The following is a 144,179-nucleotide window of genomic DNA, read 5'->3' as shown; positions in this document are numbered from 1 at the left end:
TTTGAATTCTGTGTGAAGAATAGCTGGTTAAGGATCAGGCTGGAAAGCTGGCCACCGCTTCCTTAACAACCGATGACTCATCAGCTGTCAGCGGGCTTACCCGCTGAGAGCTGATATGTAAAGAAAAAAACTGCATGGGGCCCCCCAAAATCCATACTAGACCCTTATTTGGCATGCATGCAGCCCGAAAGGCCAGGAACAATACCAGGCCACATGCTCTCCCCCTGCCCCAAAGCACTTTGTATCCATGTTGAGTGGGTGTAAAAAGTGAATAAAGACACAACACAGGTTTTTGACAAGTTTTTTATTAAAAAATCAAAAAACAATGTCCCCCAATGTAAATCCATTGTCAATCATGCCACCCACAACACCCGGACAAAAAAAAAGAAACCCCTGGCCTTGTCGAAGGCCTGCCAACCACCTACTCTACCGTCTGACATTTCTTACATAGCTAAGGAGAGCAGCCACCTGGCGACGTCACCAGGTGGCCCCTTTCTTGTGACATCTTCGACCGAGGCATGCTGGGGCATTGATATTACAAGTAGGGGGGGTCACCAGATGACATAATCGGAATTGTAATTGTTCTGAAAATATGTAATTTGTTGGAAAATTAATCTTGAAACGAATGAATAAAACAAAATTTAGTAACATAGCGAATCTATCCAAAACTAAACAATTTTTTCCATTCTGCACATGTCTAATGGGCAGCACTGTGGCTAGTACTTTTGCCTTAAAGCACTTCAAATTTCAATATCTGCATGGGGTTTGCATATTTTTCTTATTCTTGCTGTTGTTTCTTGCAAATACTCTGGTTTCCTACCACACTCCAGCCAGGAAAATATCTGCATGGTGTTTGCATGTTTTTCTTATTCTTGCTTGGGTTTCTTGCCAATACTCTGGTTTTCTACCACACTCCAATGAGATACTGGTAGGTTAATTGGCTCTTGTCTCAATTGGCCCTAGTATATGTGTATGTGTATGGATACTTGTGAGAAAGAGACTTTAGATTGTTAGCTCCTTGAGGGCAGGGACTGATATGAATCAATACTATGTAAAGTGCTGTATAAATTGTCAGCTTTATATAAATACACTGCCTGTAATGAATAATATTTTAATAGGGTGAGCAGTAAGAAGTTTGATGCCCCGTCAAAGTGTTACATTCATCATTCTGGAAGATAGATAGCACTTACAGTTAACGGTGTCAAATACTTGACAAAGATAAATTGGCCTTTCTAACATATGCATGCATGAATACAAATACATAGTTATTTATGATTCTTAAAAAGAAAGAAGCACATGAACAAAACGCCAAAAAAACACTTTTCCTGATCGAATCCATGGCAGCGTACGTATGGATTAAACCCGCCTCCACTCCTCCCCACTCCTATAAATCTTTGCTCTTAGCCAGAGGCCACATTTATTTTGTGTCCTCCTCCTAAGAACAGGTTTGGTTGTTCGACTACCTGAAGTTTTTCCTCTCCACGATCAAGACCGGCTAGCAGCACCACTGGGAAGACAGGTCGCTATACTTCGATAAGCCTTTAGCTATTAGCAGGGTATGGAGTGGGCAAATAGAAGAGGCACTGGAAGAGCTGAAGCCTGGCCATTGGCAGGGAAGTGGCGCAATGACCAGATAGGGCCACCCACTAATAGCTAGGCTATCTGCCCCAAGTTTGTCGTGATCAGCCTACCTGGTTCGGTTTGATCGTGGAAGCAGGATTGAATTGCAGATCTGAGTTCATGCTGGGTGTGGTGATGTATACTTTTATATTACATATTTGATGGCAGCAGTTTGTGTGTTTTTCTGTTTGTGTTTTCTACCCTGGCTCTAATGTCTTCCAGTCTATGGCAGCTGGAGCGCATTGGCATTCCAAGCTGCTGCTTTCTCTTCCGGCCGGGTGTCCCTGGGTTGCTCCTGCCCAGGGGCTCAGTGCATGCGGCTGTGGGCAGCAGTGGCGTCATTTAAGTGGAGAAATTCAATCAGTGATCAATACTGTTGATATTGGGATTTCTCTGTGGGAAGCTTGCAGCAGTTTCCTTAAATGCTGTGTGCAATCATCACAGGCATATGCTATGCATTAAAACCCTTGAATGCTGCCTCTGTGTGAGTGTGATTCTGCTATGATTTGATCACCTGTGCAGGTTGTCTGTCTGCCTGTGCAATTTCACACTGTGGTGTGGATGTTTCACTGCACCCCTTGTGGCCAGCCCTTGTGTAGCAGGTATGAGAGGGTGGGTTTAACCTTGCTGACCTGGGTACTCTTTTGGGGGTTTTCATCCATTTCCTTTCTATACTATTTTGCTTTTTTTTTTTTAATCCTTCTAGATCAGATTGACAATACACTGGCAAAGATGATAAAGACCTTATTAGGTTACAACATTCCTTTTCCAGATGTATTTGGCTTAGGTCACCGTCATGGTCCAGCCTTCATAGTAGAAGTTATGAATACTTTATGCACCCACCGCTATGTCAGCCGCTCCAAGGAGGGAGCATGCTGGTGATGCATGACTCCGGTCCCAGAGGGCAACTCTCTGTGTGAGCTATGCTAAGCCCAGGCGGTTGGAAAAAGGGGATGATGATTTCCAGCAAATGGAATCTCTGGTGATGCACATGGTGCAAGAATCCCTTAAAGAGTGGAATACAAGCCACACGCAAAGTTCAACAGCCATTGAGGCATGTTCTCCCACTAGGATGACCAGGAAGAACTGGAACTGTCCCAACCAAGCCATCCATCTATGAAGACCTCAGACAGGCAGAGGGAGATGAGTCTCTTTACACTTGTAACACCTTTTGGTTAAGGCAATGATGGGTGCATTTACATGAATAGAACGTGTAGAGTCTCCTGCAAAGCAAGAGGAAGTCCTGTAAGCACTTTGGGTTTCATTTTCCTCTAGTGCGACTTGTCATGCGACTTTGGACACACAGGTCACACAACGAGTCACAGCCCATTGATTTCAAGGGCACCCGTTCTAATCTATGCGACTTAAAGTTGCAGCCACTCTAGAAAGGTTCCTGCACTACTTTGGTGTGACTTTTGATGCAGCTTTGATCCAGAGACTGTAAAGTTGGTTTCGGGGCTGCACTCAGAATCGTATCAAGCACTCTAAATCGAGCGACTTTGGGGTCGCAATAATGGTGATGTAGCCTTAGAGAGAGTGTTCTATTTCCTCCCATTCCTAATGGAACAAGGGGACATCATTTTGGATGAGTTGAGCAAGGTCGCAAAATATACCTCCCTTCAGAGCAAACATGTCACTTTTTCTTGGAAGATGCAGTGAATAGCCCGAAAGTCGGCCTGGGCTCTTTTGGCCATGTAGAAAAGGATGGAAATGTGGATTGAGAATGTGGACGCAGTATCCAAGAGCGTTTTCAGAAACTCTGTAGTTCAGGAGCCGGAGCTGGTGTCTGTTTCCATAGTGAGGCTCCAATTGACATCATCTGCATAGTGGCGCGGGTTATGCTCCCGTCAGTTACGGCAAGTGAGTGCTATGGCTAGGACCTGGGCTTGCTGATCCCGCCTCTAACAGTCATAATATAGCATTCCTTTTGAGGGAGCTTCATCTTTGGCAAGCTGGATAGCACTTCATCTTTGGCAAGTTGGGGTCCTGCCTCAGGACTGGTGCCTGATCAGCCGGAAGGCAACAGTCTAGAGAACAAAGTTTGAAGCATGCGAGGGTCGCACATTTTTACAGACCAGGTCAGAATTTTAGGAAGAGCTTGTGTGGAGACCAGATTTCTCCTCAGAAGAATGTTAAAAGCTTGGACTCGGGTATCCAAGAAGCTACTGAGTTTGGGCCTCAGACTATTGGGAGGTCAAAATGGTCTTTTTGGGAGATGCATGGTCCATCAGAAGTCCTCCTCATCTCTGATTAATTTCAATGGATTTTACCTCACTCTGGGATAAAGGAAGCATATACTCATGCTTTACGTAATTCACTGGTGTCGCAAAGTGCTGCCGTGCCAGTCTCTGAATGCGAGAGATTTCAGGGCAGGAACTCGCCCCTCTTTATGGTTATGAAGAGGAACAGCTTGCGGAGGCCATTTTTGGACCTTGCGCACCTGTGACAATTTTCAACAAAGGAGAAGTTCAAGGTAGAAACATTGTCCCTGATTCATTGGGGTCCAGCCAGGTGACTGGCTTGTTTCCAATAGACCTAAGATGCTTACTTTCATGCGCCCATTGTAAAAGACTTCCACAAGTTCCTTCGGTTCGCTGTAGGTCAAGACCATCTCCAGCTCCAGCAATTCAGGCTTTCAACATCGCCCTCTGTGTTTTCAGGGTCTTATTGGTTGTTATAGTCTTTATCGAAACAAGGAGCGTATGCCTGAATAGTTATGTGGATGTCCTTCTCCTGCTGCCCCAAAACAGAAGACAGCTGCTGGAGTCCAGAGCTCAAGTCTTTTCAATGCTCCTCAAATTCGGCTGGGAGCTGAATCTGGAAAAGAGTCACCTGGAGGCCACTCAGTCTCTTGTGTGCCGCGGGGCTCAGTTCAATACAATTAAGGGTACCATCGTCTTGAATCTGGATACCGATGTTATGGAACAGAATGCTCCTGGTCCTGTCTTCTTCCCACCTGCGCACCTTTCAGTGTCTAAAATGATTAAAATGATAGGCACTATGGTGTCTACAGATCCGAGGGTCAAGTGGAAGCTGGAAAAGTGACCCTTCCGGAAGGGATTTCTCCAGCAGTGGGAGCCAGGAAGCAGAATTAAGGTCATCTTCATAACCTCAGCCTCAGTCATGACAGCGAGTCCCCTGGTGACTACAATGGAGAAACTGGCTCATTTGCCATTCCATTGCACCATTTCCTGGTTCACAATCACATCTGATGCTAGCAATATGGAATGGGGGGGCTTGCTGCCTGTCGGGGATAGCTCAATGCAAGCGGGGCTATCAATTTCACATGTTGTGTTGAACATTCTGAAACTACGGGCAGCTTTCTGCACCCTACAGACCTTTCACCATATAATGAAGGGAGTGTCATTGCTCCTAGGTTAGTCTACACTATGGCGGTCGCCTATGTTAAAAGTCAAAGAGGGACTCACAGCCTTTTCTCTAGCCAATTATGTCTTGGGCTCAGAAGATTCAAGCCTTCACATCAATGGCTTATGTCCCCAGAGTCCAAAATATTCTAGTCCAATTGGACAACAACAAATGGTCTCTACATGTGGAGGTTTTCAGGCACAGATGCCCTGATGGATCATTGAAAATGCGGTAGGACCTGTGCGTTTCTTCCAGTCCTGGTCAACCTTGGGTTTCTACGAAGACTCCGAAAAAAGGTTGTGGAGGTAGTGGCAGTGATGCCTTATTGGCCAATTAGGCCACGGGTCCCCCTGCTAGCACAGTTCAGCTTCCGGAACCCAGTGCACCTTCTCAGGCCAGACCTTCTGTCACTGGGTACAATTCTACATCCATGTCCAGCACAGTTGCATCTGGCGGTCTGGTTCTCGAGATTGGAGGTCCTTGGCTGCTCCTCCAGAGTCATCTCCGCTCTCTTGAATACTAGAAGAATGAACGCAAACAAAGTTTACGGGAGAATCCGGTCAAAGTTTGTTCAATACATGTCTGCTGCTGACAGATCATGTAGTGATCTAGAAGGTCTAAATTTTCTAGGCTTTCTCCATTCCGATTTAGATCTGGCTCTAATGGTCAGCTCCCTCGGTGTTCAAGTGTCAGCTTTATTGGCCTTCACAGGTGTATTCCAGTCTAAACAAAAAACTGGCCACTGCCCCCACCTATAACAGGCCTTAACAGCAAGGAGCACATGGAGGGGCATATACATGTAAGACAAAAACAATTCCATAGCTCAACTCACCAACCAGTCTGCTGACCAACCAAATTAACCTGTCTAACCATCTGTTAAAAGCAGGGGTTTAGTTAGCACACATTTGCAAACGCATGTGAAAGCTGCAGGGCCTCATCACGGCACCCTGTGTTGCTTGCAGTCCTAACACTACAGATTTATAAGTGTCTCCACAGTGGAAGCACATGCATGGAATGGATAGATGTGGGGCAGGTGAGCCTGGAGGCAGCCCAAGCCCCCTTAAAGGAACAGGAGCACACTGGACACCCAGCAAGAGCACAATGGCAGCGAAGGTGCCCAGTGTGTCCCCGGACCATATATACGAACAGTAACAAAAAACTGGTCACTGCCCCCACCTATAACTGGCCTTCACAGCAAGGAGCACATGGAGGGGCATATATGTGTAAGACAAAAACAATTCCATAGCTCAACTCACCAACCAGTCTGCTGACCAACCAAATTAACCTGTCTAACCGTCTGTTAAAAGCAGGGGTTTAGTTAGCACACATTTGCCAACAAATGTGAAAGCTGCAAGGCCTCGTCACGGCACCCTGTGTTGCTTGCAGTCTTAACACTACAAATTTATTAGTGTCTCCACAGTGGAAACACATGCGCTAACTAAACCCCTACTTTTAACAGATGGTTAGACAGTGCTGCCTATGGTGTACAATAAAAACTAATTATAACATAAATGTCTAAATGGCCAGGAGCTTTACAAAACTATTATATTCCACATTTTCTGTCCAATCCAGGCTATAGCTTTGTTGGGATTGTAGGCATCAAAACCTGGTGGTTATTGTAATGTATTGAGATTGACAGGAGCTACATTTAAATCCTTTATATTAATTTGATAGTTTAAAAAAACTTCATCAGACAGAGGGAGAGTTATAGGTAATGGGAGCTTCCTCCTAAAATGTTTAGACTTGCTCCAATCTGCTCTTTGGTTTGACTTACAATTAGGGATGAGCCGAACACCCCCCGGTTCGGTTCGCACCAGAACCTGCGAACGGACCGAAAGTTCGCACGAAAGTTAGAACCCCATTGACGTCCATGGGACTCGAACGTTCGAAATCAAAAGTGCTCATTTTAAAGGCTAATTTGCATGGTATTGTCCTAAAAAGGGTTTGGGGACCCGGGTCCTACCCCAGGGGACATGTATCAATGCAAAAAAAACTTTTAAAAACGGCCGTTTTTTCGGGAGCAGTGATTTTAATGATGCTTAAAGTAAAAAAAAAAAAAGTGAAATATTCCTTTAAATATCGTACCTGAGGGGTGTCTATAGCATGCCTGTAAAGTGACGCGTGTTTCCCGTGTTTAGAACAGTCCCTGCACCAAATGTCATTTTTAAAGGAAAAAATCTCATTTAAAACTGCTTGCGGGTTTAATGTAATGTCGGGTCCTGGCAATATGGATGAAAATCAGTGAGACAAACGGCATGGGTACCCCCCAGTCCATTACCAGGCCCTTTGGGTCTTGTATGGATATTAAGGGGAACCCCGCACCCAAATTAAAATAAGGAAAGGTGTGGGGCCACCAGGCCCTATATACTCTGAACAGCAGTATACAGGCTGTAGGTTTGTTGTTAAGTAGAATCTCTTTGTAATTTTGAACGGGTACATTTTTAACGTGTTTAGCTCCAGCCAAAAAATCTTTTTTAAGCTTTTTGGAAAACATAGGGAAGGGTTATCCCCCCTGTGACATTTGTTTTGCTGTCTTTCCTCCTCTTCAGAAGATTTCACCTCACTTTTTGTCCCAATGGATTGGAAAGCATCAGTGGAAAGGAGAAATGTTTTTCCCATATTAACTCTTACAGGAGAGAATTTCCCTTCCTAGGGGTAGATTTATTCTCACTTCCTGTTGTCTCCTTCCGTTTGCAAGTAGGAGTCGTTTGTAAGTTAGTTGTTTGAAAGTAGGGTCCTGCCCTATATACTCAGCAGAAATTTGGGCCTTAGGTGTTGCTGTGGCCACAACACTGTAAGCCCTCACAGGGCTCTGCTGTGAAATATTAGATCAAGAATTGTAATTACATGCCCCTGTTGAACAGGAGCTGAAAAATTAGGCCTTAGGCACTGGTGCTGGTGCCACAACACTGCAACCCCTCACAGACACTCTAGTTGGAATGCAGGAATGAGCCCTGCTGCAAAGTATTGCATCAAAAATTGTAATTACACGCCCCTGTTAAACAAGGGCTGAAAAATTGGGCCTTAGGCACTGGTGCTGGTGCCACAACACTGCAACCCCTCACAGACACTCTAGTTGGAATGCAGGAACGAGCCCTGCTGCAAAGTATTACATCAAAAATCGTAATTACACGCCCCTGTTAAACAGGGGCTGAAAAATTGTGCCTTAGGCACTGGTGGTGGCACCCAGAACCAAAAATGTTCTTACAAGCTATCAGCGTGATGATTGAGGAGGAAGAGGATAATTACTCAGGGATAGTCACTCAGCATCAGCATAGGCAGTCTTTGAAGGGATCTGAGATTTCAAAAAAAATTATTCGGTTACATCAGTATCAGGTGCTTGGTAGCTGGTGGTGATCCAAGACTCATTCATTTTTATGAAGGTCAGTCGATCGACCGAGTCAGTGGACAGACGCACCCTGTGATCGGTTACCACGCCTCCAGCAGCACTGAATGTGCGTTCCGAAAGAACGCTGGATGCAGGACAGGCCAGTAGCTCAATTGCATACTGTGCAAGCTCTGGCCAGTGATCCATCCTCAAGACCCAGTAACCCAGAGGATTTTCGGTGGGAAAGGTGTCCAAGTCTGATCTTGCCCCTAGGTATTCCTGCACCATGTAAAACAGACGCTGGCGATGGTTGCTGGAACCGATCATACCTTGGGGCTGCGGACCAAAAAATTGTCTGAACGCATCGGTCAGACGGCCACCTTCTCCACCGCTCCTTCTTTGACTGACCGAAGCCTCAGCAACACGTTGTCCAGAAACAGGAGTTTGTAACCTCCCAGTCTCTGGGAACGCGTTGCACAGATCTTTCTGCAAGGCCTCCCGAAGATGTTTCATCCTCTGCTCCCTCTGCGATGGCAAGATAAGGTCCGCAACCTTACCCTTGTAACGTGGATCAAGGAGGGTTGCCAGCCAGTATTGGTCCTTCTCCTTGATACCACGAATACGAGGATCCTTACGGAGGCTTTGCAGGATCAGGGAGGCCATGCAGCGTAGGTTTGCTGAGGCATTCGGTCCGGAGTCCTCTGGGTCACTAAGGACGACATGGTCCGCAGCCACCTCCTCCCAGCCACGTACAAGTCCATGTGTTTCTTGGGACTGATCCCTTAAAGACTGCTGCTGATGCTGAGTGCCAGGCTCCACCTCCATACTGACACAATCTTCCTCCTCCTCCTCCTCTTCCTCCTCGTCCTCTTCCTGTGTGATCGGCGGGCACGCAGGAACACTGTCTGGATAAAGGGGGCCTTGAGAGCTAAGGAAGTCCTCCTCTTCCTGCCTCTGTTCTGCCTCAAGTGCCCTGTCCATTATTCCACGCAGCGTGTGCTCCAACAGGTGGACAAGGGGGACAGTGTCACTGATGCATGCACTGTCACTGCTCACCATCCTCGTGGCCTCCTCAAATGGTGACAGGACAGTGCATGCATCCCTGATCATGGCCCACTGGCGTGGGGAAAAAAAACCAAGCTCCCCTGACCCTGTCCTGGTGCCATAGTCGCACAGGTACTCATTGATGGCCCTCTGCTGCGTGTGCAGCCGCTGCAGCATGGCCAACGTTGAGTTCCACCTGGTGGGCATGTCACAGATTAGGCGGTTCTTGGGCAGGTTAAACTCCTTTTGGAGGTCCGTCAGCCGAGCACTGGCATTATATGACCGGCGGAAATGCACACAGACTTTCCTGGCCTGCCTCAGGACATCCTGTAAGCCCGGGTACCTGCCCAAGAACCACTGCACCACCAAGTTAAGGACGTGAGCCAAACAGGGCACATGGGTCATTTGTCCCTGTCGGAGGGCAGAGAGGAGGTTGGTGCCATTGTCGCAAACCACCATTCCTGCCTTAAGTTGGCGTGGCGTCAACCACCTCTGAACCTGCCCCTGCAGAGCTGACAGAACCTCTGCCCCAGTGTGGCTCCTGTCCCCCAAGCACACCAGCTCAAGCACCGCATGGCATCTTTTGGCCTGCGTACTTGCGTAGCCCCTTGAACGACTACGGAGCACCGCTGGTTCCGAGGAAGAGGCCATGGAGGAAGAAGAAGAGGAGGGGGTGGAGGAGAGAGGTGTGTCACAATCATTAGCATTTTGGAGGCGTGGTGGCGGAACAACCTCCAACACTACTGCACCTTGTCCTGCATCCTTCCCAGCTGCCAGCAGAGTCACCCAATGCGCCGTGAAACTTAGGTAACGTCCCTGTCCATGCCTGCTGGACCATGAGTCAGCGGTAATATGCACCTTACCGCTGACCGCCCTGTCCAGCGAGGCATGGACATTGCCTTCCACATGCTGGTAGAGAGCCGGAATCGCCTTCCGTGAGAAAAAGTGGCGTTTGGGTACCTGCCACTGAGGAACCGCACATTCCACAAACTCACGGAAGGGGGCAGAGTCTACCAACTGAAAAGGCAGCAGTTGAAGTGCTAGCAATTTTGCCAAGCTAGCATTCAACCGTTGGGCATGTGGATGGCTGGGAGCAAACTTCTTTTGGCGGTGCAGCAGCTGGGGCAGGGAAGTTTGCCTGGTACAATCTGACGTCGGTGTACCAAAATCAGATTGCCCACAAGTACGTGGCTGTGACACACCTAATTCTACACCTTCATTCCTCTCAGTGCAGGTCTCAGAGAGGACTGAAGGTCTAGTGGGGTTGGAAATCTCAGCTGATGAGGAGCAAGCAGAGGTCCTCTTTGTTCTTTGGTGTGGGTCTTTTAGATACGCTTGCCAACGAACTGCATGGCAGGTCAACATATGTCTGGTCAAGCATATGGTACCCAAGCGGGAGATGTTTTGGCCACGCAAGATACGCTTGAGACATATGTTGCAAATAGCAGCGGTGCGATCTGATGCACTCGTCTCAAAAAAGGCCCACACCAAAGAACTTTTTGAATAACGCGCAGAGACTGCAGCGCCCTGCACATGTGGAGCTTTGGGGTGTGATGCAGTCAATGTGCTGCCCTTAGGCTGGCCCCTGGAGGGCATCCTGCCTCGTTGGTGATGTGCCGCCTCCTCCTCCTCCTCCTCCTCCTCCTCTCTCCTATCAGGCACCCACGTTGAGTCAGTGACCTCATCATCCCCTCCCTCCTCATCACTGGAGCAAACCTGGCAGTATGCTGCAGCAGGGGGAGCATGACTGCCAGATTGCTGTCCTTCTTGGGCACCCCCTCTGTCCGTGCTCGTGTTACTGCCTTCATCGAGCTCAGTATCATCATCAGAGCCTTCCAAACGCTTGGCATCCTCCTGGAGCATGTACCCAACACTGTGGTCAAACAGTTCGAGGGACTCCTCAGGAGGACATGGTGGGGCTAGGGAAGGAGTCACTGATGACATTGAGCCGAGGGAAGAGGCCGCTGCTTTGCCAGACAAAGTACCCTGGGCATGGGTGAGAGAGGATGAGGAGGATGAGGACGGCTTGGTCATCCACTCGACCAAGTCTTCCGCATGTTGCGGCTCAACATGGCCAGCTGCCGAAAAAAAGGCCAAGCGTGTCCATGGCCATGTGCTGATGAGGATGCACCGTCTCCACGACCAGCACTAGACACAGAGCCTGCTTGCCCTCTCTTATTGGCTTGTGACTGTCTGCCTCTCCTTCTTGGCCTTCCAGACATACTAATGGCCTGTAGCTGCACTAAGCTGGGATATATATATATATATATATATATATATATATATATATATATATATATATGTACTGATACTGCAGCTAGCAAAATCAACTGCCTGCCTGTAGTATGAGAACACCACCAACCTTCTACAGGTAGCTTTAGCTGAACACTGTGAGGTGGACGCACCCCACTAACTTGTAGGTTTAGCAGAACACTGTGAGCAGGACGCACTGCACTAACTGTAAATAGTCTAGCTGCCTGACTGTGGTACTAATAGGATCAAAAGAACACCAGCAATTTTCTTCAGGTAGCTGTATTTACTGTAACAAGACAAGCCTGCCTGTCAGTAAGAAGATAACAGAAACGGATCTAGCTGAACACTGTGAGCAGGACGCACCCCACTAGCTTGTAGGTTTAGCTGAACACTGTGAGGTGGACGCACCCCACTAACTTGTAGGTTTAGCTGAACACTGTGAGCAGGACGCACCCCACTAACTTGTAGGTTTAGCAGAACACTGTGAGCAGGACGCACTGCACTAACTGTAAATAGTCTAGCTGTCTGACTGTGGTACTAATAGGATCAAAAGAACATCAGTAATTTTCTTTAAAATACTGTAACAAGACAAGCCTGCCTGTCAGTAAGAAGATAACAGGAACGGATCTAGCTGAACACTGTGAGCAGGACGCACCCCACTAGCTTGTAGGTTTAGCTGAACACTGTGAGGTGGACGCACCCCACTAACTTGTAGGTTTAGCTGAACACTGTGAGCAGGACGCACCCCACTAACTTGTAGGTTTAGCAGAACACTGTGAGCAGGATGCACTGCACTAACTGTAAATAGTCTAGCTGCCTGACTGTGGTACTAATAGGATCAAAAGAACACCAGCAATTTTCTTCAGGTAGCTGTATTTACTGTAACAAGACAAGCCTGCCTGTCAGTAAGAAGATAACAGGAACGGATCTAGCTGAACACTGTGAGCAGGACGCACCCCACTAGCTTGTAGGTTTAGCTGAACACTGTGAGGTGGACGCACCCCACTAACTTGTAGGTTTAGCTGAACACTGTAAGCAGGACGCACCCCACTAACTTGTAGGTTTAGCAGAACACTGTGAGCAGGACGCACTGCACTAACTGTAAATAGTCTAGCTGCCTGACTGTGGTACTAATAGAATCAAAAGAACACCAGCAATTTTCTTCAGGTAGCTGTATTTACTGTAACAAGACAAGCCTGCCTGTCAGTAAGAAGATAACAGAAACGGATCTAGCTGAACACTGTGAGCAGGACGCACCCCACTAGCTTGTAGGTTTAGCTGAACACTGTGAGGTGGATGCACCCCACTAACTTGTAGGTTTAGCTGAACACTGTGAGCAGGACGCACCCCACTTACTTGTAGGTTTAGCAGAACACTGTGGGCAGGACGCACTGCACTAACTGTAAATAGTCTAGCTGCCTGACTGTGGTACTAATAGGATCAAAAGAACACCAGTAATTTTCTTTAAAATACTGTAACAAGACAAGCCTGCCTGTCAGTAAGAAGATAACAGATAGCTGAACACTGTGAGCAGGACGCACTGCACTAAATGTAAATAGTCTAGCTGCCTGACTGTGGTACTAATAGGATCAAAAGAACACCAGTAATTTTCTTCAAAATGCTGTAACAAGACAAGCCTGCCTGTCAGTAGGAATATAACAGGAACGGATCTAGCTGAACACTGTGAGCAGGACGCACTGCACTAAATGTAAATAGTCTAGAAGATAACAGGAATGGATCTAGCTAAACTGAATACAGTGTATATATATATATATATATGCAACACCTGGGATGCATATATATACACAATACACTTTAAGTGCAGCTAACTGACTGACTGTCCTGCCTAATCTAGCTAACTCAAATGAAATGACACTGTCTCTCTCTCTCGCTAAGCACACTGGAACACACTGCACAGGGCCGCCGTGCAGGCGGCCTTATATAGTGTGGGGCGTGTACTAAATCCCCTGAGCCATAATTGGCCAAAGCCTCCTTGGCTTTGGCCAATTATGGCTCTCTGTTAAGGCGGCGCTGTGTTTGGCCAAGCATGCGGGTCATAGTGCATGCTTCGCCAATCATCAGCAAGCAATGCACTGCGATGCCGCAGTGAATTATGGGCCGTGACGCGCCACACGAATTTGGCGCGAACGGCCCATATCGTTCGCAATTCGACGAACGATCGAACAGCCGATGTTCGAGTCGAACATGGGTTCGACTCGAACACGAAGCTCATCCCTACTTACAATGAATGAAGGTAAAGCCATGATGAAATGTTTGTTCCTCTCTCTCCATTGTGAAGATAAAGGCTAGTGAACATTCTTTGAAAGATTTCGGGGCTATAGCCATTGGCAGTAATTGTTATATTCTGCCAACTGGGATTGCTCCCAGCACTCGCAGAATACAATAGCGCAGTGGGAGGCATTCCCCCATTAACACTGACTGTGTTGATGGGGGAATCAAGGGATTTTTTTTCCTTCCACCAGTGGAGAAAGGAAATAAAATCGTATCATCTATAGCCTAGGTCAGCCCTCAAATTTTCCACTTGCCTACTTGCATTATGCGAGTAGAAAATGAGGGCTTGCGAGCGTGGGCTGCCTGGGAGTGGGGGGGGGGGCAAGCACCACCAGCGGGTGGGGCAATTTCAATGTAAGATGTAACAGTGTGCTATTCACGCTCTGTAATCCCGTGGCTCTCCTTTTCCTCCAGTCATGATTCAGCCACCCTCTCTGTTCCCTTGCCCTGGCGAGGCTGCAATGTTGGGTACAGTGAATCTGCAATGGGGGCACAATGAGGCTGCAATGTTGACACAGTGAGTCTGCAATAGGGGCACAGTGAGGCTGCAATGGGGGCACAGTGAGGCTGCAATGTTGGCACAGTGAGGCTGCAATGTTGGCACAGTGAGGCTGCAATGGGGGCAAGGTGAGGCTGCAATGGGGGCTGTGTGTGACAGCGAGCAGAGCGGAGGCAATTTCAATGTAAGCTGTAACAGTGTGCTATTTGCGCTCTGTGATACCGTGGCTCTCCTCTTCTTCAGTCATGATCCAGCCACCCTCTCTGTTCCCTTGCCCTGGCGAGGCTGCAATGTTGGGTACAGTGAGTCCGCAATGGGGGCACAGTGAGGCTGCAAGGAAGCTTCCTGATGATGCAATCAACATTTGCGAAACGCGTAGAGGCTGCTGAGAGATTTTGACGTCACTTCCTGCCTAGTGGGAGCAAGGCTTGGAACACACGTGGCATGAGAGCGAGGCTTGGAACACACGTGGCGTGGGAAACACACAGGGGAACGTACACACTGGTATTCCGGTCCCCGCATACACGGCTTGAACATCTTGGTGCCGGCTTATGGGCACAGAAATATGTAAGTGAAATAGTCTTTTTATACATTTTTAATAAATTAGTTTAGACATACTATACCATGATGGCCATTTATTTTCCATGAGAACTGGTAGTCTGCAGAGGGTGCAGATTTATCCATTGTGTGGAGTGGTTATCCAACTAATGAACCAAAGGTGCACATTCACCTATTTCTGGTGAGTGGCCAATCTATAAGTGGCTGTGGAATCACAAAAGGGTGATAGTTGCACAATTAAGAGATGAATCCATAGGAACTGGCTAATCACTCACTGAGGCGACTTATTTGGGACTTATCAGCTACTTGGAATCACTCACTGCACTGAGTGCATTGAACTTTTTACTAAAAATATATATTGAATGGTTATTTATGTTACAACAATAATACTAATATAAGTAAATCACGTACATAGGTTTTTACTCTGGCTGGCATATCTCCTCTGCGGTGGTCCTTGAGCTATAGCACACTCTTTGCTGGCTCACGTTGGGGCCTTTTCCATCCTAGTGGCGCTCCCCCGGGGGTGGATCTGGTTGTGGAATGGATGGCCTGTATTTTGGGTGTGTTTTTATCTCTCTGCACAATGCATCTTTTTTTTTTTAAATGTTCCATTAAATATCATGTACCTTATATGCATATTTTTATATTACTGTTAGTACCCTGTATGCATACTTCCTGAAGCGAAACATGTAGAAGATAAATGCATAGAGGACTCAACATCATACAGTATATACTGTTTATAACAGTTTGTGAAATTTTCTATGGATTTTAAAATGGATTTGTAATATTATAATATAATATAATATATAAAATTTGGATTTCCACTGTTCTGTTTTGGTTAATTGATGTAGCACCTTTAAAACCACTTCTATCCAATGTTAATTTGTATTTGAATATTCAAGGGATGTGGTGCTAAAAAAGTACTCCTTTCACCCACTTATATACATTTTCAACATATTGCATTAAACTTGAGCGGGAAAGGTATTTTTTTTATAATAAATTACAATACAGCTTGTGTATCAATTATATACTGTATGCTGTATTATTTTTTAACATATTTATTTACAAAAGTGGGATTTCTCTTTGAAGATTTTTCAATTGGCACTCTCTTTGACCCATTACAGTTGAATATCTCAATTTGGGTGAACGTCCTGTCTTGATGGGTCCCTGTCTTTGTGGTGAGCTGACAAACACAGGCCAATTGGGCTTGAATAAAAATGTTATAACCCGTGAAAATCTGCGTCTAGTGTCCCTCCACCACTACCTATTGAACCTTTTAAAAGTGACTGTCACATTTACATCCTACAAAAAGTTAAGGATCCAGTCCTGAGGTGAAATATCAGCCCACTGAGCCACTCTGGAGTCTCTAACTGCCATCACGGGGTAAGGGGGTGCTACAAATGGTAACTGTTTATACACAGTGCATTAGCAAAAATAAATATAATTCAAGTAAAACTAGCCTACTTTATCATCAAGAGTAAGGATCAGACCCTTATAGTATGCTTGTTTTCTTAGTAAATTCTAATGACTGGTGGTAGTCATTCCATTTACTGTGGTTTTAGTGTAATTTTTCCCCTGCCGAGACTTTAGCAGATTTAGCAAATACTTTTTAAGTTCATTTGCTAAATGTTAAAATAAATAACATTTGATAACTATAAATTGTGAAGGAAAATATGTGAAAAATGTCTCCTTAGTGACTCATGGACAGAAATAATCTGCAGAAATATTTTTCATACCAACCCAGCTAGCCAGTTTCCTGTGTCACTTTCCACTGTATTGAGAAGACACCAGACTTCACGGAGGAAAGATTGTTAACTACATCTGTTCTTCCTGCCTTATAACAAAGCTGATACAATGTATCTAATCTCTGTCTTAAGCTCTTGAGCTTCACAGGTGGATAGAACTGGATCCACCCATTCATAATGAAGACATAAAATATAAACAGCTACCAGATTGCTCACTGGAAAGGAATTCATCAGGTGTGGGCCACTGCTTTAGCTTGCATATCATAGAAACAAGTTTACATTAAAAGAATTGTTCTCTGTAGCAGTGGCAGCTGGTGGTGTATATTTTGGAGGGGGGGCGGCAAACAAGACATCCCGCCGCCCCTCCCCCCGTCCGTCAGTCCCACACTTACACTGCCACCCTCAGTCGGTCGGCCCCGCACTTACCCTATCTAGGTCACGAGCAGCTTTGGCTCATTCATGCGCCTCCTTCTCCTTTGCGTCTCGGGCTTCACGGTGGCTTCCTCATTGGCTGCTTCCTCCTCCTTCCCTCGGCGTGGCCAATACAATTGCTTCTCCTCTTGGCCAATTGGGTCTTACCCACTTCCTGATTGGCCAAGAGGAGAATCAGGAAGACAATAGCGAATATTAATTCGCTATTGTCATACAACTAGGTGGGCTCAGGGAGCAGTGCTCTGCGCCTCAAGCCCACCCTTTTTTAAAGCCAATTAGAGCCTCTGGGTCTAATCACCTGCTTCTAAAAAAAAAAAAATTAGGGGTCGAACAATTGGATTAGGGGGGCGGTGCCCCTGCGCCCCTAAGGGACAGGCCGCCACTTCTGGTAAAATAATCAGATCAGATTTGCTATCATATGGGGTGCTCCAGCCATAGCAAAATAAAGGAAATTGGCATACCAAGAAACAAAGTCCATACTTCACTTAAACTGCGCTTTTACTCCTCCCTCCTATGCTCCAGTCATGGTCATACTAACCATTAGGCAGACAGAGACCATTGCCTAGGGCAGGGGTCATCAAACTTTCCAAACAGAGGACCAGTTTGCTATTCTTCAGACTTTAGAGGGGCTGGACTGTAGCCATTGGGAGTAGATATTGTCCTGATGTCAGTAGGAGGAAAAAATGCATCTTTGGTATTAGGGGGTGGAATAGTGCCCCATCATTGGTGTCAATTTAAGGAATAGCGCCCCAATGTTGGTGTCAATGGGAGAAATAGTATCCCATTGTTGATGTTAGTAGTAGAAATATTGACACATTGTTGGTGTCAGTGGGAGAAATAGTGTCTTATATTACTGGAAGGAAAAGTGCCCCAAGGGCTGGATAAAGGCAAGCAAGGGGCCACAGTTTGGAGAACACTGGCCTAGGGTATCAAGTTGAGTGCAGCAGCAAAATGACAATAGAAAGTTTTTTTTTTTTTTTTTTTTTTTTCAGCTTTCCTGAGTACACTTTTGGATGAACCCAGTAACAGAGCTGTGGTGAGGGACAACAATATCATGCTCAAGACGTAATGGTGGAGGGGTGCAGGACACAGATTTTCAAAAGTTATCAAAATAGATACTTGAGTTCAATTGTCTTGTGTTTGGCAGCTCAAAAAAAAAACAGGGACCCCCCAGGAGAGGATGTTTACCCGAATCAAGAAATCCAAGTGTAATAGGTTAAAGGGGGTACTGAATGAAAAATCCTTAAGAGTCTGAAGTCTTTATTGTTCAACTGGTTACAACAAGCAGGGCAAAAGACATCCAACACATTTTGGGGGCACTCAAACCCCCTTTATCAGGGTGGGCGAAATTGCAGCATATTTAATAGACTCCAAAATACTCCTAATCAGACGGATTTTCACGCAGGGGATGTTATAAATAACAATAAATGCTGGTGCTGCAGAAGTGGAATATTCTTGAGGATTTTTCATTTGGTGCTCTCTGTGACCCATTGTAACAATGACATGCTGTCGGGTACACAAGAGTGGCGTAGTCCCCGGAGTTCAGAGCTGCAGTGCACAGTAGGAGAGGCATACCGATACATTTGACACATTTGAATCATCAGATGCTGAAGATTCTTTCCCTAGTGTGGTGGAAGATTGGACTGGATTGGAGGAAGCAGGACAGACATTGTTACTCTTCTATTGCAAAATGGCTTTTTTTTTTACAGTAATTTTAAGGCAACAAATGATACTCAATGCATGTTAAGTGCTAAATCCAAGACAGCAGTGTGTTTACAAGCTAAGGGCTCATGTACGCTGCTGCTAAACAGACGTTTAGGAGCAGTTGGGCATTTTTTTCAACTGCTCCTGAACTCTCCTCCATGTTATCTTATCAGTACATGTACACAGGGCCGTTTATAGTCGTTTCTAGGCAGTTGAGTTTAGAGACTTTTTTTGGAACGCAAAAAATGGGTTCAGAAGCTGTTTAGAGGCATTTCCAGCGCCAAACGCTTCTAAGTGTGGCTAAATGTGGTAACTCGCGTTTAGCCACATTTCGTTTACAGACGTTTTTCATTCTATTGGCTCTTTTGAAAAAGAAAAAAAAATATATATATATATATATATATATATATATATATATATATATATATATATATATATATATATATATGTATATATACAGTGGGGACGGAAAGTATTCAGACCCCCTTACATTTTTCACTCTTTGTTATATTGCAGCCATTTGCTAAAATCATTTAAGTTAATTTTTTTTTCCTCATTAATGTGCACACAGCCCCCCATATTGACAGAAAAACACACAATTGTTGACATTTTTGCAGATTTATTAAAAAAAAAAAACTGAAATATCACATGGTCCCAAGTATTCAGACCATTTGCTGTGACACTCATATATTTAACTCAGGTGCTGTCTGTTTCTTCTGATCATCCTTGAGATGGTTCTACACCTTTACTTGAGTCCAGCTGTGTTTGATTATACTGATTAGACTTGATTAGGAAAGCCACATACCTGTCTATATAAGACCTTACAGCTCACAGTGCATGTCAGAGCAAATGAGAATCATGAGGTCAAAGGAACTGCCTGAATAGCTCAGAGACAGAATTGTGGCAAGGCACAGATCTGGCCAAGGTTACAAAAAAATTCTGCTGCACTTAAGGTTCCTAAGAGCACAGTGGCCTCCATAATCCTTAAATGGAAGATGTTTGGGACGACCAGAACCCTTCCTAGAGCTGGCCGTCCAGCCAAACTGAGCTATCGGGGGAGAAAAGCTATGGTGAGAGAGGTAAAGAAGAACCCAAAGATCACTGTGGTTGAGCTCCAGAGATGCAGTCAGGAGATGGGAGAAAGTTGTAGAAAGTCAACCATCACTGCAGCCCTCCACTAGTCGGGGCTTTATGGCAAAGTGGCCCGACGGAAGCCTCTCCTTTGTGCAAGACACATGAAAGCCCGCATGGAGTTTGCTAAAAAACACCTGAATGACTCCAAGATGGTGATAAATAAGATTCTTTGGTCTGATGAGACCAAGATAGAACCTTTTGGCCTTAATTCTAAGCGGTAAGTGTGGAGAAAACCAGGCACTGCTCATCACCTGTCCAATACAGTCCCAACAGTGAAGCATGGTGGTGGCAGCATCATGCTGTGAGGGTGTTTTTCAGCTGCAGGGACAGGACAACTGGTTGCAATCGAGGGAAAGATGAATGCGGCCAAGTACAGGGATATCCTGGACAAAAACCTTCTCCAGAGTACTCAGGACCTCAGACTGGACAGGTTTACCTTCCAACAAGACAAAGGCCCTTAAGCACAGAGCTAAAATAATGAAGGAGTGGCTTCACAACAATTCCGTGACTGTTCTTGAATGGTCCAGCCAGAGCCCTGACTTAAATCCAAATGAGCATCTCTGGAGAGACCTAAAAATGGCTGTCCACCAACATTTACCATCCAACCTGACAGAACTGGAGAGTAGGGATGAGCCGAACACCCCCCTGTTCGGTTCGCACCAGAACATGCGAACAGGAAAAAAGTTTGTTCGAACATGCGAACACCGTTAAAGTCTATAGGACACGAACATGAATAATCAAAAGTGCTAATTTTAAAGGCTTATATGCAAGTTATTGTCATAAAAAGTGTTTGGGGACCTGGGTCCTGCCCCAGGGGACATGGATCAATGCAAAAAAAAGTTTTAAAAACGGCCGTTTTTTTCAGGAGCAGTGATTTTAATAATGCAAACAATAAAAGTGTAATATCCCTTTAAATTTTGTAGCTGGGGGGCATGGCCCGGACATGGCTGAGTGAGGTTGCTTTATCTTTGGGCTCCCGCTCTCAAACTCCTAACCCCCGGCATTTAATTCAACTTTAATCGGTATGAAAGCTACCAAACGATACAGGACAAGAGCAGTATCCAAAGGGACCCCCTCCAACCAGAACTCCGGAGAAATACACCGTTATTTCAGAAAAGAACTTTCTCCCGGTGCCAGGGTCGAAGCACCATGAGGCCCTCCACGTGAGCTCACACAGCAGGCCTCCACCAGAGGTGCCCAGCCTTCCCCGGGGAGCCTGTCTACATCACCCATCCAGATGTCTGGGACTCCGGAGAACAGTTCAATCTCTGTATTTGCAGACGATACTAAGCTAAGCAGGGCAATAACTTCTCCGCAGGATGTGGAAATCTTGCAAAAAGACCTGAACAAATTAATGGGGTGGGCGACTACATGGCAAATGAGGTTCAATGTAGAAAAATGTAAAATAATGCATTTGGGTGGCAAAAATATGAATGCAATCTATACACTGGGGGGAGAACCTCTGGGGGAATCTAGGATGGAAAAGGACCTGGGGGTCCTAGTAGATGATAGGCTCAGCAATGGCATGCAATGCCAAGCTACTGCTAATAAAGCAAACAGAATATTGGCATGCATTAAAAGGGGGATCAACTGCAGAGATAAAACGATAATTCTCCCGCTCTACAAGACTCTGGTCCGGCCACACCTGGAGTATGCTGTCCAGTTCTGGGCACCAGTCCTCAGGAGGGACGTACTGGAAATGAAGCGAGTACAAAGAAGGGCAACAAAGCTAATAAAGGGTCTGGAGGATCTTAGTTATGAGGAAAGGTTGCGAGCACTGAACTTATTCTCTCTGGAGAAGAGATGCTTGAGAGGGGATATGATTTCAATTTACAAATACTGTACGGGTGACCCCACAATAAGGATAAAACTTTTTCGCAGAAGAGAGTTTAATAAGACTCGTGGCCACTCATTATAATTAGAAGAAAAGAGGTTTAACCTTAAACTACGTAGAGGGTTCTTTACTGTAAGAGCGGCAAGGATGTGGAATTCCCTTCCACAGGCGGTGGTCTCAGCGGGGAGCATTGATAGCTTCAAGAAACTATTAGATAATCACCTGAATGACCGCAATATACAGGGATATGTAATGTAATACTGACACATAATCACACACATAGGTTGGACTTGATGGACTGGATGTCTTTTTTCAACCTCACCTACTATGTAACTATGTAACACCCCAATGAGAAGGATGGCCTCCACATACCCTCCCGAACCAGCACCAGTGGACCCAGACATCCGATCGCTCTTACAAGCACTCCCCACTAAAACTGACATCGAGGCGATGATCCTCCGACTGGAGGAGACACATCGCCGGGACATACAGGAGGTGAGAGGAGAGGTGTCCAGCCTGGCTGACAGAGTTTCTTCAGGGGAGACGGCTGTATCCTCCCTAGAGGAAAGGGTATCGGCTCTGGAACAAGCCCGGGATTTACACAGGGACACAGCCATATCCTTACAGCTGGACCTGGAGGATGTCGAGGACCGAAGCCGCCGAAACAACTTACGGCTTCGGGGCATCCCGGGAGCCGTTGGCTCGGAACACCTAGCAGAGGTGGTGAAGGATATCTTCCGCATCGTTTTAGATGACGCCGACACAGACATAGAACTGGACAGGGTGCACAGAACTCTAGGACCGAGGCCAACAGATCCATCCAACCTGCGTGATGTATATATAATGGATTGAACCACTGAAGGAAAAAATTATTATCAATAATTGCCTTCAAAAAGTTGCCAACATCCCGAGTTAGTGGAAAAAATAAGACCCTTGGGTTAGGGAACTTATATACCCCCCAATATAATGGGACTTTGTAGTCGAACCATACAGTGGATTAGATAAAAAGTGTTTTATTTATTTGAAAAATCATAAAAACATGATACATTTAGCAATGGATCTCAACAAGAATATTATTTATACAATAAAATTTGCTATCCTGTAATAATTTATGTATACTTCCATTCATAATAAAGTATTTTCTCTAGAAGCCTGACATGTTTCAGGACGATGTCCCTTCTTCAGAGGCGTATTGCAGAGAGAAAAAGTCGCATGCATAGGAGATACATTCTGAAATAACAAATGAAAATAATTTGCACAGAGGTAACAATATGAACCATAAAAGGTTTAATGACCTAACAACCCACCATGTCCACCATACATACCAACAAGAAGTTTTCAAGAAAGAAAGATACATATATGACTGCACACCAACGTGCAGTTTGGCATAGGGTAGCAGATTATATCTATTTAAATGAAAAGTGCACTGGTTGTTCAGCCGACAACCAGTGTGCTTTTCATTTAAATAGATATAATCTGCTACCCTATGCCAAACTGCATGTTGGTGTGCAGTCATATATGTATCTTTCTTTCTTGAAAACTTCTTGTTGGTATGTATGGTGGACATGGTGGGTTGTTAGGTCATTAAACCTTTTATGGTTCATATTGTTACCTCTGTGCAAATTATTTTCATTTGTTATTTCAGAATGTATCTCCTATGCATGCGACTTTTTCTCTCTGCAATACGCCTCTGAAGAAGGGACATCATCCTGAAACATGTCAGGCTTCTAGAGAAAATACTTTATTATGAATGGAAGTATACATAAATTATTACAGGATAGCAAATTTTATTGTATAAATAATATTCTTGTTGAGATCCATTGCTAAATGTATCATGTTTTTATGATTTTTCAAATAAATAAAACACTTTTTATCTAATCCACTGTATGGTTCGCCTACAAAGTCCCATTATATTGGGGGGTATATAAGTTCCTTAACCCAAGGGTCTTATTTTTTCCAACCTGCGTGATGTGGTGTGCAGGCTACATCGTTACCTGCAGAAGGAAGCCATTCTACGCTGCGCCTGGGAACCATGGCGACTTTGACCAAGACGGAGCACAAGTCAGAATCCTACCGGACCTATCGAGAGCTACCCTGAAGCGTCGTGCCATGCTGAGACCCTTACTCGAGCTAGCAAAGCAGAAGGGATTTACCTACCGATGGGGTTACCCACTATCCGTGACTTTCCGTAACGAAGCATCAGCATTCACACTGCAAACTACAGCGGATCTACCGGTGCTCTTCCGCTTTCTAGATGCGGACCCGATCTCAGTACCAGACTGGTTGCAGATTCTCCCACGCCCGACGGGCAGATCGGGCCCTTCGGCTGCTCGGGGACCGCTACCGCCTCATCAGCGAGGAAGGAGGAGACGCCGCTCTGCTTCTGGAAGTGCCGCACGTGAGTAGAAGGGATTTGATGTCCCCATCCACCCCCGACATACAGGCATCCCCACAGACTCTCATAAACATTCTTCTTGAACACCCCTCACCTGATTAGTCCAGCATCTCCTGTTCAATATTCCGGTTGGGGTCTTCTGCAGGGGGTGAGAAAGGAGACACTTTAAACTGCCGCCATTTCCCACCCTCCATCCCTGTTACTTTTCCCACGAGAGACATCCCTGAGATAGAGGCTGAGTTTGTTAAGCAGCTACTATACCAGGGTCACTCACTGCTCTAGCCTAACCCAGGATATCGCACTGGCTTATTCGTAAGACTTCCAACAATAAGGCTATTGAACACTCCCCCACATGCCAGTAGGAGAGACTATAATAAATGTAACCTAAATGGTGGACGATAACCGAGATAGGTATCCCACATATGAGACACAGGAGAACGTACCAACTCCCATACAGGATAAAGGTGAAGGAACTAAAAGATCTTCAGTGTCCCTACAAAACAGTGAGACAAAACCTCTGACTGCAGAATGAGTCTGGCTGTGTGGGTGGGGGGTTGGAGGGAGAGGGGACGATACTGATCCAGTTTACGGATTCCTGGAGGACACTTTTATGCTTTGCATTTAAAATGTGGTGTACACCGACCGGTTCTCTCCATGGGAGAGGATATGATTATACTCCCTATAGAATTGAAGCTCACCACAATCATCCAGGAATACAATTTAAAGGATGACAGAAACAACCCTAACACCGTTTAAGTGTCGAGATGGGGACACCTGTTTGTGCTTGCACTTGTTATACCTGGTTTGTTATAGTGGCTTGAATTGAAATGTTATTTTAATTACTGCTGAATAACCTCTTGATGCTGCCTATTACTTCCTGTATCGATTCATCTCTATTAGATTGAAATAATTTACCGATTAGACACATGACCTTTCAATATGCCGTGGGCGGAGAGAGACTCTAGGAGACCCATCTCTTGGCTGTGTCCTCCCACAAACCCACATAGGTCAGCGCTGTGTACCTGGATTTTTTTCCTGAAAGCGCTTTAGCAAGTTTTTTTTCTTGCACCCTTAGTACCCCATTACGCTGCACACTCTAGCGGCAGCTCTCTAAACCTTCCACACTTTAAACATTTCTCTTTTACCTAGGGGCAGACTGCCCCGATACTACCCTCCCCGTATTACCTAGCTTTCTTCTTATAATCTTTTAATTGACCCTTTCTCTAAGCTCCTCCCCCTCTCCCCCCCCTAACTCGCGAACATGGACACCCTAAATATAATCTCATTAAACACGAAAGTATTAAATACACCAGAAAAGAGGTGGATGCTTCTTAACGACATGAGACGCCTGAAGGCGGATGTAATCCTGCTACAAGAAACGCATTTCAGAGACAATACCATACCAATTCTTAAAAACAAATACTATCCCACTGTCTACCACTCTTCCAATGCACAAGCCAAATCTAGAGGGGTCTCAATCCTAATATCAGCTAAAGTACCATGGACATGGCTAGAATCTAAAACAGATCCAGAAGGACGATATCTATTTTTAAAGGGCCTAATAGGTAATACAAAGGTGACCTTCGCAAACCTATACGCCCCTAACGAACATCAAGACACATTCATAACGAGACGATTAGACCAACTTATTCTGTTCACTGAAGGCCAACTAATTATAGGTGGTGACCTTACACACCCTTAACCCCGACTGAGGACACATCCTCTGGCACATCCTCGATCTCAAGTACCTCACGCAAGAGGATACAAACGGCCCTACACTCATCACAACTGATAGATGTCTGGCGTCTTTTCCACCCGGGGGAGAGGGACTATACGTTCTTCTCTCGGCCCCACCAGTTGTACTCCCGTATCGACTATTTTCTAGTACCTCACAGAAATCTACAGGCAGTTCTAAACACCAAAATAGAATCTATCACGTGGTCCGACCACGCTCCGATAGGAATGAGATACGCCATTGCTGACCCACACACGACTCTGCGTCCACCTTGGCGATTAAATGAGAGCCTACTGCAGGACCTGGAGGTCTGCGCAGATGTAAAGAAGGAGATCGAGCATTACTTTAAAGCTAACAATACCCCTGGCAGTGACGCTGGCTTGGTGTGGGAAGCACATAAGACCGTGATCCGGGGCGTGCTTATTAAACATGGCTCCAGGCTGAAGCGTCAAAGAACAGAACAGCTAGCCACACTGCTCAGGAAACTACAGACATTAGAAACAAGACATAAAACGACTCCGACGAGGGAAATAGGGACTGAGCTTGACACCACCCGTAGACAGGTCACAGACATACTACACGTCAAAGCAAAAGCAGCACTTCAGATCTGCCGGAGAAAACTCTATGAATCTGGTAATAAGTGTGGAAGGTTGCTGGCCCGGTCCCTACAGCAACAAAAACTAGCGTCCTACATACCGCGGATCACAACTACCTCCGGAAAGACGGTGTCTTTACCCAAACAAATCACGGAAGAATTTAGAACTTACTACAATTCTTTATACAATCTACACACGACACTGCCCACATCAGACAATACACCTGAATATATAACCTCGTCACTAATGCCAACCCTACCGACTGAGGCAAGGGAATCACTTGAGGAGCCCATCACACTAATGGAACTTCAATCGGCTATCAGTTCCACCAAACAGGGGAAAGCACCAGGGCCTGATGGCCTGACCATTAATTACTATAAAACCTTCCTTTCCTCTTTAGGCCACTACATCACAAAATTATTCAATGACCTTGGCTCCGGCTCAAAATTACACCCCTCTACACTTCAGGCACAGATCTCAGTAATTCCAAAAGAGGGTAAAGACCCCACACAATGCAGCAGCTATCGCCCAATATCCTTGCTAAATACCGATTTGAAACTTTTTACCAAAATTATTGCCTCTAGATTACAACAACATTTACCACAGCTCACACACCTGGATCAGGTGGGCTTTGTGCCAATCAGAGAGGCCAGAGACAACACCATTAAGGTTCTGAACTTACTCCACATAGCAAATAGAGACAAAACGCCAAGTATCTTTCTTAGTACAGATGCTGAAAAAGTGTTTGATCGAATACAATGTAAATTTCTGTTTGAAACATTGAAACATATCGGAGTGAGAGAAAAGCTGTTTAATTGGATATCCGCAGCAAACTCGAATCCATCAGCTAGAGTCAGGGCTGATGGTGTTGTCTCGGATCCTTTTCCAATACTAAACGGAACCAGGCAGGGATGCCCACTCTCACCCTTACTTTTTGCCCTTTCACTAGAACCCTTCCTGTGCCATGTAAGATTGAACCCAGATATCACAGGGATTGCAGTACAGAACTCCCAACATAAAGTATCTGCTTATGCAGATGATTTGATGTTTTCTATTACTAACCCAGCCATTTCCCTCCCAATTTAATGAAGGAGTTTGAGACCTATGGACATCTTTCTAACCTAAAAATAAACTTCAACAAATCAGAAGCCATGGGAATAGGGATACCACAGACTCAGCTTACACATTTCCAAAATAACTTCCATTTCAAATGGACAGACAAAGCCCTGAAGTACCTAGGCACTTACATCCCTCCAAAACTCTCCCAAATTTTCAAACTTAACTTCCCGCCCTTACTGAAAAACGTCCAAATACTACTCCACAGTTGGAAGAATGGCCTACATTCGTGGTTTGGACGTTGTAATGTACTAAAAATGATGATACTTCCCAATTTTTTTATAACTATTACAGGCTCTACCTATACACATACCCGCAGCCTATTTCAGACAGGTACATTCCCTATTCTTAAATTTCCTGTGGGCAGGGAAGAAACCACGCCCCCCGAGGCAAACGCTATCACTCCCAAAACACCATGGAGGGCTGGCCATGCCGGAGATCAAGACATACTACCATGCAGTGCACCTGAGTAGACTTATTGACTGGTGCCGACATCAGGAAACCAAGCTATGGCCTAACTTAGAACAAACGCAATCTGAAATCCCACTACATAGAGCCCCCTGGAGCTGCTCAACACTCCCCTCACAAATACGATCTCATCCATTGATTGGGACCACCACGAAAGTATGTGCACGCCTACTAACACAAACATCTCTCTCCACAAGGAACTCACCATTGAGACCTATAATAGGCAACCCACAATTCACACCAAGTATAATAGATCCTGCATTCCGCATGCTGAGAGACACAGGGAGATATCAAGCCTCCCATTACAGCACTGGTGGAAGATGGGTAACACTGGCCGAGCTCTTGGACCCGAACGGCCTATACCGTTTGGATTTCCTGAGAGCTAGCCAGCTTTCATATTTTCTTAACAGTTTGGCCCCCCCTAACTGTAACTGATCCACCCCACACTGCCTTCGAAGAAGTTTGCATGGAAAGCGGAGTGCTATTGCACACGCTATCTCTGACTTATAACATGCTTATCACACCATCTGGGAACTATCAACACCCCAGCTTTGACAAATGGGAAAAAGACCTGAACTGCCATTTCACTGCGCAAACAAGATCACACATCCTTCAATGCATACATAAATCATCCATATGCACCCGGTACCAAGAAACCAATTACAAAATCTTTACGAAATGGTACAGAACACCAGCACTATTACAAAAAATTTTTCCTGAGACATCGAAATTATGCTGGAGATGTCAACAAGACACAGACACGTTAATACATATTTTCTGGTCCTGCCCCCGGTTAAAGCCTTTTTGGGAGGAGGTTCGCAGGATAGTACAAAAGTTCACTGATCGCAACATTCCTGATGAACCAGCATACTTCCTCTTACACGCTACCGATACACCTGCTCGGACTTACAAAAGGTCAATAGTACGACACCTACTTGACGCAGCTAAAATTTGCATTCCCCTTAACTGGAAATCCCCCAACCCGCTCTCCATTGCCAGCTGGCTTAGGAAAATAGACGAAATTAACAAACTAGAAGACCTGATCCTCACAAATCAAAACAGAAGTGAGACATATTCCAAGACTTGGCAGCTATGGAACATGTTTCAATACTCAGAGGAGGGACAAGCCCTCCGGAGAGAGGAAACAGGTACTTAATCTGTGCTGGAACCATATAAATCACTAATCGATAATCTGGTGAGTGACCTCAACGGGACAAACTGAGGTCTTCATGTTCGCGATCCCCCCCCCTCCTGTCTCTTTTCCTTTCTCCTTTCTTCTCCTTTCTCTTTATTCTCTCTTTTATCTATGCTCTCTTGATCTGCAGGAAAATAAGAAAAAGGAAGGAAGCAGGACACACAAAGGAACAATTTATGGGCCTTTAATATCTACCTCTACTAGACGACTGTATCACGATACTGTTACAATCCGAGAAAAATAGACAGCATTTATATTACACCTCATTCTAGGAGATTTTACACACTCTGAATCTCGGAAATATATCAACCTCATATTGCATTACATCACAAGAGGTTCTTGAAATATACGCAACAAAGTTTTCTTTACAATACCTATGTAAATGTTTGTATTGCACTGTTACAATGTTAAATACTGATGTATCGGTTCCTGTGGACCTGTTTCCTATGATAAATAAAAAAAAAAAAAAAAAATTTTGTAGCTGGGGGTGTCTATAGTATGCCTGTAAAGGGGCGCATGTTTCCCGTGTTTAGAACAGTCTGACAGCAAAATGACATTTCGAAGGAAAAAACCCATTTAAAACTACTCGCGGCTATTGCATTGCCGGTCCAATACACATAGAAGTTCATTGATAAAAACGGCATGGGAATTCCCCACAGGGGAAACCCGAACCAAAATTTAAAAAAAAAATGACGTGAGGGTCCCCCTAAATTCCATACCAGGCCCTTCAGGTCTGGTATGGATATTAAGGGGAACCCCGGCCAAAATTTAAAAAAAAAATGACGTGGGGGTCCCCCTAAATTCCATACCAGACCCTTCAGGTCTGGTACGGATTTAAGGGGAACCCCGCGCCAAAAAAAAACGGCGTGGGGTCCACCCAAAAATCCATACCAGACCCTTATCCGAGCACGCAACCTGGCAGGCCGCAGGAAAAGAGGGGGTGACGAGAGAGCGCCTCCCCTCCTGAACCGTACCAGGCCACATGCCCTCAACATTGGGAGGGTGCTTTGGGGTAGCCCCCCCAAACACCTTGTCCCCATGTTGATGAGGACAAGGGCCTCATCCCCACAACCCTGGCCGGTGGTTGTGGGGGTCTGCGGGCGGGGGGCTTATCGGAATCTGGATGCCCCCTTTAACAAGGGGACCCCCAGATCCCGGCCCTCCCCCCTGTGTGAAATGGTAAGGGGGTACTTACCCCTACCATTTCACTAAAAAACTGTCAAAAATGTTAAAAATGACAAGAGACAGTTTTTGACAATTCCTTTATTTAAATGCTTCTTCTTTCTTCTATCTTCCTTCATCTTCTTCTTCTGGTTCTTCTGGCTTCTCTGGTTCTTCCTCCGGCGTTCTCGTCCAGCATTTCCTCCGCGGCGTCTTCTATCTTCTTCTCCTTGGGCCGCTCCGCACCCTTGGCATGGGGGGAGGCTCCCGCTCTTCTCTTCATCTTCTTCATCTTCTTCTCTTCTTCTTTTCTTCTCTTCTTCTCTTCTTCATTTTCTTCTCCAGGCCGCTCCGCACCCATGCTGGCATGGAGGGAGGCTCCCGCTGTGTGACGGTGTCTCCTCGTCTGACGGTTCTTAAATAACGGGGGGCGGGGCCACCCGGTGACCCCGCCCCCTCTGACGCACGGGACATGACAGGACTTCCCTGTGGCATTCCCCGTGACATCACAGGGAAGTCCCGTCAAGTCACCGTGCGTCAGAGCTGTCACACAGCGGGAGCCTCCCTCCATGCCAGCATGGGTGCTGAGCGGCCGGAGAAGAAAATGAAGAAGAGAAGAAGAGAAGAAAATGAAGAAGATGAAGAGAAGAGCGGGAGCCTCCCCCAATGCCATGGGTGCAGAGTGGCCCGAGGAGAAGAAGATAGAAGACTCCTCGGAGGAGATGCTGGACGAGAACGCCGGAGGAAGAACCAGAAGAGCCAGAAGAACCAGAAGAAGAAGATGAAGGAAGATAGAAGAAAGAAGAAGCATTTAAATAAAGGAATTGTCAAAAACTGTCTCTTGTCATTTTTAACATTTTTGACAGTTTTTTAGTGAAATGGTAGGGGTAAGTACCCCCTTACCATTTCACACGGGGGGGACCAGGATCTGGGGGTCCTCTTGTTAAAGGGGGCTTCAAGATTCCGATAAGCCCCCCGCCTGCAGACCCCCACAACCACCAGCCAGGGTTGTGGGGATGAGGCCCTTGTCCTCATCAACATGGGGACAAGGTGTTTTGGGGGGCTACCCCAAAGCACCCTCCCAATGTTGAGGGCATGTGGCCTGGTACGGTTCAGGAGGGGGGGCGCACTCTCGTCCCCCCCTCTTTTCCTGCGGCCTGCCAGGTTGCGTGCTCGGATAAGGGTCTGGTATGGATTTTTGGGGGGACCTACGCCGTTTTTTTTTTTTTTTTTTTGGAGCAGGGTTCCCCTTAAAATCCGTACCAGACCTGAAGGGTCTGGTATGGAATTTAGGGGGATCCCCACGTCATTTTTTTTTATTTATTTTGGCCGGGGTTCCCCTTAATATCCATACCAGACCTGAAGGGCCTGGTATGGAATTTAGGGGGACCCCCACGTAATTTTTTTTTAAATTTTGGTTCGGGGTTCCCCTGTGGGGAATTCCCATGCCATTTTTATCAATGAACTTCTATGTGTATTGTCTGACCGGCAATGCATTAATAGCCGCGAGTAGTTTTAAATGGGTTTTTCCCTTCGAAATGTCATTTTGCTGTCAGACTGTTCTAAACACAGGAAACATGCGCCCCTTTACAGGCATACTATAGACACCCCCCAGCTACGAAATTTAAGGGATATTACACTTTTATTGTTTGACTTTAAGCATTATTAAAATCACTGCTCCTGAAAAAACGGCCGTTTTTAAAACTTTTTTTTGCATTGATCCATGTCCCTTGGGGCAGGACCCAGGTCCCCAAACACTTTTTATGACAATAACTTGCATATAAGCCTTTAAAATTAGCACTTTTGATTTCTCCCATAGACTTTTAAAGGGTGTTCCGCGGCATTCGAATTTGCCGCGAACACCAAAAATTGTTCACTGTTCAGCGAACTTGCGAACAGCCAATATTCGAGTCGAACATGAGTTCGACTCGAACTCGAAGCTCATCCCTACTGGAGAGGATCTGCAAGAAGGAATGGCAGAGGATCCCCAAATCCAGGTGTGAAAAACTTGTTGCATCTTTCCCAAAAAGATTCATGGCTGTATTAAATCAAAAGGGTGCTTCTACTAAATACTGAGCAAAGGGTCTGAATACTTAGGACTATGTGATATTTCAGTTTTTCTTTTTTTTTAAATCTGCAAAAATGTCAACAATTCTGTGTTTTTCTGTCAATATGGGGTGCTGTGTGTACATTAGAGGAAAAAAAATGAACTTAAAAGATTTTAGCAAATGGTTGCAATATAACAACGAGTGAAAAATTTAAGGGGGTCTGAATACTTTCCGTCCCCTCTGTGTGTGTATGTATATATATATATATATATATATATATATATATATATATATATATATATATATATATATATATTTAAATGCTTCTAAGCACAAACGCGACATGTAAATGCGGCAAAATGGATGTTTTAAACGTGGGTTACTATCTGTCAAGTTAAATCCTTCAGGAGAAGTTGTAAAAATGTCCCGTGTACATGAAGCCTAAGATATAACAATGCCTGTACTCTGGAAGCAAAAAAGGTGGAGGTGAAATATAAGGTAGCTTATATTTGTGCAGATACAGTATATCACTAGAAAAAAGTCATGCTGCATACTACTCCCATATTTAAACTTCTTTTGGTAATGAGTTGTGAATGCTGACTACAGTTATTTTATCCATATGTATCTGGAGCTTTGATAGGTATCCAGTAATAAGAATACTGACCTTTTTGTATTCATGATGTAAAGTAGACTCTTGAAGCCCAATTGTGCATGCAACCTCCACTTTATCACTCCCCAGAGAATTTTGCTGTCCTGTTATGCCGATATCACATTCAGCAGTGGCTGTCAACTTAAAGTTATTGTAAAGGTTGAAGTCATCAAAAAGTCCACTGGCAAATGGTTCATCTTCCATGCTCGTTGCATTGATCTTTTATTTTATTCTGCATGGTTATGTGACTACAATTACCCTGGCGATAACATTCACCAGACAGTGGGCAAATAACATATCGGCATAAGCGCCACTGGAGGATGGAAAGAGCTGTAACAGTAGATGTTCACATATGCCCCATCCAACTTGCATGCATCACCTGAACAGGAAAGGAGATGGGGGAATGACAACATTCGTAGGACATGGCAGTCAGCAGCAGCATTCAGAATCTGTTGTCTGAGAGCAGAAATATGCAAGAGAGGTGCAGAATGGCAGGATAACAAGGTACTTGTCAATTGCACAAGATAACAGGAAAGGTGATTACATATTTCATAGAGAGAAATACAGGTCTTTTCCCATTCTCTATTCCCATTGTTTACCTTCAGTGGAGTCTTTGGGCTCACTGATAATCTCCAGGTTAAGCCTGCTGTTTTGAAAGATATTCCTTAGCTGCGCTATTATGTCTATCTCTATTTCATGGCTAATCTACCACTCTGAATATTACTCATATTACTTCTTATTATGCTCTTACAAGTAGTATTATTAATTTTTGCAACCTCTAAGGTCAAATGAAATACCCAGATTTTATCATCAGCTTCTCCTATCTCTTGTGCGTTCTTAAAATAATTCTCCATTTATTATCCACCCTTGTATTCTGTGCCTGGTGATTCATCAATTACTTTTCCATATTCTGGATAAAATGTCTGACCACCAATGTCACAGATTTGTGGCTTCTTCACCGTAGCAGCAAGACCTTACAGATGGGAGTTTGTTGGTGTTTTAATTCATTTCTATACATTTGTAGATCTCTGCCTTCTCTTTTCCTGAAGAAGTAAATCTAGTTCAAGAAACATGTCAAAAATCTTTAAGGAATTCACACTCTTCAGCAGAATATTTGTGACATGTTATACAGTACATTGTATGTTATACATATGCATATACTGTATGTGAAAAACGAAATTGATCTGGTTGTATGCCTTAAAGGTGTTGAGAGTATTTAGTTCCAGGATACACGTGGTTTTAGCTTTGTTCTATTTCATTAAAGTGAAACCTAACTTTATCTGAGTACCACAAACTGAAAATGCAGTTTCATTCATTTATAATATTTAAAACAAACTTCCCCATCAACCCATGTCTCCATGCTTTATTTGGTTGAGAAATCACTTTGAAAAACACCCAACTAGCATTTCTAGCCGTAACCACCATCTTGAGTAAGGGCAGATGATTCATGTAGCATTTGCTTCCTGGTATTCATCTGCCTTTAGCACAGGCAGAAGGGTCTGCTTATCTGAGAAAGTCCCTCCTTTCTTCCTCCAGATGAAAGACTACTGGGGCGTATGACATTGGCCAGAAACCAGGAAGCAACCAAAGAAATGGTAAAATAAAGTTTAAACAAGTACATATAATAAAAATTCCTACCTATTTATTATAGCTAGTAACATAAGGATTACAAATAGTTTGTTGATTAAGAGAGTAAAGTTCTGCTATAATACTAATCATTTGAATGGTCAGGGATGTGGTATAAATAATAGTTTAGGCATTGTGAATATCTTCCATGGAGAGTGGAAAGTCATTGTCTTTTTTTACTCATTAACAATAAGGACTTTTATTGCAAGATTATCAGGTATTATTTTTATAAAATATGAATATTTAAAGAGATTGGTTTGAATCCCAACCACGACACTACCTGCCTGGAGTTTGCATGTGCTTCCTGTGCCTGCGTGGGTTTCCTCCGGGTACTCCGGTTTCCTCCCACACTCCAAAGACATGCTGGTAGGTTAATTGGATCCTGTCTAAATTGTCCCTAGTATGTATGAATGTGAGTTAGGGACCCTAGATTGTAAGCTCCTTGAGGGTAGGAACTGATGTGAATGTACAATGTATATGTAAAGCGCTGCTATATAAGTACCTGAAATAAATAACATAACAGGTTGAAATTGGCTTTTGATATTACATTAACATGTCCAAGTTTTAATGAGATTTTAGTGAATGTGTTAAATTATGACACTTCTTTCAAGTGTAGTAGTCTTATCACAATAATTTACATAAACTACAGATATTAGCAGCAAATACATAAACACACATGCACAAACTGCAGAACTCCTGCTACAAAAATAGGCTCTGAACATCTTTTTCAGCCAAGTTAAGCTGGCCATATAAATTCGGCCAGTACAGCAAGGACTGGCCAAATTTTGATCAATCTATGGGCAGGCTGGTTGTACACAAGTCAATCTATTGGTTGACTTGTGTACAACCAGCCTGTCAAGTTATAGCTGGAAACAGTGATAATTGTACTCTGACAGTGGGGAAGTCTTCCCGCTGCCAGAATACAATACCACAGCAGGAGGGATTACCCCATCTACTTTGAATGAGGCCTCACAGAGGTAGGCCATCTTCCAAAAAGCCGTATGTGTCTGTGTTGTGATGGAAGTACACTCAATTGCCCACCTCCACCAAGACTGCTCTGCCACCAACTTCTCCTGGTGTCGCACTAACAGTTGGAATCTGGGAGGGCTACCAATTCTTCCTTTGATAATAAAAAAAAAGTCAGGAATTATATATTAACATTTACCACTGCACTTGATGCCAGGGATGGACCCTGAAAGGCAGATATCCACTATATTAGCAAAAGTATTGGGGCGCCTGTCTATACATGCATATTAACCTTAATGGCCAGTCTTAGTCCGTCGGGTTCAATATTGAGTTGGCTCACCCTTTGCAGGCTATAACAGCTTCAACTCTTCTGGGAAGGCTGTCCACAAGGGGATAGGAGTGTGTCTATGGGAATGTTTGACTATTCTTCCAGAAGCGCATTTGTGAGGTCAGGCACTGGTGTTGGATGAGAAGGCCTGGCTTCTCATCCAACACCACTGTAATTCATCCCATAGGTGTTCTATTGGGTTGAGTTCAGGACTCTGTGCAGGCCAGTCAAGTTCCTTCACCTCAAACTCACTCATCCATGTCTTTATGGGCCTTGCTTTGTGCACTGGTGCACAGTCATGTTGGAAAAGGAAGGGGCCATCCCCAAAGTGTTCCCACTTTGGTTGGGAGCATGAAATTGTCCAAAATGTCTTGTACGCTGATGCCTTAAGAGTTCCCTTCACTGGAACTAAGGGGCCAAATCCAACTCCTGAAAAACAACCCCACACCATAATCCCCCTCCACCAAATGTTTTCAACCAGTACACAAAGCAAGGTCCATAAAGACATGAATGAGTGAGTTTGGGGTGGAGGAACTTAACTGGCCTGAACAGAGTCCTGACCTCAACTCGATAGAGCACCTTTGGGATGAATCACAGTGGAGACTGCGAGCGAGGACTTCACGTCCACATCAGTGCCTGACCTCACAAATGCACTTCTTGAAGAATGGTTAAACATTTCAATAGACACACTTCTAAACCTTGTGAACAGCCTTCCCAGAAGAGTTGAAGCTGTTATAGCTGCAAAGGTTGGGCCAACTCAATATTGAACCCTACAGACTTATGCCCCGTACACACGGTCGGACTTTGTTCGGACATTCCGACAACAAAATCCTCGGATTTTTTCCGACGGATGTTGGCTCAAACTTGTTTTGCCTACACACGGTCGCACAAAGTTGTCGGAATTTCCGATCGCCAAGAACACGGTGACGTCAAGCACGTACGACGAGACTAGAAAAGGCCAGTTCAGAACCAAGCGCGGCACCCTTTGGGCTCCTTTTGCTAACCTCGTGTTAGTAAAAGTTTGGTGAGAGACGATTCGCGCTTTTTCAGACTCGTGGCTTTCAGATCGTTTTCTGCCGTTCAGTTTGTGCTTGTGGGTTTGTATCTGCTCTTCAGTGCGTGCAGTCAGTTCGTATTGGAATTTTCTGTGCGATCTTGTCCGCTCGTTGCTGTTTTTCAGGTTGCTCTTCACAGGCCTTGCTGTTCTTCAGTGCGTTCTGTTACTTCGTTCTGAGCAGCCGACCGTTTTCTAGCCATGTTTCGTATGCGTACTCCTCGTAGAGTTCGTGCTGTGCGGGGGCTTGGTGTTGGGGTCCTGACCTTGACACAAGTCCAGTCCATGAACAGGGTGGGGAGGAGTTCATGGACCAAGAATTGGTTGCTTCAGCGTGACCAGTTCTGTCATATGCCTTTGCTCTGTGAGATCCGTGAGAATAATCCTGATGATTTCAGGAACTTTCTCAGGATGACGGACCCTGTATTTCACCGTCTGTTGGCTTCGCTGACCCCCTATATCAGCAGGCAGGATACCTGCATGAGGCAAGCCATCACTCCGGAGCAGAGGTTGGTCGCTACCTTGCGGTATTTGGCCACAGGGAGAAGTCTGCAGGACTTGAAGTTCTCGACAGGCATCTCCCCCCAGGCTCTGGGTATCATTATCCCAGAGACCTGTTCTGCCATCATCCAGGTCCTGCAGAAGGAGTATATGAAGGTAAGATTTTTATCCTTTTATATCACATTTTATTGTATTGAATGTTTGATAATATATTGTATTTCTTCCCTCATTCCATAATTACCATGATTGTAATATGCTGTGAATGTCCCCTTTGTCCTCATGCATGCTGGATTTTTATGTAATTATTATTTTAGGTCCTTCATACATATTTGCCCTTCAATAACCTCCCCAGCATGGTGTCTCCTGCCCTATATTCACCTCATGTAGTCACTTAACAATGTATTTTATCAGCTCCATAGTAGTGCTTTACCCCAAACACCCCCTAAAATGTTTTGAAATGTTATTTTTGATTTAAATTCAGGCAGAGTGGCAGAGGCTTTTTTTTGTGGTGTCCCCAAATTTTTGGTAACCCTCCCTCCCCCAACTGCTAAGTCAGCTGATCCCAATTCTCTATCTTCAATCATCTATCTGCTGACTTTGCCGAACCCATACACACTATACCCATCTCTTTAGTGCTCAGATTTATGGATTAATTCCCCAAAGCATGTAGTGCAAGGGCCTGCCTGTATACTTTCCAATGGTACTGTTTAAAGTTCTTGTATCCTATTATGATCTTGATAGGTAATAGCAGAATGTCCAAATGTGCTCAAATGTGTACAGTGTGTATTTATATCTTTGTATTATGACACTTCTTACCTGTCCAGTGGGCTGCCAATAGTGTAACTAAGGAGGGGCTGTTCCAAGTAATACCCTGTATTTAGGCATTCATCTCTCAATGAAGTGAAGAGGGTTACCTGTCCAAGAGTTCCCCCCCTATAATGTTAGAAATGGCCCATGAGGGGGGGAGGGGGAATATGATAGGTGTACCTTATACTTTGTTGTTGTTAAATTCCCCTTAATAAATGCTACCTGGAGGTTGACCCATAATGTTTGTGTCTAATCTGCTTGCCAGGTTTCTGTGAAAAAATAGTAATGTTTATTGTTTTTTCCTCAACAGTTTCCTTCCACGCCACAGGAATGGCAGACTGTGGCCTCCCACTTTGCCCAGCGGTGGGACTTTCCTAACTGCGGAGGGGCAATTGATGGGAAACACGTCCACATCGTCCCACCACCCAACTCGGGGTCGTACTATTATAATTACAAGGGGTTTAATAGTATAGTGATGTTGGCGGTGGTGTCGGCTAATTACGACTTCTTGTATGTGGACGTGGGGAAGAATGGCCGGATGTCCGATGGTGGAGTCATCGCCCAGACGGAGTTCTACAGGCGTCTCCAGAATGGCAGCTTGGACTTGCCACCTCCAGAGGACAATGTTGAAGGTCTCCCATTTGTGTTCGTTGCTGATGAAGCATTTGCGCTGGGGGACCACTTGATGCGGCCATTCCCAATGAGGACCCTCACCCCGGAACAGAGGGTTTTTAATTACCGGCTGGCCAGAGCCCGAAGAGTGGTGGAGAACACATTTGGAATCCTGGCCAGCCGGTTCCGATTATTTATGACACCCATCCATATGACGGAGTATAAACTGAACCATATAATACTTGCCTGCTGTGTTCTCCATAATTTTCTACAAAAACATTCAGCCAACTATGCTGGATCAGTTGGGCCTGAGGCCGGAATCCCAAATACATCAACAATGACGGCACTTGAAAGCGGCCGTCCTGGCTTGCCCTCCCTGAATGCCCGTGATGTCCGGTTACGATACCTGGAGTTCTTTGCGGGTAGGGGGGCTATCAATATGCCAGACAATCTGTGACACCTTTTTCAAATAAAAAACAACCAAAAGAAATTCTTGGTGGACATTTACTGCTTGTGTTTGTTTTAGCTGACCCTGACAGAAATGTGTTGAGTGCAGAAAATGTCGTGATTGGGTAACCTTATAAAAAACAGTGTTGGCTGGTACTTCCTAAATGCAAAAACACATTTCACTACAAGTGCACTTGCAACTGCACTGAACCTGCACTTGTAGTGCAAAGAGGATTTGCCCTTAGGAAATAACCCCCATTTGTGCATAAAACAACAATTACATCACCCCAAAAGTGTTGTAGTGTTGAGACAATAATCCACACATTCTTGAGTAAGGCACTTTTTTATACCTGCACAATCACATGCGCATTTACCAAAGGTTTTTAAAACAAACCAACATGTTTGTTGTATAACAATGTTTGCAGTAGCATTATGAAAAATCAAAATATCCATTTCAGATAAAACAGGCCTGTGTAAAACCAACAAGAAAGCCAAAAAACTTGAACTTACAAAGTTCACATTAGGTAAAACCTGAAGGCTAGATCAGACATCAGTATTTAGGAACTGGGTTTGATCTAGCGTTCAGATGGGGGGAAATCACCCCTGGAAAAGCCAAATTTGGAAGATGCACACCAATTTACGAATGGCAACATGTGCTATCTGCCATCAGGGGGGATCAAGGGACGTGTTTTGGGGGAGAAAGCCTTTCCTCAATGCGACTTTATAATTGAGGAAGGTGTTGCACCCCCAAAACGCGTCCATTGATCTCCCGTGATGGCAGATAGCACATGTTGGCACACTGTGTGCATCCTCCAAATTTGGCTTTTCTAAACATTTTAAAAATTTTTGGAAGATTGGACCACATTAATAAAACAGGTGATTTTGTGGGGTTTAAATTCGCCCCAAAACATCAATGATGTTATTATTTTTTTTAATAACATCACTGATTTGGTTCTGGATGTTTTGCAATTGGAGATTACACCCCATGATCTCCCCGATAAGTATCTGGGCACTTTCTGAAGTAAAGTGTTCAGGATCCCTCACATCACGATCACCTAAAAAGAGATAAAGAACAAAAAAAAGGTCTCAAAAATCTGCCACCATCCATCTCTTTTACCTGAGCCTGTGGTCGCAGACACTCACCTGTTGTGGTGCCAATCTCCACCACGTCTTCTTCTTCCTCCTGCTCTTCTTCTTCGTTTGGGGGTATTTCACCTTCTTCCATAGGTGGGGGGTCTGTGGTCTCCTCGGATGAGGGCTGTCCTCCGAGTCTTTTCTCCCCTATGTAAAACAAAAATGGTATAATTAGCACACAGATATTTGATGGCAGAACTAGAAATAGGAAACATTGCTTGGAAGTGGGGTACAATTGTCTATTTTAGCCGAGTTCCAAGATGTATATTTTTTTTATTGCCCTTTGTCAAGCTGCAATACTTTACATGTTTGGTACAAGCTTCACAGATGTAGCCCCCCTATAGTATACACTGGAGCACCTGTGTGCCCCCCTAATAAAAATGGTGTTCTGGGGTCCCACACTAGTGCTCCAGTGTCCAGATGTGAAAACAGCTGCTCAGTGTCCTCTCTTTACACACAATCTAGTTGTCATTTCATTCTAGTAACAAACCCATCTACACAAACAAATCTTTGGCATCCAAGTAGGCCCCAAAAAATGTGTGAAAATGCATATTGCCTAAACAATGGTGTTCTAGAGGCCGAAATAAAAATGTTTGATACGAACGAATAATGGGCCCATGAACATTAAAGTTGCCCTTTTAAACGTTACAATTAATAAAAGCATATGGAGCAGAACGAACGTAATAAAGACAGAAAGAATAGGAACACAGCACAACTACTTACTTTTTTGCAGCACTCTCCGGATCTTTCGGTACTGCTCTGGCTCTCTCAACTTCAGGTCCGACCACCGCTTCCTGAGCTGATCTTTAGACCTTCGTACCCCGAAATTCCGCTCTAGACTCCTGACCACTTTACCAATGATTTTTGCCTTTCGGATGTTGGGGTTGGGGTAAGGCCCATATTTTCCGTCATAGTCGGACTTCCTCATGATGTGTACCATCTCCAACATCTCCCCAAACGACATATTTGTGGCCTTAAAACGTCTCCTTCTGGATCGGGACGTGCCTGGATCCGGCCTTTCCTCCTCCTCGTTGCTATAATTAGCATGCACCTGCTGTATGTCCGCCATCATGCTCTTCCCCCACTGCGCAGAACGAAAAGGGGCGGGGAATACACTAGAAAGAACGTCAGGGGCGGGCGGAGTTACACGCATGCGCAGTGTGTATAAAGCGTAACACGCGTGCGTATTACGTACGATCTGTGAGCGGAGGAAGGAGCATTGGACGCGCCGATCGTAAGAACGAAGGTAAGAGACAAACTTGTGCCTATACTGCTTCTAGATTGAGGCCTATATTGTAACAAGATTAGGAGAGTTTTGTCTGACATTAGGCTTTGTCTTGTGTTGTGTCTTGCAGTGAACATGGATATCTTAATGAGAGATACTGACTTCATGTCACTATTCATTGATATGCTAAGTGAGCTGCCCTGTCTGTGGGAGATTACCCACCCCCATTTCAAGAACCAAGCAAAGAGGAAGGCAGCACTGGAGCAATTGTGTGAAATTGTGAAGCAGGTGATCCCCACGGCAGACATCACTTATTTAAAGATTTTCATTGGTGGCCTGAGGAGCACATATCTGAGGGAGCGCAAGAAAGTCCTGGATTCACAGAGATCCGGAGCAGCAGGTGACATCTATGTCCCCAGGATGTTGTACTACGACAGGCTGCACTTTCTGGCAGGCCACACTGAACCCAGGTCATCACTCTCCAGTCTTCCTTCCACGCTTCCTTCCCCCCTGGCTGAGGCTTCTGACGCCCAACCTGGGCCTTCCAGGCCGCATGTGGAGGAGCCCAGATTGAGCCAGGTATAGCATTCCTCTAAATATTTCTGCTTGTCCAATCAATGATGTTACCTAGATGTTAGTTTGGAGTACTAATTTAGGATTGTGATTGATGATGCAAAACATTACAACTATGTCCCTTTTTCATACACAGGGAAGTCTCAGCCAGGAGGTGGCCGGGCCGAGCCGGCTGGCTGATCTGCAGGTCCCTCCACCCCCCCTGAAAAGAGAAAGTGGCAGTAGGACGAGTGCCCTAGAGGAGGCGGCTATCAGATTCTTTTGGAGGGCTACAGAGGTCCTGGGAGCACCACACACCAGGCAGGAGAATATTGCTGCCTTCATAGCATATAAAATGCAGAGGATGGAGGAGGGCCAAAAAGCCATGTGTGAGGCCCTCATATCAGAGGCTCTGGAGAAAGGTATGAGGGGCCAAATTACACCTCACACACAGCTTTGGGATGGTCCTCCTCCTCCTCCCTCTCCTCCAGGTCCTCCCAGTCCTCCTCCAGGTCCTCCCAGTCCTCCTCCAGGTCCCCCCAGTCCTCCTCCTCCTCCAGGTCCTACTCCTCCTCCTGCCACATCTCCAACTGCACAGCCACAGCCCGGAAGGAAGTGTGAAAGGAAGACCAGACAGTGATTGCCCTGGGTCCAGTCTGGTCGGCCAAAAAATGCAGCCTCTTGTGGTACCACAGCCTGGGGACACAGATGTCATCTGCTGCTATTCGGATCTCTGCGAATCCCGGACCAGACTGCCCTCCCTTACATATGGACTCCTCAGGCCACCAATTTTGATGTTGAAGAATTGATGTCTGCCGTGGGGGTCCCAGGCTTCGCTAATTTCTCCTGTTGATCCAGTGTTGCCTCCCTCTTTGTTTGGTTCTGATCCCTTAATAAAGGATTTTTGTTTTGAATTATACTCTCCTATGTGTTTTACTTCAAAAAGGACAGTTTGTTTGTGAGGATTCAGGTACATTTCTAATATACAATGTGAAATGAACAAGGGACACCAACAACAAACAATCTCCTGGAGATTAAATAATAAAAGATATCAATGGTGTTGGGGTAACTTGCCACACAAAACACACACAAAAATATTCTGGAGTAAAAATAAAAATAACATTGAACAAAGATCAGCCTTGGAAAAAATCCAAACATTAAAGAAAAAAAAAGGCTTAAAAACAAAATAAAACAAACATAAAAAATATAAAACTGTCAGATGTGACAACTAATAACAATATATTGAGGGAATCCCACTAAAAAAACACAAATAAAAGTTTGCGAGAAGTGTGTGTGAATATGAGCAGCAAAACTACTTAATTCTTGTCACATTATAAAGAAGAAGAGAGTGCGCTGTATTAAACCATTTTTTACATTGCAGCGTGACGAAAGTGCTGTATCCATTGCGAACGCTACGTTTACCAGAACGAGCTGTCCCGTGTCGGAATTTCTTCTGAGCATGCGTGGCACTTTGTGCGTCGGAACAGGCCACACACGGTCGGAATTGACGCGATCGGATTTTGTTGTCGGAAAATTTTATCTCCTGCTGTCCAACTTTGTGTGTCGGAAAATCCGATGGAAAATGTCCGATGGCGCCCACACACGGTCGGAATTTCCGACAACACGCTCCGATCGGACATTGTCCATCGGAAAATCCGACCGTGTGTACGGGGTATAAGACTGGGATGCCATTAAAATTCATGTGCGTGTAAAGGCAGGCAAAAGTAAAGGCAACTGACTTACAGCTTTCCCAGGATTGTTAATGACCAAAAAAAAAAAATTTACATCAAGGAGAGGGCCATTTCAAGAGGACTACATGCTACAAATCCTTTAAATTACAGGTATGGACATTAAAGCCATACATGGCATGACAGAACAGCGCGATGTTCACAAGTAGCTTCTCTCTCTGGCAGTGCATTTTCGACTGTGGAATAGATTTTTTTGCTGTTTAAAAATAACTTACATAAAGCAGCACCCCAAAATGTTCTCTACTACGTTTAAGTAGTTTTATCAGCAACATTTGTCACTATCACACCCGCATCCTAAAACTGCTCACCATACCTGTGTAACTCCTAGATTTTGGGAAGGTTGAAAACTTCCCTGGAAATCTGTCTGTCTTCTGCCTCTTCCTAGCCAGCACCCTAACGCTCCTCTTTCTCCGCCTAATATTAATGGAATCGGCCAGCACTGGGTCCACATGGCTTGGTAGTCTGGGCTTTTTCCAATATTTTGGTCTGAACAGTAGCCTTTTGATCAGCTGCTTTTGCCTGCAAACATTAAAGCAAATGTTTTGCTATGGGCTTTGTTTTCTTTTAAACCATGAATGCTCCCAAAGCACATAAAAAATTACTTTTCAGATGGCTCAGGAACCTTACCAGTTCATAGTTATCTAAGAGAACTTTTATACATGTTTACAATTATTATACTGGTGAAAATTGCTAAAACTGCTGCTATTGGTAATATTTTTTTGTTTATTTAAAGAATCATTAAAAAAAAAAAGGCATTCGAAATAAAAGAGACGGGACAAAATGTTTTTGCCTGAATAGGGCTTAACTTCAGAGACATGTGACAGGAGTTTGCAGCTGAGACACAGCTTCAAAAAGTATTCCCAAAATTCCCCGTGAGTGGACAACACAGGTTTATACTGAATAGACCTCAAATTAGGAAACCCATGGCTGTTGTTTAGAATACATTTTATAGTTTTGCAGTTAAGATTCAGCCACTAAAGAATATTATTCCCAGTTAGAAGGCAACAGGCTTTAAGACCAAATAGGCCACCCGCAAAGACAGGAGGCAGGTATTTTATTGCAAGCAACAGAAGGAGAGGTGTCAGGAGGTGATCATGCTTGCAGCAACTGAATTAAAATCTGAGCAGCATTACAACTTTAAAAACTATTTTGCAGCATCTACAGTGGCGTGTTGAAGTCTCTTTTGAGTCAATGCTGTCTGGGGTCAGGTGAAAGTGCTTCTTTCTGACAAGTCCTTAAAGGCCTGCTTGGACATCACATTTGCAGCAGGACAGTATCTCCAGAGTATATTGGGAAAGCTCCGGCATTTCTAAGCTACAGGAAAATATCCATGCATATGTGAATCCAGTTGATTAATGTACAGATATACAGTATACAGGCAGTCCCCGAGTTACGAACACCCAAGTTACGAATGACTCCTACTTACGAACTGCCTCATATGCCGGCCACTTGTGCTCCACGCAGGTCCTGGACACATCCCATACTGCAGTACTACATGTACTTCATGGCCAGAAGAGCCCCAGATAACATAACAAGCGCCTGGAAGATCTCATATCCATGCACAGGCGGACATTACACTTACGAATGCAGTGTTCCAACTGGAAGTCACACTTACAAATGCAGTGTTGCGATTTACGAACAACTTCGACTTATGAACAAACCTACAGTTCCTATTGTGTTCGTAACTCTGAGACTTCCTGTATATAGTACTACCCTATAGCTCCCAACTGTCCCTGATTTCAAGGGACTGTCCCTGATTGGTCCCTCTGTCCCTCTTTCCTCCTCATTTGTCACTCATTTTGGTCTGATCTATATAGTTGTATAATAAATGCACTATTTATCTTTGAAAAAGTGTTTCTCAGTGCTAAACCTATCATCCAATTTCTAAATTGCTGCATTTGCAAATTTCAAAAGCCAATTTAAAGGAATAGTAGTGCTAAAAAAAAGTATCATTATTTCTCCTTTAAGGGGGCACGGCAAGGGGTGTGCCCTATGCCTACATACATTTTCTAGTCCCTCATTCCCATCTTAAAAAGTTGGGAGGTATGCTACCCTAAAGAACCACTGGACATTGCCTAGGTTCTTTTTCCCAGAAATTGCCCCACAGCCAGGCACACATTCACAGTCACTCTTTGGTTCAATAACAAGTCCAGGGGTGTTCTTTTTGGTGTTTTTATTTTTATTTTTGTGTAACTTGGATAGAGTTGGTGGAATTGAGTGGGATACTCGAAAAAAGAACTATGTACAAAAGACCTTGCAAAAGCAAACTGTGGACTTGGTACTTTGCTTTGTAGTAGAAGCAGTTAAAAGCACAAAAGCTTCTTTCTTTGAGCAATCAGAGCAGAGTCCCTTCACAAAGAAACTGAGCTGTACAGGACACCAGTCGATGTCCCCTTTACACAAACGCATGACTGACTCTCTAGCACCAGAGGGGTGGCAGCAGCCGAGAAAGTCTAAGATCTTTCACAGCCGTCTGTACTCACAAATGTCCTTGTAAAGTTGGTTGCCTCCTTCTAACATACATGTGATACCTTTTTCCTGTGATACCAGACAAGACAAGATCTTCAACAGCCTCCCAGTCAGCTCTCTGTAACTTCAGCATTCAGGCCTCTCAGCTAGCCAAGCTAAGGCCTCACGAACAGCAAGCTATCCAGGCTGGACTTCTCCTCTACAGGACAGGACCTCAAAGCTCTGGGTCTTATAGTATTTATACAGATTGCCAGCAGCCTTCAGGGCCATCCTCCCTGGGACTGGCCAGGGCTGTATAAATATTCATGCTGCTATTTGCATTGCTCCATACCTATGTTCCAGAGAGATCCACAGTTCTCCAGAAATCAGAGTAAGCAATCAAACCTGCAGCAGCGGAAACACTGAACAGACCTAACTAATCACATGCATCTGTACTGATTACAGTGAGCTAGAACTAAATTTGCCTAACCCAGAAATTGCAGCCACACTGATTACTCAGTGTAACTAACTGTGACAAACCAAATTTGCCTACCAACAAAAATACAGCTCCACTGAACACAGTGAGCCAAAACTATATCTACCTAATCTTAGTACCTAGGAGTGTGCTACATATATATATGTATCACATTGCTTCTGCCACTTGCCTTCTTCCCATACTGCATGCAAGTGCCAACTCTTCCCCAAGTGGGTGATGCACATGCATCGGGCCATCCACATGAAGTAAAAGAAAACATGATTCATCAGACCAAGCCACCTACTTCCATTTCTCGATAGTCCAGTTTTGATGCTTACATGCCCATTGTAGGTGCTTTTGACTGTGGACATGGGTCAGTATGGGCACCCTAACCGGTCTGCGGCCACCTAGCAACATACAGAACAAGCTGCGATGCCTATTTTTGCTGCTTTCAACACATCAACTTCAGGGACAACATATTCACTTCCTGCCTTCCTGACTTCCAGATGCCAATGTAAAGAGATAATTAATGTTATTCACTTAACCTGTTAGTGGTCATAACAATTTTTGGCTGATTGGTCTATGATGGTTCCAAACTGTAATTAACAGGCTGATCAACTAAATAGCTGACATAGCTGGTAGTTGATCAAGCTAGTAAGCATAAATATTGTCACTAGAAAATAAGCAGAAAGTACAGCTCTGATAAAGAAGGTATGCCCTCGAATTGCGTACCGTATATACTCGAGTATAGGTCGATTAGAATATAAGCTGAGGCCCCTAAATTACTACAAAAAACTGGGAAAAACGTATTGACCGAGTATAAGCCGAGGGTGAGAAATGCAGCAGCTACTGTAAGTGGAAAAGATGGTCAACAATGCCCATCTGCAGGTGCATGCCTCCCTGTGTCTATTGCATACCTTCCTGTGTCCTGTGCATACCTCACTGTGTCTATTGCATACCTCCCTGTGTCCTGTGCATGCCTTTCTGTGCAGATCTGCCTACCTCACGGTGTCCTGTGTATACCTCCCTGTGTCCATTGCAGACTACCTGTTCCGATCTGCATCCTCTCTGTGTCTTGTGCATGCCTCCTGTGCCAATCTGCATCTCTCCTGTGCCAATCTGCATCCCTCCTGTGCCGATCTGCATCCCTCCTGTGCCGCTCTGCATCTCTCCTGTGCCGCTCTGCATCCACCAATCAGCGTGTCATAAAAACATACGGCGGCCATTCCAGTGTTCAAAAGCCGCGCCTCCTCCTTGTCTGTGATAGGCAGAACACTCAATTTCCCAGCAGTCAGTGTTCAGCCTATCACGGACATCTGCTCATCCTCATACCACGGACGAGGATGAGAGGATGTCCGTGATAGGCTGAACACTGACTGCTAGGAAATTGAGTGTTCTGCCTATCACAGACAAGGAGGGGCGGTTTTTGAACACTGGAATGGCCGCTGTATGTTTTTATGAAATGCTGGCCGCCGTCTGTCTGCATGACACACTGATCAGGTAGGCAGACGGTGGTGACTTGAGTATAAGCCGAGGGGGTAATTTCAGCCTAAAACTGACTGTGATGGTTCAGAAGTCAGAGATTTTATTGAGTGTGTGTGTGTGTATATATATATATATTTATATATTCATTTTTGAGAAGATATTTGGAGCAATTTTGGACTCTAATAACTTTTACCTTGTAACTTTTTCACATTTCATCACTGACATTTTTACCTTGTTTTTTTAGCATAAATACTGTAATCCAATGCTAATAGTCTTTACATGAACATATGTTTCAAGGAAAAACCGTACACCAGGCGTCCTCCCTTTTCCTAGAAAGATCTGCCCTATATATATATTATGTATTGGACACAAGAACAGGTTCACAAATCAAGACCAATATGCTTGCTCCACTATAAAATTTCAAGTCTACATCAGGTATATTTCACATCTGGGGCTGATTTTACTTGGAGCAAACATATGTCCATCATAGATAATGTGAATCAATTGCGATGCTCGGTGAGATGGCATCCATGTGTGTTTTTTTTTGTCAAGCTATACATTGAATCAGTGCTTGTATATTTTATCTTGCAATCCATTGAGTTATATATACAATATCCTTTCAGCAAATGTCCAACTTGATTTACACTGTGTGGTTTATACTATATCTAATCAGCAACTGGCTGTTCCTAGTACAATGTTGACAAGAATGACAGAATAGTAATTCTGTTTGACATAGGCCATATACCTTTCCTAATCAAACCTTTGACATGCAGCAATCAAGCCAAAATTTAGGTTCATTAAATAAAAATATTTAAATAAAAATATTTATAGTTTTATAACCAACCATATAGCGATTGCGCTATGCGTAGTCCAATATTGAGTACAACTCAAATCCTATTTAAAAAAAACCTCCAGCATCCCCTGGTTTCCTAATATACTTCCAGACCTCCTCATAGTGGTGCCCGTATTTGCTTTGAACATTGCTGATTAATAGGGATAGTCCTGAAGTTTGAATTGAACGTAAGTTTGACTTGAACATCGGGTGCTCGTTTGTCCACAAACTAACCGAACATATGGGATGTTCGCAGCAAATTTGAGCGCCGTGAAAGCCCCATAATGCACTGCGAGATAGCAATGCATTGGCGGCTGCTGATTGGCCAAAGCATGCACCTGACTTGCATGCTTTGGCCAATCACAGCACAATCTGATGGGAGATCCATGATTGGCCAAAGGCAGGGTACATTTGACCAATCATGGCTCGGGGGGCTAAGTCCACGCCCCACACTATATAAGACTGCTTACATGGCAGCTATATGTAGTGTGATACCTGGAGTAGATTGAGCTAGATTAGGCAGATTATTAAGTGGCATGCAAGCAGTTTAGTATGTGTGTGTGTGTGTGTATATATATATACAGTATATATACTGTATTTATTGGCATATAACACTCACTTTTTGCACCATGAAAATCGGGTGCAAATAGCATGTGCGTGTTATACGCCAATTCTTCAATTTTAGCTGCCTCAGAGGGGGCAGGGAGGGGGGCGGGACGAGCACCGTCAGATTACATACAGTGAGAATCTCCTGTTTACTTGGCGGCCTCTATAATAGGAAGTCCCATCTCCTGGGCCACCATTGGATCACTATTCTGTCTATAAAAGGAGATTCTCACTGTATGTAATCTGTCGGCGCTTGTCCCACCCCCTCCCTGTCCACTCTAGGCTGCAGATGGGCATCAATCAGACTGCACTGATGGCAATGGTGAGGCTGCTGCACTGATGGCAATGGTGAGGCTGCTGCACTGATGGCAATGGTGAGGCTGCTGCATTGTAGGCAGTGGTGAGGCTGCTGCATTGCTGGCAATGGTGAGGCTGCTGCATTGATGGCAATGGTGAGGCTGCATTGATGTGGACTGATGAGGCTGCATTGATGGCACTTGTGAGGCTGCAGATGGCCATTGAAGAGGCTGCATTGATGGCAATGGTGAGGCTGCTGATGGGCACTGACCCTTATTTTGCTTCCAAGTTCCTTATTTAAAATGTAAGTTTTTTTCCTGAAACTTCCCTCTTAAAATGAATGTGCGTGTTATACGCCTGTGCGTGTTATACTCCGATAAATACGGTGTATATATATATATATATATATATATATATATATATATTATATACAGTGCCCCTAATTTTCCACTTCTTAATAAGTGATTAAACAGTACTGACTGGCATATTCAAGGCTTTCGATATCTTTTTATATCCTTTTCCATCTTTGTAAAGTTTCATTACCTTGTTACACAGGTCTTTTGACTGTTCTTTTCTACTGCCTCATGGCTCAGTGTCTAGCCTGCTTAGTGCATCCATGTGAGAGCTAACAAGCTCATTGACTAATTATACACAGACACTAATTGCGATTTAAAAAGCCACAAATGTGGGAAATGATCCTTTAATTGCCATTTTAACCTGTGTGTGCCACCTTCTGTGTCTGTACCAAGGCCAAACATTCCAGGGTATGTAAACATTTTATCAGGGCCATTTGGGTGATTTCTGATCCTTAAATAAAAGACAGTTTTTTGGCATGATCAGTCATATTTTCAATATTAAAATATCAAAATGTCACAATTTCTGCCACGGTATGCAAACTTTTGAGCATGGCTGCATATACTGTGCAGTGTGTGTGTGTGTGTGTATATATATATACATATGTATATATATATATCTATATATCTATATAGATATATATATATATCTATATATCTATATAGATATATAGATATATATATATATATCTAGATCTAGATATCTAGATCTAGATATCTAGATCTAGATCTAGATATATATATCTATAGATATATATCTATCTAGATATCTAGATCTAGATATAGATCTATATATAGATCTGTATATCTGTATATCTGTATATCTGTATATCTATATATCTGTATATATATGTATATCTGTATATCTGTATATATCTGTATATCTATATATATCTATATCTATATATATATATATATATATTCAGTGTAGACTATACATACAGTGCAGGCAGTGCAGAATATATATGCAGTGCAGGCAGTCTGGTATATACAGTATATATATGAATATATATACACAGTGCAGTCAGTGCAGAGTATATAATACAGTGCATTGAAGTGGTTAAGGGGAATCCTATGACAGAATTAAGAAAAAAACGGCATGGGGTCCCCCCAAAATCCATACCAGGACCTTTGGGTCTGGTATAGATTTTAAGGGGAACTCCACGTCAAAAAAAAACCCAGCGTAGGGTCCCCCCTAAAATCCACACCAGGCCCTTTGGGTCTGACATAGATTTTAAGGGGAACTCCGTGCCAATTTTTTTAAAAGCAGCAAGCAGCCTGGCAGGCCAGGAAAGGGGGGAATGAGCGAGCGCCCCCCCTCCTGAACCATGCCAGGCCGCTTGCCCTCAACATGGGGAGGGTGCTTTGGGGTCCCCAGATCCCGTCCCCCCCTATGTGAATGGGTAGGGGTACATTGTACCCCTACCCAGTCACCTAAAAAAGTGTCAAAAAGTAAAAAACACAACAGACAGCTTTTGACAATTCCTTTATTAAAAAAAAGGTGTCCCGCAATGTGCATCAATCTTCTTCAATCACGCCGCCCAATGGACCTGAAAAATAGAAAAAAAAGCTCTCCCTCGATCGATGAGAGGCTTCCCGGCGACTGCTCATGTACCTGAGTGACCCCGCCCGCTTCTGACATCATGTGATGCCAGACGAGGCGGAGTCATCTGGTTACGTCAGCGGGTGGCACCGACCTTGCCTATATAACAGCTGTCAAAGCCAAAAGACAGCAGATGCCGGTAGGCCTCTCATGGAGGCAGAGTTTTTTCCTTTATTTTTTTCTATTTTTCGGGTTCCTCATGCTGCATCATGGGACACTTTTTTTTTTCTTTTTTAATAAAGGAATTGTCAAAAACTGTCTATTGTGGTTTTTACTTTTTGACACATTTTTTGGTGAATGGGTTGGGGTACGATGTACTTGATACCCATTCACATAGGGGGGGCAGGATCTGGGGGCCCCCTTTTTAAAGGAGGCGTTTCCAGATTCCAATAAGCCCCCCACATGCAGACCCCGACAACCAATGGCCAGGGTTGTGGGGAAGAGGCTCTTGTCCCCATCAACATGGGGACAAGATGCTTTGGGGGAACACCAAAGCATCCTCCCCATGTTGAGGGTAAGCGGCCCGGTATGGTTCAGGAGGGCGGAGGCGCTTGCTCGTCCCCCTTTCCTGGTCTGCCAGGCTGCTTGCTCGGATAAGGGTCTGGTATGGATTTTGGATTTTGGGGGGACCCCACACCAATTAATTTTTTAATTTTGGCATGGAGTTCCCCTTAAAATCCATGCCAGACCCTAAGGGTCTGGTATAGATTTTGAGGGGGAACCCACGCCGATTTTTTTTCCATGATTTTTCATCTATATTGCTGGGAGCCGGCAATATATTACAGCCATGATCAAGTTTAACTACTTACAGACCGGCCGCTGCAGTTGTACGTCGGCTATTTGTAGCTGCCATAAGCCCGGTATCCTCTTCAAGAGTGGGTGGTCCGCTTTCAGATAAAAGTGGTCTCAGCGTAGGATTCGCTGCAAGATCACTTTTATCGGTGGCTGGAGAGGGCCACTCCCTCCCGCTGCTCTCCGGTCATCTCTGCCGCTTACTGGACCCGTCAGTAGAGGCGGAGATGATCGGGGCCTCTTCCCACAGAGGCTGGATGCCAAGTGAGGGAATGATGACCCCCGCTTGAGATCCACACCATTGGATGGCTGAAGCAACGTCAAATGTCACTTCTGCCCTATGGTCTTAAAGGGGAATTTTTTTTTTGTAAAAAAAAAATAAAAAATACTTTTTTTCTATTGCATTTTAGTGTAAATATGAGATCTGAGGTCTTTTTGACCCCAGATCTCACATTTAAGAGGTCCTGTCATGCTTTTTTTCTATTACAAGGAATAAAAGTGACCCACTTTTAAAAGGATAGTGTAAAAATAAAAAATAAGAAGTAAAAAAAATAAGAACATTTTTATTTTTTTAAAGCGCCCAAGTTTGCGCGCAGAAGCATATGTAAGTCGCGCCCACATATGAAAACATGTGAGTATCGCCGTGATCGTTACACCTCCCCTTTAACTGAAAATGAGTAACCTGTAGACATTTTTAATTGTCGCCTATGGAGATTTTTATGGGTAAAAGTTTGTCGCCATTCCACAAGCGGTCTCAATTTTGGAGCATGACTTGTTGGGTATCACTTTACTCGGCGTAACATTATATTTCACAATAAAAAAAAATTGGGCTAACTTTACTGTTGTCTAATTTTTTAAAGCGGAGGTTTGCTGAAAAAAAAATATTAAAAGCCAGCAGCTACAAATACTGCAGCTGCTGACTTTTAATATATGGACACTTACTTGTCCAGGGAGCCTGCGGTGTCGGCAGCCGAAGCCGATCCGCCCTTCGGCTCTCGGCTGCTGCCACCGCCATCCTTGGTAAGGGAATAAGGAAGTGAAGCCGTGCTGCTTCACTTCCTGGTTCCCTACTGCGCATGCGTGTCCTCTCAGGTCCCTGCTGTATTCTGTGTCTCACAGAATACAGCGGGGGAGGACGAGGTAGGCGGCGGAAGTGGCGTAGGTCACCGCAATCACCGCGGTGATCTATGCCAGGAAGTGGGAGCAAATACCTGTATTAGACAGGTATCTGCTCCCTCCTCCCCCCTGAAAGGTGCCAAATGTGACACCAGAGGGGGGAGGAATCCAAAAAGTGGAAGTTCCATTTTTAGGTGGAACTCCACTTTAATTTCAAATTAATTTAAAAAAGTGTATTTTTTCCAAATAAATTGCGCTTGTGAGATCGCTGAGCAAATACAGTGTGACATAATCAAGTATTGCAACGACCGCCATTTTATTCTCTAGGGCAGGGATATGCAATTAGCGGACCTCCAGCTGTTGCAAAAGTCCCATCATGCCTCTGCCTCTGGGTGTCATGCTTGTGGCTGTCAAAGTCTTGCTATGCCTCGTGGGACTTGTAGTTCTGCAACAGCTGGAGGCCCGCAAATTGCACATCCCTGCTCTAGGGTGTATGAAAAAAATATATATAATGTTTGGGGGTTCTAAGTAATTTTCTAGCAAAAAAAAAAAATGATGGGTAAACACCGAGTCTGAAAAATAGGCCCGGTCCTTAAGTAGTTAAATGACATTTTTTTCTTTACTTTTCGTTTCACTTTAAGCATTATTAAAATCACTTTTTTTACATTGATACATGTTCCCTGGGGCAGGACCCGGGTCCCCATCACTTTTTATGGCAATAACTTGCATATAAGCCTTTAAAATGAGCACTTTTGATTTTTCATGTTCGTGTCCCATAGACTTTAATAGGTTTCGCATGTTCGCTAGAACTTTTTGCCTGTTCGCATGTTCTGGTGCGAACCGAACTGGGGGGTGTTCGGCTCATCCCTACTGACTAAATGACCCCGCCTTTATCAAGCATTGTACAGGTGCAGCTCATAAAATTAGAATCTCATCAAAAAGTTAATTTATTTCAGTAATTCAATTTAAAAAGTCAAACTCAAATATTTTTATAACTAATCATCAAAATTAAAAGAAAGACATGCTTGAAATACATTATTTATCGGTGTATAACACGCACCTTTCCCCCCTTAAAATAGGGGGAAAATCGTGTGTGCATGTTATACGCTTATATATGCTGACACCAATGGGAAGGAGGAGACGAGCACTGCCGAAATAGAGCCGGATCTCCTGTGTACTCGGCTCGGCTCGCAGTCACGCTCAGTCCCGCCCCCTGGATGGCTCCTAGCATGGATGTCCTGGCATTGGACCGGCGTTATGTCCATCATAGGATCCGAGCCACGGGGCGGGACTGGGCGTGACGCCGAGCCGAATACACAGGAGATCCGGCTCTATTTCGGTAGCGCTCGTCCCCACCTATCCCTCGATGGCATCATATATAACGGCAAGGCTGCAGATGGACACTGAGCAATGCTGCAGGTGGGCACAGATTAGACTGCAGGTGGGCACTGATTAGGCTGCAGATGGGCATTGATTAGACTGCAGATGGGCACTGATTAGACTGCAGCTGGGCACTGATTAGACTGCAGGTGAGCATTAATTAGGCTGCAGATGGGCATTGATTAGATTGCAGGTGGGCACTGATTAGACTTCAGGTGGGCACTGATTAGGCTGCAGATGGGCACTGATTAGGCCGCAGATGGGCACTGATCAGGCTGCAGATGGGCACGGATCAGGCTGCAGATGAGCACAGATCAGGCTGCAGATGGGCACAGATCAGGCTGTAGATGGGCACAGATCAGGCTGCACTGAAGCTGCAGATGGGCACTAATCAGGCTGCATTGATGCTCACTGACCATTATTTTGCTTCAAAGTAGTTTATTTAAAAAAAAGTTTTTTCCCTGAAACTTCCCTCTTAAATTGGGGTGCTTATATGCCTGTGCGCGTTATACGCTGATAAATACGGTATATCACTCTGTGTGTAAAGCATATATATAAAATATATGAGTTTCACTTTTTGAATTGTATTACTGAAATAAATTAACTTTTTAAAGAGATTAAAATTTTATGAGATGCACCTGAATACTACTTTACTTAACCTCCCTGGCGGTATGATTATTTCAGATTTTTGATGCTGAAAGCAATTATTTTGCATGGAAATTTGGCGTTTTATATTATAGGCCTGTAATTCTTAGGAATAACTCACTTAAATCTGTCCAAACAAGAGTCTAGTAGACATCCCAGGTATGATACAGTTTGAAAAACGAAATAATAAATTATAATATAATAAATAACTATAAATAATTATAATAAATAATAATATAATAGTAATCAAAATTATTCAATAATGTAATCAAATCAAAAACACTGAAATTTGCTCAGTTGCAGAATTGTCGCTGTCATTACTTTCAGTGTTTGATGACGGATTTCCCCACAAATCACTATCGTTCAATACTGCAAGTGATTCTAATTTTTATCGCTGTTTTCTAACTGGTCTAAAACCACTTTTGATGTAAAGGGACGGTTTTGGTTGTTATGGACAATCTCCAGTTTCCAGGCAGAAAGAACAGTATTTATGATATAAAACTGCATGCAGGGCACTGGACAGACCACTAGGGACAAAAGGGATGTCAAATAAATTGATACAATAATGTAATCTGTAAGATTACAGTGTACTGTATGTATTGTGTGTTTTACTTTTTGAATTTGTCGCCGTTCTCCATCCCCGTGCGTCGCAACGCTTCGGTCATCCGCCATAGTTGTTTTCCGTGGTCTTCCGGGTCTTTTGGTGTTGCTGAGCTCACCGGTGCGTTCTTTCTTTTTAAGGATGTTCCAAACAGTTGATTTGGCCATGAAAAAGGGGGAATGATTAATGCGCTACCCAAAAGAGATAACAGCAGCTGCTACAAAGCCATGTGACAAAAGGAAAACAAATTTTAAAACAAATTGTAGCGCTAAAAACACACGAAAAAATAATAATGATAATAAATATAAAGTTCAAAGTGCATATAAACGTAATGTCCCAGGAAAAGCAAGTGTGTGATCCAAAAGAACAAAAATCCACAGTGCAAATAAATGATCTGTATATCAATCTTGTCTGCTTCACAACCTTCAGCTTGTATATCATCGATTAAAGCGAATAGATGGAATACGCTTACCAGAGAGGTTGGATTCTGTTGAAGGTCATTGGACCGAAACGCGTAGGGCGGTTTTTTATAGACCTTATACACTGCTCTTTATTTTATCTTTGTGATCACATTTTTATGTACCGTGGTTTTTTTGAATAAAAACACCCAGAAGTTACACTATGTGGGAGCATTCCTTCTTTTCTCCACATATCCTGGGAAACTGAGAAACCACTTTTGGAATCCATTTCCGGCTCTGCTTCGGTGGGAGAGAGGGGACGTCCCGGCCTGGTAAAGGCTCTACCCTTGCCTCCAACATCTCACCACTTCGCCCTGGGTGGCAATAATCTTCATTGATTCTATGCTTACGGCAGTAGAATCCAACCTCTCTGGTAAGCGTATTCCATCTATTCGCTTTAATCGATGATATACAAGCTGAAGGTTGTGAAGCAGACAAGATTGATATACAGATCATTTATTTGCACTGTGCATTTTTGTTCTTTTGGATCACACACTTGCTTTTCCTGGGACATTACGTTTATATGCACTTTGAACTTTATATTTATTATCATTATTATTTTTTCGTGTGTTTTTAGCGCTACAATTTGTTTTAAAAGTTGATTTGGCCACACCTAATGTTTTTGCTATCTCTCAGTTGGGTTTGTTTTGTTTTTTCAGCCTAATGATGACTTGCTTCACTGATCGTGACAGCTCTTTGGATCTCATATTGAGAGTTGACAGCAACAGATTCCAAATGCAAATAGCACACTTGAAATGAACTCTGGACCTTTTATCTGCTCCATGCAAATGGGATAATGAGGGAATAACACACACCTGGCCATGGAACAGCTGAGCAGCCAATTGTCCCATTGCTTTTGGTCCCTTAAAAAGTGGGAGGCACATATACAAACTGTTATAATTCCTACACCGTTCACCTGATTTGGATGTAAATACCCTCAAATTAAAGCTGAAAGTCTGCAGTTAAAGCACATCTTGTTCGTTTCATTTCAAATCCATTGTGGTGGTGTATAGAGCCAAAAAAGATTAGAATTGTGTTGATGTCTCAATATTTATGGACCTGACTGTATGTCTATGACATCGGTTTGACCTCCATATGACTTGCTTCAAGCGAGTTTCTTCCATTGGGCATCATACCAAGTGAAATATTCCTGAAGGCTATTCCTAAAGGCAAATCCACTTTGCACTACAAGTGCACTGTAAGTGCAATTGGAAGTGCAGTCGCTGTAGATCTGAGGGGGACAAAAAAAAAACAGCATTTTTGCTTGCACTTGATTGGATGATAAAATTAGCAGAGCTTCCCCTCATCTCAGATCTTCCCCTCAGATCTACAGCGACTGCACTTCCAAGTGCACTTGCAGTGTAAAGTGGATTTGTCTTTAGTAAATAAACCCCAGTATCTCACAAAAGTATGTACAAAAGTATGTACACTCCTGAATTGAACTGAACTGAAATGACACTTTGCTACAATGTAAAGTAGTGAGTGTATAGCTTGTATAACAGTGTAAATTTGCTGTCCCCTCAAAATAACTCTACACACAGCCATTAATGTCTAAACCGCTGGCAACAAAAGTGAGTACACCCCTAAGTGAAAATGTCCAAATTGGGCCCAATTAGCCATTTCCCCTCCTCGGTGTCATGTGACTTATTAGCGTTCAAGTTCTCAGGTGTGAATGGGAAGCAGGTGTGTAAAATTTGGTGTTATCACTCTCACTCTCTCATACTGGTCACTGGAAGTTCAACATGGCACCTCATGGCAAAGAACTCTCTGAGGATCTAAAAAAAGAATTGTTGCTCTACATAAAGATGGCCTAGGCTATAAGAAGATTGCCAAGACCCTGAAACTGAGCTGCAGCACGGTGGTCAAGACCATAGAGTGGTTTAACAGGACAGGTTCCACTCAGAACAGGCCTCGCCATGGTCGACCAAAGAAGTTGATTGCACGTGCTCAGGGTCATATCCAGAGGTTGTCTTTGGGAAATAGACGTATGAGTGCTACCAGCATTGCTGCAGAGGTTGAAGAAGTGGGGGGTCAGTCTGTCAGTGCTCAGACCATATGCCGCACATTGCATCAAATTGGTCTACGTGGCTGTCGTCCCAGAAGGAAGCCTCTTCTAAAAGATGATGCACAAGAAAGCCCACAAACAGTTTGCTGAAGGCAAGCAGACTAAGGACATGGATTACTGGAACCATGTCCTGTGGTCTGACGAGACCAAAATAATCTTATTTTGTTCAGATGGTGTCAAGTGTGTGTGGCGGTGAGACGTACAAAGACAAGTGTTGCCTACAGTTAAGCATGGTGGTGGGAGTTTCATGGTCTGGGGTTGCATGAGTGCTGCCAGCACTGGGGAGCTACAGTTCATTGAGGGAACCATGAATGCCAACATGTACTGTGACATACTGAAGCATAGCATGGTCCCCTCCCTTCAGAGACTGGGCCGCAGAGCAGAATTACAACATGATAATGACCCCAAACACACCTTCAAGATGACCACTGCCTTGTTAAAGAAGCTGAGGGTAAAGGTGATGGCCTGGTCAAGCATGTCTCCAGACCTAAACTCTATTGAGGATCTGTGGGGCATCCTCAAAGTGAAGATGAAGGAGCGCAAGGTCTCTAACATCCACCAGCTCAGTGATGTCGTCATGGAGGAGTGGAAGAGGACTCCAGTGGCAACCTGTGAAGCTCTGGTGAACTCCATGCCCATAAGGGTTAAGGCAGTGCTGGAAAATAATGTTGGCCACACAAAATATTGACACTTTGGGACCAATTTGGACATTTTCACTTAGGGGTGTACTCACTTTTGTTGCCAGCGGTTTAGACATTATTGGCTGTGTGTTGAGATATTTTGAGGGGACAGCAAATTCACACTGTTATACAAGCTGTACACTCACTACTTTACATTGTAGTAAAGTGTCATTTCTTCAGTGTTGTCACATGAAAAGATATAATAAAATATTTACAAAAATTTGAGGGGTGTACTCACTTTTGTGAGATACTGTGTGTGTGTATGTGTGTGTATATATATATATATATATATATATATATATATATATATATAGATATAGATATAGATATATCTATATCTATATCTATATCTATATCTATATCTATATCTATATCTATATCTATATCTATATCTATAGATAGATAGATAGATAGATTAGGAAAACCCCCATGCCCCCTGATTCACATCTAGTGCTCAACCCTCAAAATGTAACATTCAACAACATGTGTGACAAGTAAACTAAAAAATCCTCTGTGTGTGTGTATATATAAATATATGTGTATATCTGTGAATAAAAAAACAACTGCATATAATACTTATGGTTGCTGCATGCACATAATTGTATTCCTACAATGTATCTGAATGGTGAATCACAATAAGTGCAATGTTTATATGAATAGATGATAGCACTGCTCTTGTTTTGAGTTACTATTCCTGTTTGTAGCTGTTTTGAGTTCTTGAGTTGTGAATACGGTAGAAATGTCACCATATTGACTGTACTACTAAAGTTGAAGTTTTCTTCCCATACAATAAGCAAATCAAAATTTGTACGCAGATATTAATATTTAATCAATATTTTATTAACAATAGGTTAAGAAATCTGCAAGAAAATTAGAATACATTTTAAGGAAATTATGCATTATGCCCTTTACAGCAACACATGTGGACTTAAATAAATAACAGAAAAATAAATAGATAATCTCTTAAATCTGCATTGGGCCTCACACATTGTACAATGATGGGCTATATAATATTACTTATTAATTCATTACATAATAAACTTTAAACATATCTCTATATCCAAACTTATATTTTAAGGAAAGTAAAAATGACCACATTTGTTTTACTGTTACTATAACATGGCCTTTACCTTTTAGAATATAAAAAGGTAACAGTAGATCATTTTGGCTTATTAAAAAAATAAAGAATTTAAACAGTGCATTGAATAAGGATAATGCAGCGACTACAGCAACCTCAAATTCTGCCTTCCCAATTTGAATAATTCTACACAAACATATGATTGCTGGATTTACCTGATTCTTTTGAAATGAAATCCTTGACATATTTAACTCTCATAACATAAGGTATTCTTTTAATTGGCAATAACACATATGGGTTGATTTACTAAAATTGGAGATTGCAAAATATGGTAGCCCAGCGGTTTCTAACTTCAGCTTCTTCAATTAAAAACGATACTAAAGTCTTGTTTTTTTGTTGTTGTTAAAAATAACAAACATGTTATACTTACCTGCCCTGTACAGTGGTTTTGCACAGAGCAGCCCAGATCTTCCTCTTCTCGGGTCCCTCTTCGGCAGTCTTGGCCCCTCCCTCCTGTTGAGTGCCCCCACAGCAAACAGCTTGCTATGGGGGCACCCAAGCCAAGCCACTGCTCCCTGTGTCCATTCAGACATGGAACCAGGGCCCGGCTCCACCCCCTCTCTATCCGCATTGGCTCACTGACTTTGAATGACAGCACTGGGAGCCAATGGCGCTTTGTTGCTGTCTCAGCCAATGAGGTGGGAGAGTCCCAGACAGCCGAATCTCTCTTGCAACATCACTGGATCGAGATGGGGCTCAGTTAAGTATTGGGGGGCTGAGGGGGGCTGCTACACGCAGAAGGTGTTTTATCTTAATGCATAGAATGCATTAAAATAAAAAACCTTCTGAGTTTACAATCACTTTAAGCTTTAACTAAAATAGCCTGGAAGCTGATAGGTGTCTATGCAGAACTGCACCATATTTTGCACTCTCCAGTTTTATTAAATCTACCCCATAGTTCCTTCAATGTGGGTTTAATATTTCAAATATCTATGAACATAGGAAAACATTGCAGTATTATCAGTATTCTATTCCAATGCATTGTTTGTTCCAGTTAGACAATGAATGATACCTATGCAGTTATTTATGTGATAAAATGATGTCACAATATAAATATCTGAGATAAGGTTATATGTACTGATTACATAGAAATCTATTTTATATAATAAGGAGCTCATTCACACTACTGCATTGCTGTATTACATTGTTATATTCACTTGTGAAATGCATTTCTATTCATACTGAAATGCACCCTAGTGTACTTTGTTTATGGATGGGCATTGCAGCACATTGCATGGAAACACACTGATGTGTATTGTGCTGTGCTGCCAAAAATGGTACATGCACCATTTTTGTTGGATTTGGTGCATTAGGAATCCCAATCAAATGAATGGGCGGAACAAATACAATGCACAAAGCTCATAGTGAACCTGGAGTCACACTTTTCTGGTGCGTTACATTGATGTTTTTACAAGTGTTAACATGCATTGTTTTAATGCAGTCTATTGAAATGACTGGGCTGGCAGCACATCAAGGTGTCCAAAAAAACCTACACCACAACACGCCACAACACATGTTACCATGTACTGTGGTTACTGCAATGCACCACAGCCAAAGAAGTGATAGCCCAGGATCATGGGCCCTAAATCCTATTTACACTAAGGTTACAACTGTATTATATTTACAATACAGAAATTCAAATCTGTATATTTACATGACCTAGATCGGTATTATTTACTGGACATTTAAGCATTTTGCTTGAGATGCTCTGTAATATATTGTTTTAGCTGTCTCATATTTTGTAGCTTCTGCTTATGATTACTGCAAATAATTGAAAAAATTTAGGCAAACCTATCAGATTGTATCACCTTGCATTAAGGCTGTCCATAGACGGAGCAAATTTCTTTCCTGCAACCATGGGTTGCAATTCCCCCATCAACACAGACAGTACTGACAGGGGAATCAATCCCACAGAGCCATTGTCTTCTCCCTGCAGGGGGGAGGGGGTGGGCTCAAGGGAATCCTATCCCGCCAGGAGAACACAGTGATTATTGTTAACAACTATACAGCCATTAGCGATAATTGCATGTAAAATCCGGCAGGCTGGTTGTGCCCAAGTTGATTGATCGATCAACTTGGGTACATTCACCCTGCCCATACATGGTACATTCAGCCTGCCCATACATGGTTTATTCAGCCTCCCTATACATGGTACATTCAGCCTCCCTATACATGGTGCATTCAGCCTCCCTATACATGGTACATTCAGCCTCCCTATACATGGTACATTCAGCCTCCCTATACATGGTACGCTCAGCCTGCCCATACATGGTACATTCAGCCTGCCCATGCATGGTTGGAATCTCGGCTGGTTCCTGCTTAACCCTGAGATTTGAACCATCTATGGCCGGCTTTCTGCCTCCAGTGCACAGTGTCCAGGTGCATTTCAGTGGGGTGCTGAGGTTCTGCATTAATTTGAGGGACACAGTGGAGTGATCCTATGAGCAGACTTTTCAAAAAGTTGCCATTTGCATACAGTAGGTGTTAAAGTTTAAAAATGTCCAGGCCAACCTGTAACAATGTATTCTGAAGTCTCTGGTGCCAATCATCATTTGCAGGACCTAATCTTCATTTATAGGTTTTCTGACGTTCAAAGAAATATTGTGTGACCTTACCTAATTAAAATAAATTTTCTGGAAAACAGTAATATAACTCTGACAAGCAACATGTTATGAAAACATGCCTTTCTTCAAAGAAATACTGCATAGGCAATGTGTAATATGAAGACTATATAGCACTTTCCATTTAAATACTTGGTCACATAATATAAATATAATAAAATATATTCTCTTACAGTAACACATTTTTAACCTCAGGCCTGGCATTCACAATATGGTAGAGCATACAGGCCGCTGTAATGGTACGTACACAGCATCTTGTTTTATAATTTGCCTTGAGTTTTTAAATGACTCTATAGTAAGAGGGTCTTTTAAAATTAACCAGGTTTATAAATGTCCCTGGATAATAGTTAAAACAATGCAAGTTTATATTTTATTTTTATTAATCTATATTATCATTTTGCTTATTTTTTGACAATTTTTGTATTTCTTTTTGTTGCTCGCACTTTTTACCTGTCTATATATGGAACTCATCAACTCCATTCATGTTAGGAATAACATGAACATACTGTATAAAAGAATTGTAACACAATTATTGCACATCCTTTGCTGCTTTTGTAGTATAGATATTGAGATAAACCGAAGCGCCTAAATTATAAAATCCAAAAATCAATCCTCCTATTAAACCTAAAATGTAAAAACTACAAAATGTTGTGTGCAACAATAATATATACAGTATATACATTTTTAAAAATATTTTATTTAGAGGATGCAACAGGGCCACCCATGGAGAGATTTTCAGATTGTTCATCAGGACACGTTGCAGTTTGCATAGTGTATAGTCAGCTTTACTTAAATCAATGGATCGAGCATTAGAAATTTTAATTTATCAAGCAAAATCATTTTTAAATATATTATGTCTTTCTTAGCGTAACAAGGTATACCATAAGTATATCTGAATATATAAATAATATATGGATATTACATTTGGGAGGTGGAGGGGTTTTATTTATAATCCATACTTTTCAATATATATATTTATTTATTTACATATTTATTTTCAAACTTCCGTCAACATTTTTCTCTTTATATTTAATAAAGCCTTGAGGTTGTAGATCTTTACTATTTCTTCATCTACTTTTTTGTTCATTTAACTAGAAATCTACATCCTAGAAATGATTTGTTGATCAGGGACGTTATCCCTTATGTATTTGCATGAACAGGGTTACACGTGCAGGGAAGCAACAGGGAAAATACAATTTACCATTGCTGACAACATGTGTAAATCAAGCCCACAAATTGCAAAGTTCTCTTAATATAGGCACCTCAATCTATGCCTGACAATCATGTATCAAAACTGCATAGACATTAACTTATGACGAAAAATACATGATGACCTCACTATTCAGTACAGAATAAAATATTACTGACTAAAGGATATATTCAATATATTCTATCCCCTACTTCAGTTCAGCCATCCTTCAATAATCGCTCCTTGGATTCCTACTCAGTTTAGTCTAGATAATCCCTAAACTATAATCTATAGGAATGTATCCAGATTCAATCGGTGTGCTGTATGAATCAACACTATTTGTATATTTCTTAAAACATACATATACATAAACCTCTGATTTATTATTGGTTGATCAGTAGGCATTTTCTAGCTCATGGTGATTTGATTTATGTCTAACCCTGGCAAGATGAGGCTTCTTGTTCTTGGAAGTCCTCACCGTTTCCTTGCCAATAGTTTTCAGCTCTGACTGGTTGTGGAAGCGAGTGTAGCGTTTGCAGCGACATGATGTGACCACTCTGATCTTGTATGTTCGTACTTCGTTGTCAGGGCATAGGAGCTGAATACGTTGTGTGTGGCTGTGGGCTGGCACACAGCGGAAATCTGATGAGCTCTGGCGCCACCACTTTCCTCGACCTATGGAGTTTGGTAGGAGATGAGAAGGTAAGCATTGACCAGAACAAACCAGCTCTTTGGTTGGCTTCACACTGCGACATGGGCCGTCCGTTATATACTGCGTGGAATGCAGCTCTCTACAGCTGAACTCGGAAAGGTCTGAAGAATAAAGAAAAAATAGACTTTATGAACATACTGAACACTTGACATAACAATAAAAGTTCACACGTACAATACATAGTAAGTATCAGATGTGCATGAAAATAAAATACCCTTCCTTCAACCACCAGAGTGGAACAAACCATTTTGAACAGTTGTAGAGGCTCCTTTCCTGTACTAAAAATGGTTAGTTTGATTTCACTGCACACTGTGAGCTTCTCACTGTGGGGTTGATTTATTAAAACTGGTGCACCCCAAATCTGGTGCAGCTGTGCATAGTAGCCAATCAGCTTCTAACTTCAGCTTGTTCAATTAGGCTTTGGCAATAAAACCTGGAAGCTAATTGGTTTCTATGCAGAAGTGCACTAGATTTTTCACTTTCCAGCTTTAGTAAACAAACCCCTCAGTGCATTAGAATCTACAGCAAGTCACATAGGACACACCTTATTTGCTGGCTGGAGGAACATCATTGTCCACAACAGGGTGCTATGATATTACGAGAAGCTATGCACAACACCCTGCCAGATACTTCCACCAACAATGATCTGCTTGCATTGCATAGCGACGCACAGAAACCCAGTGATGACATAAAGTAAAAAATAAAAGTATGTAATAAAAACAGAAAGGTTTTTTTTTAAAATACATTGGCATGTTGAGAGAGAGGAACCAGGGAGTGCAAAAAGACTTCAGCTTTAATTGTACTTATTGTAATTAAGGATGAGCTCCGGCGTGGGCTGTGCAAACACGTTGGAGCTCATCCTTAATTGTGATGCATTCAATGAGCTGTTAAGTCTTTGAACCTCAAAGACTCCCTCAGTCTCCCAGAGAGGTGAACTGTCCAACTGTAATCTGTAATAAATGCTGTAATAATACATGTAATAAATGCTGTAATGCTGTAAATAACTGTAATAAATGCTGTAATCTCTTGAGATCTCATGCAACCATCTTGATGTGTGGCCCTATATTATTATAGGCTGAATCACATCATTTGGGCACACCTTGAGTGGGTGGTAAGTCAGGGACAGAAACCCCACTGGTGAAGTAAAGTGCATAGTGCAGGGAGAGGTTCCAGACAAGTAGGGTAAGATCAGGTAAAATGCATTCCTAAAGAAAACATCCCGCTATCCACACTAGTAATATGGGGCTCTTTCCAGCAGCATTATAGTGCTGTCCCGGTCCACCGCAAACTGCCACCTCTCCAGTGGAAGCCCTTCTTTGGTAATACAGACCCAAGCCTGGGAACTCCAACTGATATATTTCTTTATATCAGTGCCTAAATGATCTGTCATGATACATTACTGCTAACCTATATATAATATAATTACAACATCAAGGTCTGTGTGTGTGTAGTCTCTCCCTGATTGGGTACCCTGGGCCCTGTCTACAAGCTGCTCTGGCCTGTAAGCAGCATTGTGAAAAGCTACCACTGATGGTGCAGAGCAGATAGCCTAAGCCAAGCTTATTCACTATACATGCTATTAAAAGTAGAATTAAAGTGATACTAAAGGTTTGTTTTAAAAAAATAATAATAATAACAAACGTGGTATACTTACCTCCTCTGTGCAAGGGTTTTGCACAGAACGGCCCTAATCCTCCTCTTCTGAGGTCCCTCAGTGGCGCTCCTGACTCCTCCACTTCTTGAGTGCCCCCACGGGGACCCGCAATCAATGGGGGCACTCGTGCAGGCATGCTCCCTAGTCCTGCTGCTGCGTCCATTGACACAGACAGCAGAACTCAGCCCCGCCGCCCGGCTCCCGTGTCACTGGATTTGATTGACAGCAGGGGGAGCCAATGACATCGGCTGGAGCTTCTGTGCTCATTCTCGTCGCTGGAAATATCGGGGTCAGGTAAGTAAAAGGGGGGGGGGGTGGTCTGAGGGGCTGCTGCAGCACAGAAGGTTTTTCATCTTAATGCATAGAAGAATTCTTGGAGATTCAACAGAAAGTGAAGAAATTACTACAAAGAGAAAGCCCATCCTAGATGGCGATCAAAAGAAAAGTGTCCCCAGTAGAAGTTTTCTCTTATATTTCTGTAAAATGTTGGATTTTTTGTCCTGGTGACAGTTATCATAGGGAGGTTGAATCTCCTCAGTGGAGACTCAGATAATCATAAAAACCTGACAAAACTTCTTATAATACCCTATTATTCCAAAATTAAAAATGTGTAATGGTTTAATGGCTTTGAACCATATGTGACTCTGTGCAGTAAAATGGGCTTTGATTTCAGCTACAATGACAAGTAAAGCTACTTAAACACACGGCCTATTGATTACAGGAAGAACTGTTCTTGTCATTCTCATTTTTCCTTTTCTAAGAAAAAAGGTTACTTTACACCAGACACAATGACCTCTATTTTCTGTCTACAATATAAGCACACAGACATTCTCATTCAGTCAATAAAATAAAGGCTGAAGAGAAAAACTCATGCTGTTACACATCCACTCACCAGGTTAAAGGCCTGTGGATAAATAGACAAATTAAAAACTAGTGGATACCCAAGAATTATATTATATCAGCTGGCAAATATGTTGGATTCAAGCCTCCAGAACTGATTCAGTGTTGTATTATTTGATGATAAAATGCATAGGTTTCCTCCTATAAAATATACCAGCCTGGCTTACCAGGGATTAAAGTTTTTGTAAACCCAGTCATAAATGTATATATAATCTTTAGCCACTTCTGGACTGGCATGGTCGCTGGCCCTTTACACACCCCCAAAACAATCACACAATATTGGTGGTCAGTGGCCTTTTAACACCCCACCACCCTTTGTTTGCTCCTTCCTCAGGTGAAGTCAGGAGGATTTAAAAGTGAAATGTAATTGGATCTGAGCACCACTGACAGGGACATGCTGGCCGTGACCCAAGTGAAGCTCTAAGGCACACACGAAATGCACAGGCCCAGGCCTGCGGGTGCCTGTACTATTTTCACACGTATGCATACCTCCCGACATTTTGACATGGGAATGAGGGACACCTACTAGCAAATGTATGTAGGCATAGGACACACCCCCTGCCACACACCTTAAAGGAGAATAAACCAAAAAAAAGCTAATGAAATCCACAAGTGCTTTTTTTTACCGCTACTATTCCTTTATATTGGCTTTTAAAACTTGCAAATGCAGCAATTTAGAATTTGGATGAAATGTTTATCACTGAGAAATACTTTTTGGAAGATAAAAAGTGCATTTTATATACAACTATATAGATCAGACCAAAATGGAGGGATAAATGAGGTGGAAAGAGGGACAGAGGAAGATTGCTCCAAATCAGGGACAGTCCTTCAAAATCAGGGACAGCTGGGAGCTATGCATATGCACATGTGCGGGCGTGTGTGCACAAGAGCATGCAAGTGGCCTATATAAGTGCAGCAGCTGCACTAGTGAATTGCTGTCTGATCTGAAGCTATTTCTGAGTTCCTGTATCTGCTTCTGTGTTGAATTCCTGTGATTGACCTGGCCTGCCCTGACTTTGGCTTTCTCTGGATTTTGCATTGCCTCCTGCTCCTCTGTCTGAATCTACGTTGCTGACGTATCCTGACCATCCTCTGCCTGCTGTCAAAGCCTGTATCATCCCATCTGTTGCTGACCTGGCTCGTCTGACCTTGCATCCAGTTATCTACCCGTCCTGCTCTGCATGTTACCTGGTCCCTGCTGGTCCTTTCACCTTCAAGTGCTGCTAGTCCTTCTGCACCTGCTACCTGCCAGATGCCCGTCAAGCACCTGCTGCCTGCCCAGTCTTGGGTCTGCTATCATCTGCTGTTCCAGTGATCTGACTCATCACTGGGAAGGAATACCTAGGGCTGCCCAAAGCATGCCACCAGTGTATTGAGAAGAATAGGACTATCTCAGGTACCCAAGCATTAGGCCAAGCTTATAATTAAAATAACAATTTATTAAGAAAAATACATTATTTAAATGGAGAATTGCTTCACGATCTATACTATACAGCTCCCCACAGTATTTATGGGGTTCATTTATTCTCTTGGAACCAACTGTACTAATTATGCACAGTTGTAATCAACTGTTTACAAATTACTTTGTGTACAAACCAATTTTAATAATGTCTTTTTTTTAATAAATTATTTAAATTATAAGCTTGGCCTAATCCTTGGGTACTGAGATAGTCCCGTTCTTCTCAATACACTGGTGACATGCTTTGGGCAGCCCTAGGTATTCCTTCCCAATATTCTACTAAGGATGATGGTACCTACCCCTATCCCTAGATTATGGTGTTTGAGGCAACCCTTTACATTCTGACCCATCACTGGCAAAGCACCTGCTATCCACCGCCGCGGCTGATGGAACTTCTTACAGGCACTTGTACCTCGCTGTGCTCTCACGGCCACTGTCACAACATCAGTGGTCCTTGAGCCGGCGCTGTAAGAGAGGCCTCCCTCTACATGTCAGGCTCTGTCACAAGCCCACAACCACAAACTGAAAACGCTATTTAATTCATTTTTGTTATTCAACGCAAACTCACCCACCCATCCATGTCTCCATGCTGTGGCTATCTTAAATAAGGGCAGACGATTTATGTAGCATTTAATTCCTGACATCCGTCTGCCCTTAGCTCAGTCATACAAGCAGGAAGGTATGCTTAGCAGATAAAGTCCCCCCCCCCCTCCAGGTGAATGAAACAAATGCCCATGTAGACTCCTGGGATATATGACATCATTTTGGCCTAGGCCAGAAACCAGGAAACAATTGAAGGGGAGGGCTCACCAATATGTTACACTGTTTTTCATTGGTGATCAATGTGATTGGCCATCATAAGAGTCACATGGCGTGATTACATGACAGCGGGAACAGCAGCTTTGTGTGTGCTCCCACCTATAATAGCTCCATCTGGCTGTTTAGCCACAATGATGGGGTGTAGAATGGTTAACATGGTAATGTCATTTCAGTAGTCATTTTCAATGTTTTTATATCTGCAGATATAATTTAAATAACACCTAGTATTCCTGCCATGAAGGTCATTACTCTTACTGTTAAAGGGAGACAATGCTTTGTTCCTGTGTTCCAATTGTACCCCTTCATTATTATCCTGTGGGCTTCCAGTAGAGGCTATATTACACAGACAAGGCAGGTATGGTTCATTGTTATCACCATCAGAAAAGTCGCTCTGAGAAATACTATGCAGCCATAAATAGAGTGCATGCATATATACAAGAACTGGCTGCAGGGGATCAGCAACACTGAGATGCAATAAAGAATTATATTAAACAAAAATGGATACACTGCACTTTACCAAACTAAATGTTAAGGCACTTTCACACTGCGCTGTTACAAAAATGCAGTAAAAATGCATATGCGTTTCTGCAGTGTTTCTGGTGCATTTTGCATCTGTGAAAAAAGAACATGTGACTTAAAAACGCACCAAAAATGCAACCACAAGTTTGCGTTTTGGCCGTGTTTTTCATTCTTTTAAATGGGGAGTTGGACTTTTTTTACCCCACCAAACATGCACCAAAAAATGCAGCATACATGACTTTTAAATACACAACTGACCCACAACTGACTGGTGTAAGGAGTTCCATAGGATTTAATGGTTGTGCATTTTTCTTCTGCTTTTGGTAAGACAAAAACAGAAGAAAAACTGATCAGTGTGCATGGGCCCTTATTTTATTGGGCTTTACTTTAAATATATTATCCTTATAATAAAATGGCTGTGAGTGTTCCAACCCCATGTTATACTGACATAGGTCTCTATGTCCTTTTCCTTCAAATCAAATGTATATTTCAAGACAGGCCTAAGACATCACCTCTTCCCTTTTAAAACACAAGCAATAGCAGCAGTCAGAAAACTCCCAGGGGGGTTATTTCTAAGTTACTACCTCCTGTCCAATGAACTAGCAAAGAGATTATTTGAACCTTTTACCCATTAAATTTATGTAAGTTGGTTGAACTAAAAATTGAAACAAACGCTCATAAAGCCTTCTCTCAGACGTCTCCAGCACCAGATTGATTGAAACTCAATAAAATTTCATTATACATTATATTCCCATGCTCAAGTCAGTCTTATGCGGTCAGTCAGTCTTAATTATGTGTTATATTAATATTATATTATTATATGTATTCATTAAATAGAGAACACTGTAACAGTAATGTTTTTCATTTATGTAATTTAATGCTGTAAGGTGGACAGGTTCAACTGGTAAAAGGATTACAGAAAGACTACAGTTTGACATTGGACATTAAGGCAAAGATCAAACCTTCTGGAACAATGTGCTATAGAATGATGAATAAAAGATAGAGTTGTTTGACCACATTAACTGTAGGCTTGTTTGGTGCAAACCGACAACAGCATTTTGGGAGAAGAACCCAATGTGATAATAGTAGGGTGCACCCCGAACTTTGTGAGGAGAATGTCAGCATGGTATTGAACACAATGGGATTGATTTACTAAAACTGGAGAGTGTAAAATCTGGTGAAGCTCTTCATAGAAACCAATTAGCTTCTAACTGCAGCTTGTTCAATTAAGCTTTGCCAAAAAAAAAAAAAAAACTGGAAGCTGATTGGTTTTTATGCAGAGCTGCACTACAATTCGCACTCTTAAGTTTTAGTAAATCAACCCCAGTGCCACACTCATTTTCTTCACAAGTCTGTTGAAAAAGCAGTTCGATTAGTGCAGTTTAAAGAATACATACACTATATTACCAAAAGTATTGGGACACTTGCCTTTACACGCACATGAACTTTAATGGCATCCCAGTCTTAGACTGTGGGGTTCAATATTGAGTTGGCTCACGCTTTGCAGCTATAACAGCTTCAACTCTTCTGTAAAGGCTGTCCACAAGGTTTAGAAGTGTGTCTATGGGAATGTTTGATCATTCTTCCAAAAATGCATTTCTGAGGCCAGGCACTGATGTTGGACAAGAAGGCCTGGCTCGCAGTCTCTGCTATAATTCATCCCAAAGGTGTTCTAACGGGTTGAGGTCAGTACTCTGTGCAGGCCAGTCAAGTTCCTCCACCCCAAACTTGCTCATGCATGTCTTTATGGACCTTGCTTTGTACACTGGTGCGCAGTTATGTTGGAACAGGAAGGGGCCATCCCCAAACTGTTCTCATAAAGTTGGGAGCATGAAATTGGCCAAAATGTCTTGGTATGTTGACGCCTTAAGAGTTCACTTCACTGGAACTAAGGGGCCAAACCCAACCCCTGAAAAACAACCCACACCATAATCCCCCCTCCACCACATGGCGTCCTAATACTTTTGGTAATATAGTGTATCGGTGAGGCTAGGATATTGACATATAATTGAACTCTCATACATCTCAAACTCTCAACTTCCATTCTTTTTCCATAACATGACACATGGACCACCTAGGAGAAATTGTAATCTCATTCTGCTAAATAATATTCTGTTTATCAGATTGTGAAATCAGGATTGATGCCATTAAGAATGTGCCCACTGGCCATAATAAATACCCCAGAACACCTACAACACACCTCTCTGACCATTTAATTGGGAGTTAGCGCTGTAACACTTTCTCCAGGGACATAAAATATAGTTGTATCAATAGTGACAAGTTCTCATTTTATTATCAAAACATTTAAAGATTACTAAGGTGTCCTTTTATGAAAGTGCGGTAAAATACCGCTTTTCAGTTCTCAGGCATTCTCAGAGGAGATCGCTCTCCTCTGAGTGCCTGTTTATGAAAGTGTGTAGATCGCTTCTCATGTTGAGTTGAGGAGCGATCTACAAATGCCGGGAACTCCTGGGAATGGCTTCTCTCACTATAATCTTGCGTGATATAGCGGGATTACAGTATGAGGAACCATAAAATACAAAGTGTAACACAAATCAGCACACATTATTCCCCAACAAATTAATAAAATAATAAAGTTAAATTCCCCCTACACAATATACATTAACCTAATTATAAAAAAAACATTGTTTTTATCAATATTTAAAGATCATACATGTCCCTATTTAAATGTGAATGGTGTATAGTAAATGAATGTAATGCACATATGTAATGCAGCTATACACCATTCATATAAATGCAAAATACATTTATAATCATTAAAAAAATAATTTTAATAAAGTATACAAGTATAAATATTTATTAATAAATTAAAATAAAATATATTTCATAATTGATAAACATAAAAATTGATAAACTGGTGCAATGCGAGAACACTGCGAATCCACTGCGGGTTTCCGCATCGCACCGACTCGCATGTCAGTTCACACTGCCATATGCGAATCGCTGGGGAGTGTCAATACATTGTTAACGACACCCCCAGTTCAGCTTGCATATCGCACTGCGAACTGACAGTCCGGACATGAATCGGATCGCATATGTGTGAACACACATGCGATCCGATTCTGGTCCGAACAGAAAAAAGGGTCCTGTGCGTGTTTGCACCGAATGCGGTGCAATATCAGCCATACTACCTGTATAGCTGATATCGCAACGCACAGACATCGCATGTAATGTGAATGGCAGTGTGCTGCGAATTACATGCGATGCCTGTGCGATGTCCGGCATCGCACAAGTGTGAACTGGGCCTAAAAGTTAACAACACCCCCAAATCAGTTCGCATATCGCAGTGCGATCTGCAAACTCGGACAGTAATCGAATCGCATGGGTGTGAACATGCGCTCCGATTCTGCTGTGGACCAAAAAAAGGGTCCTGTAATGCCCCGTACACACGGTCGGATTTTCCGATGGACAATGTCCGATCGGAGCGTGTTGTCGGAAATTCCGACCGTGTGTGGGCGCCATCGGACATTTTCCATCGGATTTTCCGACACACAAAGTTGGACAGCAGGAGATAAAATTTTCCGACAACAAAATCCGATCGCGTCAATTCCGACCGTGTGTGGCCTGTTCCGACGCACAAAGTGCCACGCATGCTCAGAAGAAATTCCGACACGGGACAGCTCGTTCTGGTAAACTTAGCGTTCGCAATGGATACAGCACTTTCGTCACGCTGCAATGTTAAAAATGGTTTAATACAGCGCACTCTCTTCTTCTTTATAATGTGACAAGAATTAAGTCGTTTTGCTGCTCATATTCACACACACTTCTCACAAAGTTTTATTTGTGTTTTTTTAGTGGGATTCCCTCAATATATTGTTATTAGTTGTCACATCTGACAGTTTTATTTTTTTATTTTTTTTTTTTTTGGATTTTCAGCCTTTTTTTTTCTTTAATGTTTGGATTTTTTCCAAGGCTGATCTTTGCTCAATGTTATTTTTATTTTTACTCCAGAATATTTTTGTGTGTGTTTTGTGTGTCAAGTTACCCCAACACCATTGATATCTTTTATTATTTAATCTCCAGGAGATTGTTTGTTGTTGGTGTCCCTTGTTCATTTCACATTGTATATTTGAAATGTACCTGAATCCTCACAAACCAACTGTCCTTTTTGAAGTAAAACACATAGGAGTGTATAATTCAAAACAAAAATCCTTTATTAAGGGATCAGAACCAAACAAAAAGGAAGGCAACACTGGATCAACATGAGAAATTAGCGAAGCCTGGGACCCCCACGGCAGACATCAATTCTTCAGCATCAAAATTGGTGGCCTGAGGAGTCCATATGTAAGGGAGGGCAGTCTGGTCCAGAAGTCCCAGAGATCCGGATAGCAGCAGATGACATCTGTGTCCCCAGGCTGTGGTACCACAAGAGGCTGCATCTTTTGGCCAACCAGACTGAACCCAGGGCAATCACTGTCTGGTCTTCCTTCCACGCTTCCTTCCGGGCTGTGGCTGTGGCTGTGCAGTTGGAGATGTGGCAGGAGGAGGAGTAGGACCTGGAGGAGGAGGAGGAGGAGGACTGGGAGGACCTGGAAAAGGACAGGGAGGACCTGGAGGAGAGGGAGGAGGAGGAGGAGGACCTGCAGGAGGAGGAGGAGGACCATCCCAAAGCTGTGTGTGAGGTGTAATTTGGCCACTCATACCTTTCTCCAGAGCCTCTGATATGAAGGCCTCACACATGGCTTTTTGGCCCTCCTCCATCCTCTGCATTTTATATGCTATGAATGCAGCAATGTTCTCCTGCCTGGTGTGGGGTGCTCCCAGGACCTCTGTAGCCCTCCAAAAGAATGCTATAGCCGCCTCCTCTAGGGCACTCGTCCTACTGCCACTTTCTGTTTTCAGGTGTAGTGGAGGGACCTTGATATCAGCCAGCTGGCTCGGCCCGGCCACCTCCTGGCTGAGACTTCCCTGTGTATGAAAAAGGGACATGGTTGTAATGTTTTGCATCATCAATCACAATCCTAAATTAGTACTCCCAACTAACATCTAGTTATCATCATTGATTGGACAAGCAGAAATATTTAGAGGAATGCTATACCTGGCTCAATCTGGGCTCCTCCACATGTGGCCTGGAAGGCCCAGGTTGGGCATCAGAAGCCTCAGCCGGGGGGGAAGGAAGCGTGGAAGGAAGACTTGAGAGGGATGGCCTGGGTTCAGTCTGGCCTGCCAGAAAGTGCAGCCTGTCGTAGTACAACATCCTGGGGACATAGATGTCATCTGCTGCTCCGGATCTCTGTGAATCCTGGACTTTCTTGCGCTCCCTTAGATATGTGCTCCTCAGGCCACCAATGAAAATCTTTAAATAAGTGATGTCTGCCGTGGGGATCACCTGCTTCACAATTTCACACAATTGCTCCAGTGCTGCCTTCCTCTTTGCTTGGTTCTTGAAATGGGGGTGGGTAATCTCCCACAGACAGGGCAGCTCACTTAGCATATCTATGAATACTGACATGAAGTCATTATCTTTCATTAAGATATCCATGTTCACTGCAAGACACAACACAAGACAAAGCCTAATGTCAGACAAAACTCTCCTAATCTTGTTACAATATAGGCCTCAATCTAGAAGCAGTATAGGCACAAGTTTGGCTCTTACCTTCGTTCTTACGATCGGCGCGTCCAATGCTCCTTCCTCCGCTCACAGATCGTACGTAATACGCACGCGTGTTATGCTTTATACACACTGCGCATGCGTGTAACTCCGCCCGCCCCTGACGTTCTTTCTAGTCTATTCCCCGCCCCTTTTCGTTCGGCGCAGTGGGTGAAGAGCACATGGCGGAGTTACAGCAGGTGCGTGCTAATTCGAACAACGAGGAGGAGGAAAGCCCGGATCCAGGCACGTCCCGATCCAGAAGGAGACGTTTTAAGGCCACAAATATGTCGTTTGGGGAGATGTTGGAGATGGTCGACATCATGAAGAAGTCCGACTATGACGTAAAATATGGGCCTTACCCCAACCCCAACATCAGAAAGGCCAAGATCATGGCGAAAGTGGTCAGGAGTCTTGAGCGGAATTTCGGGGTATGAAGGTCTAAAGATCAGCTCAGGAAGCGGTGGTCGGACCTGAAGTTGAGAGAGCCAGAGCAGTACCGAAAGATCCGGAGAGTGCTGCAAAAAAGTAAGTAGTTGTGCTGTGTTCCTATTATTTCTGTCTTTATTACGTTCGTTCTGCTCCATATGCTTTTAGTAATTGTAACATTTCAAAAGGTCAACTTTAATGTTCATGGGCCCATTATTCGTTCGTATCAAACATTTTTCTTTCGGCCTCTAGAACACCATTGCATTTTCACACATTTTTGGGGGCCTACTTGGATGCCAAATATTTGTTTGTGTAGATGGGTTTGTTACTAGAATGAAATGCAAACTAGATTGTGTGTAAGGAGAGGACACTGAGCAGCTGTTTTCACATCTGGACACTGGAGCACTAGTGTGGGACCCCAGAACACCCTTTTTATTAGGGGGGCCACACAGGTGCTCCAGTGTATACTATAGGGGGGGCTACATCTGTGAAGCTTGTACCAAACAGGTAAAGTATTGCAGTTTGACAAAGGGCAATAAAAAATATACATCTTGGAACTCGGCTAAAATAGATAATTGTACCCCACTTCCAAGCAATGTTTCCTATTTCTAGTTCTGCCATCAAATATCTGTGTGCTAATTATACCATTTTTGTTTTACATAGGGGAGAAAAGACTCGGAGGACACCCCTCATCCCAGGAGACCAGAGCCCCCCCCTCTGGAAGAAGGGGAAATACCAACCCAAGAAGAAGAGCAGGAGGAAGAAGAAGATGTGGTGGAGATTGGCACCACAACAGGTGAGTGTCTGCGACCACAGACTCAGGTAAAAGAGATGGATGGTGGCAGATTTTTGAGAACTTTTTTTTTGTTCTTTATCTCTTTTTAGGTGATCGTGATCCAGAACGCTTTACATCTGAAAGTGCCCAAATACTCATCGGGGAGATCATGGGGTGTAATCTCCAATTGCAAAACATCCAGCAACAAATCACTGATGTTATTAAAAAAAATAATAACATCATTGATGTTTTGGGGCGAATTTAAACCCCACAAAATCACCTGTTATATGTAACTAAAATTTTTACAATGTTTAGAAAAGCCAAATTTGGAGGATGCACACAGTGTGCCAACATGTGCTATCTGAGATCAATGGACGCGTTTTGGGGGTGCAACCCCTTCCTCAATTATAAAGTCGCATTGAGGAAGGGCTTGCTCCCCCAAAACACGTCCCTTGATCCCCCCTGATGGCAGATAGCACATGTTGACATTCTGAACTTGGTGTGCATCTTCCAAATTTGGCTTTTGCAGGGGTGATTTCCCCCCATCTGAACGCTATATCAAACACAGTTCCTAAATACTCATGTCTGATATAGCCTTCAGGTTTTACCATATGTGAACTTTGTAAGTTCAAGTTTTTTGGCTTTCTTGTTGGTTTTACACAGGCCTGTTTTATCTGAAATGGATATTTCGATTTTTGATAATGCCACTGCAAACATTGTTATACAACAAACATGTTGGTTTGTTTTAAAAACCTTGCGGAAATGCACATGTGATTGTGCAGCTATAAAAAAGTGCCTTACTCAAGAATGTGTGGATTATTGTCTCAACACTACAACACTTTTGGGGTGATGTAATTGCTGTTTTATGCACAAATGGGGGTTATTTCCTAAGGGCAATTACACTTTGCACTACAAGTGCAGGTTCAGTGCAGTTGCAAGTGCACTTGTAGTGAAATGTGTTTTGGCATTTAGGAAGTACCAGCCAACACTATTTTTTATAAGGTTACCCAATCACGACATTTTCTGCACTCAAAACATTTCTGTCAGGGTCAGCTAAAACAAACACAAGCAGTAAATGTCCACCAAGAATTTCTTTTGTTTGTTTTTTATTTTACAAAGGTGTCACAGATTCTCTGGCATATTGATAGCCCCCCTACCTGCAAAGAACTCCAGGTAGCGTAACCGGACATCACGGGCATTCAGGGAGGGCAAGCCAGGACGGCCACTTTCAAGCGCCGTCAGTGTTGATGGATTTGGGATTCCGGCCTCAGGCCCAACTGAGCCAGCATAGTTGGCTGAATGTTTTCTTAAAAAATTATGGAGAACACAGCAGGCAAGTATTATATGGTTCAGTTTATACTCCGCCATATGGATGGGTGTCAGAAATAATCAGAACCGGCTGGCCAGGATTCCAAATGTGTTCTCCACCACTCTTCGGGCTCTGGCCAGCCGGTAATTAAAAACCCTCTGTTCCGGGGTGAGGGTCCTCATCGGGAATGGCCGCATCAGGTGGTCCCCCAGCGCAAATGCTTCATCAGCAACTAACACAAATGGGAGACCTTCAACATTGTCCTCTGGAGGTGGCAAGTCCAAGCTGCCATTCTGGAGACGCCTGTAGAACTCTGTCTGGGCGATCACTCCACCATCGGACATCCGGCCATTCTTCCCCACGTCCACATACAAGAAGTCGTAATTAGCCGACACCACCGCCAACATCACTATACTATTAAACCCCTTGTAATTATAATAGTACGACCCCGAGTTGGGTGGTGGGACGATGTGGACGTGTTTCCCATCAATTGCCCCTCCGCAGTTAGGAAAGTCCCACCGCTGGGCAAAGTGGGAGGCCACAGTCTGCCATTCCTGTGGCGTGGAAGGAAACTGTTGAGGAAAAGACAATAAACATTACTATTTTTTCACAGAAACATGGCAAGCAGATTATACACAAACATTATGGGGCAACCTCCAGATAGCATTTAATAAGGGGAATTTAACAAGGCCAAAGTATAAGGTACACCTATCATATTCCCCCTCCCCCCCTCTCATGGGCCATTTCTAACATCATAGGGGGGGGGAACTCTTGGACAGGTAACCCTCTTCACTTCATTTTGAGATGAATGCCTAAATACAGGGTATTACTTGGAACAGCCCCTCCTTAGTTACACTATTAGCAGACCACTGGACAGGTAAGAAGTGTCTGAATACAAAGATATAAATACACATTGTACACATTTGAGGACATTTGGACATTCTGCTATTACCTATCAAGATAATAATAGGATACAAAAACTTTAAACAGTTCCATTGGAAAGTATACAGGCAGGCCCTTGCACTACATGCTTTGGGGAATTCATCCATAAATCTGACCAGTAAAGAGATGGGTATAGTGTGTATGGGTTTGGCAAAGTCAGCAGATAGATGATTGAGGATAGAGAATTGGGATCAGCTGACTTAGCAGTTGGGGGAGGGAGGGTTACCAAAAATTTGTGGACACCACAAAAAAAGCCTCTGGCACTCTGCCTGAATTTAAAGCTAAAATAACATTAACAAACATTTTAGGGGGTGTTTGGGGTAAAGCACTACTATGGAGCTGATAAAATACATTGTTAAGTGACTACATGAGGTGAATATAGGGCAGGAGACACCATGCTGGAGAGGTTATTGAAGGGCAAATATGTATGAAGGACATAAAATAATAATTACATAAAAATCCAGCATGCATGAGGACAAAGGGGACATTCACAGCATATTCCAATCATGGTAATTAGGGAATGAGGAAAGAAATACAAGATATTAGCAAACATTCAATACAATAAAATATGATATAAAAGGCTAAAAATCTTACCTTCATATAGTCCTTCTGCAGGACCTGGATGATGGCAGAACAGGTCTCTGGGATGATGATACCCAGAGCCTGGGGGGAGATGCCTGTCGAGAACTTCAAGTCCTGCAGACTTCTCCCTGTGGCCAAATACCGCAAGGTAGCGACCAACCTCTGCTCTGGAGTGATGGCTTGCCTCATGCAGGTATCCTGCCTGCTGATATAGGGGGTCAGCGAAGCCAACAGACGGTGAAACACGGGGTCCGTCATCCGGAGAAAGTTCCTGAAATCATCAGGATTATTCTCACGGATCTCATGGAGCAAAGGCATATGACAGAACTGGTCACGCTGAAGCAACCAATTCTTGGTCCATGAACTCCTCCCCACCCTGTTCATGGACTGGACTTGTGTCAAGGTCAGGACCCCAACACCAAGCCCCCGCACAGCACGAACTCTACGAGGAGTACGCATACGAAACATGGCTAGAAAACGGTCGGCTGCTCAGAACGAAGTAACAGAACGCACTGAAGAACAGCAAGGCCTGTGAAGAGCGACCTGAAAACCAGTAACGAACGAACAAGAATACAGTGACTAAAGTCACGCGGAACTTGCTTGCACGCACTGAAGAGCAGATACAAACCCACAAGCACAAACTGAACGGCAGAAAACGATCTGAAATCTACGAGTCTGAAAAAGCGCGAATCGTCTCTCACCAAACTTTTACTAACACGAGATTAGCAAAAGGAGCCCAAAGGGTGCCGCGCTTGGTTCTGAACCGGCCTTTTCTAGTCTCGTCGTACGTGGTGTACATGACCGCGTGGTTGTCGATCGGAAATTCCGACAACTTTGTGCGACCGTGTGTAGGCAAAACAAGTTTGAGCCAACATCCGTCGGAAAAAATCCTAGGATTTTGTTGTCGGAATGTCCGAACAAAGTCCGACCGTGTGTACGGGGCATAAGAGTTTGGTCCGAGTGCAATGCAAATTTAGCAATACTACCTGTATGGCTGAAATCGCATTGCACAGAGATCGGATGTGATTTTGCACTGCAGTGCGGTGCGAATCACTTCCGATCTCGGACACCGCAGCAGTGGGAACTGGCCCTAAATCATATTGCATTTGCACCAAAATGGTACAGAACCCTTTATTTGGTCCGCACTGGAATCGGATCGCATGGGTGTGAACACCCATGCGATCCGATTCCTGCACCATTACATAGTTCGCACTGCGATCTGTGAAATGATCTGGGGGTGTCATTAACTTTACATTGACACCCGCAGTGGTGCGCAGATGTCAATGTAGGTGCGATGTGAAAACCCACTTAGGAATCACGCTGGTTCACGCATCGCACAAGTGTGAACCCAGCCAGAGACATGAACATCTAAAAAAAAAATATATACATATATCTATATATATATCTATATATATATCTATAGATATATCTATATCTATAGATATATATCTATAGATATATATATAGATATATATATATATATATATATATGTAAAAATATATATAATAGATGTATCTATATATAGATATATCTATAGATAGATATAGTCTATATATATCAATAAATATCTATTTATCTATCTATATCTATATCTATATAGATATAGATATATATCTATATCTATATATATATCTATCTATCTATATCTATCTATCTATCTATCTATCTATCTATCTATCTATCTATCTATCTATCTATCTATCTATCTATCTATCTATATATATATATATATATATATATATACTGTATATATATACTATATATACATATATATATATATATATATATATATATATATATATATATATATATATATATATATATATACACACACACACACACACACACATATATATATATATATATATATATATATATACACAATATAAATTCCTATCTTGCTGGTTTTGGGGTGTGTACTTTCTCCAGAATATCAGCCAGTTTCAGGCTTCTCACTCTGATTCTCCACTTCTGAAATGGTGAATCAGAAAGTGAGAATTCTGTCACAGATCGCCAGTGAGGTGCTGAGATCGCACCTTCATAAACTGGCCATTTCTGTGAAGTCAGTTACAAATTCTCACTGTGCTGAGATAATCAGCGGAGAACATGTTCTCCACTGATTATCTCAGTTTCATAAACTGGTAATGAGCTGAGATCAGCGGTGAGACTCGGGATCGCTGCTGATCTCAGTTTCATAAAAGGACACCTAAGGGTCATGTTAAGAGGGCCAGTGACTCCTACAACTGAATCTTCAAGTGATCCAAACTCTTCACTGTGCTGAGGCAGGGTGAACTCCACTCAAGTATTTTGTCAATATTAAAATATTTTATTCTATTTCAAATAATTTGTATTTGTTTAGTAAGCATAAGGAATAAAAGACATTACATTTAGGAAAGGGTGTTACAAATAATAGCTTGCGAATGCGGAGGTATTAGTACACGCAGAACATGAAAAGTCATCATAGTTTCACATATATTTACTGTATATCCTTAATAACTAAGTAATATTCTATGTATTTCTCTTAGTAAAGCTACCTCGTTTATATACTTGATAATAATGGAATATAAGATAATAGGATATGGAACAAAGAAGAACTGGGAGAGGGGAAGGGGATAAAGGGACACCTTTAGACTAAAGACTGAGTTCCAGTAGCTGTGAATGTTAGAACAAAGCCACAACATATGGTTAGAGTGGTCAGATTTGAATTTAGCCAGCAACATATTTTATTTTACTATTGCTGTTATCTGTTTGTAATTTATTTTCTGTAAATATTTTTTTCTTCACCTCTTCATTAAAAAATATTTAAAAATCATTAAGCTGAATCTCTGAATGATCTAAGTTTCATATTAAGAACTTTGAAGAAGCTTAGAAAGAAGCTTTCAAAACAATAATCATCTGAAGATCATTAGGCAATCCCCCAAGAAATGGCCTAGTCAAAGCTCTGATTGAAATTCTATTGAGTTGTGGTGGGGAGGGGCAGCCCATACAACCCATACAGCCCATACATCCCACTGACATCTTGCAGCCAAAGGAGGATTGGTCACCAGTTAATATATTTAGGGTAATTTAACAGACTAGTGGGCAGCTATACAAATTCTATAAAGTCATTTTTATGAAAGATGAATTTGCACAGTACACAATTACATGTATTGATATTTGTGTTGAATATTTGATTAAAAATGCAAATTGTCCTTGTGTTTTATTCCAGTATATCAGTTGGCACAGTTCAAATGAAGATGTAATGTCTGCCTGTTCAAATATGTTACACTTACTGGTGGATTACTGCAGGCAGATCTTTTCATTTAAATTCCACAAATGTGAATACTGGCCTGGCAGAACATGCAAAGCTGCGATGACAGTTGATGAAAACGCTCAGATTGGAAGCATTATTAAAATCAAGCTACACAAGAAAAGTAGAGCATGTATACAGCTAAAACTCCCATCAGTAATTCCAGTTCCTCGGGAACACTTTAGGAAGCCTTTATTCTGCACATAGCTGCTGCTGCTGGCAAGCTGTGAAGACAGCGTGTAGTCCTATAGATTAACTGCTAACATATTATACCAGAGGCACTTCTAAAATAAAAGGTTTACGGAATGATGAATATATAGTCCAATCTAGTTCTCAATTGGCAGTAAAAATACTTTTCTGTGGGGAGGCGAGGGCTCTTGAAATAATCTGACACTCTGTTTAAGCACTCACTTCTGTTTTGAGGTGAGCCATTTCTGTTCTCTAAACATGTACTGTATACATGGTAGCACCATCTCTAAAACCTCATTTACATAGGCGCTGAGGCCTGTACACTGTGAATAGACTGTGTGTTTTTTAGGCGGCTTGAGCGGCCAGATGCTGCATGCGGGCAGTCCATGTAAATGCATATAGGCAGATGCAGATCTTCTTCTCGCCTGCAGGTGGCACTGTGCCAATACTACAGGGGAAGAGGAGTCTGTTAAAGTTGTTGTAAACCTCAGACATGGAACATGAAAAAAGCACCTTCTATACTGTGTACTTGTCTCCATCCAAAGCTCTGAGTGTCATTTGTCTGTGCTGCCTGGTTCCTCTGTTATCAGCATGACTCAGTTCTGGCAGCTTTTTGGTTCATACCAGATGCAGTGTGACTGCGTTGGGTGGCTATTCCAGCACAGTCCCAGCACATGGACTAGGCAAAATGCCTTGTCTTCCATGTGCCCAGGTCACACCACTGCCTCGCACCACGCGGGCCAGAAATTGATCTTTATGACTGATAATGATGACCGATCTCAGCCAGATTGTACCACATACTAGTAGCTGCACTGCAGTGTGAACAGGCTCTCAGCCTGTGACTATTAGCCACAGCCATGCTTATTCTCCGTACTGTGTAGGGGGGCTTCCCTCCAATCAGGGCTTAGAGCTGTCAGCTGTGTCAAGACTTCAGATCCCCGCCCACTGCTCCTAGAACTAAGGAGAAATTCTTTCTGCTGTGTGTTTTCAGAAGAAATTATTATTATTATTCAGGACTTATATAATGCCAACAGTTTGCACAGTGCTTAACAATATAAAGGGAGACAGTTATAATACAATAACATACAAGAGAATTAAGAGGACCCTGCTCATAAGAGCTTACAATCTAACAGGGTGGGGCGAGTGGTACAAAAGGTAATAACTGTGAGGGATGAGCTGATGGAAGAATTAAAAGTTCAGTTGTTAGGTGGAGGCGGGATAGGCTTCTCTGGAGAAAGAAATTGCTGCAGATAAATAGATACAACGTATGTATGAGTATTTGTTTCATCTCTGTGTAACACCTAATGCTAGTCACTTCACTGGTAAATGTGAAGGTTTACAACCACTTTAAGGGAAATTGCTCCCTTAGGGATTCTGGTAGTCTCTGGGAAAGAAGGTAGCTGATTGGTTCCTGTGAGAATTCAGGCAGCCATTTTCAGGCCTTTAAATAGGGAATCCTACATCCATTGGGTGCGCATTGAGTGGCAGGCCAGGGAAAGGAACTTTATGGTTTAGTGCAGGGACAGGTTCCTTGCAAGTAGGAACAACATAATGGGACTAATTCTGAATCTAAAGAACCTCCCTAAGATCTCTACTCAGTGGGCTAGTGCTATCCCAGTACACAGCATACTACCACCCCACCAGCAGAAGCCATCATCTGGTAACGGTAATATAGACTGAGAGACTGTTCTACAGTGTGCCAATCAGGTAATCATTGTGACTGTTCCAACAATTATAAAGTTTCTACTTGCTTGTGGCTTGTGTGTGTAATCAATCCTGAGTGAGCACCTTAATTGAGGCTGCACTTACCTCTATATAGGGCAACAGCAGCTGCACAGACATAGCCACTTGTATTTGACAGTTGTATATGTGAGAGCCCCCAAAAATACATTGTCTCTGTTCAGGGCCCCTCACCTGCACCCGCATGTCTCTCAACCTGGGATGGGTGGCTGTGTCCATGCAGTCACTCTGTCTCTACACACTTATGCCCCGTACACACGGTCGGACATTGATCGGACATTCCGACAACAAAATCCATGGATTTTTTCTGACGGATGTTGGCTCAAACTTGTTTTGCATACACACGGTCACACAAAGTTGTCGGGAAATCGTTCTGGACGCAGTGATGTAAAACAGGTACGTCAGGACTATAAACGGGGCAGTAGCCAATAGCTTTCCTCTCTTAATTTATTCTGAGCATGCGTGGCACTTTGTGCGTCGGATTTGTGTACACACGATCAGAATTTCCGACAACGGATTTTGTTGTCGGAACATTTTATAGCAAGCTCTCAAACATTGTGTGTCGGAAATTCCGATGGAAAACGTGTGATGGAGCCCACACACGATCGGAATTTCCGACAACAAGGTCCTATCACACATTTTCCGTCGGAAAATCCGACCGTGTGTACAGGGCATTACATGGACAATATCATGGCATTTCAAACATATGGCCCATTCATGGTCTACGGGCATTAGCACATGTAAAAATGAGGCCTAACTACTCCATCTGTTCACTGACATACACTGTATAAAAGGTGCAGTGATATATAACTGTCATGGAAAGGGCCAAATTGTCTTCCAAGTGTGGGCTGTTAAATCAATTTGCTTTCTCTAGGTTGTGTAATGCCCCGTACACACGGTCGGACTTTGTTCGGACATTCCGACAACAAAATCCTAGGATTTTTTCCGACGGATGTTGGCTCAAACTTGTCTTGCATACACACGGTCAAACAAAGTTGTCGGAAAATCCGATCGTTCTGAACGCGGTGATGTAAAACACGTATGTCAGGACTTTAAACGGGGCAGTGGCCAATAGTTTTCATCTCTTTATTTATTCTGAGCATGCGTGGCACTTTGTCCGTTGGATTTGTGTACACAGGATCGGAATTTCCGACAACGGATTTTGTTGTCGGAAAATTTTATATCCTGCTCTCAAACTTTGTGTGTCGGAAAATCCGATGGAAAATGTGTGATGGAGCCTACACACGGTCGGAATTTCCGACAACAAGGTCCTATCACACATTTTCCGTCGGATTTTCCGACACACAAAGTTTGAGAGCAGGATATAAAATTGTCAGTGCAAGTAGGGAGCATTGAGTGTTGAGATAGGATTTGAATGATTTCATTGCTTTCCTTGTGAATTTCAAGGATGAATTTCCCTACAGAGTCTGAAGCTAAAGTGACCAGCTAGGAATGGTTTTTATTGTTATTGTTATATAGTAAATGTAACACCCTCAGTGTACAGAGTAGGTGAATTTAGTTTGACAGAGGAGTTGGGGTTCATTTGTTTGTGCTTAGCTGTGCAGAGCTCCGCTGGCCTCTCCCCTGGCTTCTAGATCTTGCTGGATAGTTCTGCAACTTAGAGGGTGGAGGAATAGAAGCTAAAGCCTGAATATTTATGGAGTTTCCACCAATCCCTGCGGAGGTGAGGCCCAGAAGGTGGAGAAGAAGGCCATAAATGTTCAAGAGCCTGGCAGTGAGGGAGCAGAATGCAGGGACCAGTTTCCTGTAGGGGACCCCTGTGCTGGGGGCTCTTAGGCAGAAGGAAGGTCCAGAGCTGGAAGTCTCATCCCTTTGTATTTAGCCCTAAAGCAAACTTTTTTTTTATTGCTGTGTAACAATTTTTCGATGAGATTGGTTGCATTCGTTTTCTGCGGCGCATTCAGTTTTGTATGTTTTTACCGCACGTCAGGCGCATTTGTTGCATGGTTTTCCATGGGGAAAATGTGCATCTGCTTGCTGAGTTTGGGGTGTTATTATTAATAAATGGCACCACAACTGCGACAAGTGTTTTTCACGTGTTTCCTACATTTGTAAAAATAAGCATGCGCTTACAAAATTCTCAGGTGTGAATGGAGCCTAAAGGTGTCACAAATAATAACTACATAAATCTGTTGCACATGTCAGTACTAACTATAAAAATTTGCATGGGTTTCATGAATTTGGCACAAAGCTTCTGACTTACTCCAACATTTCATATTATGTTTATTCATTTTTTTTTATTCCATAATAATTTTTATTGAGCTTTTGTTTACTTTTTATTTCATTTTGTAGTACTTAAATATAAAAATATAAATAAAAATAGTTCCTATTCAGTTATTGTAGTTAAGTAAGTAAAATATAATTGCAATGCACCCCAATTTTTTGCAGGACAGTCCTCCTATTTTGGAGATTGACCAGTGCCCCCCAAATCCTAAGAAAGTCATGCTGGTATAGTATATACACATTAGTTGTGCTATATGTAAGTGTAATCTCTTTTAAGAATATCATACTGTTACTGACTTTAGATATAACAGAAGGAGCTCAGTGTGCCAGGGGCACACATTTTTCATACCCCTATGTCTTGACGGGAGTACTTCCGGAATGCATTAGCCAAAATAAAGGTAGCAGCACTAACACAGACAAGCCTGCATTCCATGTAGCATAGTGTGTCATTACTCCTCTCTAATTACCTAAATGTCTGACGAACGAAATACCCTTATTTCCTTATACTTGCATCTACCCATCACATATAATGGGAGAAAAATACTGATTTTAATAAGATGAAGGAAAAAAAAATTCACTCTTTAAAGCATATATTTTCTACCCTGGGGGGTTTCATGTCTAATTCAAATGCTTTCACGGATGAATGGATTTGCACATCCAACTTAACAAGCCTTGCAGAATTTTGGAGTATATAGCCTAATCCTTCAAAGCACATATTAAATGTTCCTTGTGGCATCAAGGCAGGCCCAGGTTTTACTTTATAAATGATTTGTAGAAGGTGCAGGAGTGAGGATGACCACATTTGCCTTTTATGTTTATGATTGCTGTTTACACTCTGTTGTATTTGGTAGATTCATTGTAAAATCCTGCAACAGACATTAGCAAATATACAGTGCCTTGAAAAAGTATTTATACATTTTCCACATTTTGTCATGTTACAACCAAAAATGTAAATGTATTTTATTGGGAAAAGGGGAGAGACACATACTGAGAAGATATAGAGTGCTGCACACCCCGATTAATGTCAAAAAGAAAAAGAAGATATCCCCCATGGGGCTTTAAAGCAGCAAAAAATTATGAAAATAATAAGTTGTTACTTGAAAGGGTTTTTTTAATTAGTGGGACTTAACCGTAATGGTTCAAATAAGAGCTGTGCTACAGGAGATAACACAAATGAAGCTGGCACAAGTTTATACAATGATCAAGCGCTATAATAGGGTGATAATCCTGACGCGTTTCGACCCCGTTGGGTCATCTTCAGAGGATTGAGGCGCTGTGACAAAATTTACGTATTAGAGTTCATGGATGTGACCATAAAAATATAATATAATATATATATATGTTTAACAGTATAATTACCAATCACATTGTGTTTGAGCAATTTCTCCTGAGCTTATAATAATTCTCCGACATCTTCCCCACCGGGTCCCGACAGGGGTCCCTGGCCGTCCACCACGTCAACAGGGGAAAAGGGGGGGTTTACTCGTCCATGCGTGTCCTACAAGGAGTCACACCAAGTGGATATTTCCCAAAACTGGGGAGGAGCATGGGGGCAAGCGAGCGACACCTGCAGCCAAAGCATCAAATAACAGACAACTGTACCATCAGTGCGTTCTGTTTAGCACGGATAGAGATATATGTATCATGTGTCACTTTTTGAAAAAAAGGATAACTCTGTTTATAATTTATTTAATATTTGTTTGATGTTGTCTGTACTTATTGGGGTCAGAGATGTATGAATATTCCCATAGTGGTGATGGTAACAGAAGGGGGGGGGGGAAGGGGTTAACAAGGGTAGATAGGACTGCATGTAGATATCAGTATGTCAGAGTTTGTAATGTAATAGGTAAATGGTGGTGTCTATGTGTTGGCCGTGAAATAAGTGACAAAGTAGGGTGAGAATATAGGAATGTAAAGAAAAGAAAAAGGCGAGTGTGAGGAGAACATGTGAGGAAAGAAGGGGACGGGCAGACTAGTAGGGAATGGGAAAAAAAAAAAACCACGGGAAAGAAAGAACGGGAAGGAGGGGGGGAGGGTTAAGGGGGGAATGGGAAAAAAGATTAGGGAGTGAAGGAAAAAAGCTTAAGAGGAAAAGATCCAGGGGAAAAAAAAAAAAAAAAAAGGAGACAGATTGGTGAAGTGTGAGGATGGTGCAGGTGGGGTGATACATGTGAGTGAAAGGGAAGCATGGATATTTTATTGGGATTTTATGTGATAGACCAACACAAAGTGGCACATACTTGTGAAGTGGAAGGAAAATGATAAATGGTTTTCAACATTTTTTACAGGTAAATATGTGAAAAGTGTGGCGTGCATTTGTTAACCTCCCTGGCGGTATGATTATTTCAGATTTTAGGTGCTGAACGCGGTACAATTATTTTGCATGGAAATTTGGTGTTTTATATTGTAGGCCTGTAATTCTTAACAATAACACACTTAAATCTGTCCAAACAAGAGTCTAGTAGATATCCCGGGTATGATGAAGTTTGAAACACAAAAACATAAATTATAATATAATAAATAAATATAAATAATTAAAAAAAAAATAATATAATAATAATAAAATAAATTTCCCCACGATTCACTATCGCTCAATTCTGCAAGTGTTCTAATTAACTATCGCTGTTTTCTAGCTGCTCTAAAGCCACTTTTGACATAAAGGGACACTTTTTGGTTGCTATGGACAATCTCCAGTTTCCAGGCAGAAAGAACAGTATATATCATATAAAACTGCATGCAGGGCATGGGCCAAAGCATTGGGGACAAAAGGGATGTGAAATGATTTCATACAGTACTGTAATCTGTAAGATTACAGTACTGTATGTGTTATGGTTTGTACATTTTTTTGAATTTGCCACCAGGCTCCGCCCCCTTGCGTCGCGACGCTCGCAGGGAACGGAGCCTGGCACAGAGAGGCTTCGAAGGAGACAGAGCCCGCAGACACAGCGGGGGACATCACAGGATCCTGGGGACAAGGTAAGTAACGCCGCACCAGGATCCTGCAATATAATCCCGAGTGTGGCTCAGGGTTATCGCTAATGGGACTGAAATTTAACCCCAAGCCACACTCGGGAATACCGTCAGGCAGGCTACTACTTTGTAGAACCACCTTTCACTGCAATGCAAGTTCTCAGGCTTAGAGCCTGCGGGGGACAGCTGCTGCATCACACCAATACTGCAGCTACATTGGTGAGTATGTATATCCTTTTTTTTGTTTTGTTTCTTGCTATCCCACGCTTCTCTTTTAATATCTGCTCACTTTATTATTTTCATATTTTTTTTTAAGCCTCACATATTGGTGATTACCATTTCTTTTTTAATTATACCAGTCAACTCACACATTGATCATTTTCAGATGACCATACAATGATTTGACAGTGTTGTGCCTTATTTGCAATGATTGAGAAATAACGTTAGCATTAAGGAGCTGCCCATATCCCCTTTTGGCATTCCGTACAACAGCTGTTTGCCGCCTTTTTGAGATATCCATCCCACTGACTCCGAAACTTCTTTTGGGAAACTAGCTAAACCTTATAAGAAGTTGTTACGCCATGTTCATGAGCGTTACTTAATAGCTTTTAATTGAACAAAACGCTCCCCTCCCTCTTCAGCTGTGTTATATGTTAGGATTAAAGATGTGGAGCTAATGGAGAAATTGACTGCTAGAAACCAGGATAGACTGGAGGTCCATAACCATGTTTGGGAACCATGGTATCTGCAGGAGGACCCACCTTGAGACCCTCCTGGTCTCTTTCCTTCCCTTTTTAGCCCTTTTTGAATAAGTGCGGTGTCGCAGTGGTCTTTGCTTTCTTTTCTGTTTTTCTTCCTTTTCCTTTTCCCTTTTTCTAGTTCTCCTTGAGCTTTCCCTCTATGTTCTACCAGTTTTGTCTTTAATGATGGTATTTTGCACTATGGTGTTTGTTCAAGTTGTCTTTGAGATTCCTGATACATCTGTGATGTGGATTTTATTGTTACTGTCTGTTTTTTCTTTTTTACTCAAAAGATCTCTGCTACTTTATGAGTATTACTTATTTGCTATATCCATCGTGCCTATATCCTTGTCTTTTTTCCTTTGTTTATAAAAAGAAATCAATAAAAACTGGTATTTTATTTAAAGTGGACCTGAACTCAACAAATATAGATTTGCTATGGTACAGAAAACATTTAGAAAGGTAAATTGTGTCCAAGCAGTAACCTGGTGGTGTTTTTTTCTTAAATTCCTCCTGGTAGTTAGCAGTGAACTTCCTTCTATGTGATGGAGCCTAGGCACTCCTGTGGCTACAACTTCATAGCTGTTTATCTGCAGTGTGAGATCTAGGGCACTGCTACATCTGACTGCTAGCTTAGAAGATTTGGAGTGCAACTATGTTGCTCACTATTCTCCTTTCCTGCTCTGACATGAGGAAGCAAAGCCCTTCCTCTATCAAGATGGCTGACTCCATTAAGAGACAGTGCAGAACAAGGCATGGTAAGTCATTAAAGGGCAAAGATTAGCTGCACGGAGACCGTAGGCAACATTGGTGGCTAATCCTTTGCCCTCTGCCTTTCAGAGTATAGTCCTTAAAAGGTGAAGGTTGTTTACCTGAGTCACTCTCTTATTTTTTTTAGGCCTCAAAAAAAGTTTTTTCTGTTGCATATATCCCAGTTTTGTCTGCAATCACAGTGGACACTCACTCACATACCTGAGAAATTTTAGAAGTCCATGAGTTGGAGATTGTTGGGTGGAAAAGGGGGCATAATGTTATAGCTGATTAATGTAACTTGGGCCTGATATTGCTTACTTATGCACTGATTACTTAACCACTTGCCGCCCGCCATATAGCAATATGACATTGACAAAGTGGTTGCAATATCCTGACTGGACGTCATATGACGACGCCAGGATATCAAGCCGCTGTGCGCCCCAGGGGCGTGCTTCGCGGCGATCATTATTGCAGTGTGTCAGTCTGGCACACGGCAACTCTGATCTAGGTAAAGAGTCTCTCACGGAGACTCTTTACCACGTGATCAACCGTGTCCAATCACGGCTGATCATGATGTATACAGGAAGAGCTGTTGATCGGCTTTTCCTCACCTGCGTCGTAGAGTAAAGGAGAGCCGATTGGCTGCTCTTCTGACAGGGGGGGGGTCTGTGCTGATTGATTATCAGCGCAGCCCCCCCCCCCGAGCATGCCCTCACTGGACCACCAGGGACGCTACCAAGACCACCAGGGATGCCACCACTAGTCACCACCAGGTATGCCACCCTAGACCACCAGGGATGCCAATCAGTGCCCACAATGGATGCCAATCAGTGCCCACAATGGGCATCACTGATTGGCAGGCATTATTGTTTGGCACTGATTGGCATCTATCAGTACCATCCATTAATGTATATCAGTGCCAGCTATCAGTGCCCATCCATGCCCATCCGTGACACCTATCAGTGCCCATCTGTGCCACCTATCAGTGCCCATCCATGCCGCCTATCAGTGCCCATCCGTGCTGCCTATCCGTGCCCATCATTGCCGCCTTTCAGTTCCCATCAGTGCCACCTATGTGTACCCATCAGTGCTGCATATCAGTGCCACCTATCAGTGCCCTATCAGTGCCGCATATTAGTGCCCATCATCAGTGGCCATCACTGCCACCTCATCATTGCCACCTCATCGGTGCCACCTCATCGGTGCCCATCAGTTCTGCCTTATCAGTGCAGCCCCATCAGTGCCCATCAGTGAAGGAGAAAACGCACTTTTTTATTTAAGTTTTGTAACAGAAAAAAAAATTTTTTTTTTTTTTTTCAAAATTTTCGGTCTATTTTTTTATTCGTTTAGCAAAAAATAAAAACCGCAGAGGTGATCACATACCATCAAACAAAAGCTCTATTTGTGTTAACAAAATGATAAAAATTTAGTTTGGGTACAGTGATGGATGACCGTGCAATTGTCATTCAAGCTGCGACAGCACTGAAAGCTGAAAATTGGTCTGGGCAGGAAGGTGTATAAGTGCCCGGTATTGAAGTGGTTAATATTGACAGGCAATAGAGATTGTCATGTGTGCCTCGTGCTCAAAAGTACCAGTTTTGCTTTTTAAAGAAGTTAAAATGATCTATTCCTACGACTTCCAAATCATTTTCTTTTTGTTCCTGACTGCACAATCACATGTGGCCTGGTGCTGCTTTGGAACTCCTGTGTAGCCTAAACAATTCTCACATCATGCAACAAAGCACATTAATCACCTTATTCTTTTATCACTGAAAAAAATAACATCAAATTATTTGTTATTGAAAAAAGTGTCAATAATTCTTACTCCCTCAGGTACGTTTTACAGCATGGAGTTTATTCTATTCTATTCATATTTATCATATTTATCATATTAATAGTAAGTAATCAAATTTCTTTTACAGTATCTAAAATGCATGAAAAAATAAAGACTGTTTAATTCTCCACGGTTGTTAAGGGTTACAGGCAATTTATGGATTTGGCAACCTCCTTTTGAATCAAAAAACGTTCTTTCAGTAAAAACAGATATGTAGATTTCTGAGCAGTTTATTAAGGAATAAAATTGCTGCATTATGTTAAGTGTTTTACCGCAACCCCTGGTGCTTTGTCACAGTGTTTTCCCCTTTGAGGTCATCAGCTATGATAACCCCTGGGTCTCTTTTCGATTTGTTAATTGTCAGTGTGAAGGCTTCACAGCAAGGCTCTGCGTCCTTATTGTACTTCTACATACCACCAATGGACATGAAAGAGCTCTGTGATTTAATTGGCAGCCTTTAAATGGATTGCCCTGGCTGAAATTAATTAAAAACAGAATGCAAACTGTATTGCTGCATTTGTGAAATCCATTCAGTAATTTCCTGTGTGGGTGTCTAAGGCATTCTTATTCTGAGAATGATATCAGGCACTGAATAAAAGAACATTTCTTCTTCGGTTAAACACAGGAATCTTTTATGATCGATGTAAACTGGGAAATGAGATTATGTGTGTTTGGATTCCGTCTACACATACACAAGCCATAATACCACCGTATCTGTGCTCTGAATAGTTTTTTTCCTAGTGGTCCAGTATGACTTCACAACTGTTTAAAGTATATGTAAACCCCAACAATAAACTTCTCTTATTTTCTCTATTTTGGTTAAATATACAATTGAAATTCTTCAATAAGTACAAAAAATACCTGTTGATTCTGCCAGAAATCCAGTGTTGCCCTGTGCAGTCTTATCTCAAACAATGTGATCACCCTGCTGGCAGTTCAGTGGAACAAAACTCTCTCAATCAACAGTAACTATTTTTAATCCTTATGCTTCTAACATTAGTAAATAGATATATTTATATTATATTACATTTTCTATTCATTGTTTACATTTCTTTAATTACTTCCCGGTTCCAGAACCTAGACCAAAATGTCATACATCCCTGGATTCTTCATGGGCATTTTTTTCTTTCATCCGGAGGAGGGGTTTTCTTAGCTAAGCACACCCTCTTGCCTGCATGCCTGAGCTAAGGGGAGGTGGATGCCAGCCGACAACGGCTGTGAAATGAATGGGGAGTGATGTCACCCAGTTACTATGGGGCTTCTGTTGTCGAACGTGTCCTCTGCACTCTCCTCCACAGCGAAGCTGCGGCTGACAGCTCAGTGTGGGATCGGGTCAGAAAAGGTATGTATACTGATTTTTTTCTTTACAGGGCTAGATAGGTTAGTGTTAGATGCCTATAGATGCAGGGATTTTAGTTTTGAGCTGGATTTCTACTTTAATTGAGGCTCTTACCCTATAAACATTTTTCCTTAAAGTGGATGTAAACCCGAATTTTTTTTTTTTTTATGTCATAATATAGAGCAGTGATGGTGAACCTTGGCACCCCAGATGTTATGGAACTACATTTCCCGTGATGCTCCACTACACTACAGAGTGCCTGAGCATCATGGGAGATGTAGTTCCAAAACATCTGGGGTGCCAAGGTTCACCACCACTGATATAGAGTATAAGATTTCCTATCATTTGAGCCCAGTCTTGCTAAAAAGAGTTAATCCAGCTCTGAGCAATCCTCTTTTATTGTTCAGTGAGATAAATCTTGACAAACAGAGAAAAACTTTGTCAAATACTCCCCCTTGCTGTGAGTGACAGGTGATTTACATATCTCGTGCACTTGCCTAAGACACATGCATTATTTTTTAATTCCCTCCCACTCCTTTCTTCTGCTGCTCTGCCAGGATTGGATGTTCCACACCTCAGCATAATTGGGCATGCTGAAGTCATGTGGTTACTTTCCTGTCTTTTCACTGGATGTTAGAGATCATAGCAGAAGTTCAGTGTTAGAAATACACAGGAGAAAAATGCATATTTACAAGGGGAGTGTAGAGGTGGGCGGGGAGTCTACTGACATCACGACTCCACCCACCGAGCTCTAGACAACAGACCCACCCACAGAATCTGCAGTTTTTCGGGTCTCATAACAGACAGAGGGAAGACATTTGACAGGTAAAGATACATGCAGGAGGCATGTATATACTTATAGGTAACCCCTATGGCAGTAGTTTAGAAAGGATGACATTGGGTTTACATGCACTTTAACCTCCCTGGCGGTATGATTATTTCAGATTTTTGATACTGAAAGCGGTACCATTATTTTGCATGGAAATTTGGCGTTTTACATTGTAGGCCTGTAATTCTTAGGAATAACTCACTTAAATCTGTCAAAACAAGAGTCTAGTAGATATCCCGGGTATGATAAAGTTTGAAAAACGAAATCATAAATTATAATATAATAAATAACTATAAATAATTATACCAAATAATAATATAATAATAATAAAAATTATTTAATAATGTAATCAAATCAAAAACACTGAAATATGCTCAGTTGCAGAATTGTCGCTGTCATGACTTTCAGTGTTTGATGACAGATCTCCCCACAAATCACTATCGCTCAATTCTGCGAGTGATTCTTATTTATTATCGCTGTTTTCTAGCTCAAAAAACACTTTTGATGTAATGGGACACTTTTTGGTTGCTATGGACAATCTCAAGTTTCCAGGCAGAAAGAACAGTATTTATAATATAAAACTGCATGCAGGGCACGGGACAAACCACTAGGGACAAAAGGGATGTGAAATAATTTCATACAGTAATGTAATCTGTAAGATTACAGTGTACTGTATGTATTGTGTGTGGTTCATTTTTTTAATTAGGCGCCGTTCTCCATCCCCGTGCGTCGCAACGCTCGCAGGGAATGGAGCACGGCCCCGTGATGAATCGAGCGGAGGATGAGCTGCTCACACTGCGGGGAGACATTGCAGGATCCAGGGGACAAGGTAAGTAAGCTCTTCCTGGATCCTGCGATGCAATCCCGAGTTTGGCTCGGGGTTACCGCTTTTGGTTCTGAAATTCCACCCCGAGCCAAACTCGGGAATACCGTCAGGGAGGTTAATACTCTCCCTAGAATTCAAACAATGTTATTAGGAAGTATATTAGGACAACAGAACACCCCCTTCTTATGTTATGGTGATAAGGAGAGGGTGTGGTGTCCTGTTGTCCTAATATACTTCCTGTCCTACAGTGAGAGCAATGCTCCTCCATAAATACAGACAAATGAGTGAGCATTGTCACCGTAGGACAAATCCAGAAAAACGTATTCAGCCACCACATCTGCGGCAGGCCATACATGGGTCGAATTCCGAAAGAATTTTCTTTCGAAAACCTTATCTAAGAATTTTCAATCGAATTTTGCACCATTAGTGGGTTGCAGCAACAGTCAATTTTCGTGCGGCCATCGAATTTGAGTAATCGGACATATTGGAATTTTTTTTTTAAAACAAATGATTTTCCAATCAATGATGGGAGAATCGTGTGAGAAATGTAATCGAAAAAGAATTGCTAATGTGCAAGAAAAGAAAATTCCTGGAAAGAAAAGAAGATTCCCAGCCACGAAAATTATTTTCCTTAGCAACAGGAGGTGAAATTGAAACTGAAGGCTTGGTTGGTCGAATTTCGAAATCAATGGTGGCACCATCGGATCACAAAACGCAAACAATTTCTGATTGTTCTTGGGTTTAGCGATACTGTAACACACAAAAACATTTTTTCCAAAAAGCGCAATAGTGATTTTTCTCAAATTTTAGGTGACCACAAGATATGGTACAAATATGCTGACCTTAGACTGACTAGTACTGACTATTAATGAGGGCTAATTATGTAATATAGGAAAAATAAAGTGACCTGTACATAGTATGGAGGCAGACATAGACATTTTCACAAATGCTGGAATATCTATGCAGCACAGCATTGAATCATTCACTTTTGACTTAAAGTTTACAGGTACTTATCTTGCATACACATAGGGCTTTTTTTCTCAGAAAATAGGTGCTGGAACCACAACTCCTCAAACCTCTCTCCACACACACCCTCCAAACCGCATTAAATAGTGGGTGTGGTCAAATTTCACTAACAGTAGGAGGCAATAAACACCAGGAGTGCATTATGTACAGAGTGCAGAGTTCTGAGGGGTTACATACAGTGCAGAATTCAAGGCTGCACTACGTACAGAGTGCAGAGTTCAGGGGTGCACTGCATACGGAGTGCAGAGTTCAGGGGTGCACTGCATACGGAGTGCAGAGTTCAGGGGTGCACTGCATACAGAGTGCAGAGTTCAGGGGTGCAGAGTTCAGGGGTGCACTGCATACAGAGTGCAGAGTTCAGGGATGTGCTGCACACAGAGTGAAGAGTTCAGACATCTTCCACAGCTGCTTTCTTCTGCATCCCCCATCCATATCTTACTTTCATTCCCGCTCCTTATAAAAGCTCCACCATTTTCCACATGTTTTACTTTTATTGCTGTATTAACCCAAAGTGCCCAGCCAACTCCAGTATCTCCTGACACACTGTGGGTGTCTCTGCTTCTCTCACTTGCAGGGAGATCATCCAGTGGGGGCATCTATACTGCACCCCAGACACCTGCATCTTCCTTGTCCCCATCCTACATTAAGTGGGATCCACTTTGGAGATTAGTTCTGTGGGAGCCGTTGGGAGACAAGCTGTCACTTGTAAACACAGAAGCCAAGTGATAGTGGTGAGCAAGGAGCAGAGGGTCTGAGCCGGAGGTGGTGGAACTGAGTTCCACCAAGTTCCAGCTGAAAAAAAAGCCCTGCATACACAACATACACATTATTAAGTACAGCTTATATATAGAATATAGGGCCAGTGGTGACCATTTGCTTTAGTATGATGGTTCTAAAATTTTAGTCGGTCATACTACAATCACCATCTTTGCCATTTGTAAGTGAAATCTGTAACAATACTGTCTAAAAGTTTGAAGCTAAGTTTTTGAGGGTAGATGTACCTCCTTACACTATGTAGTGTATGTAGAATTTGAGGTCTACCCAACCAATTCTTTTTATGACATACACAGCTGTCTCTCCAAAGATCCAATATACAGTATATTCAAGGTAGTACTCTCTACAAAATAAAAACGAGAGTTTACAGCATCTAACGCTTCCAGTCTATTTCATCTCAAAGTTTTCTCTAATGGCAGGCATAAAACAAGTAGATAAAGGGTAGCCAATAAGTAGTGGAAAATCATTCCCAGCAGAAGATCGTTTTATTAGTAGAAACATCAAACTGGGAATAAAGGGAATATTCCAGTCCAAAATCTACAGTATATTTTACTGTTCAAAGCACACAAATGGTCAGAAAGGGCAACCACGAGGAACTTTGAGTAGTGAGTGCTGACCAGGCCAGTGAGAGGGTGAAAAATTAAGCAATTTTTTTTTTTATTATTTAAAAAGGTGTGTTCAAAATAACATGCTGGAATAACACTATTCCTATGTTTTGGGGTTTTTTTTTTTGCAATCATATAGCTATCAGGTATCTGATGAATATCCAATCAAAACCCATCAAAATGGAATCTTCTCAAAAATCACTATATCTTTTGACAGCCTTGGATTCATTATAAAAGACTACAGTTCCTCGTTAAAACTCACCCACTCACACATAATGAGGGAAAAAGATATTCTAGTTATTTATTGACCCATTGCTTATTCTGACAAGGCCAAAAGTACCACCTCATCTACTACAGCTTAGCTGCTTCCTTACCTTATACTTCTCTAAATGTAAAGATACTTTGTACAATGCAACAGGTTATTATAATATGATGAAATCATTTCATGATAAAAAAAAATTATAATTAAATTGTGTTTAACCACTTGCCTACCAGCTGCCGCAGTTTTACTGCTGCAGATTGGCACGGCTGGGCGAAACGACGTTATGTTACGTCGCTTCGCTCTGTGGCCACTTGGGGCGTGCGCCCGCTGCTTGCCCCCCGGAGCCGATGCAATCGCTCGTGACACACCAAGAAACCGGAATCTGTGTGTGTAAACACACAGATCCCGGTTCTCTGAGGGGAGAAGAGTATGAACAGCGATCTGTCATCTCCCCTAGACAGTCCCATCCCCCCTTCAGTTAAAAAACACAGAGAGGGAACACTGTTAACCCCTCGGTCTCCCCCCTTAGTGTTAACCTCTTCCTTACAAGTGAAATTTTTACAGTTATCAGTGCATTTTTATAGCACTGATTGCTGTATAAATGCCAATGGTCCCAAAAATGTGTCAAAAGTGTCCGATGTGTCCACCGTAATGTCGCAGTTCTGATAAAAATTGCAGATCGCCGCCATTACTAGTAGAAAAAAAAATAATAAAAATGCTATAAATCTATCCCCTATTTTGTAGACACTTTAATTTTTGCGCAAACCAATCAATATACGCTTATTGCGATTTTTATTTCCAAAAATATGTAGAAGAATTCATATCGGCCTAAACTGAGGAAAAAATTAGCTTTAAAAAAAAAAAGGGATATTTATTATAGCAAAAAGTACAATATATTTTTTCGTTTCTAGCACAAAAAATAAAAAACACAGAGGTGATCAAATACCACCAAAAGAAAGCTCTATTTGTGGGAAAAAAAGGACGTCAGTTTTGTTTGGGTGCAACGTCGCACGACCGCGCAATTGTCAGTTAAAGCGATGTAGTGCCAAATCGCAAAAAATGGCCCGGTCATTCAGCAGCCAAATCTTCCGGGCTGAATCGGTTAAAGCAGAACTTCAGTCATTTTTTCAACTTTCCATCTATTAAATCTTCTGCCTTGTTGTTTTAACTTTGGAGAGTAAAGCATTTTTTTTCTGCCAGTAAATACCTTATACAGCCCACTTCCTGTTTCTTGTCTAGTAAAAAGCCTAGGCTTATCTCATCATGCACAGCTCTCTCACTCACTCTTGTGAGGGTTTGCCAGGAAGGGAGTGGGGGGGTGAGTCATAAGAGGGCCAATGAGAGCTGCAAGCTGCAGAACTGGAGGTGTGCCTCTGTATGTCTGTGTAAATCCAGGAAGTGAACAAGCAGCAGCTTCAGCTGCCCACAGTTAAAATGGATGCAGTCAGACTCAGTGGAGGGAGATTTCTGCAGCATATTTGGCAAGTACAGAATCACAGTATATATAAAATAATATGCAAAGTGATTGGGGGAAGCTTCAGAATGGCAAAGATGTTTTTAATACAAATTATGTGAGCAGACTGCAGTTCCTCTTTAAAGAAAATCGATAAAATATACCAATATTCACAATTTTACCAGGCAAACCCTTTGAAAAAAATGAATGACTTACCATCTAAATATAACTGCAGGTATCTCATACACTGCTAGATAGTATTAGGTTGACATTGTGATACTTATTGTTGCAGTACCTGTGTCTCCTGGCTGTTTCTTATCACAAATCAAGTATGGTGTGACTCATGAAGATAAATGTTGATATTTACATGTAAAATCACAATGGCCTGACAAATTGAAGTGATGAATGGGATTGTGTTCGCTTGTTATTGCACAAAGCTCTAACATGCTCAGAGATACCAACTCACGTGTCTAGAGGTTGTTAGATCTATTTGGTATTTATGCTGTAAAAAGGGACTAGTAACACTTTCACTACTGTTATTATCTTTTATTTAGAAAGTGCTACCAGATCCTACTGCTGGAATATTTTTCTCAGTACAGTACTGTTTTTTTTTAAGCATGTTCACCGGTTTCTGGTGCATGTACTGGATTTTATACATTGTACTGCCACCTGTTAATATGATACACAAAACAGGACCCAGCTGTCCAAATTGTAGCCCAGACCATCATATTATATTGGGACAGGAGCATTGAAATTGCCTCCTGGTACACAAAACTTAAAGTGATATTAAAGTCTTGTGGTTTTTTTTTTTGGTTTGATTGTTTGTTTTTTAAATAACAAACTTGTTATACTTACCTGCTCTCTGCAGTGGGTTTGCACAGAGCAGCCCAGATCCTCCTCTTCTCGGGTCCCTCGCCAGCGCTCCTGACCCCTCCCTTCTGCCGAGTGCCCGCAATGTAAGCGGCTTGCTATGGGGGCATTAAAGCTGACTTGCTGCACTGTGTGTTCATTTAGACATGGACCTGTGGCTCAGCTCTGCTCCCTTTCTCCAGCTTGCTGGCTTTGCTTGACAGCAGTGGGTGCCAATGGCTGCTGTGTCTCCGCCAATCAGGAGGGAGAGTTCTGGACAGCTGAGTCTCTTGTACAACATCGCTGGATCAAGATGGGATTCAAGTATTATGGGGGCTGCAGCAAATAGAAGGTTTTTTATCTTAATGCATAGAATGCATTAAAGCGGAGTTCCACCCAAAAATGGAACTTCCGCTTTAAGTGCTGGTGACCCCCTGACATGCCACATTTGGCATATCATTTTTTTTTGGGGGGGAGCGGGTACCCTGTCTTAAACAACAGGCACATCAATAAGTGTAAGTCCAGAATGCCAGTACTGGCATTTCGGGCCTACACTTATTGATGTGCCTGTTTACCTATCTATTGTAAGTAGCCTTGTTGTGAGGTCTATTAAAAATACAACGTCTTACCCCACTTAGAGGCGCTTCTCTGCTTTTGTTTTTGTCTGAACTACTGTATACCCGTGTCCTTCGTTATAAGGGCCTATGCACACATCCTGCTGGTCTCCTGCAAGACTTGGACATTGGGTTGCAGATTCTTTCCCTCCCGAAGCACTTTTAAATATCCAAACTACTGAGCCCAATCCAGGAATACCAAAAGCTAGAAAAAGCTGTAAAAATTGTTTTCTCCACTCATAACTGATACTTTGGAGTTCTGCACTCTGCATACATATGAACTCTGTGCCCCTATTACAACCATTTTCACAGGGGCAGGGCCTCAAACTGTTTATATATATATATATATATATATATATATATATATATATATATATATATATATATTTATAAAATGTGTTACCTATTTAACCTCTATTAACCAAGTTGACTGTTGACTGTGTTCTCCCAGCGGGAGGGGGGAGGAGGCGTCCCCGTCGGGAGAACACAGAGAGCCCCACCCCTGCTCCCTCCTCACTGGCTGTGACTGACAGCAGCAGGAGCTAATTGCTCCCACAGCTGTCTTTGATCCAATGAGAAGGGAGAGAGTAGAAAGAGTTGATGCTCTCATAAACATCGCTGGATCAAGGTCAGGCTCAGGTAAATATAAGATGGGTCTAGGGTGGAGCTGCATGCAGAAGGTTTTTTACCTTAAAGCAGTGAGTGCATTAGGGTAAACAACCCTCTGCCTTTAGAACCACATTAAATGTATCCTGATGAATAAAGGAGATGGTTGGGTGGCTACAAGATATTAAAAGCCCAAGTTATCAGTATCAGTTAGCTAAACCTCTTTCCCTAATTTTTTTCTGGCTACATCATAGATAGCTCTCAGACATAGATGCAGAGATAAGAAATTAATGCTAAAGAGACAGACTAAGAAATGGATGCTAAGACAGAGGGAGGTGACACAGGGGTGGATAGATGGAGCCTGAGCCACTTGCATACAAGTTATATTGAAGGCTAAGGAAATAGATAAGTTGCCCAATGGCAATGCAGATAGAACAGAGTGTTGGGCCAAGAACAGAACATAAGTGGACTGTGAGAGAAAGAGGAGTGTAGGAAAGCATGATGCACCTTTTGAAGAAGATATTAAAGAACATTTTCAAATAAAATGAGTGGAAGGGTTGCAGCCCAACTGCCAAGAGAGCTTGCAATAGTAAAGGGCAGTCAACAGTGCCAAATGCAGAGGAGATATCAAGGAGGAAGCATAGAAATTGCCTTTTGAAAGATGTGAAGACAACTTAATTCTTTCTTGACTATTTATCAAAGACATTACAAAGGAGCATTTTTAGTCATGTTTAAATTGTTTCCATCGCAATGGTTATGGATCAGTCTTGTTTAGTACATCAGTGCTCACAAATAACGATCTATACCTACCTTAAAGAAAAGAAAAGTGATGAGGATGAAATTCATTTAGGACCACCTATCAGAGACTCTGCACAGAAGCAAGAAATCGCCTGATTTTTATAGGATTTATATAGCGCCAACAGTTTGTACAGCACTTTAAAGTTGAAAGTAAGACTATATAAGGGGGGAGAGTACAGTTACAATACAATTCAATACAAAAGGATTAGGGGGCCCTGCTTGTGGAGCTTACAATCTAAAATGGAGGGGCAAGTGGTACAAAAGGTAATAGCTGTGGGAGATGAGCTGATGGAAGTGGTCAATGTATAGGTATTAGGTGGAGGCTGGGTAGACTTCCCTGAACAGATGAGTGTTCAGGTATTTTCTAAAGGCAGAGAGAATATGGGATGAACAGGCAGGTTGGAGTAGGGAGTTCCAGAGGATGGGAGATGCTCTGGAGAAGTCCTGGAGGTGAGCATGGGAGGAAGTGATGAGAGCGCTAAAGAGCAGGAGGTCCTAGGAGGAGCGGAGTGGAGAATCTGGGTGATATTTCTGGATGAGGTTGGTGATGTAGCTTGTAAAATCTTTTATCCATTAAAATGTCATTATTAACTATAGGTCTCGGATTTAAATACTTACTGTCAGTTGTTAGTATGAACATGGATCACAAGTTGATGAAGATTTGGGATCTGCGTTCTCAAGCATTACTAGATAAGGATTTTTAGGATATATAAAGCCTAACAATGATCTTCTCTTATTTGGTCCCTTTTAATTGGTTAAAAATACCACTGAAAACATGTGTTCGATAAGTGCTAAATATATCTATTAATCTTGCCAGAAACTGCTGATAACTTCCTGTGCTCTCTACTTGTGCTGTTATCGGTTACGGTTATTTTTAGCTCTCATTGTGGACTCCAAAACACTTCTCACTATGTTATGAGGAAGAGGAAATGGGGAGGGATCTATAGTCCTGACCTAGGGTGACAATGCTGCCCCTCCATAGATACAGTGCAATGAATAAGTGGTGTCACACTTGGACTGGAAAAAAGAAAAAAAAATATCAAACTAATGTGGCCAAGGTCCGGAAGTCTTCAATGTTTTATGTTTTACTTTTTTTTTTCCTGAATAGATACAGTTTAAAGCTCAAACAAGATCTTAATTCTTTTTATCTCTTTATAGTCCTGTACCCCTGCATGAAAAAAAGCCCCCCACCTCCTCCCGAGTCCCGAAGGCCAAACAAATACAGTCTCCCACAGAGTGGCATAAAGTGACTGGCAGGGGCAGTCTCCGCACTGCTGGGCTCAGCTGTGCTGTGCTTGGGCGGTGGTGCGGGCGGTCTTGACTCATCCGGCTTGGCTGGGCTCGGGCAGAGGGGACGGTCACAGGGATGTAAGTAATGATAACCTGCAAATGTATGAGAAAAAGGATGCCGATCATGTTAGAAAAGATGCTGACCATGTCCGCAGCCTCTGACCATTTCCGCAGCCTCTGACCATTTCCGCAGCCTCTGACCATTTCCCAGCCTCTAACCATGTCTGCAGCCTCTGACCATGTCCGCAGCCTCTGACCATGTCCGCAGCCTCTGACCATGTCCCCAGCCTCTGATCATGTCCCCAGCCTCTGATCATGTCCCCATCTCTGACCATGTGCGCAGCCTCTGACCATGTCCCCAGCCGCTGATCATGTCCACAGTCTATGATTATCTCCTGTATAATGTCTGCAGCCTCTGACCATCTCTTGTATCATGTCTGCAGTCTCTGACCATCTCTTGTATCATGTCTGCAGTCTCTGACCATCTCTTGTATCATGTCTGCAGTCTCTAACCATCTTCTGCATCATGTCCGCATTCTCTAACCATCTTCTGTATCATGTCAGCAGTCTCTGACCAATTACTGAGGTGGAGCTCTAATAGGAAGAGGTGGAGCCTAAAGAGGAAGGGGTGGGGTTTACAGATGAAGCGGTGGATCTTAAACAGAAAGGGGTGTTGCAAATTCAGTGCGGGGGCGCCAGATTTTAGTCTTGCCTAAAGCAGCACAAAACCAAAATACACCACTGCCTGTACCCACCTATGTTAGGATGAGAAAAAAAATTTCATTACACTTAAATGATTTGCACAGTCCCATATGCAATATATTAATTTCCTTTGAAATGACTCTATTGCTGTTTTATAATCTAAAATGAATCCTCCCTGCAAAGAAAACTCATCTATCCCACTGCCCGCACTGCTGAACTTCGTGGGTTTGAAACAGTAGGCTTGCAGAAAAATCTTCATCATCCAGAACCAGGGTCGATGATAGGGCAGTACTGCCAGCCCTGTTGTACCGGGCCCGGGCCCTATCAGCTCATCGGGGGGCCCGGACAGCTTTATAATGTATTTCTTCTTCTTCATAAAATAGGGCTCACTAAATTACACTCCCCACTCCTACTTCAACTCCCTGGCGGTATTCCCGAGTCTGGCTCAGGGTGGAATTTCAGAACCAAAAGCGGTAACCCTGGGCCAGGATCACATCGCAGGATCCAGGAAGAGTTTACTTACCTTGTTTCCTGGATCCTGCAATGTCTCCCCGCAGTGTGAGCGGCTCGTCCTCCGCTCGATTCATCATGGAGCCGAGCTCCGTTCTCTGCGAGCGCTGCGACGCACGAGGACGGAGGACAGCGCCAAATTCAAAAAATGAAACACGCACAATACATACAGTATACTGTAATATTACAGATTGCATCACTGTATGAAATTATTTCACATCCCTTTTGTCCCTAGTGGTTTCTCCAGTGCCCTGCATGCAGTTTTGTTTGTTCTTTTTGCCTGGAAACTGGAGATTGTCCATAGCAACCAAAACCATCCCTTTACATCAAAAGGGGTAAAACACACAAATCCCTGTTCTGTCAGGGGAGAGGAGACATATCGTTTTGTTCCTACTAAGTAGGAACAAGGACATGTCTCCTCCCCCAGTCAGTCCTATCCCCATACAGTTAGAACACATACAGGGAACACATATTTAACCTTGATCGCCCCCTAGTGTTATCTCCTTCCCTACCAGTGACATTTACACAGTAATCAGTGCATTTTTATAGCTCTGATCGCTGTATAAATGTCAATGGTCCCAAAAATTTGTCAAAAGTGTCCTATCTGTCCGCTGCAATGTCGCAGTACCACTAAAAATCACAGATTGCTGCCATTACTAGTAAAAAAAAATAAAATAAAAAATCTTTCCCATAGTCTGCAGACGCTATAACTTTTGCGCAAACCAATCAATATACACTTATTGCGATTTTTTATTTTTTTTTACAAAAAATATGTACAAGAATATATATTGGCCTAAACTGATTAAGAAATGTGTTTTTTAAAAACATATTTGGGAGTATTTATTATAGTAAAAAGTAAAAATTATTGTATTTTTTTTTCAAAATTGTCGAAAAAATTTCAAAAAATAAAAACCGCAGAGGTGATCAAATACCACCAAAAGAAAGCTCTATTCGTGGGAAAAAGGGAGGCAAATTTTGTTTGGGTACAGCATTGCATGACCGCACAATTCTCAGTTAAAGCGACGCAGTGCCAAATTGTAAAAAGTGCTCTGGTCAGGAAGGGGGAAAAATCTCCCGGGGCTGAACACATACGCACATTTCCGGCTGGGAAGTGCTACAAGCAGTTCTGAAGTCACCGTTCACTTCCACAACTGTTGCACCATATTCCCCCCTTCCCCTCAACTTTTGAGGCAGGGGAGGGGGTGGGGCCAGGGGTAGGGTCAAGGGCGGGTTCAAAGGGGGCCCTGTCAGGTAGGCTGTACGGGGCCCCATGATTTCTAACAGCGGCCCTGCTCAGAACACTTTCAGGTCTGTCAGATGCTTTGTCCACTGCTGCGCTTTGTGGTTCCTTCGAGCAGCAGAACGATAGTACTGCGTTCTCCCTTGTGTTCTGTGATATCATAGAGCACAGCAAGGAATGCAGACATCTGACTCTCCTGGAAGGATCAGATGCCTAACATTGTTCAGACAGTTTCTCTTCTCAAGAAGGTGGAGTTCATTGGTGCAGGCAGCAGAACATGTGAGTAATAATTGTTTTCTTTTCAGGTAGGGCTACTTTATAGTTTTTTAAAATAGCAACAGTAAATTTAAATGACTATTTAGCATTTTGTGAAGTTGTCCTTTAAATTATTCACCTACCTCCCTCAGTGTAATCCACATACTGTACCTAAATATGTACCATCAACCCCGCTTCCAAGATCCTCACTGTGTGGCCCACGTCTACTGTGCATATGTTTTGCTCATTCATTCTTATGACTGAAGCCATACCAATGAAGGCCCCTGATCATCCAAAAGAGTACAGCTCCAGCCACAGGGATGAAAGGTGCAAGTGGAACATAAGTACAACTGAAGCTGGATGCAGCTGGGACAGTTTTGTACAAAGAGCAGGGCCAAACAGTGGAAATCTCAGGAGCAAAGCTGAAAGTAGGTATTGGGTATGAATAGCTCCCAACTGTCCCTGATTTCGAGGGACTGTCCCTGATTTGGAGCAATGTCCCTCTGTCCTTCTTTCGCCCTCATGTGTCCCTCATTTTGGTCTGATCTATATCGTTTTATATAAAATGTACTTTTTATCTTTGAAAAAATGTTTCCCAGTGCTAAACCTTTCATTAAATTTCTAAATTGCTGCATTCATGAATTTCAAAAGACAATATAAAGGAATAGTGGTAAAAAAAAAGCCCTTGTGGATTTAATTAACCTTTTTTTTCGATGAATTCTCCTTTAACCACTTCCCCCCCGGCCCATAGCAGATGACGGCCGGGCAGTGCTTCAGTTATCCTGACTGGGCGTTATATGACGTCCAGCAGGATAACATGCTGCCGCGCGCCCGTGGGGGCGCGCATCGCGGCGATCGGTGGAGCGGTGTGTCAGTCTGACACACCGCTACACCAATCTTGGTAAAGAGCCCCCCGGCGGAGGCTCCCTACCACGTGATCAGCCGTGTCCAATCACGGCTGATCACAATGTCAATAGGAAGAGCCGTTGATCGTCTTTTCCTCACTCGCGTCTGACATGGGGGGGTCTGTGCTGATTGTTTATCAGTGCAGCCCCCCTCTCAGATGCCCACACTACACCACCAGGGAAGCTGCCAGGACCACCAGGGAGCCAGGCAACATGTAGATGACCAGGTATGTACCCCATGGCCATCCACATGTGCCCAATTAGCCCAATCTGTGCCAATCAGTGCCCACAAATGGGCACTGACTGGCACCATTTTAAATCAGTGATGCCCAGCAATGCCACTCATCAATGTGATCAGTGCCACCAATCAGTGTCAACAGTGCCACCTATCAATGCCCATCCGTGCCCACCAGTGCCCACCTATCAGTGCCCATCAGTGCCCATCCGTGCCACCTATTAGTGCCACCCATAAGTATCCATCAGTACCACCCATAAGTACCCATCAATGCCACCTACGAGTGCCCATCAGTGCCACCTATCAGTGCCCATCAGTGCCGCCTATCAGTGCCCATCAATAGTGCCCGTCAGTGCCACCTCATCAGTGCCACCTCATTTGTGCCACCTCATCGGTGCCCATCAGTGTTGTCGTATCAGTGCCCGTCAGTGCAGCCATATCAGTGCCCGTCATTGAAGTAGAAAACGTACTTATTTACAAAAATTTTTAACAGAAACAAAGAAAAACTTGTTTTTTTTCAAAATTTTTGGTCTTTTTTTATTTGTTGCGCAAAAAATAAAAACCGCAGAGGTGATCAAATACCACCAAAAGAAAGCTCTATTTGTGGGAACAAAATGATAAAAAATTTGTTTGGGTACAGTGTTGTATGACCGCACAATTGTCATTCAAATTGCGACATCGCTGAAAGCTGAAAATTGGCCTGGGCGGGAAGGTGTCTAAGTGGTATTGAAGTGGTTAAGGGGGTGTGGTAGGGGGCATGTCCTATGCCTTCATACATTTGCTAGTAGGTGTCCCTCATTCCCATCTCAAAATGTTTGGAGGTATGGGTATGTGACTTACACAGAGAGTGATTGGTAAAAGATTTAAAGTGCAGCTTCCCTAATGAAATAAAAGACAAATTCAATTATTTTGCTCAGGTTTATTAAAAAAACAGTACTATTTCCCCCTTCCCCATCTTTACTTGAGGCTGATACCTTGAATGTATAGCATAATAATGTCAAATAACAAACATCTCTAACCTCTCACATTCAAACTAAATGGTCAAGTTCAGACAAGTTTTCTTTAACCACTTCAGCCGTGGTAAATTTGGCTGCTCAATGACCAGGCCATTGTTTGTGATACAGCACTGCGTCGTTTTAACTGACAATTTCGCGGTCGTGTGACGCTGTACCCAAACAAGATTGACGCCCTTTTTTTTCCCACAAATAGAGCTTTCTTTTGGTGGTATTTGATCATCTCTGCGTTTTTTATTTTTTGCACTATAAACAAAAAATGAGCGAAAATTTTGAAAAAAAAACATATAGTTTAGGTAGATATGTATTCTACATATTTTTGGTAATAAAAGCGTATATTGATTGGTTTGCACAAAAGTTATACCATCTACAATATAGGGGAAAGATTTATGGCCTTTATTATTATTATTTATTTTATTTTTTTTACTAGTAATGGAGTGATCAGCGATTTTTATCGGAACTGCAACATTATGGTGGACAGATCGGACACTTTTGACACATTTTTGGGACCATTGACAATTATACAGCAACCAGTGCTATAAAAATGATTACTGTGTAAATGTCACTGACAGGGAAGGGGTTAACGCTAGGGGGCTAACAAGGGGTTAAATGTGTTCCCTAGTGTGTGTTCTAACTGTAGGGGATGGGAGTGACTGGAGGAAATGACAGATTGTGGTTCCCAGCTAGTAGGAACTCACGATCTGCCTCTCCTCTCCTCACAGAACAGAGATTTGTGTGTTTACACACACACGTCCCTGTGTTGCCTCTCTTGCCAACGATCACGTGTGGCCAGCGGTCATTGTGACCGCCGGGCATGCGCATCGGCACCCCCCGCTGTGCCGCGGGCATGCATGCCTGCTATCCCGCTTAAAGGGACCGACGTACAGCTTCGACGGTTCGCGGGATCGCACTGACCTGCCGCAGTATAATGACGGCGGCTGGTCGGCAAGCGGTTAAAGTGGAAATATTATTAAATAATAATAAATTATTATTATTGATTAAATGATTATTATTATTATTAAGTGTTCTTGCATAGCAAGACCACTTACTGTTATCTCACATATATATTATTCTTATTATTATAGCCAAATTTACCACCCTAACTCCTCCCACAGTTTTTACACTACATAGACAAGTAATATACCGAAACGTGCGGATTGTTCCCGAATGGTGTGCTATTACTTTGTGGAACGTTTCGCCGAATGGTTCACGAAATATCGTCGTTTTTGCGGCAAAATTGGTCCCATAGGAATGAATGGGGAAACTAGAGTGGGAGATGACAAAAGCTGGAAAATCAGAACATGATTTCTAAACTGCCGCCACTCCCTCATTTTCAAGCCCACCTACACAAATCTTATATCAAAACGTTCAGCTATCCCTGCTGCCACTAAACATGTCCACGGCTAAGCCATAGTCCTGATAGTTTTCACAATATGACCATTTGTTTGCAACTCACGCCGTCCATTGACATTCATTGAAACTACACTCTAGCCCCCTCCAAATTTGAAGGGCAATTTCTAAACTGCGACTGTGCCTTCATTTTTAATATTTCAGAGACATACTATACATCAAAATCTAGGTCTGGGTCTTGTGATTCTCACAATATAAAGATCTTCGCTGTAGGATGTATAGTTTTTAAAATACGGCCATTTGTTTAGAGGTCATTTCAGAAAATTTTAGCCATTAATCAGAGTGTACTGTTAGTGTTTGTTTTGTTGCCATGGTTACCAAAGCTTCTGTTATACACAGGGGGAAGGTGGCTGGAGCATCTCAGCTGATTACAGAGCCCGGGGGAGGGGACAGACACACCATGTACTGATTTATAATAGAGGAATATGATGGGGCAGTTTTGATGGGGTAATTCTGATGGGGCAGTTTTGATGAAGCAGTATTTGGGAAGCATAAACAGGGCATGAGCGTTGCTAGGAAACAGTGGTTGTAAACACAAGATGCTGAGACACTCCAAATGCATGTGACTTCATCTGCTAGACTTGATAATGCTTGTAGACTCCTCCCACAGTTTTTACACTACAGAGACAAATAATATACCGAAACGAGCGGATTGTTCCCGATTGGTGTGTTATTACTTTGTGGAATGTTTTGCCGAATGGTCCACGAAATGACGTTTTTGCGGCGAAATTGGTCCCATAGGAATGAATGGCGAAATGTTCAAAACTAGAGTTTGAAGTGACAAAAGCTGACAACCCCATGATCAGCCAAAACATTATGACCACCCCATGATCAGCCAAAACATTATGACCGCCCCATGTAAAAAAAAAAATATTTTTAAAAAAAAAAAATAATTTTTGAAAAAAGTAAAAAAATAATTTTTGAAAAAAAAAAATAATAATTTTTGAAAAAAAAAAAAAAAAAAAAATTTGAAAAAAAAAAAAAAAAATTTTGAAAAAAATAAAAATAAAATCATTTTTGAAAAAAAAATTATTTTTGAAAAAAAAAAAATCATTTTTGAAAAAAAAATCATAATTTTTGAAAAAAATGTTCAGCTCTTTCAGCTAATGATGAGACTTCAACTTTTTTACTACTATTTATACTTTTTAAAATATTAAGCTTTTTAACACTTTTCACAGTTACTCCAGCCACTCCAACCACACAACAGTTACTCAAGCCACTCCACCCAGTTACTCCGCCCACTCCAGTTGTAGAGGCAAGAACACTTTTCACAATTTCCCCAGAAATTGTACCTTTTCTAGTTATTATTATTATTATTAATCTTTATTTTATATTATTGTCTATATGGGTAAACTTTAATTTGTTATTACTAATTACTGAAATATTATTATTACTGATTATTTGTACAACTGAATTTCTAGTTGTCATAATACATATGTTATTGTTCAGTACAAATTAATGGTCACTTATGGTGCTTGCCAAGCTGATGCATGACAATCTCTGTAGACTTTAAGCTATTCAGTTATTGCTTGCTCGAGGCATAGGCCCCAAAATAGCCTAAAAAAATCAATTAAAAAAATGAAATAAGCATTATCATTTTAATCTCTCAGTAGTGAAAAACAAATGGTCTGGACATAATCGCAATATGGAACTGTGATTATTAGTGCTTCCATGTCAGATGAGTCAACCCAGACCTGCTTCCAAACCAGTATAAGTGAAACAGGAAATGGCTCATTTTACATGTTGCAAAATTAAAGCAGTATTAAACCCCGCTTTGTGATTTTTACCTCCAGGTAAGCCTATAATAAGGCTTACCTGGAGGTAAAATGAATATCTCCTAAATGTACACTGGTTAGGAGATATTCACCCTGCATGCAGCCGCTGACATCAGTGGCGCATGCGCTCTGAAGGTCTGGTGTAGTGTGCTGTAACCTCAGAACTTATTGCCAGAAACCGAGGGCTCCCGTGCCGCTGCTGGGACTTTGTTCTAAGGTAAGTATTTCATAATGTGCTAGTATGCAGTGCATACTAGCACATTATGCCATTGTCTTTTTTTTTGGGAGGGGGGGTTCCAGCGGTTTACTACCACTCTAAATAAGCCTCACATGCACTGATCAAGGACCAGGATGTATTCAAGCATTAGGCCCTTTTAACACCAGTGGACCAATAGCGTTCCCCATTCATCTAGCGCAGGGGTCTCCAAACTATGGCCCTCCAGTTGTTCAGCAACTACAATTCCCATCATGCATAGTCATGTCTGTGAGTGTCAGAGTTTTACAATGCCTCATGGGACGTGTAGTTCTGCAACAGCTGGAGGGCCATAGTTTGGAGATCTAGCAGATAGGATGACAGTCAGGTGTAAATGGACAGGTGGTCCATTTCCATCTGATCGCCCAATAGAGAAGAGCGGACTGTGTCCACGTCCATTCTGCATTGTGGAGCGAACGCGGGGACCTGTCATCTGCCTGCTTAGTGGGGATCAGCGGACAGATTCCTTGCTGAGCAGGCGGACCCGCTTGATGAAGTCCACCCGTCTGAAAGGGGCTTTAGAGAACTGTTCTCTCAAGATGCTAATATTTTACATTACGCTTCAGAAATCTAAATGCATAATAATAGATGTACAGAGAAGATTCTCAATGAGTGCCAGAGTGACTGGAGAAAGCAAATTTGTGACAAAGTGTTATATATCACAGCATGAAAGCAGGGCATATGGAAATAGAAGGATTCATTGACTGATAGGCTTTTTAATGTCTACAAAAAAAGATTATTTTAAGGGTAGGGCCTTTTTTTACCTGTGGAATAGCTAAAGTTTTGGTATACATTTTATTACATAGTTATTTTGGTCCAGCTTGGACCAATGTAAGTATTCACATCCTCATACATGACCATTCCCTTTGTAAGTCGAAAATTACCATAGTAGTCACCAATACTGAAGTGATAGCAACAGCCTTCCTGGTTCAGTGTTAATTCTGCAGAGTAACCACAGGGAATCACTTGCTCGGACTTGCCAGCATTCAAAGAACCCTAGTAGATTATTCATAGAATACAAGGAGTTCTCTGATTGGACAAGGTAGAGATTGACATTGCCACCCTGTTTCTCTACCATGTCCAATCAAAGAACGCTTTGTATTCAATGAAAAAAACCTGTTTCGCTTACTTTCCATAACAAAACATATCAAATAAATAGTATCTTTATGTGTATTTAGTTCTTTATGTTTGCCTGGAGTTCAGCTTCAAAATAAAGTGTATGCATTTCCTATAATAAAAGTAATGACCATACATTTTATAGAATAATTCTTTCATTATGCAATTTTTATTATACATACTTTTTATACTATACTCAACCACTCCTGAAAAGCCACATTGACACAGCGAATTAGGAAACACGAAGGCCAGATGAAATACTCTTTAAACTTACAAGATCACAGTGGCATTGATTTACTAAAATTGGAGTGCAAAATCTGGTGTAGCTCTCCAAAGAAACCAATTATCTTCCAGGTTTTATTGTCAAAACTTTATTGAACAAGCTGAAGTTAGAAGCTGATTGGCTAACATGCACAGCTGCACCAGATTTTGCACTCTCCAGTCTTAGAAAATAAACCCCAGTGCATCAATGTATCAATTTGTCTATGACTTGTGTAGATGGGATTAAGCAGCTTTACAGTCACCCAAATAGCTTCTAAAACCAAGCCAGCAGCCAGGAGTAAAGAAGGTAAACAATCTCCCAGCTCCAGCTGTGGATGTAGTACTAATGTCAGTGGAAGTGAAAGGGTTAACCTCCCTGGCGGTATGATTATTTCAGATTTTTGATGCCGAAAGCGGTACCATTATTTTGCATAGAAATTTGGCGTTTTATATTGTAGGCCTGTAATTCTTCGGAATAACTCACTTAAATCTGTCCAAACAAGAGTCTAGTATACATCCCGGGTATGATAAAGTTTGAAAAATGAAATAAAAAATTATAATATAATAAATAACTATAAATAATTATAACAAATAATAATATAATAATAATAAAAATTATTCAATAATGTAATCAAATCAAAAAACACTGAAATTTGCTCAGTAGCAGAATTGTCGCTGTCATGACTTTTAGTGTTTGATGACGAATTTCCCCACAAATCACTATTGCTCAATTCTGCAAGCGATTCTAATTTATTATCGCTGTTTTCTAGCTGGTCTAAAAGCACTTTTGATGTAAAGGGACATTTTTTGGTTGCTACGGACAATCTCCAGTTTCCTGGCAGAAAGAATAGTATTTATAATATTTATAATATAAAACTGCATGCAGGACACTGGACAAACCACTAGGGACAAAGGGGATGTGTAATTATTTGATGCAGTACTGTAATCTGTAAGATTACAGTATACTGTATCTATACTGTGTTTTTTACTTTTTGAATTTGGCGCCGAACTCCGTCCCCGTGCGTCGCAACGCTCGCAGGGAACAGAGCTCGGCACTGTGAATCGAGTGAGACACGACGGCTCGCAGATCACAGCGGGGAGACATCGCAGTGTCCAGGGGACAAGGTAAGTAACCTCTACATGGATCCTGTGATGTGATCCCGAGTCTGGCTCGGGGTTACCGCTTTTGGTACTGAAAATCCACCCCAAGCCAGACTTGGGAATACCGCAAGGGGAGGTTAAAGAAACCCTCAAAAACTTTGCACCTTAAGTTCCCTGCAATAGAGAAGCTAAGCTCTACTTACCTCTCTTCTGAAAACACTGAAACACTTCTTGGAGTTTCAGGTGTCTGTGTCCCCTGTGAGCTTTGATCCTCTAATTCCTCAGTCAGGACTAGTGGTCAGAGGAAGGAACCACAGCGTGGTGGAGCACACCCAGAACTATTGAATGCTAAAGAGTCTGCAGTGCTGGAACAAAACAACAATAGCTCTCCTTTTGGAAGGACCTTCAGATTTATTTAAAGTGGATGTAAACCCACTCTCATCATTTCTAAATTACTTCCATAATGCTGATCTATAAGGATATACATGCTTCCTGCATGTATCCATGCCTGTCAAATATCTCCCCTTTAGGTGTTTGGAGCCCTGCAATGCTCTGGATTCTGTGGGCAGGTCTGTTATCCAGGGCTTGGTGGGTAGAGTTGTGATGTAAGTAGACTCCCCGCCCACCTCTACACTTCCCTTGGCCAGGCATCAATATTTCTTACACTGAACTTCTGCTGGTCTCGTGAATTATGCCCCATGATCACTAACATCCAGTCAAAACCCAGGAAGGTCACCACATGATTTCAGCCCAATCATGCTGCGGCGTGGAGCAGCCAATCCTGGGGAGAGCTGGAGAAGAAAGGAGGGGGGATGTGAAGTACACAGAATGCCTCTCTCACACTAGTGCATGAGATAAGGATATCACCTGTCACTCACAATAAGGGGGAAGAAACAGAAACCTATTTCTCTGTGTGTCAGTTTTTATATTACTGAAGAAAGATAAGAGAATTGCTCAGAGCTGGATTAACTCTTCGTGGCAAGACTGGGCACAGATGAAATGACATCCTCTGCTGTAACAGATATGAGTCTTAATTAAAAAAAAACATTTGGGGGGTTTACATCTACTTTACAGACCGATATGGTCTTGTTAAAGCGAACCTCACCCTAAAGGGGAAGTTCTCCTTTATGTCTCCCCCATTCCTATTTTATTATGACACTATTTTGAGTATCTGTTTTTGGCAGGTGCCCACACCCATTGCCGATTGGATTGCTGCAGCAATCCACCAGAAATTCTCCTCTCCCCCAACTAGCAACCTTCTGGGACACATCATAGGTCCCAGAAGGCTGCAGGACCATTCAGAAAGTGCAACGTGGCTTGCACATGTGCAGTGGCCAGTCAGCTGTAAAGCCACAAGGAATCACAGGCGGCTACCCATAGTAAACTTGCCTGGACCTGTAACCCTGAACAGGTGTGTGTCCTTTTATTAAAAGTCAGCAGCTACAGTATTAGTACCTGCTGATTTTTAATTTTATTTCAAACAGGCTGAAGAACCACTTAAACTTTATACTGCAAATGTGATGCATGCTCTTTTAATATTAATTGTATGATATAGTTATTAAATAAATTAAGTTGCCTATCTGTCTATCTATCTATCTCTACCCATCTGTCTAGAAGTTCCTAAATAAAAAGGGGAGTTCATTCTAGCAGATAATAAGCAGAAAACCATACAAAATTATCGAACTGCAATAATTATTGCTTGGTAAATTCCAGGAAATTACTGCAGTGTTTCCTGAGTAAATTAAATCTGGCACAGATTGTAAACTCCTTAAGGGCATGTGCCTTTAGACTTTTTTGCCTGATCAGATTTTTATGTACTCACTAGCTGATTACAACTGTTTTAAAGCTTTTCTGTTTGCTTATTTGGCAATGCCATAATATTCCATTGTTTCTATTGCAAAAATGCAAAAAAAAAAAAAAACTTTTTAATAGCTCAAAGCATCAGTTATGCAGCATAGAGTAACAAAACTTTTAAAAAGTCTTTATCCATACACACATATACATCTCTGCATACATACCACTTTATAAATCGATTTACAATTCATTATTTACTTTGTAACTTTAGTAAGTTAAAGCTGCATTTATAAACAATAATAAAACACATACATAAATTATCATAAAAAGAAAAAAAATAAGTTGAAAAAAGTTTTCTTTTTATCTCATGGCACAGATTGGGGATTTAATACAAACATAAATGGCTGCACATTAAACATCGAACACATTTATTCTGTATACTCACAAGCTTAATAAAAGTTTAATGATGAAAAAATTAATTAAAACATTTTCTTAGCATTTGCTTAAACTTAACAACTTTTTTGCTGTCTTATTACCTTTTTGATCCGTAGTTTGATGCAGGTATCTTCCTCCGTGCTGAGCTTGGTTCAAGGTATAATTGTCGTTGGTTGTAGTACCTTCTACCACGGTCTTGGAATTTTCGGTGTCATCTGGTTTAATTTCAGTACCGTCATTTTTAAGAGATGGCCATGCCAGCACAGGATCAAGTACAATGTGAGAGAGTGCAAAGGCACAGCACACAGCCAGAGGAATGTACATGATGCTGAACCTCCCAGCTCAGTCACAGTCAGCCTTAGGATGTTATTCAGACACATATTATTCTCCTTTTTTAAATGTTTTCTTCAGCAGAACCAGCCAATGGTTGAAGAGATAGGAAGGGCTTCATGCCAGCTTCATTCATAGTACATAGGTGTTAAACAAGGGGGAGTGGTGTGCTAAATCAGCATTACTAGTTCCACTACTTGCGGTCCCTCCTACCATCTCATAGCTTAGGCAGCCAAATTTATCCTCCTGGTCCCTGGCTGTGACAGCAGCCTGGAAACTAGCTGAGGAAACTCCCACACTGGATACAGCACTTTGCTTGTGAATGCTCAAACATGCTGTGTAGCAAATACAAAACCAAAAAAAAGACGTTTTTTAACTGCAAACTAAAGAACTAGCAAGTCTGTCCCTTTTGGTTTCTCTAAGCACTCGGAGAACAGGATCTAATTTGATGTCTGAGCGCAAACTTTAAAATAACAGCAATCATTATTTTAGCTCATGCATTACCTACGAGAGGATAAAAAAACAAAACACTTATTTCTAGAAGGACAATCAGATCATTAGTATTCTTACATTATAGATTTTTGTCCAATTTTTCTGTCTACTTCAGTTTGGATTTTATAAAATGTATTTATACTAATGTTTTTGTTTCTCGTTTATTATTCTATTTTTGATGAATCAATTTAAATGCCATTTTATTGACTAGATTTGATTGGAAATGAAGTACAAACTTTATAGATATCGTATACATTGAGGATGATTTATTACTCACAAACGAACTGCCCCATTGCAAAAATACTGTGACAGGGTGGCTGCTCTGCACTGGATCACATACATAAGCGTGATCCAGCATTTCTGGGTGGGGGACGCACACCTGCCACCCCATCTGTGCTTTGATTCGGTACAGCACAAGTCAGTCAGCAGGTCCCAGCCAATGATTTATGGCCGGGACCTGCTTATTGGCTCAGCGAATCACAGTACAGAGCCCTGTGTTTACTAACAATACGGGGCTCTGTACACGGAGTAGCCCTGTGACTGTTTTTTGCTTTGCAGGGAGAAAATACAACTGCATCAATTAGTAAAAGCAGTACACATTACACATTGTTAAGCACACAGTTAACCCCTTGATTGCCCCTAGATGTTAACCCCTTCCCAGCCAGTGTCATTAGCACAGTGGCACTGTATGCTATTATCACTTATCACTGTATTAGTGTCACTGGTGATGTCAGTGTCAGTTAGTCAGTTCCCACCTAGTGTCAGTTAGTCTCAGATTACCCGCTGCACTATTACGGTCCCACTATAAGTCACTGAACTCCACCATTACTAGTATAAAAAAAAAATGGAGTGTATATATCATCATTTGTAGACTCTGTAACTTTTACGCAAGCCAATTACACCTGTATTTAGAGTGTAACATGTAACATGTTGCAAAAATAAAAATAGTGTTACACAATCAGTGCAATCACTAATTAAAATATAAATCAATATGTTAATACAACTTAACAAAATCATTTTGTGCCTAATCACCAAGGCAACCATACTGCCGCTCACACTCTCAAGTGTTTCCACTATTTCACCCCGAATGATATATGTTATATATTAATACAGTGGAGCACAATTTCTTCCATCAACATATTCTTAATCATCATGCATAAGTGAAAAAACTGATTATAATCGAATTGAAAAAGTGAAATTAGAAAATAAATGTCTCTAATAGTCTCTCAATCGACTATATGTATATAACATTTCTTCCAGGCTCACACCGCTGTGTTCAAAACTTGTGACTAAATCATATCTTCACAAGTGTTTCTTGTGCACCACCACCTCTATACGAAGTGCTTGCTCACCTCCAGAATCAGACCCCACTACAGAGTCTTATTTGCCTTTTACACTGCTCCTAAGGGTGTCTCTGTACCATTCCTCCTCCTCCTGGATCCAAATTAGGTGTTCCAAGTGTACCTTTCCATTTACTTCTCTTCCATTAGTACATAGCATGAGATAAAAAGGGGGAGAACCATAGTGCTCTCTGTTTCTCAACCTTTTATTCACTTTAAAAACAGGGATAAAATTCACTTACATAGATCACATATAAAACAGGCGTTTTAAGATATTCAGCTCACCGATGATACTCGGATATCTAATGTACAACAACTCCATGTCTTTATGGACCTTGCTTTGTGCACTGGTGTGCAGTCATGTTGGAACAAGAAGGGGCCATCCCCAAACTGTTCCCACAAAGTTGGGAGCATGAAATTGTCCAAAATGTCTTGGTATGCTGACTCCTTAAGAGTTCACTTCACTGGAACTAAGGTGCCAAGCCCAACCCCTGAAAAACAACCCCACACCATAATCCCCTCTCCACCAAATGATTTGGACAAGTGCACAAAGCAAGGTCCATAAAGACATGGAGGAGCAAGTTTGGGGTGGAGGAACTTGACTGGCTTGCATAGAGTCCTGACCTCAACCCGATAGAACATCTTTGGGATGAATTAGAGCGGAGACTGCGAGCCAGGCCTTCTCGTCCACATCGGTGTCTGACCTCACAAATGCGCTTCTGGAAGAATGGTCAAACATTCCCATAGACAACTAAACCTTGTGGACAGCCTACCCAGAAGAGTTGAAGCAGTCATAGCTGCAAAGGGTGGGCTAACTCAATATTGAACCCTATGGACTAAGACTGGGATGCCACTAAAGTTTATGTGCGTGTAAAGGCTGGCATGCCAATAGTTTTGGTAATATAGTGTATATTGTTTCAGAGTTTATGACCTAAAGGACTATTCTCCTAAATTAACCGGTTCTTGAGATAATGTTTTCTTGTAAAATGTGTTATCCACCAAACTCAATGCTTTTCTTTTATAATGCCTCTAATTATTGAAGTAACATTAAAGTGTTTGTCAAACAAAAACATTTCCCTTTAGTATTGAGATAGAGTATGGATGAATTAGAACACCTGTCAAATTTTTACTACTTGGTTAGAAAGATTTCCCCTCACTTACTGCCCCGGTGACAATGATTTTACCAGACAGGAAGTGGGGGAAATTGTATTACTTAGTTAAAAAGGAACTCCATTCATCCCTTTTTAGCTTAGCTGTATTAAAGGAGATTGTCCTGTCTCCAGTCTCCACTTCTGAATGATTTTTTTTCTTCACTTTTTATTCCATATAATGATGTTAAAAAAGTCTGCATTCCCTGAATTGCCTCATGCAGACTTCTGGCTGTGTGATGCCCTGTGCTATGTAGTAGAGTTCCTGCAGTGTTGTGCGAGAAAGAAGCAAGGGTCCTTCCTCCACTCTATGGTATGCCCAAACACAACACCTCCATCCGTTTGTATTGCTTAGTTGTCTAGTGGTATATGTTCTCCTTGTGCGGATGAAGTCCACACTGCCCTGCCCTGAAGAACCTAACCTTCCTTTGCTACTGGGACAGTCATGTGACCATAATTAAAACAGCAGATATTTATCATGTCAAATTAACACATGACCATGATCGTGAGAATAACTAGGGGCTTAAAAAAAAGAGGCATTACAACAGAATTAAACCCTCCTATCCTTTACAGCCAAGGAAGTTGCCATCTTAGCCTCTCTACGATCTGCATTGGCCATGGTACTGCGCATATATTGAGATAGGACACCAGACATTAGATGGCTTGACAGTTCATTTGACAGTACAAGCAACTGTGACAGTCATCGTTCATGGTGTGCATAGAATGTAACTGTTTTTGGGAACATTTAATGATAGGTTTAGTTCCATTTGGAGTATTTAGATTCCTGAAGTTGACCTTTAAAACTGAACAGGTACAAAAAACAAAACCTACCATAGCCAATGATCTAAAAATTCTAAGGTTGTAATGCATATGTGAGGCAGCATTGGGATTGTCTGAGTATAAAGGGGAACATTTTAGGAAAAGGAGCCCAGCTGCTCCACAAATGCCCAGGAATTTTGTAGCTGGATGCCATGCACCCCGCTTGCTACACCAATGCCAATCTGCATAGCCCAACACAGAGAGTTGCAATCCTCCACAAGTTATAAAGCATAACATTAGGACAAAAAGCATAAAAAAGACAAAAATAAAAGGAATTTGTAAATAAAATGTAATATTCGAAATAACTCTACCCAAAAGGCCACATCCATTTTTCAGACTTATTGTTTTTCTCCATGTAATCTTTGCTATCCTTCATAGGCAGTGTTGGGAAACATATTATTCCATGTATATCCATTTCCTCCTGGACTTATTGTTTGACTGAATCTCCATCTTTACACTGTCTTTACTTATAGTCAGTCCAGAAGATTTGTAGTATAGTGCAGTGTTTCTCAACTCCAGTCCTCAAGGCACCCCAACAGGTCATGTTTTCAGGATTTCCCTCAGATGAAACACCTGTGGTAATTACTAAGACATTGAAAGTGATCAAATCACCTGTTCAAAATAATGGTAAGCCTCAAAACATGACCTGTTGGGGCGCCTTGAGGACTGACGTTGAGAAACACTGGTATAGTGTCTTAGCATAGAACACGGATCAGCAATACCCTTTTTGGTTACAGCAGTTTGAACATGCATGGGCAGAGTAAGTTTTAGTGAATGGTTTTGGCTCCCCAAGTTCCCCTATAAGGGTATTTTTCAAATGCTGGTAACAGAGGTTGTTGCACTCCAGCATAAACTACGGGTTCCCCATGATTCCAACTACCTCCTAAACAACAGATGACTCTAGTCGCTGTTCTTGAGTAGATTTGCATTTTCATTGAGATCACAACAAATTTAAGTACACAGAAATCTGTGGCACATTTTCTTACCCCCTTAAATGATCAAAGTACCAATAAATCCATCATATAGGTAATCTGAATATTATGTGATATGAAGTGTAACCAATGTCACCATATCGTTAAGGGTGGAACAAAAGGCTAATGATAAATGCATTTGGATGGCAATTTGTCTGACCTGCTATGATCTCATTCACTAGGTTCTAATATGCCAAACATACTGATATCCAATTGCAGCATTTTTTGGAAAAAATAATAATTGATAAACATGCTGCCCCATCCATGAAGATACATCCACAGAAACGCCAGATCCCCATGGCAATAGGGCTGTACTAATGCTTTCCAGAAATCAGTGGATTCTTTAAAGTGGTTTTAAAGTTAAAACATTTTTTACCTTAATGCATCCTACACATTAAGTTAAAGTAGTTGTAAACCCAGAAGGGTTTTAGCTTAATGCATTCTATACATTAAGGTAAAAAACCTGTGTGCAGCAGCCCCTCCAGCCCCCCAATACTTAACAGAGCCTCATCTTGATTCAGCAATGTGTAGGAAACCCTCAGCTCTCTGGGGACTCTTCCTTCTCATTGGCCTCATTGGCTCCCACTGCTGTCAAAGTCAGGGAGCCAAAATTTGTGATTTAATTGATTCTCTATAGCAATGTAAGGAAAATGAATTCAAAAGAATGGAAAAAGGAAGTCCAGTGCACAGCAATGCCCCATGTGTAATTGGGCTGGGAAAAGGGGTGGAAATTGAATTCAGCAATAAAAAATCTGACAGATCATCTAAGCTAGTCTTTCTCAACCAGGGTTCCTCCAGAGGTTCCTAGAGGTTCCTTGAGCTGTGGCTAATCAACCTCTCATTTGATGGTGTCTTTATAGTTCCAGGGTCAACGCTACTTGACAAACTCAGTGGCTTGGCACCAATGATCTTTTTAAAATAAGTGCCGATACTGTTTAAAGTCCAGTAGGGCACTCTCTCACTCTGCTCTGCACATGCTCAGTTGCTCCCTATTCTTAGCATTATGCCAATAATCAGTGAGTCACTAGAAGTCAATCTTCTGACAGCTTTAAGATTTGCTGAGGGGGGAGGAAGTAACAGGAATGACACAGGCTGTGCCCATGGAGGACAGCTAAGGACGGAAGAAAAGAAAAGCAGGAGAGGTGATAGGACAAACTCTGCTGCCAGGGGGGACGCAAAATAATTAAACTTACAAGGATAGTGTCTTATCTTATCTCCCTGATATTCTTTCCTCTACATTGGCATCAGAAGCCTGTGAACTTCCACACTGTCAGCTACTGCAGCCTTCTTCTCTAGTTGAGCCAAGATATACAATCAAGGCTGGGAAGGCACACATTTTATTAACAGAAAGTGACATATAGTTTTCAAGACCAAGGAGACAGGGAGAGTTCTCAATAAGGAAGTGACTGCTCTGGGCTTCACAAAATGAAAATGATGGCGCCCAACAAGAGGAAACGTGAGCAGTGCTGGAGGAAATTTACAGCACACACTAATTTTGGTAGCATAATTGTTAATGTGGAATGTATGTTCCTTGCTAAAGAACATTATTTTTTTTAATCAAATTGTTATGGGTAAAGTTCTGGTATAAATTAAAAATCTACAAAAAATAAAATCTATCCATTCATACCCACGCGATATACAGAACCCTGAGCTCTTTGGGTAGACCACTATGCATATCTGTCATTCTTTACCCATATCTAACTCCCTAGCACTGTTACCTCCACATTCAAATTGACTATCATAAATTGCATTAATTGAGGCACTTCTAAGAGAGAGGGGGTATCTAACATATTCTATTCCATTAAAATGCTGATCCGTAGGCATACAAAACACTCCACCAGGTGGCATAACTAATCTACAGTACATAGCAGTGAACATTCCTTTTACAGCGACTCAAAAGTTTTAAAAAGCCATATTAAATGGATCAATATGCATACCTTTCTGGTGGGCAGAAAGTCTGAATTTCTCTCTCTTCAAGAGTTACAGCCTTCTGCAGAATCTTCATCATCTGACACTTTTAGGATGGGAGATGCCTGGTACCCCTCCATACGTTGTGATCCCTTTCACTGGCAGGAGAAACCAAAGCACACAGGAAAAGACCAGGGGGTGTATGTATACAGAATTTGCAGAGCGAATGTGACAGATTCATTGTAATATGGTGCCCACTAGTAACGATAAAATGCAATTTTACTTCTGATTGAAGTATTTTAAAAACAAATGCATTATGGCCACTAGATGGTGAGTTACTATCATAGGAGATAATTATATCACACAGAATATCACAAGTTTCAGTGGAGTTGTGCAGATCTTTGTCACATTCATCCAACTACCTTTTTATACATAGACTCCAAAGTATCAGACAAACCTGTGTGTTTTGAGGACTGGGGAGATTTAATGTTAAAGTGGTTGTAAAGGTTTGGTTTAAAAAAAACAAGAAATAACAAACATGTCATACTTACCTCAGCTGTGCAGTTGGATTTGCACAGAGTGGCTCCGATCCTCCTCTTCTGGGGTTCCTCTGTGGCACTCCTGGCTTCTCCTCTTCTCGAGTGCCCCATTAGAGAAGCGCTCTCCCTCGTGGACACCCATGCGTGCGCGCGCCTGTGTCCTGCTGCTGCGTCTGTAGACATAAACAGCAGGACTCGGCTCCGCCCCCCGAAGCCTGCGTCATTGGATTTAATTGACAGCAGCGGGAGCCAATGGCTGCTCTGCTATCAATCTGTCCAATCAGCACATGAGACACTGGCCGGAGCTGGTGTGCCGGACACTGGCCGGAGCCGTTGTGGGAATTACGGGGCTCAGGTAAGTATAAGGGGGGCTCGGGGGCGCTGCTGCAGCACAGGAGGTTTTTCACCTTAATGCATAGAATGCATTAAGGTGAAAAACGGCGGGGGTTTACAACCCCTTTAAGAACCTCTCTTTGCAAGAGGCTTTTTTATCAAGCAAAAGAGTCACTTTAAGCTCAACTGTGAGCTCTAAAGGACTTTATATACAGAATGTATTCATTCAGAGCTCCCGATGTGAAGCTGCATGCCTGTTGAATAAATATATTTTCTAAAACGTGGGCTGTCAATGTGTAGAAACTAATGGCGAAGAGTAGAATTATGTACACATTAAACATTTTCCAACATATACTGTTGAATTAAGGAAATGCGTTTTTGATTAAACACACCATTACCATTAATTTGTTATTTAGTGGGTCATCTATTCCTGGCTTTCACTGAATTAAAGCTGTCAAACCTAAACCTCTAATGCCCCGTACACACGATAGGATTTTCCGACAACAAAATCCATGTTTTTTTTCCGACGGATGTTGGCTCAAACTTGTCTTGCATACACGCGGTCACACAAATCTTGACGGAAATCTTGAACGTCAAGAACGCACTGACGTGCAACACGTACAACGAGCCGAGAAAAATGAAGTTCAATAGCCAGTGCAGCTCTTCTGCTTGATTCCGAGCATGCGTGGAACTTTGTGCTATGGAATTGTGTACGCACGATCGGAATTTACGACAACGGATTTTGTTGTCGGAAAATTTGAGATCCAGATCTCAAATTTTGTGTGACGGAAATTCCGATTGAAAATGTCCAATGGAGCCTACACACGGTTGGAATTTCCGACAACAAGGTCCCATTGAACATTTTCCATCGGAAAATCCGACCGTATGTACAAGGCATTAGAATTCATTGTAAAATATATGACAAACCTTAGAATTAAAATAAACCTGTGTTGTGTCTACTTCCACAATATAGTATGCAGTTATGCTCAAAGAATGACAATAAATAGAACAAAAACAAATAAACTCTGTCCTCCGATTAGATATGATACTATCTTCCAGAATCTGTTTTTGTACTCTCATAATCTACTTGTCACATCTTAGATTCTTTTTTTTTTAAACATTTTATTTTTGGATTTCAGGATATTACAAGGTGGCTTCACCTAACACAACTTACCCAAAACACTTATCAAAGTGTGATAGAAGAAAATCAGTATTATAATGGTGCATAAGTTACAGCTAAACACTACTGTGAAATCACTAAAACACAGCTTGGTGCAATCCAAAAGTAATCAGTGTAGTGCTCCTTTAAGAATTAAACATATGTAAAAACCCCAAATACATTTCACATCAAATAAAGTGCCATAGAGAAAATAGTGAAAATACATCAAAGGTGTCCATATGCAGTTCCACACTGTTTTTGTGTAAAAACATGCAAAAAATCAAAACATGTAAATCTGTGCAAAGAAATGCACATTTCAAGGTCATTCAAGCTTCACACACCTCTGTGACCCATTCAAATGGATCCTCACCTATTATGATGGACCTTTACTAATAGATAAGGTCAAATAAAGGCTTAGTGTTATACTCCTTCCACAAAGATTCTATTCGATTCAACACTATCCAGGTCCAGAGATCCTTTCACACCTTCAGGTATGACCATCATCCGAGGATGGGCTCATAAAAATAAGGAGAAACTCATAGTGTGTACCATTCATTTATTGCAAAGGATAAAAAAAAATGCACTCACAATTTTCCAGTAAACATATGCCTGTCACAATATTCAGAAATGGCAGGTATAATACAAGCTGAATGTTGAAAACCTGTGTCCTCCTAATGGGATCACATCAGTAGTCTCATTTCACTGATGCATTTCATTCCTATGAACTGTTTTAAAGGTAGTTTCCTTTGAGGCCAGCTCTAGGTAGTCTGCCTGGAGATTAGTGGTGGGCCGAAAACCCCCGGTTTGGTTTGCACCAGGGCTCCCGAACGGGAAAAAAGTTCAGACCTGAGCTGCAAACTCTATTATGCCCCGTATACATGGTCGGATTTTCCGACGGAAAATGTTCGATGGGAGCTTGAAATTCCGACCGTGTGTAGGCTCCATCTGGCATTTTCCATCGGAATTTCCGTCACACAAAATTTGAGATCTGGATCTCAAATTTTCCTACAACAAAATCCGTTGTTGTAAATTCCGATTGTGTGTACACAATTCCGACGCACAAAGTTCCACACATGCTCAGAATCAAGCAGAAGAGCCGCACTGGCTATTGAACTTAATTTTTCACGGCTCGTCATACGTGTTGTACATCGCCGCGTTCTTGACGTTTGGAATTTACGTCAAGATTTGTGTGACTGTGTTTATGCAAGACAAGTTTGAGCCAAAATCCATCAGAAAAAATCCATGGATTTTGTTGTCAGAATGTCCGATCGTGTGTACGGGGCATTAGAGTCTATAGGACCCAAACATGAAAAATCAAAAGCCCCCATTTTAAAAGCTTATATGCAATTTGTTGGCCATAAAATCTCCTTGCATCTCCTTGCAGGAGACACCCGGACAGGTAATCAGTGCACTAATTCCAGTAAAGCCCCCCAGTGCCACCAATCAGTGCCACCAATCAGTGCCCATCAGTGACACCAATCAGTGCCCATTAGTGATGCCAGTCAGTGCTGCCTTTCAGTGCCCATCAGTGCCTGCTCATCAGTGCTACCCATCAATGCCCATCAATGCTACCCTCAGTGCCCATCATTGCCACCCATCAGTGCTGCCTATCCATGCCAACTATCAGTGCTCACCAGTGCTGTCTATCAGTGCCGATAAGTGCCACTTATCAGTGCCCATCAGTGCAGCATATTAGTGTCTCCTAATCAGTGCACCTAATCAGTACCCATAAGTGCCGCCTCATTAGTGCCCATAAGTTCCACCTCATCAGTGCCCATCAGTGCAGCCTATCAGTGCCCATCAGTGCAGCCTCATCAGCGCACATCAATGAAGGAGAAAAATTACTTATTTTAAAAAATTACTGACAGAAACCAAGAAAAACATTTTTTTGTTCAACATTTTCGGTCTTTTTTTAGTAAAAAATAAAAATCCCAGCATAGATTAACCACTTCAGCCCCAGAAGATTTGGCTGCTCAATGACCACGCCATTTTTTGTGTCACTGCAGATCCAGCGTTGAAGGAGGAGAGTTTTTTTTTTTTTTTTTTTGTTCTGTTGAGAGCATGTGGCCTGGTATGGTTCAGGAGATGGGGTGCTCACTCATCCCCCCACTTTTCTGACCTGCCAGGCTGCATGCCTGGTATGGGTTTTGGTATGAGTTTTGGGAGAGACCCCACACCATTTTTTTTATTTGGAGATTGCCCTCAAAATCCATACCAGATCTATAGGGCCTGGTATAGATATGGGGGGCCCACACCGTTTCTTTTTTTTTGGATACATTCGGCATGAGGTTTCATCCATTTCAAAGCCAAAGGAATTGTTTTGATTGGTCAAAGGACATGTCGCAGTCATCTCAAAGTCGGATCAAAATCTTATCCTGTTCATTAAAGTCGGATCCGAAGTCGCAGGGCAAAGTCGGATCCGAAGTCGTGCAACTTTCGTGTTGCACCAGTGTGAACCAGTGTAGAGACTGTATGACTATTCTGATGCTTAGCGAACGGATGTCTGGCATTCTCAAAGACTCTCACACTAAATTTCTTAAGATTTAGGAACCTTGGCTCCATATGCCTTCCCCTCGCTTCCTCCAGATAGTGTTGGATGCCCATGACCTGCCCGCCTGACAGTCCTCAGTCCATATCCCTGCTACCCACCTCCCTCTTTTTTCTTTTCCCTTTTTTGTATCTTTCCTTTCCTTTTTCTCGGGCTCCTAGCCACTCTCTCTTTGGTTACTCTACATTCCTTGGGTGCATATACCATACTGCTCCATTATTATGCCCCGTACACACGGTCGGACTTTGTTCGGACATTCCGACAACAAAATTCTAGGATTTTTTCCGACGGATGTTGGCTCAAACTTGTCTTGCATACACACGGTCACACAAAGTTGTCGGAAAATCCGATCGTTTTAAACGCGGTGACGTAAAACATGTACGTCGGGACTATAAACGGGGCAGTGGCCAATAGCTTTCATCTCTTTATTTATTCTGAGCATGCGTGGCACTTTGTCCATCGGATTTGTGTACACACGATCGGAATTTCCGACAACGGATTTTGTTGTCGGAAAATTTTATCTCCTGCTCTCCAACTTTGTGTGTCGGAAAATCCGATGGAAAATGTCCGATGGAGCCCACACACGGTCGGAATTTCCGACAACACGCTCCGATCGGACATTTTCCATCGGAAAATCCGACCGTGTGTACGGGGCATTAGAGAATCTTCCAGTCCAGGTTTGACATTGCTATCCACATGGACATGGATCTTACCTGGACGTTGTTTTTCAGCTGTTCATTCTTTTCAGATTTAACTATAACTATTTTTTTTTTCTACTGTATAAAGTGTGGTACTGATTTATGTTGGCATTCCAAGCCCCTGTGTGGGCAGACTGGACGCCTTATTGTCATATCTTTAAATCTAATAAAAATAATTGTACCAAAAAGGGTAATTAATGCTGGGAACAGACTTCCAGAAGAGGTAGTGAGTCAGTCAACAATAAGTGGTTTCAAACATACATTGAATAATCACAGATCTATACTTAACAAAAATTTTACAAAACGTATAAAAAAAAAAAAAAACGAAGGAATGGACAGACTTGATGGACTACTTGGTCTTTTTTACTGCCATCACTTTTCTATGTTTCTATGTTTGAGGTTTCCCCGCATCCAATTCGCATGGTAGGAGATTGTGACTGGCTCTCTTTGGAGCCTGTTCACATATCTCCGCTGTGGCTCCGGTGCGAATTTGCACAGGAGCCCTGTGCGTCTTTTGGTCTGCTTCAGCTCCAAATTCAGCCCAAAAATTTGGGCTGGAATCGGACCTGAAACGGTGAACGGGGACGCAACGGACCCCTGCTGTGAGCCGCATGTGGCACTAGTGTGAACCCAGCCTCAAAGGACATCCTGGTCTAAAGATTATGGATCCTACTCTATATTCAGCTGCCTTCTGGGCAGGGCCGGGACAAGGGGTGGGTAGGATGGGCAGTTGTTGGGGGGACTAACCACATGCTCCAGATCAGTTGCTGATAACCAGAGGGTTACAGCGTAATGTCTGCTCTGACAACTACTGCTCTCGCAACTGCCCTGTCAGTCTGCCCAGATGACATGAAAAATATACTGTGCATACACAACAACCTTCTAGCTGCTTGAAAGCAAGCACATGGCCACACATGTGCAGTGCACACTCCATGCCAACCATGGATAGCTATAGCAAGGGGGCAGAGAATGGGCACAGAATAGCACACCTATTTTAGGTCATACATAAGCATCAAGGGTGGTGGACACAGTTCTGCATACCTACCCTGGGTGCTGGAAAACCTATCCCAGTACTCGGGGTGATCCTTTTTCCAACTCAGTAATTCTGTTTTTACATTTTTTTTTATACATGTTGGTGTTATATCTTTCACTTGAATGTTATATATTGCAAGTAAATACAGCTGGATAAAACAAAAACGGTGTCTGTCTTCATTTTGGGCTGCAAAGCAAACATGAAATTGAACATTTTTGTATTTGTTATAATATAATAAGCATATCGCTGAGAAAGTAGTGCTGGACACATACGTGCAACAGGTAGTAATTACCAAGACTTCACAGATCAGATATATGCAAATTACTCAAACAATAACTGTTAGAAAGGATAGAAGTGATATACAGTGGGTACAGAAAAGAATCACCCTCCCCTTTAACCATTTTCTGCCTGCGCTATAGCTGAATGATGGCTACAGCGCAGGCTTCTAGTGCCGGGAGGGCATTAATAGATGTGTTTTAACCACTTGCCTACTGGGCACTTTTACCCCCTTCCTGCCCAGGCCAATTTTCAGCTTTCAGCACTGTTGCACTTTGAATGACAATTACACAGTCATTGTACACTGTACCCAAACAAAATTTTTAGCATTTTTTTCACACAAATAAAGTTTTCTTTTGGTGGCATTTAATCACCACTGGGTTTTTTAATTTTTGCTAGAGAGACAACAAAAGAAAAATTTTGGAAAAAGAAATAATTTTCGTTATACAATTTTGCAAACAAGTAATTTTTCTCCTTCACTGATGTGCGCTGATGAGGCTACACTGGTGGGCACTGATGGGCACTAATAGGCTGCGCTGATGGGGACTGATGAGGAGGCACTGATAGGTGGCACTGATGGACACTGATAGGTGGCACTGATGGGCACTAACCCCCAGACGACGTCCTATCGTGATGAAACGCGTAGGGTGTGGCCTATGACGCTGACGTCACTACGCTGTTCATCTTTTGCTGAACTGGATGGGCAGTGTATGCACAGCGGGAAGCTTGCGGAGACGCTACATCATTGAGATTACTCTGACACTTGTTTATTTGAACTACTTGTAAGTGCATCTTTTTATTCATTAAATATTATTGATTGGAACTATTACACTATGGGAGCCTTTCTTGCTTTTATTTCCGGAGCCATACAGCCTCAGCCACAGACCCAGATGCTGGTATAGGTTATTGGGAAACCTGTAATCTCCCATATGCCTGGATAGACCTTTGTTGGTCTTTTGAGTCGGTAAGGAGCCTCATATCCACTTGGGTGTATTCACTTTTTGGGAGATTGGATTTCCTTTATCACGGATTTTGGATTAGTTCTTCTTCTTTTTTACGTTTATGAACTTTATATATGGAATTTTTTTAATCGCACTATTTGTGATGGGACTTTTTATGTGCTCTCTTTGGTTTTTTTGACACTATTAATTTTAGTATTTCATTATACACATATCCTACAGTGGTCATAAATTTTTATGGTAATCTTTCACGGTATTAATTATGATTTTATGTTTTAATAATTTTTAATAATTTTGGTATTTTCATTTATTGGTTGTCCTTAGCACCTTATAGGCTTTACTATTTTCTCCTCACACTGACCGCGAGGAGAAAAAAAGCCGATAACTGGCTTCTGTTTACTTCCTGATCAGCTGTCATTGGCTGACAGCTGATCACATGGTAACGGGCCCGCTGTCATTGGCCCCTTACCCTGTTCTGTGATCATCCGAGTCCGAAGGACTCGGTGATCACAGTGCGCGCAGGCCGCGTGATCACGGGAGGACATCTATTGATACCCTCCCAGCAGTAAAAGCCTGGGCTGTAGCCGTCATTCAGCTATAGCGCAGGCAGAAAATGGTTAAGGGGGGGGTGATTCTTTTCTGTACCCACTGTATATCACTTCTATCCTTTCTAGCAGTTATTGTTTGAGTAATTTGCATATATCTGATCTGTGAAGTCTTGGTAATTACTACCTGTTGCACGTATGTGTCCAGCACTACTTTCTCAGTGATATGCTTATTATATTATAATAAATACAAAAATATGTTCGATTTTATTACAAAACAAAGACAAATATGGTGCATAGGATCATTAAAGTGTAGCATTTTATTAATGAATATCCAGTGACCGAATGGATGTTTGGCTTATTCTTCCCTGCCATGTGCTCATTCATGTAAGGTGTCAAAGCAACACTGGAGTTCACTAGAACAAGCTCTAAATATAAGGGAGGCCTTTCCTGCAAACACAACATTGTCTGTAAAATCTGAATATCTCTGCATTGTTATTGTTGCACATACTTTTCATGTTAGCTGTAACATCCTTCCCTATGTATGAATGCTATGGCATCAGCCGTGATACTGACCTGCATGTGACCAGTCTGGAGTATGTCGTTCATGCTGTGAATTCCAGTGTCTTGTGTCAGTGAATGGAGTATTTCTATTGTAATTTGTATAATGCATATCTATGATTCTCCTTACACTGAGCCTATCAGGAACATGACTAAGGGATGTGTCTATTAGTGAGGCTCCTGTGCATAACATACTGTTCCCTTTTTACCCCTTACCAGCAATTGACCAGACGACACTATTCTTTTTTGGAGTCGAATGGCCATAGCAGCCTTTTATTACAACAAATAGAAATATATACATTTTTTACATAAACATTTTAACCAAATGAACCTTAGTATTAACCTTCCTGATCTAGAGGTCTTTGAAGGCAAATATATCATTTTAAAACCAACTAGTTGTATCGGTACACCCATAAAAGGCCCCATGCCGTGTATTACGCAAGCTCAGGGACAACCAGCTACTTCCTTCCAGATACAACCTACTACACACCATTGTTTCCATTCAAGGGAAAGGACGCCCATACCTCCGTATGGGCACAACCCCCCTAAAATTCCATTATTTCTCAGCACCGCCTTTAAAGACCTCATAGACCTACCGCTGCTACGACAGTCAAATTCTCAACCACTCATTTTTACCAACACCCCTAATGCACCAACCCTAAACATTAACCATCCCAGATCCACCATCCACCTGACACTATACCTATAACTTAAAGGGAGGGTGGAAAATCTTCTGTCCGGCGCGCTCCTCACTCCAACTGACCACCGCTCCTAGCTCCACCCACCACTTATATCTACACTCCACCCACTGACCTACCTCCTAATTACCATTACATATTATACCTCCCTTACTGCCTCCGCCTCACTGCCCCACCCAAGTCATGTTGGCCCTCCTCCCAGTGTTACTTTAGCTCCCGGCCATTACTTGACTAAGGGATGTGTCTATTAGTGAGGCTCCTGTGCATAACATACTGTTCCCTTTTTACCCCTTACCAGCAATTGACCAGACGACACTATTCTTTTTTGAAGTCGAATGGCCATAGCAGCCTTTTATTACAACAAATAGAAATACAAAAATATTTCATACATATAACTTAATGCATATCATACATTTTTTACATAAACATTTTAACCAAATGAACCTTAGTATTAACCTTCCTGATCTAGAAGTCTTTGAAGGCAAATATATCATTTTAAAACCAACTAGTTGTATCGGTATATATATAAAAAATACGCACAGCGCTAAAAAAGATATAAAAGTGTGTCAAACATAAATGTATAAATCAGTGACTTTAAAACAACTATGAAATAATGTTAATCAACACAATAAACACTGGTGAGGTGTATACGAATGTCCCAAAAAGATGTGTTAAATATGGATATGTCCAGAAGCAAGACTAAAGTCAAAGACTAGAGTCAATACATATAAGTAGAAGAAGTCTTCTCAAACAAAGGGGGTGTTTGGATACATGATGTTGACTGAAGACTGGAAAACACATCAATCACAGGCGACACATCATAAGCATCTAGAGTTAGGTACTCTTACCATATCCCGTGTATAGCAGTACGTCTGTCAGAGCTGAAGGAGGTAGCTTCCCGTGAACTCTCCCCACAAGGTTCTCCCTTCGGTCACGATCTCCGATAGGCAAGGTTATCCCTTGGGTCACGGTCACCGATAGCCAGGACAGTCAACGGTGGGGGTGGTCAGCTCACTCGCACACTCTCCGGTTCCTGGCAGGTTCAAAAGGTCTCAAGAAACCAATCATGGATGAAGTCATGGAGAAAAAAGAAAAAAGGGGCTCCACATGGCGTAGGTCAAAAATAAAAGGGATTTATTGAACAAAAACCTTACAAGGTAAAAAGTGATCACTGAATAAAAATTGGTGGCAATGTGGAAAGCTTAAACGCCCTAGTTGTATCGGTACACCCATAAAAGGCCCATGCCGTGTATTACGCAAGCTCAGGGACAAACAGCTACTTCCTTCCAGATACAACCTACTACACACCATTGTTTCCATTCAAGGGAAAGGACGCCCATACTTCCGTATGGGCCCAACCCCCCCTAAACCTCCATTATTTCTCAGCACCGCCTTCAAAGACCCCATAGACCTACCGCCCCACCACACACACGTGACGCCTTACGTGGGTGTCACCCTCCAAACCCTGAACGCCCGGTGTACGCCATCCTGCAAAGCCAGCTGCCACAGGTCAAGACCAATAGCATTCAGGTGTACCCCATCCGATCATAAAAAAGCCATGTTTCCTCTTCCAAATCCTGGTGACGAACCGCCAAACCTCCGTTCTGGACAAAAAATTTCGCCACCGCTTTATTGACCTTTATCCTCGCTCTGTTCAGACCTGCAACAGAGCGAGCCAAACGCCAAGCTGTCCTGGCCACGATATCTGACCAAATAAAAATAGTATCTGGAAAAAAAGGATTGCAGCCGTAACAGATCGAATTTTATGCCCCGGATCAACTCTCTTGCGCAACATAAACCCAGGTCATTACCCCCCCGCATGTATCAAAACCACATCAGGGGTGCGGTCCAGTCGGGTGTACCTATGCATCTCAGGTACCACCCTAGACCAGAGCATGCCCGGGATTCCAATCCAGCGTACTACGCCCTCCTCCCCTGACAAACCCAACAACCTGCCATCCCTCCTGGCATTCTGGCACCCCAATACACGTTTGAGTGTCCCAGGATCCACACCAAGCAGGATTCCGAATCTGAAATAAAAATGAAACAGACAAAAGGAAGAAAGGGAGAAGACAAAAACACGTCACCCTAACATTCCCTAGCAACTAACCCACCAGCCTACCCAACATAAATTTTCGAATAAGCAAATAGAGAGAGGATTTGCAAACCGCTAAACCCCCCCCCATGATGATTAATTTAACTAAAGTAAGTGAGGGCGAACATATCATTTAAACCTCGCTGATTCCCACTGATCAGTACTCCGTACCACCTTCTCATCCAATCCCCACAGGACGGCCTCAGTGGCCGCTCCAATGCAGAACGAGTTAGAAGAATAATTCTCCGCATTCAATCCCGCTGCCACCAAACATTTCCTGAACACTGCCTGAAACTGAAAATGTGACACAGCCGTCCCGTCTTCATGTTGGAAGAAAACCCCCTCGCCCTGGGGCCTGATTTTACAGAATTCCCCCACAGCCGCAACCGGACATAAAGGAGAACCCGGGACCATCTTCAACTCAACCCACGCCCCCTTTCCTAATTGATCTGTCTTGGACTTTCTCAAAAACACCCCCAACATATCCCCATGTAACCAAACATCTTGAATTTTCAAGCCCCCGTCACCCTTTTTGTTCTTACTCACCATCTCGCCCACCCGAAAAACTCCAAAAAAGGCCAATACAAAAATGGCCCGAAAAAAAACCCTCTCAAACTGAGAAAAACAAACATATCCCAACTGTTCCACCACATCCCCCAAAACCTTAAAAGAAACTGGGTGTCTCTTGTCGGCTGCCGTTCGACCAGCGCGATATCCAAGCATAGCATGCCAAACCATGAAAGCCTTCGTAGCGTCCCTTTGCCCTGCCAACTGGAACATGTATGCCAGCTCCGCCAACTTTCGTGACATAGATGAAGCTGACACTCCCCTCTCAAAATTCCTGCCTATAAAGTAAAGCAGCAAATGGACTCTACCCTCATGGTGAAAGCATTCCCCCACTTCCCCCACCAAAGCCCCCCATTCCAGCCAGATCTTACTGTACGCTGTCCAAGTAGCTGCAGAGACCGATCCACGGATCAACCGCTGGGCAGTGGCAATGCGATGCTCCATAACCTCTCGGAGCAAGGAATCCTGGATACATCCGCTTCCGGTACCAGTTGGCGAAACCTGTCCCACTGGAAACGAGACAACGCCACTGAATTGTCAATCCCTGGAACATGAACTGCAGTCACAAAACAGTTGATACACAAACCATTCAAAACCAGATGCCGCAGTAAGCGCACAACTGGGGGGAAGACGGAGTGTTATAATAATGGCCTGTACCACTCCCAGATTATCGCAGTGAAAACGCACGCGATGGTTCCTAAAATCCTCTCCCCATAGCTCCACAGCCAGAACAATGGGGAACAATTCCAACGCCGCCAGATTATGTACCAAACCAGACTCCTTCCATGCCGCCCGCCATTCCCCGGTGCTCCACCTTCCCTGGTAAAAAGCCCCAAAACCACCGGACCCAGCCGCATCAGTGAACAGTTCCAAATCAAAGTTCGAAACCACCTGACCTAACCACAGAGAGCAGCCATTATATGTCGCCAAAAATGAATCCCACACTTTTAGATCCTCCTTGTGATCCAGCCCCAATCGAATATAATGATGCGGAGCCCAGACTCCAGCCGTGGCCGCTGCCAGACGCCTGCAGAAAATACGCCCCATAGGCATGATGCGGCAGGCAAAATTTAATTTTCCCAGCAGAGATTGCAGAGCTCAAAGCTGGATCTTCTTCACCCGTAACGCCTCAGACACCTCCTGCCTCAAACCCCCCAATTTGTCCATAGGCAACCGATATTCCATAGCCACAGAATCTATAACGATCCCCAAAAAACACAAAACAGTAGCCGGACCTTCCGATTTGTCAATGGTCAACGGAGCCCCAAAAACTTCAAAAAGTTGCTGAATTGTAGTCAACAGAGATACACACACCAAGCTCTCCGCAGGCCCTATACATAAAAAATCATCCAAATGGATGACGGATGACAAGCCTGAAACATCCCGTACCGCTCATTCCAGAAAGGAACTAAAGTGCTCGAACAAGGAACAAGAAATAGCACACCCCATTGGCAAACATCTGTCAACAAAAAACTTACCCTGCCAGCGACAGCCCAACAAATGACAGCAATCTGGATGAACCGGCAAGAGGCGAAAAGCAGCCTCTATATCCGTTTTTGCCAACAATGCGCCCTTACCCAAACGCTGCACCCATGCTACCGCCGTATCAAATGTGTAAGACACCTTACAAAGATCAGGGTCAATGGAATCATTAACTGATCCCCCACGTGGGAAAGACAAATGGTGAATGAGCCGAAACTTGTTTGGCTCCTTCTTGGGAACCACACCCAAAGGGGATATAACCAAACCAGGTATCGGCGGCATCTCAAACGGGCCAGCCATGTGACCCAACAAAACTTCTTTGAACAATTTTTCAGTGACGACGCCAGGATGCTCCCTAGCCGACCTCAAATTATCCGCCATAGGCGGAACAACCTGAAGCCGGCTATTCAACCTGAAACCCTCCGTAAACCCCAACTCTAATAACCTGGCCGCTGCCCGAATAGGGTATCGCCTTAGAAAGGGAGCCATCCTTTTTACCATCACCGGTGTCTTCCCTTTTTCCAGCATCTGCCCCTTTTCCTCGACCCTGCTTAAAGCACCGAGACTGTGAGTGCGAACCCCCGCATGTGGAACACTCATGCCGGAATCGACATTTTGCCCCAAATTTGCAGGTACCAGCATTAAATTGGCAGCAGAAACCCATGCGACTGCCGGTTGGTTGTCCGGCAAAAGCTGAACCTCCGGCCCCACCTTGAAAGGGAGGCAAAGGACTTCTTGGAGAGGACATTAGCTTCATCCAAAGACTAATGTCTTTATGGTCCCACCGTAATGCAGGGCGAACCGCCTTCCTCTGCAGGAACTGGTCATCATATTGCAACCAGGCAGTCCCCCCATACACCCTTTGCGCCTCCCCAATGGAATCAAGATAGCAAAAAAAGCGCTGAGCAGTGCTCGGACTTCTATTCCCCAATAACGCTCGCTAAAATCGCAAACGCCTGCAGCCAATTTGCAAATGTGCACGGGATTAACCGATAGCGCCACTTCTCCTCTTCTTTCTTGCTCTCGTCCGGCTTAACTTTGTCCAAGTTAACTTCTCCAAGGGCAACAAAGAGAAAATTTCAACGTACTCTCTCTTCCAAATGCGCTCCTTCACCTCCGCCTTCAAATGAGCGCCCAAAGGCCCCTCAAAACAGACGTAGACTTCGCATTTGGCAGCATCTGCCAATCGCACCCCGTCCACTCCTACCGCCCCTTTTCCAACAGCCGCGGCATCCCCAACCGCTGCCATTGTACCAGCACTACCGTCACAGACGGGGGCGAGTCAAAGGATTTGTCGTCCCCACCCCCCAATAACCGGGCCCCCCACTGGCCCCGCAACCCCAGCCGATACACCCGGGGTAGGTACCACCCGCATAGAGTCCTGGGCTGCTGACGTGTGGGCTGTAGCCCACGCTGCCACTGGGGAAGCGTCTGCCACTGGCCGCGGACCAGCCTCACAGCGCGCCAACACTTCCCGCAAGCCAGCCAGCAATGTTTGCACCACCCCCACTTCTTGCGCCCCGCTACCCCCAGGGACAGGGAACCACCACCATGACCCATCCCACCTGAGCCATCCCCCTGTCCCACTGACATGCTTACACCCCAGCCCCACTCACAGACACCCCTTTGCTAACACCAGAAGAGGACAAAGACAACACAGAAGGGTTCTCACCTGGCTGCCGCTGTCTCACTGGACATCCAGCCGCAATTCCAGCTCCATGTGCAGCCTCCGGTAGGTCACCTTCCACCCGATCGTCCAGCTCGCCCTCAGACAAACTGTCCTGGGAACTCCCGGCCTCTCTCTGCTCCCCATGCGTAGGCCGCACGTCAGGATTCCCCGCAGCAGCCAAGCACACAGCAGTGACGTCATCACTGCCTGCCGTACCGGAACGTGTCTCCCGCTCCACGAGGCCATCATGCTGAGCCCTGGGCCGGGCAGGGGAAGCCCACCTGGCCGTTGACCTGGACCGTGCACCGTCCAAGTCCCCACGATGTCGCTGGGCACCCGCCGCCCCTCTCCTCCGTCCTCACCCGTCTGGAATACAGGCCCCAGCCATTCAAGGCACATAGCTGGCACCCGCCGAGGCATCTCGCCCACGCCGAGCTTCCCTCCGGACAGGCGGGGAGCCCGCCGAGGCAGCCACCATGCGTCTCGAGCTTGTAGCAGGGAGGGATGTACCTGGTTCAGCTGATTGGCTCGCTCCCCGGATCCGGCGTGAGCGGGTATTCTTCTCCCCGCCTGCAGAAGCCACGGCAGGCTTGCGCTTGGAGGAGTTAAAGTATCTTGTACCGGGCTTTCAATGCGGTCCCGGATGCCGGCCAGCACAGGGCTAAAACGCTCAGGAGGCCTGGACCTCCTAGCACGTGTGCGACCCGAAGGAGGGGGGCTTGTGGGCGCAGCAGAGGAGGCCTGGCTGGGGCCCTGCTATAAGCTGGAGACCGATGCCTGCAGCCATCCAGTGCCTCTGGCTGCCGCCTCCTCCCAAAGTTGAGACAATAGTGCCTCCAAGTCACCCATGATGGTATGAACTGGAGACCTTGTAGCAAATCTTCTGTCCGGCGCGCTCCTCACTCCAACTGACCACTGCTCCTAACTCCACCCACCACTTATATCTACACTCTACCCACTGACCTACCTCATGTTGGACCTCCTCCCAGTGTTACTTTAGCTCCGGGCCATTACTTTACAAGTTACCATGAATAATTTCTTGAAATTTAATATTTTACAGTAATGATATCATATCTAAATACGCTTTACTTTTTGTCACTAGATAGCAGTTCTTGAGCCCCAGTTCTGTGACTTTGCCTATGCTGAGATGATGTCATCAGTCTGCTACAGGCAGGAGGAAGCATTTCCTTAGTCTCTTTTCCTAGTGATCAGACTACAACACTGTATGCTGCAGAAGGGGGCAGAATTGCATCAGACATTTGTTAACCAGCTACTTAACAGGTAATAGGATTTACATGAATGTGTATTTTCTTAATTAGCACCTTAGTCCACTAATTAGATGCTTAACCTTTGCAATATCCGGACAAAAATGTTTTAATAAAAAACAGAACTGGAAATTATGTTATACACATCGCTTCCGTTTTTTTTTTTTTGCTGCTAGGGAAGATCAGTGAACGGATGTTCACTGGTCTCCCTTCCCTCCACCCAGCGACACACACCATGTGGGTTCCAGGCCTGCAGGTAGGACAGGCAGAGCCCCGTAAGCATGGCAGGGAAGCCTCACTGAGGGGCAGCCAAGAGTGTGTGTAAATCTCTGGCTGCAACATATGACCTATGGTGGTGGCAATAAAACTGTTAAATCGTTTGTCAGACAAACAAACGTATATAGGCATAGGACACGCCCCCTGCCACACCCCCTTAAAGGAGAATTAGCCAAAAAAAGGTTAATTAAATCAAGAAGGGCTTTATTTACCACTACTATTCCTTTATATTGGCTTTTAAAATGTACAAATGCAGCAATTTAGAAGTTGGATGAAAGGTTTAGCACTGGGAAATACGTTTTGAAGGATAAAAGTGCATTTTATATACAACTATATAGATCAGACCAAAATGAGGGACAAATGAGGAGGAAAGAGGAGGAGGAAAGAGGGACAGAGGGACATTGCTCCAAATCAGGGACAGTCCCACGAAATCAGGGACAGTTGGGAGCTATGCTATTGATCTTGGCATAATGACACCATACATGTTAAAATGAAAGAGAACACCAGACCCTAGATATGTGAGTTGTAAATAAGACTGTAAATAAGGTTCCTTGTACATACGTACTCCCTAAGGAGGTTCTAATCATTGGAACCTAAACTTGAAGACCACAATCAAATGTCATAATTTTGAAGTGGTGGTAAATGTAGGGGAGTACTTAGGTAACATGTCTACATCTTCATTATTTTAGATTATGAAAATGAGTACACTGTTTCAATTTATAAGTTATGTTTCCATGAGGTGTCCTTTTTTTCACATGACCAACCATTACTTCCAGTCTGGTGACCAAACAGAGGGTAAAGGTACAGTACATGATATACTGTATATCTCCAACAGCAGAGGAATAGACAAGCGTTAAAATCAGGTAGAAGCTATAATTCTATTATCCTAAAAAAAACTGTGTTTATTGCTAACAGCTGACAGCTGTATTGTAAAGATCTGCCCTTACTTTCTGCCCAGTGACTACACAGGTAAGGAAGTAAAATCTCCTAACCAAACAGCATTTTATTTCTAATGCCGTGTACACATGACCGGACTTTTCGACAGCAAAGGTCCGACGGAACAAATCCGCCGGACAATTCGATCGTGTGTGGGCTTCATCGGACCTTTGCTGTCGAAAAATCAGACGGACTTTAGAAATAGAACATGTTTCAAATCTTTCCGACGGACTCAAGTCCGGTCGAAAAATCCGTTCGTCTGTATGCTAGTTCGACGGACGAACAACGACACAAGGGCAGCTATTGGCTACTGGCTTCCTTATTCTAGTCCCGTCGTATGTCATCACGTTCAAATCAGTCGGACTTTGGTGTGATCATGTGTAGGCAAGTCCGTTACGTCGGAACTAGGGATGAGCTTTGAGTTCGAGTCGAACTCATGTTCGACTCGAACATTGGCTGTTCGCAAGTTCTCCGAACAGCGAACAATTTGGGGTGTTCGCGGCAAATTCGAATGCCACAGAACACCCTTTAAAAGTCTATGGGAGAAATCAAAAGTGCTAATTTTAAAGGCTTATATGCAAGTTATTGTCATAAAAAGTGTTTGGGGACCCGGGTCCTGCCCCAGGGGACATGGATCAATGCAAAAAAAAGTTTTAAAAACGTCTGTTTTTTCAGGAGCAGTGATTTTAATAATGCTTAAAGTCAAACAATAAAAGTGTAATATCCCTTTAAATTTCGTACCTGGGGGGTGTCTATAGTATGCCTGTAAAGGGGCGCATGTTTCCCGTGTTTAGAACAGTCTGACAGCAAAATGACATTTCGAAGGAAA

General features: G+C 42.8%; 1 protein-coding gene across 1 annotated transcript; it reads right to left on the bottom strand.

Moving 5' to 3' along the window:
• Window positions 1–60,826: 60,826 nt before the first annotated feature.
• SOST (sclerostin) lies at window positions 60,827–119,259 on the bottom strand. The gene is made up of 2 exons (XM_073608221.1): window positions 118,805–119,259; window positions 60,827–65,769 (listed from the first exon to the last, which is right to left on the bottom strand). Exons 1-2 carry the CDS (start codon window positions 119,025–119,027, stop codon window positions 65,351–65,353), a joined length of 642 nt encoding a protein of 213 aa, XP_073464322.1. The 5' UTR covers window positions 119,028–119,259; the 3' UTR covers window positions 60,827–65,350.
• Between the last annotated feature and the right edge of the window lie 24,920 nt (window positions 119,260–144,179).

The sequence above is a fragment of the Aquarana catesbeiana genome, linkage group LG12 (assembly GCF_042186555.1).
Source record: "Aquarana catesbeiana isolate 2022-GZ linkage group LG12, ASM4218655v1, whole genome shotgun sequence".
NCBI classification, from domain to species: Eukaryota; Metazoa; Chordata; class Amphibia; order Anura; family Ranidae; genus Aquarana; species Aquarana catesbeiana.
Note: the sequence above shows the minus strand (reverse complement) of the source record. Positions and strands in the feature narration are given on the sequence as shown.

Excerpts from the sequence above, each read along its gene's own strand:
- SOST (XM_073608221.1), bottom strand. The coding sequence starts at position 119,027 with ATGTACATTCCTCTGGCTGTGTGCTGTGCCTTTGCACTCTCTCACATT. Across the intron at positions 65,770-118,804 it reads TCAAACTACGGATCAAAAAG|ACCTTTCCGAGTTCAGCTGT; the intron begins GTAATAAGACAG and ends TTTATTCTTCAG.